Here is a 144,179-nt window from a genome sequence, read left to right on the forward strand (position 1 = left end):
GCTCAAACGGTTTCAATGCCACTCCACAGTGTTATTCAGGGATTGATCCTTGTGCTGGCAAGACCAGAGGAGAGGCCAAACCAGGCCCAGATGCGCAAGCTCCTGGAGCAGGAGGCCAGGCTGTCCAACTCACTTATGCAGCACCCACAGTAGGTTAGGCAGGGAAAAGCCTCTGATGAATGATGGGATTTTCAGTTTCATGGCCTGCTATCAGCCCAGTATTTATTTGATCCAAGGAGCCTATTTTTACAGAATACTTCATGACATCTTTCTGCTAACCCACACTACACACTAAAGAGCAGCAAAAGACTGCAAGCCTCATGAGGAAAGACAGCGCGTCTGTCCCGATCACCACATAGGATGTCCCCAGCATCTTGCATAGGGCCTGCTACACAGCGGATACTCAGTAGGTAAATGTAATTATTGAATGAATGAATGGCAGAAAATATTACAGCATTTCTGTAGTCTAAGAGCAGTTCTCAAATTTCAGTGTTCATAAAAATCACCCGGAATAATTAAAATACAGATTTCTCCACCATCACAACCCGATCCAAGATTCTGTTTCTGCTTCTCAGAGGTTCTGGAATTTGCATTTTTTACAAATCTTTCCAAGTAATTCTGTTGCCAACGGTTAGTAGCTCACATTTTGAGAAAGTCTTATCTCTGAAGTTCCCTTACAACAGGTTCCCTCAGGGTCTTGGGTAACTAAACTCCCCCCGCCCAGGGGACTCACTTTTCACTTCTGCATGGTCCACAGCGAATAGGTTTGCTCTACTCTTTTAAATTCAAGGAGAGGCTGAGGAATTAGCGTTGGCAGAGGTGGCTGGTATCCTTGGATGGAAGGTATTATAAATGCAAAGCGCTATTAAAATCACAAAACCTTTTGAATAAAAAGCCTTTCTTAATAATCCATCCACTTTTCGTAATCATAGTTTTTCTTCTACAAGTCTTAGAAGTACCCTGGAAAAAAAAATCAGCTTATTTTGCAGAGAAACAACGAATTCCAACACTTGCTTTATGCTGGTCAATGTCCAGCCTTGCTGCTTCCAAACATTTCATATATGGGGCCTCTATTCTCTATAGTCTACAAGATGACAGGCGCCTCCCTGTCAGGGGTAAGCCTGCAGCTCTCTTTCTGGATGACACATTGGAGGCAGTGGGAAGCTTGGTTTCAGAATGCTTACTAAGGTCAAAGCAGCACCTTTGGGAGCTGATTCAAATGTCTTCTAATCCCAGAGGGGCCATTATTGTCCGTAACGAACACGGAACTTTCATTCATACAATTCATAGCAGTCTCCCCAACACTCAGATCCAGCAGGGGGGATCATGGCTGAGTTTTGAGCCAACTCTTTGAGCAAGGAAAGGTAACTCAAACGCTGGAAGTATTACATGATAGAATGCCCAGGCCTGGAAACATTCCAAAGTCTTTTTTTAGTTATCCAGAAATGACAAAGGAAATTATTTACTCCAGAAAGGTTTGCAGATTGGTGTGGCTGAGGGATCCAAGAAAGCATTTTTCCTATGTCTTCCTCCCTCTCCCTACTCCTGCCAGTAACCAAGTGACAACAATATTGCTAGTCATCTATTTTTTTAATCATGTGATTTTCTTACAAAAGACAAGGACAATTGCTCAGATTGTTGTTTCCAAAAAAAAGGCACATGATGGTTAGATGAGATTCCATACAGCTGTTAAATGCTTCCAGCCAGTCCTATCCAGGATTTTGAAAATTATAGCCATGTTTTTAATGGAATAACAATTATTGAAGACAGAAAAATGGAGTCAGAGGGGAACTAGAAACTTACAGATAATATTGATTTAAAAAATATAGCTCATAGGGCTCTAAGAACTTTTGAGTCTCAGAAGATGTGTTTACAAGTACACATGAAGTTTTCTATTCAGGTTTTTTGGGAGGTTTTTTGTTTGTTTTTGTTTTTGTTTTGAGATGGAGTCTCGCTCTGATGCTGAGGCTGGAGTGCAGTGGTGCGATCTCAGCTCACTACAACCTCTGCCTCCCGAGTTCAAGCAATTCTCCTGCTTCAGCCTCCCGAGTAGCTAGGATTATAGGCATGCACCACCGCGCCTGGCTAATTTTCATATTTTTGGTAGAGACGGGGTTTTGCCGTGTTGGCCAGGCTGGTCTGGAACTCCTGACCTCAAGTGATCTGCCTGCCTCTGCCTCCCAAAGTGCTGGGACTACAGGCGTGAGCCACTGTGCCCAACCAATTCAGGGTATGTTTTATCACGACTTCCAATTATTTCTAAACAGAATTGCTTGACCTCAGGAGGTCCTCCTTTTCACCAAGACATTGTTTTGGTAGGTGTAGGGAAATAAAACAGGAAAAACTTTTCTGTCTTGCAAAGGAGAATTAATTATTTTCCTTTCAAAATAATATTTAATTCTAAAATATTTCAAAAATATTTGAATATTTCAAGTGTTTCAAATTAAATTTTTTTTAAAAGTCAGAACATGAAATCCACATATTTTATCCAATCCCATTAGGCTGGGGAGAGATGGAGACACACCCCCATCACACAACCGAGGCAAAAACTACAAATAACACTGCGGTGTCCTTCTCAGATGAGGTGGCTTGAAAACAAATCACATATCTATTTAATTAAGGGTGGCCAGTTGTCTTGTTAAAAAATGAACGAACAAACTCAGAGACTATAACTGTCCCAAGATGAGCACATCCTAGCTGTGTCTATAGACATGCAACACTTTCTGGGGGAAAGTAGATAAACTGGCATTTCAGTCTTGTTAATGGCAATTTTGGAAGTAGGAGCTAAGTGAAAGGGCTGACCCTGTCCCTGGAGCCCAGAGAAAAATCTATATGTAAAGAAAGGATTCTGCAGCCCTGGAGATGGCTGGCTGGAGGGCAGGCCAATGATCCCTTTTAGACATTTCATCATTGCCCATACCTTTCTCTCTTGCCATTGTACTTGCCTCGGTTGAAGTAATAGCAGCTCCAGACTTGTCAAAATACTTGGGGGTTCTTGGTCTGCTTTTAATTTGGTGGAATGTTGGCAGATGTGGGCTGGCTCACCAAAGAAGAATGTCTTTGGCTGTGTCCAGTGGTCAACTGCACTGGCCAGTTGCTTCAGGCTCAGTGGAAGGCTGTTGATGACCCAAAGACAGGCAGGCCTGGCTCCAAACTTCTTGTTAGGATGGCTACAGGGCTGCCTCAGGAGAATTGTTAGTATTTAGCCAGGGCTAAACACAGCCACAAGGCTATATTTCGGAAAGGAGTCTTAAATGCTTCCAGTTCACCAGTGTAACTACTCTGACACTAGGGGTTGGGGTGGACTTTAATGATAGGGGAAGGCTTTGAGCTGGACTTTGATAAGGAAGGGAGGAGAAAGACATTCCAGATAAACAGACATTCTGGATAAACAGACCTTCCAGCATGCAAAAAGGCTGGAAGCATAAAAGGGAATGGAGTGTGACTGGTGCATATGGTGGAGATGCAAAGGCAAAGGTTGGTTGGGAAGGACCTTGCATGCTGTCTGAGTACCTTCAGGCTGCTATAATAAAATACCATAATCCAGGTGGCTTAGAAACCACAGAAATTTATTTCCCTGTTTTAGAGGCTGGGAAATCCAAGACCAAGGCCTCTCCCTTTCCTGGTTCACAGATGGCACTTTCTAGGAAGAGGTACCTAGAGCTAGGTACCTCTTTTGGGTTTCTTTTGTGAGGGCACTAATCCTATTCATGAGGGCTCCACTCTCATGACCGAATTACCTCCCAAAGGCCCCACCTCCTAACCCCATCACCACAGGGGTCAGGATTTCAACATTTGCAACATTTAAATGGGGCGGTGGAGGTACACAAACATTCAGATGGTAGTATGTGTCATAGATTCAAGTTTATGCTGAGACACCAGGCTAACATTCCTTCAGAAGAATAACCCTCCAGCCTGTGAAAGATTCTTCCAGGGGGCCTCTGAGTCCTCTCACCCACTGGGTGCTCTTGGTATGTCCATTGTGAGATGAGGGTTCCAGGGAGTAATTAAAAAGCAGTCATTTGTTAATAGGGTGAACATATAATTAATCACCCAAACCTGAACACTTTGAGTAACAAGAGGAACTTAACCATAACTGTGCTGGGACAACATCTTTACCTAAGCAAATCAGAACATTTGATTGCTCTCATTTTGTGAGCCCTTTCTATATGCCAAGCACTACCATAGGGGGTTAACTCAGGTTATTTAATTTCCACAGTAACCCCAGTATGCAGGTATAATTCCTCCCATCAAAAATGAGTCTAAAAAGCAGAACTGGCATCCTTTGCATTCCTTTTCCAGTTCCAGAATCTTCCTCTTGTACCCTCATGTTAAAAGCTGTATCCATGCTTACAGCATCAGCCTAACCTTCTGTGTGCCCTTCCCAGTCACTGACATCTAGCAGCTACTGGCTCTGCATTTCTCCCCCAAATTAAAGGCACTGGCACTTAAATGTGACTCCTCTCCGCCCCAAGTCCCTTGGTTAGCTCTGAAATCTAATTTGCATGCTACATTCAATCTTGAGGCCCTATCATCCCCTAACCTCTTCTACTCTAGGGCCCTGGACTTCACAGCTTCTCAGACACCTGCTGCCATGACCTCACCCCAGACCCTCCCTCAACCTCCTATTCTATCTTTCCCTTACTCCCATTCTGCCTGTTACTGTCACCAAAATCATTAGTCCTTTAATGCCTTCATACACCCAGTTGGTGATGTGTTGGCCAATGTTTAACAACCTGCTCTGTGGGGAAATAACGTCTGCCTGTATTTACGTACATAAATTAAGAATTTACTGATATAAAAGATGAGTAACAATTTACAAATAATAAAACATACAATACTCTCTACTGTAAATTATATTAGGTCAATTGATTCTCACAGAATTCATTGATTTTTATGGTCAACTTTTATCCGTAGCCAACATATGGTGGCGATCCAACCAGGACTTGACAAATGGACTTGCATCCCAATCCATTTTTTTTCTCAGATTAGGGGACTTTCTCAATCAACTGATGTGATTTAACTGTTAAACCATTTCTCACTCTCACCCAAATTATATTAGTGAAGCTGAAACTCTGCTTAGCGTCAGCACAGCAGCAGTGTAACAGTGAAACAGCACAAGAGCTAACATAACTAACTCCATTTTGGTTTAAGTGGCCCTTACCCATTTCTGCACATAGGCAAGGATAATTTTAGAGTACTATTAATATGCAAAAACAGCAATCATGTAGTTTTAAAAACTAACTCTGGGATTAAAGGAGAAGTATGTAAACAACTATGTTTTTGTTAAAGATTTATAGGAGCGTTGTGACCTGACCAAGGACAAAGAAGTTCCTTGAACGCTTGCTGGCACCCAGATGTCGGTGGTTATCTGTTACCTCTTGATCTCAATCCCCTCCCCTTCCTTCTGCCCTTAACATAAAAAGAGCCTAAAATTTGTACTGAAGATGGTACTTTAGAAGGCTAGTTCCCCATCTTCTCGGTTTGCTGGCTTTCCAATTAATCCTGCTTTTCCTCCCACCAACACTTGTCTCTCGAATCTGGCTTTCAAGCAGTGAGCAGACACACCTGGGGTCAGTTATGGTAGCACACCATTACACAGCATCCTCACCATGCAACACAGTCGCTGCCAACAACCTCGATGGTGGACAAGACTAACATGAATACAATAATTACAAAGTGAAGAGTTTTGAGGACTATCTTTGTTTTTAAATATAATAGTTTATCTGACTTGTTGATAATGAAGGTATTTAAAATTGGCTCACAAAACTTCTGCAAGTTTAACCATTCATTTTTGTGGACCAGGTGACTGGGCTGCAACACACACTACTGTGGCCCCATCGACCTCAGGCTTTTCCTCTCCTCTCCTCTCTCCCTATCTTACAGATGGAGTCCCACAGAGTCTATTCTAGACTGAGATGAGGTCAAGGTCAAGAAAGCTTAAATGTCTGTAAATTTCCTTAGTACGGGTCCATGTTGGGGAACTTCTTGGGGAATAAATATCAATACTAGTTTTTATTGGGCAGATATAGGTTTACAGTTTGACTACTGATAATACTTTAGAGTTGCTGAAGAAAAACAGGCCTACTCACTCTTGGAAATGGCCCTGTAAACTGTCTACACTCTCCTGCTTAAGAAACGAAACACAGCAAAGATGAAAGCAGAAAAACACTGGCGGCCGGGCACGGAGGCTCATGCCTGTAATCCCAGCACTTTGGGAGGCCAAGGCAGGCAGATCACTTGGGAGGCCAAGGCAGGCAGGAGTTTGAGACCATCCTGGCCAACATGGTGAAACACCATCACTACTAAAAATACAAAAATTAGCCAGACGTGGTGGTGCATGCCTGTAGTCCCAGCTACTCGGGAGGCTGGAGCATGACAATCAACCAAACCATGGAGGTGGAGGTTGCAGTGAGTGGAGATTGCACCACTGCATTCCAGCCCGGGTGACAGAGTGAGACTTTGTCTCAAACAAAACAAAACAAAACAAACAAAAAACAGAAAAACATTGGGGATGAACCAAATAGTTCTCTCACTTATCCTGCAGGGAGATGCTGTCAGAAGCCCCACTACGGAAACATCCCAAGGCCTACTATTACCTAAGGTGACACCACTCAGCTGTGCAGGCTTTCTCCCTGACACAGGAAACCATTCGCAGACATTACCTCATCGCTCTAATCTCCTATCAAACCTGTGAGGCAGGTAACAGAAGGTATCCTCAATTTACCTGTGGGGAAATTGCTGCCCAAGCATCAGAGCTTCCCACTCTGCAAACACTGCAAGTGTCCCTGACACCAGCACAGACTAAGAAGTGGGCATCTCTGGCTTATTCTGGGACCAAGTGCTAAACTGCAAATGGACCTCCTCTCTATCCCAATTCATCAGGGGAGAAAAATCTGGTTTAAAATGTGAGCCTTATTCTAAGCAGCTGTCTCATCTAAGGTCATCCGACTTGGGCAGCAATTTTAGTACAAGCCAAGTATGTTTGCAGAAACTCTAGCAACTATAAGAACACAGCAGGGCTCCTATGCTGCCATCTGCAATATGTTTTTGTAGGAATTCTTTCCCAAAGTTGCTTGTTTGGGGATTTAAGCTCACAGATGTTAATATGTAAAGGACAAATAACAAGCGACCTTCTTCCTGAAGGATGTAAATCTCTACTTTCCACCAGTGGCTTCCAAGAAAACAAGAGTCACTTTGGGGAGATATGGTGTAAGTAAGGTACTAAAGGCAAGAAATTTCCTTCAGCCTTGGAGTTCGTGGAAATATGGGGGCCAGGGCCTAGGGGTGGAAAAGTGTCCTGCCACCAGTCAAGGAAGAAAAGCTGGCCCCAACTGTTTTACTCTGCTTCTTCTAACAGGTGAATGCCTTCTCAGTACAGAGTTCCCTCCTCTCACAGCCACATCACCAAAGCCAAGCACTTGAACAGAAAGCCCCCTCTCCCCGTTGGCTTCAAAAGCTCTCTAGCTTTCGGATGCCCCCACGACACTCCATAGCTTCCTCCCAAGGCCTACGGCTCCACTTCACGTCTGGTTTCCTGATGTATTACCCACCACCACCCAGGACTACTTGTTCTTCTCCTTTATCCCTGCATATAGTTACCTCCCTTTCCAGTCCACTGGAAATTCCATTTTTTTCTAGTTACTTAAACTAAAAAACACCCCAGAGTCTATGATTTGAAAAGTGGACTTGTACCCCAATCCGCTTTTTCCCAATAATTTTCTCAATAAATGTAACGGGTGTAATTTAAGTGTTAAACTATTTCTCACCAAAGCAACTTTTATACCAAAACAACAAACTGTAATAAGGAAACCTACCAGGAATATACCTTCATACACCTGGGCCCAGAATGAGCACCACTAGATGATACAAGGTTTGATGTGTACGTGATGATGTCTGCTTCAGAGACTGCCACTTTTAAACATGGTATATCCAGCGGAACAGCCCTCCACCTACCTTACCTAACCCACCAACCAGTGTAGTGTCATTGGTATAGGTCACCTGAAACATGGAGAAACAATAGCCAAGGCAAAGGTCTTCCAGTGTGGCCGATTCACAGATCAAGAAACAAGCCTAGGTATACATCCTGATTCTACTATCTGCTCTGGTCACATCAAGGGCCTAGATAACTGTCCAAGGAAGGAAGCCTGTCCGGCTACAAAGTCTAACACTGAGCTCCTCCTATGAGGTCTCCCAGGGAAACCTTCCTGCTATATGTTGCTTATCAATTAATGTAAAACTTGGAAACTGGCCTCAAGTAATGACATTGGATGTGCAGTTTTGTACATATGTGCAGAGTTATGAAAGGCTAGCTGGTTAGAGTTCCAGGGTATAAGCAAGGGGTTTTTCCTCATTTGGACTACATCTACAGTTTTCACACTGAACTGTGCATGAGCCCCAGGGGATGGGGGTAGATACTTTCATCTCTTCTATACACTGGGCTTCTGGCTATCACGTCTTTTAAAGAAAGGGTTTCCACTTCCAAAAGTGGGTAAATTTTAAAATACTCTGAAAGTGGGATGGACCCTCAGTGTCTACACAGATAAACAGAATAATCTTTTTCCTTGCTTCTCCAGCTCATTCACTTGTCTGGTCAGAAAGTCAGAAGTTAGGAGAAAGTGGGCTTCACAATGATTTTAAAATGCATCTTAACCATCTTAATCTAATCCTGGCTCATTCCTCAGACATCTTCTGAAAAGAGCAAACATAAACTTCCCACCTACAGCCACTTAAAGGAGGGCTGATCCTCCCCCTTCAGCAAGGTGTGCAGTAGTGACTGGAGGAGGACTTATGACCTTAGCCATGGGGTTCTGCCACTCCATCCACCGCATCTGCTCTGTGACCTCCTAGCCAGACCCTCCTAACTTGCCCTCAAGGTGTTTTTATCTTTAGCAGAGTCTGTTCTAACATAAGACTTAATATGCCTAGTAATTACTGAACCGGATGTACTTTCAGACATTCCAAAGATGAAGTATTCCAGGATTGTTATCAAGGATTGTACTTGTTCTCCATCTCAGGGGACTATGGTTTGGTCCCAGAGGGGCTGTTCCCCTTTTCCTCCAAAGGAAATACCAGATTTGAACCAATGACAACATTGTGGCTGACAAGACTTAAGTATTTAATAGCTTCACAAAAAAATTCCTAATAAAGAGCTTATTCTGCATAATTAGAAAAGAAAGACACCAAGCCATTTAAACATAATGTATGTACATTTATGGCTTTATACAATTATAGCAAAGATTGTTCTTGTGTCTGTAAGTACATCAACATCATCAGGCACTTCTCAGAGTATCGGAACAAGAACGTGGAATCTGCACTGTTACTAAACTCGGGTAGCGAAATGCAGGAGGCATGACTACGTCCTGATGGGACTTACATGGCCACCCCTGGCCACACTGCCAGGCTGTGCCCACCTCAAGGAGAGGCCAACTGTAATGCCAGGCTGGTCTGTTCGCATAAACCACAATACATTTTTTTAAATGAATGATTATTCCCAAACTAAAACCAGAAAAGAAACTTCTCTTTTAAAATTAGTTATAAATTAAGAACTCTTAGGAGCTTGAATGTAAGAATTTTAAGTTGGGGCTGGGGTTATTGGTAGCATATATCCAGCAGTTGAACAAGTCCAATTTGTATATCGTTGGAGAATGATTTCCATTTTAAGCGTCCTTATCCTCTTCTTGGGATGTTCCATTGATTTACTGCTCACTGGGATACATGTGCTCATTTAGACTTTGTCAGTTTGTCAAAGCAGAACTTTCCAAGTAATACATCTATTACCTAAATATATTCCATACGTCTATATTACGGAAACAATACATCTTTATATTTAAAATATCTGAATAGCTCTATAATACAATATGCTTTTAATAACAGTACAAACCAGAGAAAATAAATCAAACAAGGCTGCATAGGTGATATCATTTGCACATTTCACAAAGCAATCATGTACAATAACTGATATATACTCATTACTCCAGAAAGTCAGTATTCTTACAGGAAAAAAACTACCAGAGGCCACATAATGTTTGCTTTCCAGACAGACCAGATGCCTTTCCCTGGACTTCACTGTTCTCAGAGAGCTACCAAGGATTCATGACAGGATTTCAACACACAATGGGGGCTTGGGGGAGGTATAATTACCCAGACTCAGGAGGAAGATACATTTTCCTAAGAGCTACTCTATGAAGTAGTCAGATTTTAACAGTGATTTTGGCTGTAGCTGCCTCTTTAATGAACAAATGGGGGCTCTGAGGTTCCTTGTATTATGATGCAGTAATGGCATGGGAGGAAAGTGACAGTACGTAGTAATAGAAATGAGTACACAAGTACTTTGGCACCAAGTTCAGTTACATACCCGGGAGGCTGTGCTTAGAGGAACTTGGGTTTCTAAAACCAGCTATGTCTTGGACTGCCCCAAAATGAGGATGATAGAGTGGTGGCTGTTCAATGAATCTTCAAAAAAATGATCATCACAGTGGGAAGCTTACAATAGAGCTGGCTTACTGTAGGAAATCTTATCAGGAACACTTGTGTTCTTGTTAAACATTTAGGAAATACCAAGCCAATGAAGATGCAATTAACATACAAGACAAAGCAAGTGTGATGTGGGCTATATACAGAAAAATTAGATCCTTCTCAAGAACACAAGAGGAACAGTGCTGTGCACCTGTTCTCTTCATTGTGATGACTTTGGGCTTTCCACATGACTTAAAAATACTGATGGACTAAATAGGACACAAAGCCAATTAATTTGGTCTGTCAGTTACAGGTAATTGGAAAGTAATAAAACATAATGATAGGAATTACAGTTTAGGTTGCTACAGGCTAAAGAAATTTTCAAATTCTTAAGCCAAGGCTTTTAACATAATCTCAATGCACAACTTACAGCTGGTTTTCAAATAAATCTCCCCAATTTTTAAGTAAGTTCTATTCCATTTGCTACCCATCTGAACTTATGAACACAAATTCTACAAACCACTCAAGTCCCATTTTTAAATTCCCTCCTTCCACTTAAACTTCCACAGTGTGCTAAGTAATCTAATCTGCAGGGCAGAAGGGAGAATGGGATGAAGTATGAGTGTTGACATAATTCCTCAAGGCAGAACTACAAAACCAACCTCTACCTGGACTGAAACAAGAGCAAAGAATTATGAGGGGAAACTTTTGCTAAAGCTCAACTCAAAATGGTGAAGTGGATCAAAATCCCTCGTTTGACAAAGGACCATTGCTTTAGATGCAGATCTCCCTTTTCTGATCTACAAACATTATGAGGCCTCCCAGGACTACAGAGGTCTCTAGAGAAGACTTGATGCTATGCAGTACGCATAGTTCAGTAGAAGCAGATGAAATTTCTTTAAAATACATACATAAAAACATATTAAGTTATCCTAAATAAGAAACGCAAAGTGTCCATAACTATACATCACTTTCCTGCCCAAACAGGGCCTGAAACGTTGAATATGCAAGTACTAATTACAATGATTTAAGATTAGTCAGAAACATCACTAAGTAGCATCCCAAAGTGTACAAACCAGTTAAGCATGTATAAAATTAGTACTAATCCAGTTAGAATACAAAATGAAAATTATGAATGCTGCCCCAAATACCTGTGGTTCCACAAAATTTACAAGCCGACTATGTAACAAAGTAGACTCTAGTTTTAAGAAAACATTATTACAGTTCAATATCTATTCCAAAAATGTTAAGTCCCAACAATAACATCAAAAATCATTTATCTGGAAATTAGAACCATTTAAATGTTTGTACAAATTTGCAAATAACAAAATAAACAAAAAAAAAATAGAAAAGACCTGTACAAAGCTGGCATTTAATCTTTTTTTTCCAAAAGTTTAACAAGTCCATTAATTTAGCAGATTGATAACAGGCTACTTGGTTCTCATGTGAATTCTGTGGCAACGTGAACAGGTCCAAGGCTGTTCAATGGAGATGCAGAATGGAGATTCGGTTCTTTGTGATCTGTCAGTTCCGCAGAAAACAGGTAGTACAAACAAAAGTTTAACTTATCAAGACATGAGACCCATCACAGTATTACAAAAAGAGTATAAACGTTCCTTGGACCAATTGGATATTTAGAAAAACCAAAAACACACACAAATACAATCTGTATCTACTGCTTATATACAAAACTTGAAAGCACACCAGGATCTGAAAATCTTTTCTGCAATTATATGGTGTAGTGAGTTTGGCACTTCATTGTAATGAAATTTCCAATGGCACAGTCCTTATCTACAGCAGCACATAACCTGCACACATTGGGCAAACATCCTGTACAGGAAAAATGTCTTTGCTGCCAAGTCTGACGAAAGGAAAAAAGGAGGGTTTTTTTTTTTGTTTTTTTTTTTAACCAAGAAAACTAAAAGGGAGTTGGTGAAAGACATCTTTGGACTGCTTCTCTCAGTTCCTGCTGTCAGACAATCTGAAGTACTTTTAAGTGTAACCTAGGAAAAAACACATACATACGCACACACACATACACACACAATGAAAATATAGCCAAATTAAAATCAATTCAACTTAACATGTTAAGAGTGACAGACATACTTAGGGGCAAAAAGCTAGAGCTTTCTCAAACAGCTCTAAAATCATTCAATGGGGAAAATTCTACTTTACAAAAAACCCTTCAGCATTTGATTTATATCAAATGTATTCATTTATTGAAGAGCTACTAAAAAGATGCAGCCATCGAACTGTCAAAAAGAAATCTTTAAAGCAGTTAAAGGAAGCCTCCTTCTGTGTAAGCTCAGAAGGAAAACTGTAAGCTGCAAAAAGGACAGAGAATGAATGATAAAAGATCCCTCTCTGCAAGGGGCAGTCAGTTGACATCAAAGATGTGCTAACCATGGCAAGTTACTGTGTTCCTCGCTTTTAAGTTCTATTTTTCAAAAGGTCTTTTGATATTGGGGTGAACTTACCTGCTCACTAACCCTCAGCCTGACACCCAGCTATGTGTCGTTGTCTTGACACTGTGCGGGAAGCTTTGGTTGGGCAACACATTGTCAAAGTTAAAATCCAATGTATCTCCATCCATGAGGTCATTCCGAATGATGGATTCCATGTCACAGTCTAAGCGCTCAATGAACATGCCATCCAAGTCACTTGGGAGCTTCTCCTGGTGGAGAAGGCCCATTCTGCCATAGCCATTGCAGCTGCTCACGGAGGAGTAGCCCCCCAGGGCACTCATCTGCATGGGGTGGGGCAGAGGCACTTGTACAGGTGTCTTCACTTGGGTCAGGCGGTTCATACCCGAGGTGTGGGGCATGGTGCTTACCGTGTGGGGCAGGGGACGCCCGTTAACTGCAGATGTCTGCTGAGCATGTCCAGGGTGGGTATGGGAGCTGGGATTCATCATTTTGTTATGAGATGCCTGGCTGCCATAGGTTGACATGACCGAATTAGGGCCCATCATGACGTTCTGGCCCAGAACCCGGCTGTTGGGCTGGGCTACCCCAGGATCAACTGGTGTCATAATGTCATTATGGGGAGGAGAGTCAGAAGTCAGCAACTCCTTCAAGAGTCCAGGCGCACAGTTATACTGACTCATACCTCCATAACTCGACTTATTGTCCTGAAGTGTTTGTATAGGCATCTGGGGCAAAGGGCTCATGCTGGATTGGCCATATGTATATTTTTGGTAGTTTGGGCTGGGTGAATTCAAACTGGTGTTTGGTGGCGCAAACGAGTAGCACGGCGTCTGCTGCATCATGGTGCCAGGTGAGGACTGGGTCGAAACAGTTAATGATGTTGGTGATGAGAGAAGGTTGAGATTATCCAAAAGATTTTCCATGTTTTCGGGATTGCTTATCTCAGACAGACTGGGTAAAGTAGAGGCCATCTTTGCGGCAGATGGCGGGTACACCATAGAATGCACATCCCCTTCTCCAAGATCATCCTGTTCGGTCATAATGGGTGAGAGTCTCCCACTAATAGTACTAGCATTTGAGCTAGTTCGAGGGCGAAATGTACTCCAGTTATCAAAGTCATCATTGCTGTGAGAGCCAGGGCTTGCAGGCCATTTGGAAAACTGCGATCCAGGGCTGTCCCCAGCACCCTCCTGGCCAGACTGGAGAGATGCTTTCTTCTTGGCAGCTCGGCTTCGGCTCTTAGCAAATTTACTGTTGTTGTCCATGGATGCAGCTCTTCTCCTAGGAGATTTCCCGCTCTTGCCACCCTCTGGATTGAGCATCCACCAAGAACTTTTTCCAGTTCCTTCATTCTGCACACGAATGAACTTGCTGTGTAGGGACAGATTATGACGAATTGAATTCTGTAAGGCAAAACATCTTATTAGAAGTACAATACTTCTCTGCTTGCAAAACTTCCTATTCTACATGTATTACATGGAAAACAAGTAAAAAATCTTAAGAGTGTGTGCTACAGATTTCCATCTGAACAGTCCTAATGGCTCTGAAGCCACTACAAAAGATCTCAAATAGCACAGGAATAAATAGTATCTTATCTTAAAAACAGTATCTGTGGCTGGGTGCGGTGGCTCACGCCTGTAATCCTAGCACTTTGCGAGGCCCAGGCAAGCGGATCATGAGATCAGGAGATCAAGAGCATCCTGGCTAACACAGTGAAACCCCATCTCTACTAAAAATACAAAAAATTAGCCAGGCGTGGTGGTGCAAACCTGTAGTCCCAGCTACTCAGGAGGCTGGGGCAGGAGAATGGCGTGAACCTGGGAGGCGGAGCTTGCAGTGAGGCGAGATCGTGCCACTGCACTCCAGCCTGGGAGACAGAGTGAGACTCGATCTCAAAAAAAAAAAAAAAAAAATTTCTATATCTTAATTTAATGAAGGGACAAAATTTAATAAAAAGTATTGTAAATACCTTCTTTTATACAGCTACATTTTATGGAAAAATCAAAGGAATTGGTTTTAATAACCGCTTAAATTTTGCTTAGCTACAATAGTACTCTGTATCAAAGTGCTATCAAAAACCCCTTCCATTCTACTATCCTTAAAACTACTGCCAATTCTCTTCAGTTTGAACCTGTGCCATTTACATAAAGAAGTTTTATATTACTGGGCCCACATACTTACAGAAACAAAAAAGACAAAAGAATATAGAATATATAGAATAAAGAATATAGGCCAGGCATGGTGGTTCACACCTATAATCCCAGCACTGTAGGAGGCCAAGGCAGGCAGATCACCTGAGGTCAGGAGTTCAAGACCAGCCTAGCCAACATGGTGAAACCCCATCTCTACTAAAAATACAAAAATTAGTCGGGTGTGGTGGCAGGCGCCAGTAATCCCAGCTACTTGGCAGGCTGAGGCAGGAGAAGGAGACTGCGGTGAGCTGAGATCACTCCAGCCTGGGCGACAAGAGTTAAACACTCTGTCGCCAAAAAAAAAAAAAAAAGAATATAGAAATATAGAGCTGATCAAGAATTAAAGGCCCCCAAATTAATAAGACTTGGATTCATTCACACCTTTAAAGCCCATTAAGCAAATACAAGTGAATGTAAGGAAAACAGAGTCATTGCTTTTGTATTTGAGAAAGCTGACCTGCCAAAAGAAATTTTTTTTTAATTCAAGTAGTGCCCCTACCCTCCAGTTCTACCAATGACCAGTAGTATGAGCAGGATGCACCAACTAACTCCATGACACACCTCCAGGTAGCCAGGGGCTACACTGTCCCAACAGACAACCTGGGATGGGAAGAAATGACAGAGGACGCAAAGAGCTCTAACACTCAAGCTACCGCAGCTTCATAACTAATCATGCCATGTTTATCATCCCTAAGCCAACTAGGGAAGAAAAACCAACAATTTTTCTTTTGAGTACTTCCTGGGTGGCTCTGCTACTTACTTACCTAGGTGACCTTGGGAAGCTGCCTAGCCCCTAATGTGTCTTAAGTTTCCTCACCTGTAAAGCAGGGATAAATTACAGAGCCTTATCAGGGTTGTTACATGTACTAAATGAGATACATAAAAATGCTCAGCGGTGCCTGGCATGTAAGCAGTCACCATGAAGGGAATATTAGACCCCAACTTAGAATAGTGGTATCCTGCGCCCCAAAGTCCTGCTTCTCTATTCCTATTCAGTGTGGTATGTATAGGAGCTTAGAAGTAGTACAGATACAAACCCACAACTGCAAATATATGGTGAAAGGGGCCAGAGGTGGTCTCTCCAAGTTTCAGCAGAAACACCAGAGCCAGGCTGCAGATGAGAAAGCCATGGTTTGATTCACCTCCTCTACAACACATGGTAAGATGGCGTTCAGGGGAGTCCGTGGGACACGTGGAAAAGGAGACGAGGGAAATGCTGTGAGCTCCCCAGGAGGAAGGGCCTTGTCTTATAGCTTCTGGCCCCCAGCACAGTACAGGGCACACAGCCACTACACCTTGTTCATTCAGCAGCCTCTTTCCTCAGAGGTCTGCTCCCAAGGAGTGGGATTCTGGGTGCCCTAAGACCCTGGAATGTGCACAGTCTCCCAGCTTTCTTGGCCTCCTCTGCCAACTGGATGCAAGGCTCAGCTGACCATGCCCCCTGCATCTCTGCGGCCCCTCTTCTCAACCACAAAAAGGCTCTGGCTGGATTTGTGGTCACCCAGGGGTGCAGCCACAGCGCCCACATCCTCATGCCATTGACATGGGACGCCCGGGCCCGAGTGCCAACCACTGCGCCTGAGCAGAGCCTCTGCACAGCAGGATGAGGCCTGGCTCCAACACAAACTGGGAGAGAAGTCTTCTCTCATTAAAAGGTGGTAGAAGAGAGAAAATGGAGGGGTCTCACTTTCTAAAGGGAGATGCAAAAGTCAGGGTAAGGCCCAGCAGTCAGGGCTGAGAAATCCACATTTCAAAACGCCCTCTGACTCTCTGTACTGCATTCCGCCTAAAGATTTCAACACAGCAGCTACGTGACAAGCCCTCCTGCCAGAGTATACAGTGAAGTGTGAGAGCGGGGAAGACACCACCGGAGTCCCAGATTCCCGGCTGCAGCGGAGCAGGTGTGTGGTGATGGCAGTGACTGTCTCCTGTTTCCAAGAATCCCCACCTTCCTCCACACCCAAGATCTACCCTCACCTCGAGACATGCTGTGAGGAGGGCCAGGGGCTTAGAGTCGGTACAAGAATCCCTAAAAGAGGCCAGGGAGTACATTTCCCTCCCATCCTATTGCATTCCCCTAAGATCCCCAAATTCCTATGGGAAGGCGCCACACACACACATGTATGCTCACAGAGCCACAGCCTTGTCTGCTGTACCCACCAACCCCAGCCGAACCGAGTTCTTAATTCCTCCTTAAGATCAGCAGGCCCGCACTTGGGGTAGCACTGGAATGCAGCCCTGCAGTCTGACCCTGACATTTTCTATACACTGGAAGTCCAGGCATTTGCACAATATTCCATCATGACAGTTTTGTTCTTTGAACACAATAGACACACAGATAAGCTCCGATGAAATCTCTGGAGGAGAGGAAGCTTGACTCCTGTCCCTGTCACATTTAGTTAATGATAAAGGGGGAAGAAAGATCTTCCCAGATAGAAGCTTCCTGGTTGTTGCATTGACTTGGGGAGAGGGGGTGAAGCTCTCTAACATTCATGATAAGCCTGTCAGATCACTGGCAAGCCCAGCTGGGGGTCATTTTTAAAAAGACTGCAGGAGACATAATAAGGAAATCTTTAAAACATTCAAGAAGCGTTCACTAACTCAGGTGGGACATATACTAATTTAGACTTTAAAAAAAAAAAAGCCACAGCAGTCTCCTACTTATCAAAACATCATATTACATATTTTTCTAAGAGGACATTTCAGGTCGCTCTTTGAGTAACAGAGCTGTCTCCTAACTTTGCCAACAATTAAAATTTTTTCCGAACAGGAAAAGGTTTGCTGTGCAGGACTTGTTACATAAATTCCTGTTTTTCACACAGCCAGCGGGACATTAAAGAAGCTACGGTTTCTAGGGGGTGGGGTTTGAAAAGGTAAATTTTGTAAAAATGTGTTGCTATTAACGACGTTGTGTCTGCACTCCCCTACTGGCCACAGGAGAGGCTGGATGGAAGAGCAGTTCACCAGAAGGACTTCGCAGCAGAGCCGCGTGGGACTGCTGGGCTCTGAAATATTATGCCCTTGAACTCTCAACAAATATTACCTGAGGACAGAGGCAGGATGTCAGGACAGAGGTTCATGCCCTGTCAATCACTTGCCCAAATCCAGCGTTTCTACATGACGGCACTAGAGAAACACAAGCCAGCCAATCTCCTCTCCACTAGCTTGTTTCTCTGCAGCCCCACTCACAAGCCTCTGCACACACCCCATCTGCCATCTGCATGCCTGGCCACCCCAAGCAGTGCAGCATGTGCTTCCTGGGAAGCCTGACCCAATGAGCTCCACAGATGGGGGAGTCGGGGAACCCCGACATGGTATACTTGCTTGTTCAACCTGCTCTGCTGGCTGTTCTATGTTCAGATTCTGAGTTCCTTAAAGAGCAAATGGGCTAAAGCTTGTCTTTAATTTCTAATATCATAGCCTCAATAACTGTTTGTTGCTTGACCCCCAAAAAAATTACAAGGAAGATATGGTGTCTTACACACTACACATCTTTTAACCATCCATTTGAGTACCAATTCATGTCAACTAACATTTACTGGAAACTATTTTGTGGAAGGAGTAGTGAAAGACATGAAGGAATGAGACACAGAACATGCCCTCCAGAAGCTTTTGATCTACCTGGGGAGAAAATAAGTACACGTAAAGAGCCACTTAATAGGACGACACAACCCACAGACTGTCCAGGAACACGGACCTTTTCTCTCCAAAGGCTGCCACCCTGCCCTCCATGCCCCCAGCTTCTGTCTCAGCCCAACTGTCCCCTCCAGAAGCATTTCTTGATGACCTCATCCCATCCTGCAGCTCTAACATGGGACCTTACTTACTCACCCCTCTTTATGATTCCACTATGTCTGATCCCTGGGGCGGTGGGGGGGCATGCCTGACTTCCCACTACACTGTGAGCTGCTCAAGTGAGCACAGGGACCTTTGTCTGTCTTCTTGTACACTGTATCCTCACAGCACCAACACCATATGGGCACTCAAGTATCTGTTGAACAGATTAGTATTTCCTACATTTACAAAGTTGGTGCAAAGATTAAATGAGATAGTATGCGTGGAAAGGCTTACCTTAATCTCTATTAGCTAATGTTACTGTTATCACTACTGGCATAATAGCATCCATAAAATAACATATGTCTGTGTTTTACAGACCTATGTATGACAGCCTCACCTTAGTATCTGAATCAGTTCTGAGGCAATATCTAGTGTCAAGAGAAAAATGAACTGTTTTTCCCAAACCAGTCAATCTTTCCAGTAATTAACATATAAAAAAGCCTCATGTTAAGTGAGAGCAGTGCAGCATGTGGTTATAAAGAAATAAGACTAATGTTTATGACATACATAAACAGAGACCCCTGAGGACACATGCCCTCCCCAGGATGCTCCCAGACCCACTGTCTAAGGCAATCATCAGCCACTGAAATGCAGGATGAAATCTTTACAACTTTCATTGACTTTAATTTTTTTTTTTTTTTTAAAGACAGAGTCTCACTCTGTTGCCCAGGCTGGAGTGCAGTGGCTTGATCTTGGCTCACTGCAACCTCTGCCTCCCAGGTTCAAGTGATTCTCCTGCCTCAGCCTCCTGAGTAGCTGGGATTACAGGCACCTGTCACCACGCCTGGCTAATTATTTGTATTTTTAGTACAGGCGGGGTTTCACCATGTTGGCCAGGCTGGTCTCGAACTCCTGACCTTGTGATCTGCCTGCCTCAGTCTCCACAAAGCACTGGGATTACAGGCGTGAGCCACCGCGCCTGGCCTACTTTAAATTTTTTATCTCATTCTTTTAAAATTCTTATTTGTGAATGTATTATATAATTACACAATATATTTAAAGTGTATAAACAAATACATGTTTTATCAAAAAGGGTATGTGATTTTTTTAATAAAAACCATTTACAGACCACTAGTCAGTCTATCACGGTAGCCTTCTAGGAGCCTGAAGGCCCAATAAAGATGATCAAGTGAACAGAACTAGCTCTAAATCAAGTCTAGGTTGACTTTGCCCCCATCCCTCAAGACTGGGTTGAAAAAAGAGACCTGGTCCCACCCTCTGCTTGCAGCTCTCTGCCTCCTAAGAGCTGAGCCTGGCTGCCTTCCCAGCCACTTCTCTTCACCCTGGCCTGGACTCTCACATCCCCAACTCCTATCTTCCAACCTGAGCTGCCACTTGACATGCATCTAGCCTGTCCCTCAGCCTATATGAAGACCACCACCTGTCAGCCAGGGGTCTCCACACCACTGCTACATTCTACATTTCTTTCTGCTTGGCAGTTCTATGATTACCCTGGTCTTTATATTTAACCAAAAATAATGCAAAACCTCAACTTAAGGCTGAATACACCTTGCTCATGAAACCCTTAGATGGCCTTCATACCCCGTGTTTTATATTTTTATATTTATTTCATAGTTTATTATATAAACTATGTATTTTATAGTTTACTGCTGTCAATACATCTCATTCCATCCTTGCAACAGCCCTATAAGGCAGGTATTACTGGCTTCACTTTAGAAATGGAAAAGGAAAAATTAAGACTCAGGAAATGATCTGTCCAGTTAGGGTTCAAAGCAAAGCTCTGTGATTCTACCTGCAACCCCACTGCTGGCTGAAAAAACTATCCCCTTGCCTTCACCACTGTTAAGAAGAATCAAAGGAACATACTTAAGGCTGAGGTTACTTGTGTGCACCTTGAGGGAGCAGAAATAATTCTGCTTACTAGTTTACAAAGCTCATTTTCTGCCTTAACAGGTGATAAATTTACACAATGTGGGCGGGCGTGGTGGCTCACACCTGTAATCCTGGCACTTTGGGAGGCTGAGGAGGGCAGATCACAAGATCAGCAGTTCGAGACCAGCCTGGGCAATATGGTGAAACCCCATCTCTACTAAAGATACAAAAATTAGCTGGGCATGGTGGTGGGCACCTGTAGTCCCAGGTACTCGGGAGACTGAGGCAGGAGAATCACTTGAACCTGGGAGGCAGAGGTTGCAGTGAGCCGAGATCGCGCCACTGCACTCTAGCCTGGGCAACAGAGCGAGACTCCGTCTTAAAAAAAAAAAAAAATTTACACAATGTGATTTGCTCTTATTCTAGTGGGTTCTTCTTTATGGCAGGAATCCATAGCAGCTGAAGCGTGCATTTCAGATGTGAGCATCATCCTAGGGAAAACCTGTGGGGACTCACAGGGAAAGCGGAAAGGTCCCCAGAGACCCCCAGCTACCTGGAACTGCCCACCACCCTGCGTGAAGGTGTGAGCAACAGCCACCAAATCCAACAAAAAGAACTTCACGCTCAGAAACTGGAACATATGATTAAATGAACTCATTGTCCCAGAAATTCTAGAAATTCTTTCAAAATGCTAGGCAAACTAGATTTTTCCAAAGCATTTAATCTAATTTCTGTGAACTTTCTCAATGTGTGCGATTGTTATGCAGGCTCCCGGCATGGCCTTTATTCCCTCCTCCTCCTTCCTCTCTTTTACACCAGCTCTTCCTGCACTTCCACAAGTGAAAACAAACTGAAGTAGGAAAATCTATTCAACAGAGTTCCCATTAAGAGTTACTAATAAAACAACAACTTTTAAAAATAATCCATTTTGTTTGCAAACAGAAGGAAAACATGACTTTTTGCCAACCCTTTTTTTTTTCAAGAGTTGTCAGTAGACACACGTTAGCAATAGACAGTATGTAGATCAATGTTAGAAAGTGTTTAACACAAGATCTGCTGAGAATAGCTAATCTACACGCTTACACCCTAGATCCTTCCATAAGGCTGGTTCATTTCCCAGAATCGTTTCCTTCTTGCCTGAATATCCTCAAAGACCACTATACCCCCCACTGCTACCTCCACTGTGCAGAGGTCTTAAAGCATCTCCACTGATCCCAGGGCTGTGGACAGAGACTGGTGGCCTGGTAAAACCGGAAGGTACTTCGAAGGTCATCTGGTCTAACACTCTTGTTTTATGTTAGGGAAACAAAGTTCAGAGAGATTACAACGCAGATGGGAAACTTATGGGTGTTCATTTACAAAAAATTGAACCACATGGAGCTTTAGTACTGGAAGAAATGTAAAACAAGTACCAAGAACATGCAATATTCCTCCCCTAGCCAAGCCAATCCTTACCTATGGTCTCAAACCGCTATAGACACAAATTTAGTTACACAGCTTTATCTCTAACTAGCTAGTCAGTCATTCCAAAGGAAGGAAAAATATGACTATCCACTGCAAAAGGAATGTAGGAGATTATGCTTGCATGTCAAATAGTACTAAAAAGACAAATGGAAGAACTCATAGGTGTCAGGAGAAGCTTCATGGACTTGCGAAGTACACTGTGAGGCAGAACCAGAGGTGCCGGCTCTGGAGGCAGAGTTACTGCTGGGCCCTTCTGAGTAGGTCCTGGATCTCATCACTAAGCCTGTTTTCACATCTGTAAAACAGTTACATGTACGGATGGCATGATATACATGATATACATGAAGTTGCCTGGTGCATCACCTGACACAATGACAATAAACACTGGCTATTTTGTTTTAGGAAGTGAAAGAATACATAAACAACAATTTTTTAAGCCATTATGAATGGTTGTAACTTGATTAAAAGTCACTCATCACAAACTTCCTGTTTAAAGGCAGCCAGCCTTCCTCAGGCTTATTTCCAATGTCCTCACAACTGAGCTGCAATCCTTCATTTACAGAAAAATTGTGTTTTCTCCCTGTTAAGAAAATTTTAAATGAAAGAATTTGAGCATTTAACTAGCATATTCTGTCGGTTTTTGAGGTGACCTATGTCAGAACACGTGTGTCCAGGATGTTGTTCAAGTTAAGGGAGATACAGCAGTTGTCTGATAATAGATTAATTTTTAATTTTAAACAATTTTTTAAATAGATTGGGTTTTGCTATGCTGCCCATGCTGGTCTCCAACTCCTGGCCTCAACTGATCCTCCCACCTCAGCCTCCCAAAGTGCTGGGATTACAGGCCTGCACCACTGCACCTGGACTGATGACAAATTATATCCAGGATGGTGATTATTAGAATGATGTTCTTTCTCATCTCTTCACAAACACTAGTCACCCATGACTATTTACTTTATGGAAAACAAACTCTAAAAGAGCCCCTAGGCCAGGCGCAGTGGCTCATGCCTGTAATCACAGCACTTTGGGAGGCCGAGGCAGGCAGATCACGAGGGTGAAGAGATGGAGACCATCCTGGCCAACATGGTGAAACCCCGCCTCTACTAAAAATACAAAAATTGGCCGGGTGTGGTGGCACGTGCCTGTAATCCCAGGTACTTGGGAGGCTGAGGCAAGAAAATTGCTTGAACTCGGGAGGCGGAGGTTGCAGTAAGCCAAGATCGCGCCACTGCACTCCAGCCCGGCAACAGAGCAAGACTCTGTCTCCAAAAAAAAAATTAAATTAAATTTAAAAAAGACCCCTAAGAGGTGAGGAGGTCAAGGAGTATAAGAACGTACTACAGGACAAAAGAGGTGCGTTACAAGTAAATGGGACTATGGTATTGAGGAACAAAGAAGGAAGAAGGGGGCCGCCACTAGCCCACAAGACCGGGGGCAGAAAGCTTTACAACGGAGGATGTTCTCTGGTTTGTCTGATCTTTATTAGCCAAAGGTCTAAATATTTCAGAGTAACATTTCAGCCAATAACCTCATACATTTAGGATTGAAGAAAACCCCTTCAGGGACAGAACAGAAAATGTACTTAATGATATTACACCATACCAAAGCTTTTGCATTTCAGAAGGTAGTAATTAAAAAGCAGCACTACAAAATTTCACTGTGTCCCACATGAGAACCCTGTATTAAAGGAATCTACAGTTTTGTGAAAGGAAGGGCAAAGCCCTTTAATTTTCAGGAAGTGAAATGGAAGTCTCCTGTACCATTCAATACTATGGGCTCTATGCACTATCAGAAACAAACTACCCCAGAAAGACAAATCCCAAAACAATCCAGGTGAGGCAGAAACGAGCAATCCCCTTAGACACCAGCTCCAGATCACAAGGCATTCATCTTAATCACTTTCCTTCTATAACCCCTCTGTATCAGGTGCTAATGTGGACCCCTGTTTAAGCAAAGCCTGGAAAACAGAAACTATCTCATACTGTCATACGCTTGGGTTTAATGATACCACACAACCCAAACAAGGCCAGCTCTCAAATGAATGTCATCACCCTAGCTAATAAGGTCCCTGTGGTGGATATCCAGAGACTAAATTTCATCTAGCTAAAATTCTTCTAAATGCCTTGTTTGAAGAGATCTGTAGGCGGATGGGGAACATCACACACCGGGGCCTGTCATGGGGTGGGGGGAAGGGGGAGGGATAGCATTAGGAGATATACCTAATGTAAATGACGAGTAAATGGGTGCAGCACACTAACATGGCACATGTATACCTATGTAACAAACCTGCACATTGTGCACATGTACCCTAGAACTTGAAGTACAATAAAAAAATAAATAAAAAAAGAGATCTGTAGGCTACCAAGGATTTCAAAGTGGAGCTTGTTTCCCCTAGGATTGATTTAGTTTTGATGCAGCCTGCAGTTACCCCTGGGGACCCTTTAACCCACTCACCAGCTCCTCCCCAGGGAGGCACAGAGGCCAGGTACCGCCAAATCCACAGCAGACAGCCACAACTCCCCCATCTTGCCCATCAGTGACCTAAAGGGGCCTTCCTGAAACTTCGACTGAATTAACTACTGGAATACCCATGCTTTTTGCTGCTTCCGCCTAATGGCTGTCTCAGATGCAAAAGGCCCCACCATAGGAGAATATTAAGAGGAAACTCATTTGACGCTGAAGTAATTCTGCTGTTCCTAATGAAAATCTTTGTCTGTTTTATAGGCCATACAATTTTTCTAATCTGCAGTGGTCCTATAAACGCACAGCATTATAACGCAATTAACTACCTTATCTATTTGGCTACCAGAAGACTAAGGCACAACAAAGTTAAAACCAAAAACAGAGAACGCATTAGGATCTACTCTCTTCTGATGAAGAATTTAAATTAGGCATAAAATAAAGCATAGCCATACCAATACTTTGATCCATTTTAAAGCTTTCTAAAATTTTAAAGGACTAAAGTGAATTTTAAAGTATTTTGTCAGCGTTACATTGATGAGCCTGTTAATCCTGTTCATGCTAGGTAAATGTATATTCAAGGTATGTTCCCGAATTGTTTACAGAAGCCGGTGAAAAACTTTATGGATATAAATTCAGAAGCAAGAACACTGAAACTTTGACAGATTAAAATCCCTAGGACAATATCCCACCCATAGCATGTACTATGTAGAACTGTTTTTATCCTAAATATGTTTGCTATCTGGAAAATCTAGGGAAGAATTTATCTATTGGATACATAGTCTGTTTACTAAGAATTCTTAGTAAACAGAGTACAAAGTCTAGATTTATGTGTTTTTTCGCATAGTCTGTTTACTAAGAATCCTTAGTAAACAGAGTACCAAGTCTAGATTTATGTGTTTTTTCTCCTATTTTGGGACCTAGATATGATAATCCAGATTACAAAAACAACAGCAAACTGCAATAAAGTGTAACACTCTGAATTATACTACCTGCAATGTTGGGTTTTCCTGTAGGGTTTACGTAGAATCTTGACACCAGCTTGCCCATTACTCTTTCTAGGAAGCCTAATGCAACAACGACTCGAGACTGCCGAATATATATGTTTGTTTATATACCACCCAAATATTATTCAAAGGTTGTCTCAAATCAAATAGCTTCCCAAATGGGTTGACCCAATAATAGCAAAACTATTTGGGCCCAGGTTTATGCTAAAGAGAAACTCCCACCACCACAGAGATTGAGCCCAAGTCAGGGCTGTGGCCCAGCTTCCCACAGACATCAGGGATCCACCTGAGGAGGCAGAGCACAATTACACTCTAAGACACAGTAGGTCTGCTGCGCAACAGCCCTGCTGTCCACACCTTCCTTCTAAATAATACAAAAGACATGGTCCCCCTCACAAACTGCTGCTCCCTCAGCATCACCAGAAGCCCAGGCGTGTTTGGGGACTCCAAAAGCAGCTCACATATATGTTTCAGTAATGCTGCTTTCATTAACATACCTAAAAAGCCTCCACGACTCCTCCTGGCCCTCCTCAATGTGCCCACACTAAAGCCACACATCCCCATCAGCACACACCTAACATGAATGAAGCCTATATTTTGCTTATTTGTAAGGCCAAATTTCCACCCCAGTGGGCATGTTCATGTCTGTTTGAAAACTTAGCACCCGCTGAGCAGAAAAGAAGCCTGCAGAGCAGCTTTCACCACTGCGCAGTCACTGGCACTCCACCAGATGTGGGCACATCTGTGTCAGAGGTGCCCACCAGGACTTTCAGCTTAAATGCAGTCTCAGGTCAAAGCAAGCCAGCCCAGGAAGAATGTGCTTCCCCAAGATTACTCCTGGGCTAAAGGAATTCTGGAAGGCTCCAAGTTGAGTCTGCCCTGGAACCACATTTAGATGACTTGAGGACATCCCACTAGGAATTCTTTGGGCTCCAGAGAGAAGGGAGAATGTCAGGTAGGAAAAAAGGGATCCCTGAACCACCTGAGGGTCCCCACTTGAATGACTAAGCAAACCTTACCATATGGACAGTGTTCCTTGTATTAAATATTAAATGTTTTATTCTAATGCTGCAGTTCGAATCATGTCTTTTTTGGAAACATGGATAATATTGTTGTCATACATTAAGACAAGACTATAAACCTCCAAAGACCAAAACAAAAGAAAACGACAAACAAACAAACAAAACAAAAAAACCTCACAGTTGCCTTTGGAAGTTATCGACATCATTTTAAGAAAAGTCTTGATCTTTTAAAACACACTGGCTATGCGCAATACACATTTGTGTTTGAGGATGAAAACACAAAGATAATTATATACAGTTTATCTTAATAACTTCGGGCAAACGAGCAAAGGCAGAAGGAATGAATGATTAAATGAACCATTTTTTAGGATGATTCAAACCAACAGAAAATTAGAATCTCCCACACAAGCCAATAATTTGCGATGGTACACCTTGAACTCCTCTTTGGAATTTTAGTCCTCATTGTTCCAGCGTTTTCACTTTCAATTTCCTCCAAAAGGGAACTGAATATCAACTATTGTGGCTAGAATCTTGCACACAAGTACAAATGGTTTTTTATCTCTTCCAAGCTACTATTCAAGGATACTCTGCACATGTATCCCAGGACTTAAAGTAAAATAAAAAATTTTTAAAAAGGATACTCTGACCTGCTGCTAGTTTTCCACCACAATGTATGTATTAGCACATTTGGAGATGCCTTTTCTCTACTTCTCTTAAAACTACGAAGTTGCCAATATGGTCCAGTAGGAAGAGTACTAGAAGTCAGGGCGTGTATGTTTGTGTCCAAGTTAGATCATTACTGCGCGTGTGAATCTGAGCTGTATGATGCCCTGGTGTCTCCGTACCAAATAACTCAATGGTGCATTGTGAAGATTAAATGAGAACATGTTTGGAAAACATAAAACAGATTATACATGTGAAGAATGCTACCAATTTCAAGCATATTCGAGAATTATTCTATAAACTCATGATATTCTAGAACAAAATGCAAGGTTTTTATTAGAAATTATTGGCTCTACTGTCACAGATACTTATATAACAAAGAGATGAGCAGTAAGGTCAGTCTAACAGATTACTTCAGCATTTCAACTCTCAAAGATCACTTTTCTCTGAACCAACATGTAGTCTCTGGTATTTCAATTTATTTTCATTTTGATTACTGAGAAAACTAATTTAGCTAAATTCTGACAGCCTAGTTAAGATTGCAATGGATGACTTAGAACTGCTGTTGACTGAACAAAGTGTAAAACAATCATTCTTCAGTGGTACCCTACCACCCCCAAAAAGAAAAGTTTCACATTTTAATCATTTAAAAAATCTATCACACATAATAAATAGCCAAACCTAGAAAACTCTTTTAAAGAAATATTTTGTTCGAAAATTGCTTGCTATTCCTAGCTTAATTTATAGCTACTTTGAAGACTAAAATGGTTATCCAATATATTGAGGTCTATCTTCATGAAGTCTCTGACAGAAATATATGACAGACTTTAAAAGGACCATTTGGGCCAGGCATGTTGGCTCACACCGGTAATCCCAGCACTTTCGGAGGCAAAGGAGGGAGGATTGCTTGAGCACAGGAGTTTAAGACCAGCCTGGGCAACACAATGAGACCATCCTGTCTCTACATTAAAAAAAAAACAAATCAAAAAGTTAGGTGTGGTGATGCACATTTGTAGTCCCAGCAACACAGAAGGCAGAGGCAGGAGGATAGCTTGAGCCCAGGAAGTTGAGCCTGGAATGAGCCAAGTTCACAACAATGCACTCTAGCCTGGGTGACAAAAATAAATAAATAAGGGACCATTCAGAGAATCAGGACTGGAACAGAACATGTCCAGTTCATCCTGCCCAAGTCAGTGTTAGAGCACTTGCCAGGGGTGGGGGTAGGTGGAGTGAAGGGCACCAAGGAGGAAGGGTCTCAAAGGACCTTGTGTCAGTTATTTTTATTGGGAATACAAACCAAAGATCAATTTTTATCTTCATTTTTGTCACTGGAAAATCTGTGGGCCTACCTAATGTAAAGTATTTCAATCAACTGACAATTTCAGAAGTTAATTTATTTCCATTCACATTTCAATAACATAAATTAGGATCTTTTGATTTGGTCAAATCAATACCGATCAATGTAATTTTCAATGAACAATTATTTACTAAGCCCCTACTGTATACTGTGGAAATAACAAGTAGGCATTAAGGCTCAAGGCTCTCCCTGCCTCCCATGGTCTTACACATATGTACGGAAGGCTGACAACACAGAAACGTTAAGGTGCAGCACACGCAAAACAAGAAAGGAAAGGCCCTACGCTGGAATTGGGACGTGAAGCAAAGGACGACTTGGATTGCTAGATAAAACGGGATGGGAATTCTTGAGGTAGGGCAGAGCATGAACCAATGTTGACAGACAAACTATGTGGTGGTGCAGAACATGTGTGCTAGAACCAGACTGGCCCAGTTCAAACCCAGTTACGGCCTGAGTGCTCTTGGATAAATGGCTTGCGATATTTGGGCTTGGTTCCCTTGTGTGCAAGAAGGAAATACTAACAGTACTTACTGACCACTGTGCAGAATGTCCGATAAATATGAGCTATTAGTGTTTGTGAGGAAACTTTTTTAAAAACACTAGTAAGGTATGTCTGGAGAAAAGAGAAGAGGTCAGTATGGCCATGTATGAGTTTAGACACAGAAAGGGAGGAGAGAGAGAGAGGAGGTACGGTGGGTGGGGCCTTAACACAGCAGCATGTTTTTTACCCTACATGCAACTCACAGGACAGCCAGTGGAAGATCAGAGGACAACAGAGTAAAGTTATAATGCAGAACCTAGAGCAAAGCGCCAAACCTGTCTTCCCACCTGGATGATAGGAGGAGAGTTTGGGCTCTGCTGGGAAAGCAGAAAGATATTTCTGATTATCCACAAATGTAACTGTGTGTGGGTGTCTGTATTTTTGCATACATCTACATTGTTCTTGATAAGTAAAAGCATCTCCAGGAGCTGCTGTCCTTGGCTGTGGTACTTCTCCCACCTAACAGGAAGCTGCTGCAGCTAGTGCTGAGAGAAGGGCCTCTAGAAACAAGTCTCCCTCGCTGTCTCCCTCGCTGAAAATGACAGGGTTTTCGATTCAAGCTTTGGCTTCTGTCTCATGACTTGAAGGATACTTGATTGTTTTCAAACTTACGGCATAATCTGATATTTTCATAGCCAAAGGAGGGCAGGATGCTGGGGCCAGGACCATTTGTTTTGAAAACAGATTTTAAAAGTCTCCCTCCATGAAGCTGACTGCTTTCATACATTTTATCCATCATTCACAAGATTTGGCATAAAAATTTGGTTCTTACGTTTTGAAGGTTTATTTTTGTTCCTTGATGTCATTGTCTAGGCTCAACTATAACATCTTTCAGGTTGTTTTGAACAGCTAAAAGGAAATTAAAGGAAATAATGGCCTACAATGTAACCATGGATTGTTCCACACAAACATGGATAAAGCTGCAACAAAATACTCATGCATTAGTCAGTACCCTGGTGGATGCACAGGAGATTCAGGGCCAAGGCCGTGGGGTACTGCAGGGGCATGAGGATAAGCTGCAGTGGCATCAGACTCCCCCCACCCACCCACCCCTCCTCCTCAATGTGAAAGGCATGATTACCCCCCACCCACACGCATACTAGAAGACAAGTGGTCCAATTCTTGAAAACTTTTAAAAGGTTGAGCACTCCCCACAACAGAATTCGATTATAAACATTTTATGTGATGTTAACCTTACCCTCAACAGATCCCATCCTCCTTTCTTCTTCCACCAGCCAGATGCCCTGACCTCTAACTGCTTCCTTTCCTTCCTGTTACAAACCAAGTGTGTGCCATGCAACTTAAGACAGGGTCTAAAACTCACAGTTACTAGCAAACAAAGAAACCTTAGCAGACAGTTCAAATATTTTGTAGAATGGGTCACAGAGTCTAATACTCTGTCCACTTTAGAAGAACATAAAACCACTTTATGGAGGATATAGCTAACAGATACTGCAGACAGGAACACCACACCTTAGGTTATTAACTTTTCCTATTTCATAGCACTTCTTCCAGCCACTCCTCCTACTAGGATCATTTTATTCTCCTCACCAGCCCAAACTAAGTAAACTAATCACCTCCATTAATCTAAAGTTTTTGTCGTCGGGGTTTAAAAATATTATACATGAACTTTTTGATCTATACTCAATGCCTAGAACAGAACAGAGCCAAGCAGAACATAACAGAATGAAACAGAATGAACAGAAGAGGAGAAAAGATAGATCAAGGGTGATATCCATGACCAGTTCTTAGGAGGTTAGACTTGCTTCCTTAGTTTCAGGTATCAATGCAAAATAATTTATCCTTTCTGCTTGGCTGGAACAAACTTACTTCAAAATAAAAGAGTTTTATCAAGTTTTATTTCTGCTAAAAGACAGAAGAGCTGATTAAGAACATGGATGCAGAATGTGCCCACTGACTGGCACCTTTACCACCAACTTCTCTTCCACCCTTTCCTCAACTGCCATCTAGTAAAAGCAAAACTGCACGCAAAGTTGAACATTAAGTACTAAAGAAAGGGCAGTGGAGCGGGGGTTGATGCAGATGGCCTCACTCAGGGAATGTGCCTTGTCAAACTTCAGGCCAAGATGCAGCAGCATGCTGGCTGTACTGGGTCCAAATTTCTTAAGACCATCCCTAAGCCAATAAACTCTGCAGCTGTCACTCAGGCTACAGTTCATGGAGCTTTACCTAACAAAGCTGACAACTGGTCCTAGAATGCTGATCCTGTAGATTGAGAACTTTTGTGCATTCTGGTTAAATTCCTACTCGGTATGAAATCGAGGCATGGTGCTTATAGTGACATTATGACAAAGATTCCCTGCAGCCAGCCTCCCATCCCACTCCACCTTCGGGACAGTCTTTATTCCCAAAGCATCCCCAGCCACTGACTGTGCATCAGCATCCTCTGGACTCTTCCCTGCAAGTTCCCTGAAGATCAGATTTTCCTCTAACCATTGAGGTCTCCTGTAGCACCTCCAAAGTAGCTTCAGGACAAAGCAGCACACTATGGCCTACTAAAGCATTCTTCGGCAGGTGCTCTACAAAATAATGGTTCCTTTTAGGGTGATTTGAATTCACTGAAAAAATACCTTTGGGACACTCTGGCCACACAGAATTAAACAGGATTCCTAACTGCACAGTTTTTTAGAGCCTTGAGTACACAAAACAAACAAACAAGAGCAAAACTGTTCCCTTAGACTTTGTTTTGTTTTGTTGGTGGGATCACATGCATGCACATGCACACCCCTCCACACACATACACATTTCTTTGCCCGCGCTTCTTGACAGACTATACCATGAAACTGATGTTCAGCAGCACACATTTTGGAAAATGCTGATCTAATGGCAAGACGGTGGTAATGAGGAAGAAAATCTAAGTCTGGCTCTATCTTTCTGACTGGACACATTTTACATCCTTTATGTCTAAGCTTTCTTGTCTATAAAGTAGGAAAACAATGTTTGTCCTAAATGCCCCACAGAATTGTAATGGGTATAAGTGCTTCAAAAAGCATAAAGGGCTACGTATTGGTGAGATTTTATGATTATGCCAAGGTAGAAGGAGGGGCTCTCACTGAAAGCTCCAGTGCTGCCCAAACTTCCTACCAAATAACACACCTGCCCTAGGTAGCTCAGAAAGCCCAGGTGTTCTGTGGGACTTGCTGCTAGAAGTAATTGAACCATGCCTTACTCTTTGATGGATGAAGGAGGAGCCCAGACAATCCACGCCAGGTCGGATTACCCCGTGCGAAGCAAGAGCCACAGTAGACCTCTTTCTCCTACATCCCATTCCCCAACAGTCAACATCATCTTCAGAAATACACAGGCAGAGTTATGACAGGAGAAGAATGGGCCAAATCTTTTCCATCTCCTTAAATGCTTCTGTAAAAAGACAAGCAAGGTATAGGAAGGAACAAGCAAAGAAGGGGGAAAGAAGACAGGAGAAGAGTGATTCTGAAGTTGACTGCTGAGAAGGCAGCAGAATGAAAAAAAAAGGGGGCGGGGGCGGTACAATCCTAAGACTTCTCCCAGGCCAGGAAAACACTCTAGCCTTGGCTGTGACACTCCTCCTCATGCTGTTAGGAGCCATGATGTGAGCACATAGGCAGTTTCTAGGGTCACCACAATAGAGCTTGGAAGATGAGGAGCCTGTACACAAGGTTTCCCCATTAGTGTAATATGTGGTGGGATCAGTGTAGAACCTAACTAGGCAAAAACACCATCTGGGATTGGAAAGTTTATTTACAACACCTGACAATGAACATCAATCATGACACCCCTGAAACCTATTGCACACTATTTGCAACTAAAATACAGGGTGCTCTTTATTACCAATTATACGAGCTCTGTATGGTCAATTACTTCTTTTACAAGACAATTTTGATGAATATAATAATGTTGCTTCCAGGTGGTGAATATAATGGGGCTTTTTACTTTGTAGATTACCTTTGCATGTTGTCTTTTTTGCTGCTGCTGTTAAAGAAAGAGCATTTTACCTTTCATAATGTTGCTACATTGGGGTAACAAACAAAAACCCAGGCATTTTCCTTTCTCATATATTCATTCAAAAACAAAGCAGTTCCTATCAAGTGGAATATATCCAAGTGAAATATATATAATGTTTATACAACACACACACACCTGCATAACCAAATAATAAGTTGTAGTTTGCAAACTATATGCTAACATTTTTGTTTTTCCAGGAAACAATATATCTTTCCTTAAGCAGGAGACGGGGAAAGAGAACAACAATTTTACACAAAACTAGTGGCTGAGGAGCGTGGGCTTGTTGTCACACAAACCTGGAATCTACATCCAGTACTGGCACTTAGCAAATGTGAGACCTTGGCTGAGTCACTTTACCTCTCCAGGCTTCAATCTCCTCATCTACAAAATGGGGATAAACAACTTCCATTCCAAAGCATTTTTGTAAGGACTAAAATGAGATAATCCTACAAAGCACTTATAAATATTAGATATTATGGGCACAAAATCTCAAGCAAATATCTAGCCCCTGGCTCCAAGCAAGGCACACCTCATCTGACCTCATGTCACCTCCCTGCACACATTCAAAGAAAACCCAGTGCTGGCATGTTCCTTAAGCAAAACACATAGAGGACACTTGTCCTTAATGTTTACGCAATCACTATTAGCAGTAGCAACAAAAGATGCTGTCATTTGAAGGTGAAAGTCATCCAGGACACAATCAAGCAAAATAAGTTCAAGTCCCTAACATCTCATGGCCAGAAGCTCAAAGACCCTGAAGAACAAGGTGAGGCTCCAGGAAAGTATCTACAGCACTGCTTAGCCTTCGCCTACACACTTAAATACCCGGCGCTTCCGCTAGCTAGATGGGGGCCTTCTTGGGTTATGGTCAGGGCAACAACATTGGAAAGCCTGCCAAGAGACGGAGTTGAGATAAGTAAGAAAAACTACAAAAGGAAATGAAATGCTTGGGCATTTTTCTTGGAGACAGAAAGAGCTTTAGACTTTTCTGGGACACAACAGGTGTCCAGAGAGCATCACTGAAAATCTGGCCAGGTTTTGTGATCCCTTAACCCCCTTTTTCGGAAAAACCTGAAGTGACACTGCTTGAAGGCAAAAAAGGGGAGCGAGCACAAACAGGGCCACAACAGCCTTCACACTTGTTGCTGGAACACATGCCTTCACCTTTGAAAGATACTCATGAGAACTTGCAGAGGGCTGTCTTCATACAATAGTACAAATTGTGTTTAAATTGAGAAACCAGCTGCTCGCTCCTTGATCAGTCATCCTTTTATCATCAACAGAACTTTAATTAGCCCCCATCTGCTTCCTGTTTTATGCTACAAATCTTAACTTTCACCTGTTTGAACCAAACTGCAGTAACTACACCCATAGTAAATTAAAACAATTAACTTTCCATACAACATGCAATTAATCCTCATTAAGCTGTTATTAGGCTATTCAAAATAACACAGAATTCAAATCAACTAGTTTCCCACAAATGACAATGTTCTATACAAAAATTCAACAGAAACTCTATCCCACCCACTTCTTGCATTTTTTTCCTTTAAGAAGGTTTTCAAGCTGTCTGGCTTCAATTTCCTGATTTAACTATTAAGTATGGGGCCATATCTGGTCATGTAAGAACAATACATCTCAAAAATATCATGCTGACTTTTATTAAAGAAAATCAAGTTACAGAATGGTGTTTACCTTAAATGATAACATTTATGTAAAGCTTTTTTTAAAAAGGGGATCCTACAAAGAATTTGTGGACCCCATCTATCAGCACAGCCAGGGTACGGGCTTCTGGCAGGAAAGGTGCCCTTCAACACACAAACTCTGGAATTAGTGGCTACCTCTGGGACAAGGAGGGGAGGAATTATATTTATAGCTAAAACAGAGAGGTAGAATATGGGTACTAATTATATTGGTCTCTATGCCTTTCTTCATGTATGAAATACAGGCCCACCTTAGAGATACCTCAAGTTCACTTCCAGAATACCGCAATAAAGCAAATATCACAATAAAGTAAAAACAAATTTTTGTTTCCCTGTGCATAAAAGGTATGCATTATATTGTAGCCTATTAAGTGTGCAATAGCCATATTTTAAAAAAATAATGTACACATCTTAATTAAAAACTTTTATTGTTAAAATATGCTAATAATCATCTGAGCCTTCAACGAGTTGTGATCGGTTGCTGGAGGGCCTTGCCTCGATGTTAATTACTGCAGTCTGATCAGGGTGGTGGTAGCTAAAAGCTGGGATCGCTTTGGTAATTTCTTAAAACAACACAATTCAATTTGCCTCATTGACTCTTTCTTTCACGAAAAATTTCTCTGTAGCATGTGATGCTGTTTGATAGCATTTTACCCACAGCAGAACTTCTTTCAAAATTAGAGTCAATCCTCTCAAACCCTGCCACCGCTTCATGTAATATTCTAAAGCCTTTATTGTCATTTCAACCATGTTCATTCACAGCATCTTCACCAGAAGTAGATTCCATCTCAAGAAACCACTCTCTTTGCTCATCCATAAGAAGCAAGTCCTCATGAGTTCAAGTTTTATCATGAGATTGCTGCAATTCAATCACATCTTCAGGCTCCACTTCTAATTCTAGTTCTTTTGATGTTTTCACCACATCTGCATCTACTTCCTCTTCTGAAATCTTGAACCCCTCCCAAGTCATCCATGAAGACTGGAATCAGCTTCTTCCAAATTTCTATTAATATTGCTATTATGACCTCCTCCCATGAACCACAAATTTCTTAATGGCATCTACAATGCTAAATCCTTTCTTGAAGATTTTTAATTTTACTTTGCCCAGATCCATCAGAGGAATCACTATGGCAACTTGGGCCTTAATAAAATATATTTCTTAAATAATAAGACTTGAAAGTCAAAATTATTTCTTGACCCATGGGCTGCAGAACAGATGTTGTGTTAGCAGACAAGAAAACACCACTAATCTGCTTGTACATCTCCATCAAAGCTCTTGTGTGAGGAGGTACATTATCACTGAGCAGTTTAATATTTTGAATCTTTCATCCTGAGCAGTAGGTCTCAACTGTGGGCTTAAAATATTCAGTAAGCCATGCTGTAAACAGATGTGCTGTCGCTCAGGCTTTGTTGTTCCATTTACAGAGCACGGATAGAGTTGATTTAGCATACTTCTTAAGGGCACTAGAATTTTCTGAATGGTCCATGAGCATTGGCTTCAACTTCAAGCCACCAGCTGCATTACCCCCCTAATAAGAGAATCACAACCTGTTCTTTGAAGCTTGGCATTAACTTCTCCTCTCTAGCTATGAAAGTCCTAGATGGCATCTTCTTCCAATAGAATGCCACTTCATCTACATTGAAAATCTGTTGTTTAGTGTGGCCACCTTCATCAATGGTCTTATCTACATCTTCTGGATAACTTGCTGCTCCTTCACTTTGTACTTTCATGTTATGGAGATGGCTTCTTTCCTTACACCTCATGAACCAACAACCTCTGCTAGTTTCAAACTTTTCTTCTGCAGCTTCCTCACCTCTCTCAACCTTCACAGAATTATGGCCTTGCTCTGGACATGGCTTTGGCTTAAAGGAATGTTGTGACTGTTTTGATCTTCTATACAAACCACTAAAACTTTCTCCAGATCAGCAATAAGGCTGTTTTGCTTTCTTATAATTTGTGTTCACTGGAATGGCATTTTTAATTTCCTTCAAGAACTTTCCCTTTGCATTCACAACTTGGCTGACTGGCATAAGAGGCCTAGCTTTTGGACAATCTGGGCTTTATACATGCCTTCCTCACTAAGCTGAATCATTTCTAGCCTTTGATTTACAGTGAGTGAGATCAGATGGTGTGACTCCTCCTTTTATTTGAACATGTAGAAGCCATTGTGGGGGTTTTAATGGCCTAATCTCAATATTGTTTTGTCTCAGGGATAGGGAACCCTGAAGAGGGGGAGACAGATGGGGAATGGCAGGTTGGTGGAGCAGTGAGAACAAACATTTATCAGTTAAGTTTGCAGTCTTATATGGGTATTAGAATTTTTTTTAATAAAAAGCTCCCCAAGTGAGTCTAATTCCACTCTCTAAAACTCATCCCTTGAGAAAGGCTGAATAACAATCCACATATACCTCCAAGGCAGAGAGACCTTGCTCACCCATCTCAAAACTGCCCCTGCTCACCTACCTAGTCAGTACCTGAAATGTAAATATTATTTGGGGCTGGGCATGGTGGCTCACACCTGTAATCCTAGCACTTTGGGAGGTCAAGGTAGGCGGATGGCTTGAGCCCAGGAGTTCAAGACCAGCCTGGGCAACATGGAGAAATTCTATCTCTACAAAAAATGCAAAAAAAAAAAAAAAAAAAAAAAAGCCAGATGCAGTGGCACGTGTCTATAGTCCTAGCTATTCAGGAGGCTGAGGTAGGAGGATCACCTGAGCCCGGGTAGGTTGAGGCTGCAGTGAGCTGTGATTGTGCCACTGCACTCCAGCCAGGGGGGCAAAGTGAGACCCCATCTCAAACAAACATTATATATATATTTGGATATTATTTGGATGAATCTACAGAGACAATAAGATTTCTTGTCCTGCTATTAATCAGCGCAATAACCAAGCACATAAATTCCCCTTTCCTGAAGGCAACCGAATAAGTGAGTAGTTATCACTCCAGTCTAATGGTCCGACTCTTCTAGGAAGCTTCGTATGTTATGATTCACTAGGTATGAAGCGCAGCTTGGCAATCTATTAAAACAGTCATGGTACTGGAGCCAGGTTTGGGAACACCTGAACTACTTTCATGTGTAAGATTCTTTTCAGTTCTACTATTCTAAGAAAATAAGGTAACTATGTTATTCCAGGTAGATTCTGATTTAACAAGAGGAAGATGAAGTCCCAGAATATTCTTAACAAGTATCTTATATGACAGGCAAGTATGAGAAACACTATGTTAGTGGTACTTTTGGTCATTAACACCAAATAATAAAAGGCAATTCATTAGATATTTATGAAAGGATGTCTAAAAAACACAATTGTAATCTTATGGATAAAAAGCCAGTTGGTTCTGGGATCAAATTTTAAGTCATCATTGTTTTTCAGAAAGAAAAACAGAAGCAAGAGTTAAGAGAATAAGGAATGTCAACCTCACCTTGCAATTTCCTGGAATTTTCCTCCCCCGCTTTCCCCTTTAGTATGTAAGTATTTCCTCTGCACACACGCACACACACACACACACACACACACACACACACACACACACAGCCAACTTCACAATGGAGTTTTGAAAAGATTGCTGCTCCATATGCCAACAGGCAAGTCAGGGACTCAGTGGAAAGGACACTATTCCAGAGCACAGCCTTCTCCCAGCCAGATCACACCAGCTTCAGCTGTTCCAGCTCTGCAGAGAAAGGGTAATCACTTCTTATCGAACATTGATAACACCTAAAATTCCTTTACAGTTCTGACTTCAGGGTGGAAGTGCAATTCGTATTTGCCCTGAAGACATGAAAAGTGGAATGCGCTTTCATGAGATGAAAGCTTCTGCGGAAATAATTGATTCAGGTGAGCCCTACTCAGGTTAATCTCAAAAGAAAGAAGCAAGAAACCTCATCCAGGAAAGTGGACCCAGCAGCTGCCCATTTTCAAGGGTTGTATACAAAAGCTAAATGACAAGATGTCCAGATGGATGAAAAACCCTATCCTAGCTAGTCTGTGCCAGCAAGACTTAAAAAACAAACGGTGTCTTTTGGGTCTGTTTGATTTAGTACGTAAGTTTAACTAGTTCCATGTTTGAGACCAATCCAGAGAGGGGCTACTTAAAAACTGGCTCAGCCCAAATCATTGTGTGTTCAAGTGACTGACTTGTGAACTCCCTCCTCATTTCCCATATATGGCCAATTCTCCATATATGGATTCATCTACCTGTTTCCCCTAACTTCAAGGCTGCTGCCATGACACAAAGGTCTTGAAAGAATGTGGGAAAGCCCTCAGGCTAAAACTCTGGATCACAATCCATAAAATAGTGAAACCAATTGAGAGGATTGTGGCTAGCATTTCTGTAAAGAATAACAAAACAGTCTTACATAAATGGCTAAGCACAGTACTATTTTGTAAAACTCTTCTATCATTGTGTGCATATGTGCACTGAGTCATACTGTAAAATGGACTTCTCACTATGCATCAAGATGGGAAGAAACTGAGAAAGCCACAGAAACAGAAGGAAACATACTACTTCCTACAGGATATGCTTTCTCTCTCTAAGGGCTTAATAACAAAAGCCCAATAAAATGGTGGCACAGTCCCATCCCCGGGTTTCCAGGGAGACCCCAATCCCATCAAGAACACCTACTCCTCACAGGCAACAGAGGCACCCCCTTGTGAAGCTGTTCAGCAGCCTGCACAGAAGATATGACTCTTGCAGTCTGGGATAAAAGGCACCAAATGGGAAATAGTGTGTAGGGATAAAAGGTACCAAATGGGAAATAGTGTGTAGTATCAGTTTTGACAATTTTTGTAACCAAGTAACTTTTGAGCAAGTTACTCATTTCTCATTTGCTTATCAACAGAATGATCATGGAATGCTAAACCTCTACAGGGTGCAATCTTAAGGAAATGTTACTACTTAAACCTTTTACCTGCACAAGACTGCCCCTCTGTCTTTCCTCTCTGATGGGTACGGAAGTTACTGACATGCAAAGTCAGCACAAGGGAACCGTGGCTCAGGCAAACGAGGAAAAATGAATTTAGATTATGTTTACAGCCAAGGAAAGGAGACACGTTGAACAATCCTCTACTGGAAACATTGCTAAAGTGTTTTTAAACTGAAGATTATACCACCACTTAAGATATTTTTTGTCTGCTATTTTACCCAGCATATTACAAAACTGCATCTAGGACTGAAATAGCAGATTGCCTCAAGAGCAAATGACAATATTTGTACCAGAAATGTTGGCAACCAGCAGCACAGATGGGTTTCTGCACAGCAATCTTCAAACTGGGACTCCAAGAATAACTCCACCTACTGCACCAATGTTAAATTGCTGAATCCAAAGTCAGAAGGGCTCATTATTCCATATTTTTCCACCACCTCTTCCCAAAGGCACGTGTACCTGCCTGACCTCCTCTGCCTAAGAAGGGCTCAGAACAAAGTTAAAAAAAAAAAAAAAAAAAAAAGTGGGAGTGGGCAGGGCGGAGCAGGAGACCACAATAAGAAGCAAATACGAACAGAGAGTGAAAGATCGATTATCCGTGAAAGGAAGGAAAACAAAAATGACTGGAAAGTCCAGATAAGCCAAACAGCTATTTACATGACTAGTTTTAAACTTCCCCTTCAAATACAAATAAGAAAAAATAAAGATTTATCTTAATTTCATCTCCTCTCCAAGGCTGGGTACCCTTGCTTGAGGAGTCAAATAAAAACTTATTTTTGCTAAAAGACTCAAGGACAGAGAGAGAAGCTGCCATTAACCATGATGATTACTAGGATGGCCCCAAAGACAGTCCATCTATACCTAAAGCACGGCTCAAGTGCTTGGAGAAAATCTTTGTTGCTTCTTCCACATCTGCTCTTCCTGCCTGCCAACTGAGATGCACTGTTCTCCCTCGAATTCCTCTGCATTTCTACCGAATGGTCTGGAAAGCCAAATGAAACGGGAGTCTTCACTTAATGAGACATTAATTATGAAGTCCATCCAACTAAAGTGCTGTCTTCAGTGTTCACAGTAGCCTCTCCCCACCTTTTAAAAGGGCCAGAGGGTTGATGGTGGTAATGGGTCTCTGCCTCTGTGCCACCCTAGGTTGACTTCCAGGGGTAAACTTTAAGGCCTTTCATGTGAAAGAGAGTCAATGCACTAACATTTTCGGGCTAGAACGGCACTTTTCAAATTGCATAACACAGAGTACAGAGCACTACTGCATTATGCTCCATATCGTCACATCTGCTATGGTGCGGGAGGAAGTCCAGGATAGAAAGGATTCAATTCAATTAACAGAACCTTGGGAGTTCAGGCAAGCAGAATCCTACATTTAAATAAATGCCCATTTAACCCTAAAGAAACTGAGTAGAGGAGGATTAGGGAGTGCTCATCTTCCACCTTTCCTCTCCAACAATCAAGGTGTTCCTTGCTCAGGCTCTACTTACAATTCCCTGAACTGCACAGTCAGGAAGTTTGAGTGTATCTGCACAAGACTTCTCTAGCTTCATTACCAAACCTTGAGTCACCTGAATCCGAACAGGCCAACTGATGTTTTAAGTGGAACAAAATTCCCTGCCTACCTTTTCTTTTTCCATTTATTGGGCTAAAAAGGTAGTGAAAATGTGGGCGGTTAAACCCTCCATAACCATCACTAACAACAGAAGCAAACAAATGTTCACAGAATCCCAAAGTCCAGGAACAAATTATATTTAAGTTTTCACCCTTAAACTGAGTTTAAGATTTTGGGGGGGACATTTACTCCAAGCCAAAAAGTTATCCTAAGAAGACCCCTCGCTTACAGGGGCTGGGAAGCACTATGATTATTTTCCTGTTATCCATCTAATCTCAACCCACCCCGGCAGAGGCCCCAGCCTAATGAACAACCCTCAACCAAATCTTCCTGAAAGAATTCAGAATGAGCAACTATGGAGGTCTCCTTGGTAGAATAAAGGGCCTGTCCCTCATAAAGACAACATAAAAAGAGTCAAGGACACAAGTGATTTAAAAGTGCCACTGATTGACCGGGAGTGATGACTCACTCCTGTAATCCCAGCACTTTGGGAGGCCGAGGTGGGCAGATTGCTGGAAGTCAGGAGTTCAAGACCAGCCTGGCCAACATGGTAAAACCCCATCTCTATTAAAAATGCAAAAATTAGCCAGGCATAGTGGTGCATGCCTGTAATCCCGGCTACTTTGGAGGCTGAGGCACAAGAATCACTTGAATCCAGCAGGCAGAGGTTGCAGTGAGCCTGAGATCGAACGACTGCATTCCAGCCTGGGCGACAGAGCGAGACTCCGTCTAAAAAAAAAATAAATAAGTAAATAAATGAAAGTGTCACTGATGCCAACTGTCCATAAGACAGTCAAGGTAGACCATCAAGAAATGGCTGCAAGAATATTCTACATTCAAAGACATCTCAAAAGTAACTATCTATTCACATAAACAGTTTAATACAACTCAATCCAATTCTTGCCAATTCTAAACAAGAAAAGACTGGCATAAAATATAAATCTTCTCCCCAATCAAGGCCAACAATGAAATTAAAGAAAAAAAACTCTCACATGAGTACAGTCTGTATTATTTATAGAAACAACTTCATATCCATTTCAAGTTACTTAAATTCAAAACTTGCTAATAATAGAAACAGTATGTAAGTGTCACTAAAACCGGAAACTGCTGCAAAATAACAGAATATTTCAGAGTCAAATTCAAGGATCTGTGTTGTAAAATATTTCGTCTTTGTTACTCTATCAGCATTTAATTTATAAAAAGTGAACATGTTCTACTTTGGTTAATTAACCACTAACATAAGTCAAATAATGAATGCTGCTGCCTCCTAAATTAATCAGAATAGATTAACAGAATCCTTTGAGCTTATTGTTTCAGAACAAATTTCAAAGCCACCACAGTAACTTTCTGGAAGTTAAGAAAGAGGAAATGTGCTTCTCATGTCAACAGCAGAGCAGTTTTCAGGAGTCCCATTGTTTCAGTGCAGGGAGCTCAGCTGTCCTGGACTGGCCTGAGTCAAGACAGGAAGAGCTGTCAGACTTCTGGGGCTGATCACTCAAGCATGACCGGACAAGACCAGAAGCAGCAGATGTTTAAAGGGTGATGAGAAACAACTATGCAAAGAAGGAAACACTAGTAACTTGAAGAGTTACCAAAGCCTCACTCTGCTGACATAATTTGCAATCAATAAATACATTTTAATAAAAGTCTGCAAGTTTGTACGATGGGAGCCTCTCTCTCCCTGCTGCTGTGGCCCCTACCCAACTCCTCCCAATAACAGCAGTACTATTTTACAACCCCTAGAGCAGGTCTTAAAATGTAAGAGAGATTTTAAAACCATCATTTCTGTCCAAGAATGACTATTCTGGCATAGTGACGCAAAGAAAAGCCATTCAGATAAACAAGAAACCTATTCTCCAAGAACAAGGAATTGGATTAGACTAGTAATATCTAATAACATCCAAGCCCAATGATGCAAACAAAACAACACAACAGGAATGTGTACTATACTATGGGCCAAATGCCGCAAACAGAAACCTTCTCCTTGCTAAGACTCTTCGGTCTCTTCTTACATAAAGACTCCAGGCAATTACTGTCCCCAAAATAGCTTTCTTTCCAAAATGACCATTAACCAAATGCCCCTCTTGCAGAGTTGCAGAAGAGGATAGATGTCAAGTGTTCCATCAAGTGGAACAAGAACTAAAATATGGAACCTTGAAACCACAGCTGCTGATATACCAAGGATGAATCCCAATAAACCAGAAAACTCACTCAAGATAAAAGTTTAGTTTTCCATCTCCACAGCATGGGTTATCCCAGCAGTCTCAAAGGCTCACACCTGTTTCACTGGCTCAGCTTTGCCGTCAATGGGAGATGTGGAGATATGCTGCAATATCGTTCCAGTTTCAATAACATACCACACTGGACTAATGCCTTCTGTGTGGCTTTTTTTTTCTTTTTTAAGAATATCAAAATGCTAGGGGCTTGAGAGAGATTTAAACATTTCACCTGGTACAAGTAGCATTAGGACTTTCAAAAATACCAAATTGTTCACATCACAATGTTTCACTTAATGCTCCACTTTATGAGCTGGCCATCAAAATCCTCTTCTACTTCATACCTACTCTCCTCATTTATCACTTTCTGGTTTCTAAGGTACTAAAGTATTGAAAAAGAAAAACACAATGCTCAGGTTCTGAAAGGCCTCTCGGAGGATGGGGCCTGGGGACAGATGGAGGACCCCTTTATACCAAAGGCAAGAGGACTAGCAGTCCCAAGTGGAGAGGGAGGACTGCTTCAGAGTTCAACAGAAGTCCATCATTTCTGATCTGCAAATCAGCACAGAAATAAAAGAGACTCTTCCTGCCAAAAAAATACAAAGCAAGAAGGGGAGCAATGAGAAATCCAACAGGGTCAAACACCTTGAAAAGGGGCAAGCTGTAGCTTGCTGCTACTGCTAGGAGGGCAGCAGTGTTGAGTTTCCTAACCGGGTGGCTCCCACCTTCTGGACACGGCACCATGAGGAGGTCTAGGCAGAAAGTAGCTCATAGGGAAGAGGCAAGGCTCACAAAGAGAAGGATCATCAGCAGTGCACTTCAGTCAAAGTTGGTGCAATTGAATTTTGAGCAGCTGAAGGTCCAGAGACCTCCAGGAATGGAGAAGTACAAAGCAGCCAGAGGCCCAGAACAGGAATCCTGGTGCCGTACTTACTGGGCAGGCCAGCCAGGTAGGGCGCCCAAGAGGGATGATGGAAAGGACAGACAGCAGAGTGGAGACTAGCAGATGATACATTCTGGGTGGCTATAAATAACAATGCTTTAGACCATAAAGGCCAATTGCTTTATAATTTTACTAGTCTTGTTACTTTCATAAAACTATAGCAAAAACTACTAAAAATATATATATTTTTTGAGACAGAGTCTCACTCTATCGCCCAGGCTAGAGTGAGGTGGCTCGATCTTGGCTCACTGCAACCACCACCTCCCAGGTCCAAGCAATTCTCATACCTCAGCCTCCTGAGTAGCTGAGATATTTTTACAGCTGTGTGCCACCACGCCAGGCTAATTTTTGCATTCTTAGTAGAGACAGGGTCTCATGATGTTGGTCAGGCTGGCCTCGAGTTCCGGGCCTCAAGTGATCCACCCGCCTTGACCTCCCAAAGTGCTGAGATTACAGACGTGAGCCACCGCACTCAGCCCTACTAGAAATTTTTTGTTTCTACAGCTCCGTAAGTAAATTAGAGCTCTGCCAGTAGATTAAATGAAATAAATCACTACACTTGAATTCTCACAAACTGTGACATCTGTATCCTCACCCATCAACACAACCTGTATATTACCTATGCATTACTCTTCCAAACTGGGTAAACCAGAATGTGCAATCCCCATCTTATTCAATCTTCATGCTACTCTGATCTCCAATCTCCAGCACTCCGCTTACTAAATTCCAGACAAACTAATTGAGGACCTGTATCCTGATCATGATTTAAAAAAAACAACTTCATCAAAACTCAGGACAGAGAAAGTTGCTCTCAGCTCACTGTACAATTTGTTTTGTGAACTAGACCTGCAATATCTTTGAAGGAGTTACCTTAAATTATTAAAAGCAAAAGACCCATCTATATCTCAAAGTTCCAGAACAAAGCTTTTCACTTTCTGAATAGCAGCGAAGCAGAAAAGACAACTTAAACCAGAAGGGTGCCCTGATTACTACATTCCTCCCAAACATTTTCTGAATATCTCCAATTCTCCTCTCCTGCCTCTTGGAGGAACACAACCAGAACTACAGCATCAGGTTAACCTTGTCTTGAATGTAAGCTCCTGAAGATCTAAATATTTTGTCTCACACTTTGTCTTTCTGCAATACTTAGCACAGTCAGGAAACCAGACTTTTAATAACTAAAACAGAATTTAAATTACTCCCTCACTTTTTCCAGTTTCAATAATCCCAATCCCTATTTTCCAATCCTTTACACTTTATTGCTTCACAGTGATGGCAGGCCCCTATTGTCTTCCCAAGAAATGGTAAAGGCGTGTACAGGAGGCATTTCTGGGTCTCACATGATCAAACATAATTAAAGGTATATGGTTTCTAGTACCAAACCAATAAGCAATCACTTCACAGCCTATATAAGATAATAATTATGTTTATAACACCATTAAAACATCAACTATGCCTCAAGAATAAAGGGAAGCATTTTGTTTTGGGGGCTTTTTTGTTTTGTTTTGTTTCTGAGACAGGGTCTCACTCTGTCACCCACATTGGAGTGCAGTGGCGTGATCATTGCTTACTGCAGCCTCAAACTCCCAGGCTCAGGTGATGGCCCCACCTCAGCCTCCCGAATAGCTGGGACCACAGGCACATGTCACCACGCCTGGCTAATTTTTGTTGGTTTTTTTTATAGAGACAGGGTCTCCCTATGTTGCCCAGGCTGGTCTCGAACTCCTGGGATCAAGTGATCCGCCCACAATGGCCTCCCAAAGTGCTAGAATTACAGGCATGAGCCACCGTGTCCAGCCTAAGGAAATATTTTGGAATTAGACTATTTAAAATCTAAGACTCGAAGGGGAGAAGTATTGAACCTCACATCATCCTGCCACTGGAAAACAGTTCACTTCCAGGGTTTCAAGCACCAATTTACAATCATTCCAGGATGTCACTGTTTTCTTCCTAGGTAATCTAAAACTGCAGCAAAGAAAAGTTCTTACCACTGTAGACTGTGCTTTAAAAATATTTCAAGTTCACACTTCAACTATGGTAAAATGTAAGTAATACATATTACTTACTTAATACCTATTACTTACTAAACATACCAACCTATGGCTTAGTTCTATTTAAACCAAAGGTAAAAAAATAGTTTTATTGTTTGCTATTTTTTCAAATGGGAGTTAATTACGTAAAGAATCCTCTGGCTTGCAGTAAATCTACCCCAATATAATGTAACAAAAAAATCAGGACTTTGGATCCTTCTCTGACATCCTTCTGTGCTCCTTAAATAGATATTTCATTGGCTTTCAAGTGCTCAACTTTTGGCTCTGAGATAATTTGCATTTAGTTAAGACATTTTAAGCCACCCTGTCACCATTATAGAGAACTGCCTAATGAGGTCCCCTTAGACAAGGTCTGATTTGACAACCACCCACAATTTTAAGACTAAATTTAATACTAAAATGATCCAAGGTTTCCTAATTTCTCTGAATTTGAAAGGATTTGGTGAATGCCATTCCCTAAAGATGGGGCAGTGGGGAGGTCATACTTCATTAAGGAATATCTTCAGTTTGAAACACTTCCAAGTCAACTATATAATTATCAAGTGAACAGAAAATCAGATAAACTCACAATTCCACCTCTGACTCCTTGAACACAGCATCTCCCTCCTTGAAAAGTTAATGGATAGTGAACAAAAAGACCCACCTGATCACCTCTATGCTCTTCTGGAGTTTAAGGGGGCCAATGGGGGCAGCGGGAGCCAAGCAAAAGTCAGCCAGGATGGAGGAAGAACTGAAGAGCAGGAAGGAGTCGCAGGTGCTCAAGAGCTGGCCAGAGAATGTAAAGCGCTGGAATCTAACCCCTTCATTTCAGGGTTAAGGAAACTGAGGCCCAGGGAGACAAAGTTATTTGCCCAGTCACAAGGCCAGGAAGTGATGGGAAACAGGCCCAGGTTACCTAAATCTAGTTACTGAAAGAGCAGACTGCATGGACATTAATTAACAAAAACAAACGTTCAACCTGCCACAGTGGGGAGCACCTTTCTGTGGGTTCACCTCACACTTTTCTCCAATAAAGAGCACAAGATGAAGGCAGGGGAGAAGGCGTCAGGGAGCGAGGGTTCTGAATAATACACACGGGCTTCTCTCCTCCATGCCATCTACAGGAGATTCTGTTTTAGAGACAGGGTCTTGCTCTGACACCCAGGCTGGAATGCAGTGGTACAATCATGGCTCACTTGCAGCTTCCAACTCCTAGGCTCAAGCTATCCTCTTGCCTCAGCCTCCCAAGTAGCTAGGACTGCAGGTGCAAGCCACCAAGCCAGCTAATTTCTTTTATTTTTTCTAGAGACAAGGTCTCACTATGTTGCCCAGACTAGTCTCAAACTTCTGGGCTCAAGCGACCCTCCTACTTTGACCTCCCAAAGTGCTGAGATTATAGGTATGAGCCACCGCACCAGCATACAGTAGACTTTATATATGCTTATTTGGTTTTGATTTTTATACTTTTATGAGAACTAAGATGGAATCTACCCCCCCCTTTTCCCTCAGAAAAGGAACATCCTAATAGCTTCACATTGCAAATGAAATACAACGTAAACAGAAAAAACTGAGATGGAGCGATTAGGAGGTTTAATAAGTCAGACTTTGCTAGAAATGGCAAAACAGCCCTGATGCTAAACAGGTACACTTGGACTTTTGTTCTCTAAAGCCTAGCTTTAAAAGAGCTTGACATACTTTGTAAAGAATAAAGCCTCCATTCTATAAGCCTAACCAGTAAGTTGGAGGGGGACTGAGTACCATAAAAATCAGTGCTTCTCATACTTGAACATACAAGGGATCATCAGGGATCTATCTATCCTGTCAAAATGCAGATCCTCGTTCAGTATTGTCTGGGGGTAGGCCTGAGATTTCCTGGTGATACTGATGTCAATGGTCCATGCTACAATTTTATCTAAACTGACACATGATAATTAAACATAATTATGGAGTACTGAATAACACTATGATACATGTATACAGTGTATAATGATCAAATCAGGGTAAAACGGGGCAGGGGTGGTAATATTTCATAAAGGGGCATATTCTGTTAGAAGGGCCACTAAGACAACTATAAAATTATCAAGTGAACAGTAACAGAAATTCAAATAAATTCACAATTTCCTCTGATTCCTTGAACACAGAATCTCCATCCTTGAACAGTTAACAAAATGACCCACCCTGATCACTTCTATGCTCTTCTGAGCATATCACCTCAAACATTTGTCATTTCTCTGTGGGCCATAAAATACAGGAGGTATTTTATGACCACATTTCAAAGTATGTTTATTTCACAATTTGGACTGCTGGCTACAAACAGTGACATGTGAGTCTCTTTCCCTCTGGTTAGTGGTAGGCCCTGTAGAAATGTCAGCTAATTTTTTTTTTTTTTTTTTTTTTTTTTTGCGGGAAGGAGGTAGGAGTCAAGTCCAATAAATAAGTGTAAAAACATTCAGTACATGGCATGGTTATTTAATACAACAGAATTTGCTCTGAGTTGGAAGGACAGGGGTTTCAGCCTATGTGTTTATGATACAACAAAGGGACTTTTAGGCTGATAAAGTTATGGAACATGAGACTTCAGTCTTCTTATTAAATGGCCAAATGGACCAAGTGTTTGCATGAAAGCTAATCTTTCCTTTCATGAAAAGGAAATTAAACCCACTTGCTCCCGAATGGGATGATTTTCAGGAGTCCTGAGCCATGTTCTGGCAGAAAGCTGGGGTCTGTGACCATAGAGCAGGACTGCTGTCATCCAGGCAGATAATTATTATCAGGAACGCCTAACATTGCGGCTTTCTGCAGTTTCATGTGCCTTGGTGAAGATGTAAGCTTTCTGAAGACTACCTTACATACAGCCTTTGTGGGCTACTCCATATATGAGAAATGAAATTTTAAAACTAGCTTTAGGAAGAGATGTAGCTTTGGAGATCCTGACTCAAATCCCTGCCAGTTATTAGTTACATGATCTTGGGCAAATTACTTAAGCTTTCTGTTTCTCAACTATAAAAGGAGGACAACAGATACCTAGTGAGGTTCCAGTGAGATCCTGTACTTGTGCCCAGCCAGTGAGCATCTAGGGTTAGGATTATCACTGTCACCATCAGGGCCATCCTTCTGCAACTGTCTTACTGTACTAAATATACATGTCACTAAGCACGCTCTGTTCTCAATGAAAACGGAAGTTCCATGCCAGCAACATCTAATTTTCAAGCATCACTGATAACTCTTGATTTCTGCATACACATCTAAGCACTGTAGTATACTGAAAAGAAAGACCGTAAATCATATGCACAACCATTCTCTCCACTGTCCCCAGTGCCATCTCATCACTGATCCTCCCCCGCCTTCCTACCACCTCCTCTCATCCTCATTCTGTCAAAAGACAGCAAGGTACCCTACCCCAAAGGGGAGGAAGACAGCGCCTAAATCCTCATTCCACCTCCCTACATCAAGAAGAATGTGTCCTTCATGAGCCAGCAGCAACTCATCTCCCCAAGCATGGTCTAGTAAGAATGGACTGCTCTTTTGCTGTCAGTTTAGTATTGATCACACGGGGGAGCCTATTTACTAAAAGCAAAAAACTACAAAACCGCTGTTTACAGACAGTTACACGTGATTAATGCTTTAATATCTAGTCTTTCCTTATACATTCTCAATCAATCACCACCATAACCCCAGAATGTATTAGGACTATTATAATTATTATTACCACAGATAAAGACAAAGGCTATTGGAGTTTGTTGCCAGAGATGAGTTCCTGGTCACCCAGCCTTGGAGCCTGTTCTCTTATTTTCTAAGGCAGACATCTTCCCAATAAGAGGGTAGTGGGAACACAAAAACATCTTTATTATCAGAATCACCTATGTAATTCAACTACACACATTTCTGACAGAGCCCAAGGCCCTTTTTTATCAGTCCGAGCTGCATCCCTAACTGTGATCAGGACCTGTAAAGGACAGCCCACCACCTGGAGGCCCTTAGTCATGGCTTCAACAAGGTCCTGTGCCAAAATGGTAAATGGCAATGCTGAGTCAAGGTTGGAGCCTAAACCCTACATCTTCCCTCGGTGAAGGGTCCTGCCCTAGAAAGAACTTTCCCCTAAGTCTCTTCTGCCAATTCAGGGCAGAAAGTAATGGTCAGCCTTGGAACGCTGCTGACTCACACCCTGGGAGCTTCTAAGGGGCCCTGTTCACCAGGGTGAAGGCGCCTCTCTCTCACTGCCCACACACCCTTCTCCAGCTCAAAGGGCCTTTTCAAAGGGATTAGAGGTGTGCTTCAAAATCTTCATTAAGTAATTTAATAATGCGTGTGTCCAGTACTTCAGTCCCCAAACAGAAAGGAATGTGCCCAGGAGCCGGCAGGCAGAGCCACATTCTTCCTGTTAACCTGTTATGGTGGCGGGCGGTGCTCGGGCCAAGTCCTCAGAGGCTTTCCCAGCCTCAGAGAATCGGGCTCTCATTTTCAATTTCCAACTTGGACTTTTCTCAGTTTCAAATCATAGGCTAACAGAGGTTGAAGACTGACAGGGAATAAAATCCTCTACCAAGTCAAGGCTGGGATAGGCAAAAGGGAACAAGCGAATGAAAGAGGCCCCAGTTCAGAGGAGGGAAATGGAAATCTACTCATGGTTAAGTGAGCAGACAGAACACCGGCGAAACTGGCTCTTCAGGTGGAATATGGCACAGGGTAGCAACTTTGTCAAGTATGATGCATTAAATACAGTAACAAATGGGCAGGATGGTACTTTTTAGTTCAGTTTTTGGGGCTTTTTTGTTGATGTTGTTACTATTTCTTTAAAGAAGGGGCATTCACACAAATAAATTTCTTTCCCTAAAATTCTGATTGAATTCATGACCATTTCTGATATATTATTTGCAAGAGGGAACAAAAACAAACGAATGAACAAAAACAAACTAATGAAATCAACCAGTCTTTTCCACTAGCATAAAAAAAAAATCACACAACATCAAAACTTTAAAAGACAAGTTGATACTTTCTTGAATAGATTCTTTCAGGAATATTTACATATATGTGGTTCACAAGGTCACTACCCACCCAAATTTGTGGGGTGGTTTTTATGAGCTAAGTTCTTGTTTTGCCCTTCCTAATGTCCCATCTCTGAACCTGAATACACCCCCAGCTCTGCTCTACTCCCAGTGTGGTTCTGAGGCCAGCAGCACTGGCATCACTAGGAGCTGGTTACAAATGCAGGACCTTGGGCTTCAGCCCAGACCTACTAAATCAGAACTGACAAGATCCCCAGGTGATTAATATATACACTAAAGTTTGCCATCTCGCAAAATGGTTTATTATTTCATTTTCACAGCTCAATTAAGAAAGTCTTCCTTAGTCATATGTCTTCCTACTAAGTACCATTTATGGATGCTTCTCTGGTAACTAGATGACTTGGGAAAATAAATCTTGTTTGTTGTATGAAACACTTTTAAGATAAAGTTCTTTTTGATATGTACAATGTTTTGGGGGAAGGGAGAATTGCTTATTCCATTAAGAGCTTTCTACAACACACCCTACTGCCATTATTTCTATTGATCAAAAATTTACACTATAAACAAGAAAAAAAAACAAGTATATCCACATTAAACCAAAGATACCAACTGAACAAAACATGGCAATAAAAGTCAAGTGAAAAACACGCTGAAAAAAAAAAAAAGCTTCCAAGGTCTGTTTGCAGTTAGTCTTGTCAGGGAAGAATTTATCTACTATACAATTCAGAGTGAGAGCGACTGCTTCTGTCTAAAAGAGATGGGATTTCCCCCACATGCCAGGCCTTGCCCTCAGCATTTTATATACTACACTATATAATTTAAGCCTCACCACAGCCTTACACGATTGGCACTGTTTTACTGAGGTCTAATTTACACACAGCCAAATGCTCAAATGGGCTGTGTACAGCTGGACGAAGTTTTGTACGTGTACCCTGTGAAACCACCACTCACAGGTACTGTCACTTACTAGCACTTATGTTCGTTTTGTTTATTGAAATTTATACAAATGGAATTGTGTGGCATGTCTTTGTGAGCCTGGCTTTTTTCATTGAGTGGTTCTAGATAGGGTGGGTACGGAAAAGGGATGCCCTGCTAGGAGCACAGAAAAGTGTAAAATACCTCAAAGGGAGGGAGTGCCCCTCCTCCGGCCTCGGAGGGGTGGTAGAGGAATCTGTAGGAAAGGAAGCTGGAAAGATGGGCCTTTCAGATGGTGAGTGGTCTTGATGCCCAGCAAAAGGATTTAGATTTTATCCTCAAAGTAGCAGAGTGTCTGAAGATGCTTCAGGAGGTGAAATGTTATAATTAAAGTGATGTGTCATCTTGCCCACAGCAGAGTGAAGGAGGAAACTGGAGGCAGCAAGCCGATGAAAAGACCAGTGTAGTGACCCAAGTATGAAATGATGAAATGGTTCCAGCCAACTAGGGGAAGAGAAAGAGGAAAACTCCAAGAAGCTTCAACTCCATGCTCTACTGTGGAGGCAACAGAGTTGAACTGGAGTTTTTCCCACTGACCCAGCACTGAAAGCTATCCTCACCTAAAAAATGATGGTAAATGCTATTCAAAACCTGATGACTTCAGGAGGAGAAACCCATTTCAAAGAGGAAGACAAGTTCAAGGCAACAGCCAGCCAACTGGTCCCCACTGAGTTGACAAATTAGACCAAAGCTCAGGAGAAAAGATGGAGAGAAATGGACACGAGAGGTGAAGAACAAGATAGCTGGAATTAAATCGGCCTCCAGAAACCATCTGTGTGTGTGTCAAGGTGACAGGCTGAGCCAGTCAGAAGGCATCACCACGGAAGTGCACAGGGGCTTTACCTTGGGGGGCACTCACATAGATTAGTAAAAGGAGTCTGCAACATGACAGGAAGAGGGTAGGAGTATGATAAAAATCAAAGACTGTAGCATTAGCAACAATTCCTGCCAATTAGGCATCCAAAATTTAAAGACGCCCTTTCTCAACTCCAACTACTGCAAATGCTGAGTCAGATTCTCCCAAAAAACACAATATTTCAGAAGCTTCATTAACTCCTTCCAGCATCTTCAAAGTATTACTTTGCAAATTACTGTCTGGGTATGCTAAACTTAGTAAATTACTGTTTGGGTAGACTAAATAGTAGTTCAGTACTCTGAAAGAGTTAATGGAGCTTCCAAACTGTCTAATTTAGTCCTAAGGTGATTTTGATAGTCAAGACTCTAACTCGATTTGCATATTACCAATTACAATTTCAAGGCAATCCAATAAACTGGGCATTCAAATTTATGTCCAAATTGGATCTAACAGACTTTTATTTAGACTTCCTAATCATCATAAATCTTAGATGATTACAACCAATCAACAGGGGTCTTTCCTCAAGCAATCTACTACAAATTAAAGCTAAAAAGTGATGGAAAAACATAAAACCTGAGATCAGGGTTTGCAGTTAATGTATGTTTGGAAACATGAGTCTGGGCTATGACTGGTCTGTCGAAAACCATCCCACAGCCACAGATTATTATACCTCAATGCCCCCCACCACCCGTTTTCTCTTCTTTGCAGCCATCTTCCCTTTCATCAGACTACAGTAACTTCTGCCACATGACAAATTTGTTCATTAAAGCCCAGTCTTTGAAGGATATTAAATGAGAATTCCTAAGATGAGGCACATATCTCTTCTCTAAATAAAAACAATAAATAACATAAAAACAAGAATTTAACTTTGGACTTAAAGGTGATTTTTATGTGCTCAAGTCACTTTCCAGTTATGCTGTTAATAGTATTTTACATTATTCACTGACTGAACTTTGTTAATCAAAAACAAGCTGGCAAGCTTTATACATACATTAACCAGTGGCTTCAAAAAGGTAACGCATAGAAAACAAAGTGGAAGCACTGCTAAAACAGTAGCGGTCATTTTGTTTAATTAAAACAATATGGCTGACTCTTCCCTATTTTTCAAATTTTCTCTAATATTTTTAAATTATACATACAGATTTAAACACGTATTTGTTCTCAATCCCCAAGCAAACCTGAATAAATCTTCTGAATTGTCCAATATACTAAATATTGATCCTGCAATATAATACTTTAAAAAATTTCTGTTAAAATTCTCAGTGATTAAATGGGTTTTTTGGTCACATTGGCACCTTTTTAGACACATGTTTCTAAAAGATGTTGTTCTTGCTTTGTTATTCTTTTGAAAAATATAGAGCAATACCTAAGCATCTTTGTACTAGTACTGTTTTACCACTAATGTCTTGATTTGATAATACTTTGAAATGGAAATATCACCAAAGATCCCAGTTCAGACCTATTAATTTTAAAAAATAGAATTGTATCTACATTTTCAAATGTTTGCATTTTAAAAATACAGTAACTAGAACTCTCTAGAGAGGTACCTATGTTATCAATAATAATGAAATTACATATGCATAGCTTTCAGAGCCAAGAGGCACTAGCTGAAACTACATGACATAGAAAGATTCATGTAAACCTTAGTCCCATCACTAAAGCAAAAGACAAGCATTCTGGTTTTCTTAATTTATTAATATTTTGAGTTCCACCACAGTAGTTTTTTACTAACTACAAATTAAGTAGCCAATCTATGCCTTAATTGCAGGAATAATATGCTTAATATGCTTTCCCCCTCCCTCACTTTCTGAAGATGAATCTGAGCAAAAGAAATGTAGCAAGAACAACCATGTGACAGTGAATCTAAACATGTTCTATGGCATTTAAATTAGTCATTTGCAAGAAACTAAGCTGGCTATCCACAGAGAAATTTTCAAAAGGAATAGGTATATGAGATAACTAAAAGCTTTCAAAGAAAATGTTTAAAGTCTTTTCTCTTTTTCCCCAGTCTCACTTTTGAGGACAAGAAAATTTTAAAATTCAAAGCATAAAACTCATTAATACCAATCCCTTAGGGGATTAAATGTGGAGGGTGGGGGAAGATGCATAATCAATGTACCCGAAAAAAAGAAAGAAATTCACATAAACAATGTAAAAGATTATTTCAAACATGAAGGGGGAGAGATTTATCTTCACCTGCTAATACAGCTTAATGCTCGTGTTTTTCTACCCAAGGTCATTTACATTTTTTTAAATGGTTGTTTTAATTTCATTCCAACACAATGCATTCTATCTAGATGGCATGATTTACAAAACCCTGATACAGCACCTTTCAACACTACCTGCCAATCATTTAAGGCTTTTCCAGGATTTGTGTCAGAGATTTAGGTATAGGTTAGCAGCAAATCCTTCTTAGTTGACACATGTGAAGATGGTCCCAAATGCAAAACAAAACAAAACATACTACCAAGCTCACCTACCTGGTAAGTCTTCTGCAAGTTACACTACCATAAAATTAGTAGAGTTCAAGGTCCCAATCCAGAGGCAACTTCATGTAGGATGAGTGATGGATGGATGGGAATGAACACCACACATGCTCTGCTCATACACTCACTGCCTACGTCACTCCACAACTAGGCCACTAATGCAGATCTCAATCTGACAGAGCCATTTCCTCAGTTACAATTCAGGGAGCTGGCAATGGTCCTTCAGGTCTCTCCCAGCTTACGATGCCTGTACCGTGTATTTCCATTTTAGGCTTCTCTCAGGACATGCTTAAGATAAATCTTATTTTATTACAGGGTAATGAGGAGAAACAATATGTATCCTAAAGAAAGTAGGTTAGCTATGGCTTTTGGCAGTCAATGCTCTTAATGCTGCTATTAGGTGGAAAGGTGTTATCCAATCTCAATCCAATCCAAATCAGATGGAGACCCTAGTTGGCAGATGAATCCAAAAAAAAAAAAAGTTTGAGTTAAAGCACAGGATTTTAAATATATACATATATTATAAATAAAAAGTATGTATACCTTATATATGTGTGTGTGTCTGTACATGTGTGTGTGTACATATATATGTATTCCTTAAACATCTGCCTTAAAAATATACAGGAAACTGTGCTTGAGGTACAGCAAACCTTTGAACCAAGATACTCTGGCTAGGCTTCCATTCTTTCTTATAAACCCTAAACCCACTGTATATTGTCACCACAGATTTATAATTTGGGTTTCTTTCAAGTGTAAGAGGAATCCAACTGAACCCCTTTCATATCAATCCAACTACAGAGTTCTTCATGGTTTCCCCTAATCTTACAGGGTCTGACTGCAACTAATTTATCAGCAGCTTAAGTCTTTCAAGGGGTTCAACCTAGTTTTTCCTAAAGATAATTATTTTCACATTCATATTTAATAACTAACTTTTTCTTAGGAAAACAAGTACTACTGCACAAACACATCTGAAAAAGCACAACTGAGTTTCAAGAAAACTATAACTCAACTACTGTACTAGAGCTTAGCTTTAGCAGTCAGAGTGCCATATACAATCATGAAGTGTGTTTTGTCAAGGGAATTAAGAACTGGGGTTGATGTGGTGTGCTGGGGAAGCAAAGATCACGTTGAGAAAGCTAGAGCAGATGATGGTGGTCGCCACAGAAATTTATCCCGAACAATTATGTGCCAAAATGGGGCAAAGACTGGGAAAACTACAGAGTGGCTTTTTAACTGTGTGATTTATATTGAATGTGACAGAATTAGCCTAAATTTTGCAATTTCCACTAAGGAAAAAAAAAAAGAAGACAAGACATGCCACCTAGAAGCACTATTAACACTTTAAATGTGTGTCACTTGTTCTTACAAGTCAATCTTTTGAAAAATCTAGATAGTGATACTGTATATGTATGTGCATGTACCTACATGTTATTTAAAGCATACATATGACTGAGTGCACTCAACTATCTCATAATTAGTCTGGTGTCAGATCTTTTTTTTTTATTATTCTTGCCTCTGGAATAAACCATATGATCTGTATGTGGTTCTCTTGGTAGGTTTATCTTCCCGTGTGCTATTTACACTTATATTAGAATGGATTCATATGAATTCAGCCCAGAATCATATTGGCATCAGGCAAGGACACCTAGCTACCAGCATCTATGACCAGGCAGACACATACACATAATCTATACTACAGAGAACTAACTGAAAGGTGATGCTACTTCATCACAAGCCTTTCTCTGCTGGAAGCTTTCTTCTTTAAACATGCCATGACAACAGGAGTCTAAACCAGACAACTCTATATTTTTTTACCTATTTGTAAATATTACTGTCATCCCTAAAAAGTCTTATGTATAAGAATCACACACTAGATTAAGATGTTATTTTTTTCTAGACAGAGGCCAAAAGTGTATTCATTTAACATTATAGACAGTAAAACAGCTATAGGTTAACATCCTTTCTAAAATTCAATTGGTTCCTATTAGACACAAACCCTTTCCTCTAGTTCCCAGCCTCAGGAATGCAGATTTTGCTATGAATAATAATTTGTTAAACGCTATAGAAACCTGGAATCTTTGTTTCCAGAATTTAAAAACTGGTACATATTTGATTTACTGATTTACTAAAAATAAAATAAAATTAGTGATGTTCTTTATCATTTATTTTTAAAAACCTGAATATATCATATATATGTATATGTTGATATATATAAAATACATATAAATATACATTTTTAGTCAATGGTCATCCAATCCTCATTTTTAGTCACCAAAACCACACACTGTGTGGGCAACTCTATAATAAAACACAGTTACTAACAAATGTTTATAGGAGTAAATAAATAGAAAAATAAAATTCTTAAAATTCACTGCTCGACCATATCATTTTTTTTCCTGATCAAGGAAAATTCCAGGATATTTTGAGAGAATTCCAGAGTACCTGGAGATGCTCTGTTACAATACTAAGCACTCCAGCGCTCACAGTTGGTGCTTAAAACTTTAACCTAACAGTATTACTGTCAGCATTACACACACACATTTCCTACTCGATAGCTCCCTACTCTCAAAAAGAAATGATGGGGACATGGCTCCCACTTCTCCAGCCTTAACTCCAATCACACGACTCCAACCACACTGTACTTCTCCATTCCTCCCCTTTGTCCAGGCTGCTCCTCCCCCTGAATCTCCTCTCAATCTGGCCCAAAAATACAGCCTCAGCCTGTTGAAATTCTACCTAAACTACAGAGCTCATCATAGGTGTGCGCTCTGTTTTTTCCTGGTTCCAACCCAATGGTGACCTTTTCTAGCCCCTAAACCCCCAAGGTACTCCCTTTTCCACCTCTCTAGTCAGTTGCCAGCAGTACGTATGAATCAGTAGCTACGTAAGCCCTGAACCTGCTTGGAGGTGTGGAAAACTAGTGTGTGAAAGAAGGCCACAAAGTATACCAGTAATGCTGCTGACACTAACCACTAAGAGATACCTCTTATCAGCTGACAAGTATTGAAAAGTAGTAGGTATGAGCCTAATAATCTAGAAAACGTACATCGATACAAATATCAACAAATCTGGGACGACAAAAAAAAATTATAACAATAATGTAGTGGAATTTACTGAAAGGCTTGTTCTACTTAACCAAAATACTGTAGAATAACAATTTTTCCAAATGTTATCTAGCAAGATAAAGCAAATGTAAAAATTGAAGCTCAAAATAACCTCCACCACTTTAGTGACCAAGGTGGTTTTAAACCTATCAAGTTGACAGTTTTCCAAACTGAGTTTCTATCACTCTTCAAAACAGACTACACCATATCTCTCTCATCACCCAGAGCTATATAGCCTAAAACGGACTATTTCAGGGACCAGCAACATGGTTGGTTGGTTTCTTTCTTTCTTTTTCTTTCTTTCTTCCTTTCTTCCTTTCTTTAGAGATGGAGTCTCACTCTGTCACCCAGGCTGGAGTGCAGTGGCGCAATCTTAGCTCACTGCAACCTCTGCCTCCTGGATTCAAGTGATTCTCCTGTCTCAGCCTCCTGAGTAGCTGGGATTACAGGCACGTGCCACCACCACACCTGGCTAATTTTTGTATTTTTAGTAGAGATGGGGTTTCACCATGTTGGCCAGGCTGGCCTCAAACTCCTGACCTCAAGTGATCCGCCCGCCTCAGCCTCCCAAAATGCCAGGATTCCAGGTGTAAGCCACCGTGCCCGGCCATGAAAAGGGGGTTTTAAGTGACAGCACAGCATGTTATTTTCTATGGTGGGGCTGAGGGAGAGGCAGGGTGCCAAAAGCGACTGAGGAGGGCTATAAGAGTGATTGTCCATACTAGACACTACTTGCCAGATGTCAGCCCATCTCATGCCCCTCTGCTGTCCCTCCATCCTCCCCAAGTCATAGTGCAGCCTGCAGGTCCCTGCAACTCCCACATCCAACTTCCTCACTGCCATTCCTATCTCATCACATCCCTGACCCTGCTTTAAATTCCTCAGTAACTTCCTTTTTCTATCAGGTAAAGACCAAAGTCATATCATGCAATGCTCTCAGATCTAACCCTGTCTGCCTCTGAAGCTTTGTCTCACCCTGCCTTTCCCTTCAGACTTTGTAGTTAGGCCCCCAAAAAATATTTTGCCACTTCACCCTTCCCAGAAAGCTCTCTATAAACCCGCACATCTGCCCAACTTCTCCCCACTCCTCAATCAAGACCAGACCCAGGTTTCTTCCAAGTGAGATCTCCCTACGTCTCCCACGTGGCTCTTCTATGCCTTGGTTGGGCCTCTGGTACAGAAGGCACAGTGCAACTCTGTTTACACATCTGTCTTCCAGACAAAAACCGGAGGGCGTTGCAACCATGCTTCCTCGTGCTACACCCGGAGCGCCTAGCAAAATGCTGGGGACACAGCAAGGGGTCAAATGTCTATGTCAATCTTGCTTGGATGAACACTCCCAATCCTCTGAAGCAGAAAGCTGTCCATCCTAGGCAATAAATATAAGCACCAGAAAAACATCATTCTTCTTGGATACACTTTCAGGCTAGGGAATTGTTCCCCTACTAATTTCCCACTTGGGGTTTCTTCCTTCAACCATTTGTTCCTAGAGTGCTTTACTATAAGTCAGGCACTGTACTAGGTGGGTGGGAGGGAGGGAGGGAAATAAAGTTATCAGGGAGCTTAAAGCCTATAGGGGAGATTCTATAACCCCAAACACAGCATTCGACAGTCATTACTCCACACTATTTAGTATTGTACACATAGGTAATACATCTCTATACACTCAATGTTTTTACTTAACCCCATTTGCCTACTAAAGTCATTCTTTTGCCTTGAGCCTACACCAACACAAAGGTGAGGATGGAGGTGCCAATAAATCAAACCTGTTACCTACAGATAAGAAATCAAACCTCAATTCTAGTGGTAGAAAGAACTAAGGAGACGGGCTAGCCCAGTATCTTCATTTTACAGAACAAGGGGCCCATGACAGAAACAGGTTACATGAATTGCCTGGGGTTCCCCCAGTTGGTACACTGCTGAAACAGATTTTGAACCCAGATCTCTTAAGTCTTACCTCAATTCACGTACCCTCTTTCTTGTCCCTTACCCAGCTGTTAGTAACATGTCTCTCATGGTGTGTTACATTCAGTCCACATCCATATGAAAAACTGAACTAGTGTTTCTTGGGGCAGAGGAAATGACAAAAGCCAAAGGCAATAAGACACCACCATATAATCTCATAACCAAAAGCTACCCTCAGCTGCTAACATTTTTAGCATTTGTGGTAGGACAGAATTATTGGTCCCAATTCTTCACTCCCTGGTAATTGTATTTCTATGGCCTCTTGTCGGTAAAGTACACTTTCCTCCTTCTTGATTCAAGAGATGCTATGGCTAATGGGATGCTAGGTAATCTGATGCTGGCAGAGACTTGAAACATACTCATACAGTCAGGCTTGCCCTCTTGCACATGACACTACCATGAGAAGAACTTACCCTAGTCGCTCACCTTCCAGCCAAGGCCTCAAAGTGAGACACACGGAGTAGGCTGCTGCAGGGAATCTCATACATGTGAGCAAGAAATAAATACATACAGTTGCATGCCACTGAGACTTTTGGGGTTATTTGTTATGGAGCAAAAGCTAACTGATACAATGTGTTATCCTTCAAGTCAAAAATGCATATTTCTCCTTGTCTGTCACTAATGTAACCCCCTCAGAGTATTAGCTTGTTGTTAAAGTAGCAATCACCTTATTCTTTTTCTATTTTACATTTTATTGATTTCTCCAGGCTATCTTTTTTTCAGATTCTCTTCAGAAAAGAACATTGTCTACAAATTGGAGTGTCATCTCCAAGGCTTTTCCTGATTCTTAAGGTAGGTATTATATAAGAGGGTGGCAACAAATGTTATCCTTTCAGTGTCACGTCACAAAATGCCTCCTTTTTCCTTCAAAGCAGTAAAGTAAGATTTGTCATGATCATGGTTAATTTATTAAAGATAATTTTCAGCTCACATGATGGATCCTAGAGATGGGTGGGAAGGGGGTACGTGTATCTTCACTGCAGGTACTAAAGATTTTTAAAAGCTGTTTTAAAACCTTCAGCTGAAATAAATGTTAAAATACAATGACTTTTGGTATTTTTAATGGGCCTCCAAATCAGGGTAACTTTAAACAATGACATTCAATGTAAATGTCCTTCAATTGTGCCATTTTCCCATTCCAGCACACAGCTCAATGTCATTAAGACTACTCAAATTTAATTAATTATCGTTATCATTTGTAATTTTTGAAGCTCAGTAGACCTGAAATAAAATTACGTTTGGATGACAAAACATATTATGCAATAAAGTCATCTGGAGGGTAGAATACCAAACTGGGAGCCTACTGCTTCTTTTTTCTTCTGCTTGCCATGACAAGGTTAATTTGTTTGCTTTCTTTATTCTTCCTTCTGTTTTACAAAGGAGAGGCATACACTTACTTTGGAAAGGATGTAATTTTTTTATATCAGTCTACACTGTATTAATATGCCTAGAATGTGTATAGAATTATGCATGAGTATTTGTAAATGTAAGTCTGTTTACTCAAAACCATAGAAAATACAGGTTTCAGTGCATCCTTCTTTTGATGTCAAAGGAGTATGTGATTTTCTCAGGAAAATGAAGGCTAATTTCTTCAATTCTGGACTGTAGATAATTAGAATTTACTATAAAAACAAGAGTTAAACATGTCTTCCTATTTTTGAACCAAGGCCAGTAGAATAGCACTGTCTTCAAGGAAAACTTTATTTGCATATATTCAAACTCACGCCTAAAGAAATTCTTCGGGGGGGGGGGGGGGGGGAAATTCCTCAAGGCCCAGGATTTTAACCTGGAGCCCATGGACAGAACTCAAGGGATTCATGACCTTGGATAGGAAAAAACACATTTTTATGAGCCGCTCATTAAAATTCAGCATTTCTTCCAATTACGAATGTAGGCAACACATCACAGTATTGGCAGTACCTGTGACTTTGACACCAATAGAAATCGGATGCCTTCACATTACAGTTGCTGTCAAAAACTCAAAATATTGTTTATTCATCTCCACCTCAAAATTATGGTGACCCGCCACTAATTATTTAATGTATTGATAAAGAAGCACATCTATTACCCTATGACAATTTTCACAACTGTATTTGACGTAACTGCTTTCCTTTGCAATCACATGTAATTTAATATTATGTACCCTGCGACACTGAGGACACGCTGCATCCACCTGCCACACCCTCACTCCTCAGCTGCCCGTTTTTATTAACTAAGGACATCCGGGGTGCTTTTTGTGGAAGCATGAGCATACTGTACTGAGGGAAGGGAGAGGAGATAACAACCTATTTATATATGTCTATAACAGTGAAATTTTAAAAAATGGTAATTATGATGAGGCATCTGTCTATTTGGCACCATCTAAAACCAGCAAGCAATAATTGTACAACAAGGGGGTGTTTAGTGTGTGAGGTTTAGGACATTGTGCCAGAAAACCTAAAGCATCCAAGTTGTAAAACATTGTAATAAGCAGGTAATCCTAGGCCCAGCGTCCAAGTTTCTGCCCTAACCTGTTCTTTATGATTATGATTTTAAAACATCCCAGTGTCAGCAGGTTCACTGTGAGTCAGACCTGAAATAATAAATGGCTTATTTTCCATCCTGATGGAGGAAATACATCATGGCTCATTGTGGCTCACTTAACTGAGGCTGTTTTTACAGGAAAATATAAAAATAACTAAGTCATTCTGCCTTACCATTTTTATTTTAAATTTTTTTTATTAACAAAGCTCTATACTACAATCCATTTTAAAAAGAAAAAGCATGTTTTCAATATAGGCTATAAAAACAATAGCTCACAAATATCTAGAAGGAAAAATAATATAAACTCAGAAAATTATGCTTGTAACCAACGAATACCCTGCTTTGCCAAGATAACCAATTAAATGCATTCACTACATCAAAATAAACTGCTGCTTATTTAAATGGTCAACCACATGGTAATGCTGTTAAAAGACAGCCAAAATCTTCTAACAGTATTCATTAAGGTTGCCAGGCCTTAAAAACCACATGTATCTACACACATACATCTACATAAATTCCAGAATGCAAAGTCTTACTTGTTGCAAACTCTCAACTGAACGTGAGGAGAAAAGTTGTATCTTCATCAAAAATAAATGCTTATTCAGTGGCATCAATACTGCACATAGGCTGTAAAACTCATCGTGACTGAGGATAAAATGAGTGAGCAATATATTCTCAGAACAATGAGTTTTGTTCTACCCTGTTACATAAACAAGTTCTATGTGACCTCACGGCTTTTAGATATGATTTATGACACCATGTCAGAATGCAATCTTATTTGTTACCCAAAACTGTGCTAGAGTGCTACCCCTATGGTGGGTTCAGACATTATTTAAAACAAACAAACAAATAAACAAACTTAAGACAGCACCACTGTAACCAATACAAGGTTACTAGGTACACACAGTGTATATTTCAGGATATGACCAATAAATTTAGAATCATATATAAGGTCCTCAGCGTGTAATACAAATTTGAAGATAAAAATATTCATCGCTTCTGCTGATTTCGTACATTAAAACAGTTACGCCATAATTCTATCCCATCTCCTTGAAACAGTGATGCAGAGGGGAACCCTGCTAGAGGGGTTCACGTGGACTTAAATGCCCATTCCCTCCTCACCTGACTCTTCTTGTGCCCCTAAACATGGATGGCATGATAGGGAAAGAACACATCTAAAACACACAGAAGCTGTGTTTGGGAGAGAGGACGGTGCTCAGCACTCTCTCACGAGCCCTGTTATTTCCCTCCTCCCATCACAGCTACAGCACTGTCAACAGTAAAATGTAAAAACCCTAAAACCTAGGCTGGGCACAGTGGCTCACGCCTGTAAATCCCAGCACAGTGGGAGGCCAAGTTGAGTGGATCACTTGAGCCCAGGAGTTCAAAACTACCCTGGGCAACATGGCAAAACCCCGTCTCTACTGAAAATACAAAAAATGAGCCATGTGTGGTGGTGCATGCCTTTAGTCTCAGCCACTGAGGAGGCTGAGGTGGGAGGTTTGTTTGAGCCCAGGAGGCGGGGGTTGAGCCAAGATCACGCCACTGCACTCCAGCGTGGGAGACACAGTGAGACCCTGTCTCAATAAATAAATAAACAAACAAACAAAAATAAAAATAAAAACTCTACTAGAGGGCTAGGTTTTGCCCTGCCTTTTTACAGGCCTACTGAAAACAAGGTCAGTAGACTGAAAGGGCCAGCAGAAAACACAATGACTCAAGGGTTACAGTTATCCATCTTCCATTTATCAGCTGTCATGCCATAGAGACCTTGGATCTCCCCAACAAAATCCAGGCTTCCCCACCTCTCCTACAGGGTTCTAGAAAGCTCAAATGGACAGAGCACAGCAGGCAGACAGTATATCACAGACACAGCTACAAAGATAAAGTGCCATGTATGATGGAAAAAATGTTACAGGGTCTCCATGAAATTATCAGGATGACACCTCAGGTTTTTAACCTAAGAAAACAGAACAGACTTGTGTGTGTGTTACACATATGTACGTATACACACACGTGCGTGCGCAAGCATGCCTAAGGAGATTTCTTTCAAAAAGAAGGCTGGCCCAACAATTTCAGTGGCCAAGAAATTTTATCATCCCAGGCACAACATTTCTTGTTTGCTTGATGTCAATTCCATGTACAGTAGTCCTTCCCTGAGCTTTCACTTTCCACCTTTTTGAGTTACCTGCAGTACAACACAGTAAGATATTTTGAGAGAGAGAGAAACCACATTCATCTATCTTTTATTACAGTATACTGTTATTATTGGTCTGTTTTATTATTAGTTATTGTTGTTAATCTCTTACTCTGCCTAATGTAGGTATGTAGGTATAGGGAAAAACGTAGTATACACAGGGTCTGATACTATCCAGTTTCAGGCACTCACTGTGGGTCCTGGAACTATCTCCCTCCTATAAAGGAGGACTACTGTGTATCGGTTTATCTACAATTTTAATGGCAACGTTTTAAGAGGAATGACCCACAAACTCCACTTTCCCTGCCCTCGTATTCCTTTCACCAGCAAGACAGAGGTGAAGAATTAAACTTTAATCAGCCACAATTTGAAGAAGGCTGTAAGATGATCTCCAGTATTTGAACCTTGAAATCTGGGTAAAAAAGAACACCTCATGCCTGTAAACCCCATCTCTCCATCAGGATTATCACTTGGTCAATAAGAGATAGCAAAGTCAAAAGTGTCCTCTTTTTGGAGGTGGTGTGTGTGTTGGAGGGCAGGGTCTCTGTAAGAACGGCTATAAGTAAAAGAGATATGGTGAAAGGTCACTAGTCTGTCATCTCTCTCTTCCTGAGGCACATAAGGATGTGACATAGTTACATGTGGTTTGCAAGAGGGCTCCTCCCTTTACAATCTGCTTCTCCGACACCCCTAATCAATTTTTATTTTCAGTTTGGTGTTTAAAAAAAAAAAAAAAGTTACCACACAGAAAGGACTTTAAGTCTGAAATGTTAATCACATCAAAGTCTGGAACTTCAAAGTTGCAGTTCCCACACCAAGAGCAGCTCCGGTCCCCATCTGCAGTTTGAGTGTTAATCTAGATGGTAGTCTCTCTGATTTAAGACCTTGTTTTATGTGTACAGGGAGTGTGGCCAAGTCACAGGCACTACGAATTTCAATTTCCTGACTCTCACTTGGTTTAGTGGATGATGACGGCGTCAGCATGTGCATTTGAAACAGGTCCCCAAAGAGGAAGCACATTCAGGTCACTTGAACAAACACAAGCGTGAGCCACACCAGAGCCCTCCAGCTGACTGCCTAGCAGCAGTTACACGGTCTCCCATCAGGACCCTGTGACCAGAACTACCAGGCAGCTTTCATGGAACTGAAGTTGGATCCTCACGGCTGGTACCATTAAATGGCTTGTTTTTCTAAGAGCCTGTGAAGAGCTTTAACAGACAGAAGAAAGTAAATCAGACCTCTCTTTAAAGAGAAAAAATAAAGGGTGAAAAAACTAGCACTCAACCCGGTATTTTAACTACTGGCAGTTGCCTTTCTTCTACCATGCAACACAGTGGTTTCCAAAGGTATTTTCCAGAAGTTCTGGTTCCTGATTTCAGTGGCTACTCTATTTCAGGAATAAGGACAAAACTCAATACAGAGACAAATGTTGGAAAAGTCCCAGGGAACTAACCTGGCACCAGCAGTTCTGTGCAAGTCCACCCGGCCAGGCCAGGATGCATCTAAAAGCCAGTTTGCTGTGTGCTTGCTTCTCATCGTCTTCGTCTCCTCCAGCAGCTGGAAATTTTAAAGCTAGATATGTTTAACCACCAGGAAACATGCTGACCATGAGCTCAGTCCTCTTCAGAAAGTCAAGAACACTGCAGGGAATAGGACCTCTTTTCAAAGTGTGATTCTGCAACACAATGGCACCATATTTAATTCATCTGAACATTCTACTTAGCGAGAGGGACCTACAGGACTCAAGGTCACTGGAGCTGCAAGCAGCCTGAACACATGGTCAATGATGTCTCATTTTGTAAAGAGGAAAACTAAGGAACTGAGGGGACAGCAAATCTTCACGTAGAAGATTTTGTTACTGAGAACAACGCCAGCAACTTTCTCACAGTGCACAGTGGAAGATCTCTTGGCCCTGCAGAGAAGAAAGCACAAGGATAGTGATGCTCCCCTTATCTGGTGGCCAGCCTTCCAACCCCTCAGCCTCTGAAACACTTAGACTATTTAAACAAATGTGAACCAGAAAGTCAGGGCTAAAAGAAAACAATGAAAGCCAAGTGCTAATCCACAGAACTACAGAGCACAGAGATCCTCTCAAATCCTCATCCAGGGCCCGCTGGATTTAAACTGTGTATAAAATAAGGCCAGTTACTTAACACACTTTGTTATGAAGTTTCTCCTGAAAGGCTCATCCCTTCCTAGCTTGAAAACCATGCTGAAGTAGCTAGGAGGCAAATCAATGTACACAGTAAGAGGAGGTCTTTGCCAAGCTCCAGAAGACATGGCATAGGTGGGTATGCAAAAAACCAGAAGTTCCCAATGATCACTCCCATCACTCCAGTAAGGCAGAAAAGCACACAGTGAATGCAGAGGTAGATAAAATGCACATTCATGCAGCAAACAACCGCTGAGCACCTACCACCGTGTGGGTTCAAGATAATGAACAAAACAGAGGATGCTTGTCCTTGTGGAGCCTCTGCTCTATGGTGGGGGAGATGGACAAGAATACACACTGGGGGTAGGTGGCAACAAGTGCTACGAGAAATAAAGCAGAGGGGGCCAGACGCAGTGGCTCACGCCTGTAACCCTAGCACTTTGGGAGGCCGAGGCAGGCGGATCACCTGAAGTCAGGAGTTGGAGACCAGACTGGCCAACATGGTGAAACCCCATCTCTACTAAAAATACAATTTAACCGGGCATGGTGGTGCGCGCCTATAATCCCAGCTACTTGGGAAGCTGAGGCAGAACTGCTTGAACCCAGGAGGTGGAGGTTGCAGTGAGCCAAGATCGCACCACTGCACTCTGGGCGACAGAGTGAGACTCCATCTCAAATACATACATACATACATACATACATACATACATACATACATACATACAGCAGAAGGGATGGTGCATGGCATATACTGGGCATGTGGGGAGGCTGTGATTATCAACAATGAGGTCAAGGAAGATTGCTTTGAAAAGGTGACATCTGAGTGAGCGAGGTGAGGTGAAGGAAGTAGCCAGACAGACATCTGGGGAAGAGTGTTCCAAAGAGAGGCAAGGGATGGTGCCAAAGCCCCGAGGCAGAAGGATGCATGGCGTGAAAGGAGGCCAAGTGACCAGAGAGACATGAAAGAGAGGAAAATGATGTCAGGAGGGCTGGGCTGTAATAAAGAGCCTTGCAGGCTGCTGCGAGAACCTCAGCTTTCATGCTGAGGGAGGTAGGCAGCCAGGGCAAGTTTGGAGCAGAGGATCCGTCTGGCCTTGCTGAGTACAGGCTGCAAGAGAAGAAAGGACAGAAGCAAGAAAAGCAGTTAGGAGACAGAGCAACCAACCTGCAGAGAAACTACAGGGGCTTGAACCAGACACAGAAGTGGAAGGGGTAAGAAGTAAAGGAACCTGGATATATTTTGAAGATAAAGATGACAGCACTGCTGATAAACCGGATGTGGGATAGGAAGGGAAAGGAAAAACGCCTTCTTCCTAAATCTGAAAGAGCTTTAGTTACTTGGAATATTTATTCAAAATGAAAAACAAGTATCTTTAGCTGAGACAAGAATATCTGGGAATGATAGTAAGGAGGATTTTTTTTAAATGAAAAAAAAAATTAAAACGCAAAAAAAGAACATTGCACACCCTGGCACACAACAAAAAATTAAGTCAGAGAGCGCTGCAAAGGGACTAATGTTTAAAGATGTATGAAGGACAGAGAAAAAATTTGAAAGACAAGAACTAAAACAGGTACTCTGAAAAGTTCTGTAAAGGAAATGAGTCTGAAGGATGAGACGATGCTCATCTAATGAACAAGACAGGAAAAAGGATTTCAGAAGAAGAGGGACCATGGAGGGCCAAACGCATGTGGAGAAGAATGAGAAGCCCATCGGTAAACTCACAGGTAGCAGCAGCGGGAGTGGCCTGAAAAGGCCATGATGAGAGATTTTATTTATTGCTGGAGGTATCAGAAGCTACTATAGGGCAGAATAAGACTGAAATACAAGAGGGAGACGAAGTTGTGTTTCTCTGCTTAGGACAGAGTTGATCTGTGAGGCTGCATGCAAGGGGTGTGGAGGGAAGAAGGCAGAATAAAATTAAGACCTGAAGCAGACCAAGGAATGAAAAGAAAAACTGACACTACATGGCAGTCTAGATCCGGAGCCAGAGCAAAAGGGACAGATGGAGAAAGGAGCAAGGAACCAGGAAACAACGCTCTATTGCAACTCACTTCCAGTGAGCTTCTCGGGGCTCCTTTTTCAATGGAAAGCCCTCATGCTTTAGAATCTTTATGCTAACATGTGAATACATACAAAACCTGCCCACACCCGCCCTACTGGATCCAAGTCACTCGAAATAGAAATAACTGAACAGATATGTTTAAATACGATACCAAAGTATTAATTTCTGCATGAATTTCTAATGGGATAACAGAAGAGAAATGACAGTTTAGGGAACAATCTATCCTTGACCAATAACAAAGGTGAAAGGCCAGGCACGGTGGCTCACGCCTGTAATCCCAGCACTTTGGGAGGCCAAGGCAGACAGATCACCCGAGGTCTGGAGTTCGAGACCAGCCTGACCAACATGGAGAAGACTCGCCTCTACTAAAAATACAAAATTAGCCGGACGTGGTGGCACATGCCTGTAATCCCAGCTACTTGGGAGGCTGAGGCAGGAGAATCGCTTGAACCCAGGAGGCGGAGGTTGTGGTCACGCCACTGCACTCCAGCCTGGGCAACAAGAGCAAAACTCCGTCTCAAAAAAAAAAAAAGAAAGGTGAAAGGTTACTAAGAATGTTTACTACTAAAAGAGAGAAGGGTGGGAAATCATATCAGAATCCACATTCTTGTGACCAGGTAATACATCCCCAGCATCTAGGAGCCAGAAAAGGAACTCAGTCTCATCTAATAGAGACACAGAGCCACAGTACACACGTCTTAATAGGTCAGCACTCCTCTCCTAACTATATTTGGGTGAAGGAACAGGTGGATAGAAGGAATACCAAACATGTTGGGGGGGGGGGGAATGACCTGAAAATAGGAAAAAAGATGTAAGTAACAATATTGAACAATAAATAAGAAGGCAAAAACTAACATGATATTTCCTTTTTAATTTCAGAGATTCCTAACCAATGAAAGCATTAAGTGTTCTGTACATTGTTTGTAATACAACAAATGAGATGTATCACACTGGAAATTCTCTGAAGACAAGGAAGGAAAAGCTCCAGAGTGCAAGCCTCAGGTGATCAGAAACAAGAAATGGAGAAGTCCAGATCCCACACATACCTCAGGCCTGATGCATTCACCGGCAAAACAGAAATCAACATGTGACACGCTTGCCAAAATCACATCATCTGCCGTTCTAGATATTTCTTCCAGCGTACTGCAAGACCTGAAAACTTTTTATTTTTTTTTGGTGAGACACGGTCCCAGCTCTGTCACCCAGGCTGGAGTGCAGTGGCGCAATCTCAGCTCACTGCAACCCCGCCTCCCAGGCTCAAGTGATCCTCCCACCTCAGCATCCAGAGTAGCTGGGACAACAGGCATACGCCACACACCCTGCTAATTTTTGTAGAGAAGGGGTTTCACCATGTTGCCCAGGCTGGTTTCAAACTCCTGGACTCAAGAGATCCACCCATCTCACCCTACACTCCCCTCCAAGAGCTGGGATTATAGGCATGAGCCATGACACCTGGCCCTGAAAACTTTAAATATACATGTAGAATACCACCAATTCATACTAAAATACCCACTCATCTTTCTTCTTCCAAGTTCCCAAGAGCTGTTCCACAGAACGGGATTGTATTCTGGTGGATGATTTGGCTAAGCCGAGTGATGAGGGCAGAGAGGACAATAATTGTTATTTTACTGAACAGCAGAGTTATGAAACCAAGAACAGTACAGTAGTTAAAACTAAGAACCCTGAAGACCAACAGGCCTGGATTTGAGTTGGGAAGAGATGGACAGCTCTCCAAAAAGGCACAAACAATTGAAGGATGGAAACCATGGCATATGTTAAAAGCATGTTGAAAGGAAAATAAGAAAGCCAGGAATCTCAGGATGAATCAGTCTAGATCTAGATCAGATGGTGGTGGTGAAGAAACCTTATCTCAAGGCCGTAATCATTGTGAAAATGGGAGAAGATGGCAGCAAGAGCATCTCCACAGAGAAGAGGCCTGAGAACTCGATGAAGATTATCGGCTTATGAGAGGACCATAATCTTTTAGGCTCCCCTAGAGAAATAACATCAGAAGAACTGCAACAGTGGTTAGATGGGGTCAACAAACAACTAGCATCTCAGCCTGACTCGAGAAATGGAACAAACTGGCCGGACACCGTGACTCATGCCTGTAATCCCAGCACTTTGGGAGGCTGAGTGGGTGGATCACGAGGTCTGGAGTTCAAGACCAGCCTGGCCAACATGGTGAAACCCCATCTCTACTAAACAGATATAAAAAATTAGCTGGGTGTGGTGGCGCATGCCTGTAATCCCTAATCCCAGCTACTCGGGAGGCTGAGGCAGGAGAATCGCTTGAATCTGGGAGGCGGAGTTTGCAGTGAGCCGAGATCGTGCCATTGCACTCCAGCCTAGGCAACAAGAGTGAAACTCCATCTCAAAAAAATAAAATAAAATAAAGAAATGGAACAAATTACAGAGACTCAGAAGTCCCCAGAGAAAGTTCAAATGAATATTCTCTTCTAGCATAGTTGAACACCTTTCGGGGCACAGGAAATGCAACTCAAAGTGGACAAAATGGGAATCAAAATTGGAGAGCTGTGACTCGAACAAACTCGAACAGTGGAGAGTTTCGGTTTAGTTTGGAAATCCACATAAATCATGAAAATAGAGGATCTGAAATTCATGGAGATTATACAAACATTCCACTTTCAGATAGTAACAGAGATCATATTACAAATAGGCAACAAAGGTCATCTAGTCCTGTGGCTAGGCGAACAAGAAGCCAAACCTCAGTGAATTTCAGTGGTGGTAGTTCCAACATTCTAAGGACCAGGCTTGCTTCAAGGGGGAAAAATTCAGCTGAAGGATCTTTCTCAACAGTAGGAAGATTAAAAAATGGAACTAGGGGATCAGCTGGCATTCCCAGAGCTAGTGCTTCACGCACTAATTTCAGTAGTCACACAAACCAGTCGGGTGGCAGCTAACTCAGGTAAACGGAGGCACAACAGTTTAAAGCAGCACATGTTTGGGAAAATGGGGCTAGATATAATGTTACAGTGAGAAATACAAACCAAAGATTAGGGCCAATAAGATCTACTATAAGTAGCCGAAGCTGTTCACCAATTCAGAGACACAGTGGCACTGTTTGTCATAATTCACAAAGGGAAAGTAGACCAGTACAGCAAACCACTAGAAGATCTGTCAGGAGGAGAGGTATAACTCAAGTCTTTTTAGAGCAAGATAGAGAACACAGAGGTACTGCATATACCCCATTCTCTAATTCAAGACTTATGTCAAGAATAACAGTAGAAGAAGAATCCAGCAGATCCTCAACTGCTGTACTACGACATCCAACAATCACACTGGACCTTCAAGTGAGAAGGATCCATCCCGGAGAAAATAGAGATCAGGACAGTATTGCAAACAGAACTCATCCAGAGTAGGGCTAACAGAACATACAGTCACTATTCAAAGCAATAGTGGGGGCTTCTAACGAATCATTTCTCGTTTAGAGCAGTCACGTATTCAAACCTATGTTAGTACCATAATTCTTCCTAGGATTTCTGAGAATGAGCTTGTTGAGCCATCATCAGTGGTTCTTCGGTCAATCTTAAGGCAGATTATGACTGGGTCTGGAGAATCTAGTACTCTAAGGGAGGGTTCAACCACTAGAGAGAAGCTCTGGTTCTCCAAGTCAGAGCTTCAGAGAAATGGTCAGCATTTACCAGAGATGCATTGAGAACTGAGTAACTTAGGTACAGTTACTGACAGCAGCCAGCACAGGGAAGGTTCCTCTCGGGACAGGCAGGCCCAAGGAGACAGCACTGAAATGCATGGTGTAAATGAGACCACCCAGCCTCATACCTGAAACAGTGACAATAGGGGTAGCATGTAGTTGCAAAATTCAAATGATTTAGTCAAACTGGAACACTACCTATTCTTCCCCTTGCTTTTTTTTTTTGAGATGGAGTCTCACTCAGCCACCCAGGCTGGAGTGCAGTGGTGCGATCTTGGCTCACTACAATCACCGTCTCCCGGGTTCAAGCTATTCTCCCATCTCAGCCTCCCGAGTAGCTGGGATTACAGGAACCCGCCATCATGCCTGGCTGATTTTTGTATTTTAGTAGACATGGGGTTTCACCATGTTGACCAGGCTGGTCTTCAACTCCTGACCTCAGGTGATCCGCCTGCCTCGGCCTCCCAAAGTGCTAGGATTACAGGCAAGAGCCACCACGCCCGCCTGAATACATGATTTAACCAAAGAGCAGACTGACAATCTTTCCACCCGGCGCTAGAGCATAACAGTATTGATAGTGAACCAGGTAAAATCTGTAGTGTTTGTATCAGTGACCACATAACTGGAAACAAGCTCAGGCAATTACCTTGCAGGCATGAATTTCATATTCATTGTACTGACCGATGGCTCTCAGAGAATTTCACTTGTCCGATCTGTCAGCAGCCTGTTTTAGGGTCCAACATAGCAAACAATGGGTAAAAGTGATGGGATCTACTCACATATTGTATTTTAGTAGAACTGAATGTTCAAGCATTGTTTTGCTGAGTTACTTGTGATGAGCTAACTAGGATGAAAAATAACAGATTATATATAGTTTGAACTATTTTTGCGTGCTTTTTAAAACTTGTTATAAAGAGGAAATTTATATAACATTTAAAATACAAACATTAAATTATCCAGAAACACAAAATAATTAACATTGCTAGAACCAAATAACCTCTAAAATGTTTTTATTTTGGTAATTTTGTCATGCTAAGCACTTTTGTATCTGCACAATTCAATAGGTTAAAAACCAATCTTCTTTTCCTTAATAGCACAGCAGACTTTACTTTCAAGTTTCATAGGCTTAGTATTTATGTCTAGACATTTCTATCTAAATAAGCTTTTCATTAACTTTTTACGAATAATACCTTTTCATGAAAGAGTATTTGGCTGAATGTGTGCTATACATGTTATTTGAAATGTTAAATTTAATATACAGCATACCATATATGTATAGGTATATAATTTTAAGGTTAAAATATTCAGTGTACAAGTTTGGTTCTTATTTAAGCTTTTGGGCTAATACTGCGTATGGCACAATGTTTAATACTGGCAAGATCATCTCAGAGAGAAAAGGGATTCGGATATAATTTTAATATAGAGATAATTTACTGAAACATCTCTGACAATCTGACTTATTAGAAAGCAAGCAATATATAATACTGAACAAGTATTTATTCAGTAATGGAAAATTTAGGATACACAGGTTATTTAACTTGTGTTCAGCCTTTCTGTAACTTTTTTGAAAGTGCAAACAATTCTTTGGATTATTAAATAAGGTATACAATATGCATGGTTTCTCAAATTTAGTGTTAAAATCTAAAAAAAGTCTATAAAGAATCGATTGCATAGATAATATTTTAAGTTCACTTGGAGGCTAAATATTTCCAATGAAAACAAAAACCTTTAAGAGAATGCAGTTTATATAAATACAAAGTATGCATTGATGATCTATTTCTACCAATAAACATTAAAACAAACAAACAAAAAAATCTCAGATTTCACAACTGTAGGAAGAGCTAGACTTACAGAGATGTTTATTTAACCACCACCACTACCTTCAGGTGAACTGGCTGCATCTCCACAACATTCTGAGACATCAACTTTGAAATGATAGCTCACTGAAGGAGTTTCTTTTCTAGCAAAAGGCAAATCTGTCTTTCCCAAGCCAAAGAAAATCCAAACAAAAATCACCAAGCCTCCTGCCTGCTTGACATAATTCCACCATTGCCTGAGCCTGTGCAAAATGGGGCCAATAATGACTTGCTTCAGGCTTGTCATGATGAGATAGTACACAGAAAACACACAGCTCTATGCCTGGCATAACATGGTTTTTCAAAGTTAAACTATTTTTTATCATTATTCCTCAGATTCCAATCCCCTAAAAATTATTTTCCAAGTTTACTCCTATTTTGCTCATTCCCTAAGGATCACTATAAGTAAGCGTGGAAGAAGAAGAGTGTCCTGCTCTGTAAGTAAGAAACAACTCCAGACAAGAGATTCCTTAAGGTATTATCTGCTTCCAGGGTGTGATTCAAAGGTTTAAGCCCATGCCAATCATTTTATGACTGCAAGTCTGCTATGGCAACACACTTATACAGCCAAATTCTCAGCAGAATCAATTCCTTTTATCAAAGGTACTATTAAATCAAAACAAAACCACCTGATTTGCATTTATTCACCTTTCTCTAAGTTATCCAATGGGAATGTTTAAAAAAAAAAAAAGGAATACAGTTAAAGGGGAAAGAAAAACAAAACTGGCTTCTAAAAAATAACACAGCCATTATATTGAGATGCATTTCGCTCCAGGCCATAAAACATTTATCCCTTGGTAAGGCTGCTCTATGAACAAAGGCTTTTTTTTTTCAAAAGTGACACGGGGGTCCGTGTGGGGCATTATTTATTACTGTTGCTGACTATTATGAAAATCAACTTTTTTCCTCTGCATTTACGTCTGTGTGTATCACACGACAACCCAGAAGACAGATCGGTAAACTTGCCAACAACAAGAAATAAAATAAGCAATAAAATCAACAACAGAATTAAATTACACTGACAAGTTAGAATGCTGGGTTTGAAAATCAACATAAAATTGGAAGTTCAACAGTTTTTTTTCTTTTTAATGGGGAAATGTGTTTGGAGGCAGGCACAGAAATGTTTGCTAACTGTGTCATATGAACCACTGTAAGTGACAAAAAGGTGTGGTAGTCTTAGGCTGCATTAACAAATGTACAATTTCCAGATCACAGGAAATTAAAGTCTCACTACACTCAAAACTGGCCACACTATATCTGGAGAACTAGATGAGTTCTTTATTAACACACTTTAAGAAGGACATTGATAAATCAGAGCGCATCCCATAATGAGAAAGGGGTCCAGTTCTGGGGACCATGGTCAAGAAGTTCCCCAGGCCAGGCATGGTGGCTCACGCCTGTAATCCCAACACTTTGGGAAGCTGAGGCAGGAGGAGTTTGAGACCAGCCTGGGCAACAAAGTGAGACACCATCTCTTAAAAAAAAAATATATATATATATATATATATATATTTTTTTTTTTTTTTTTTTTTTTTTTTTTTTTTTAATTAGCCAGGCACGGTGGCGCACGCCTGTAGTCCCAGCTACTTGGGAAGCTGAGGTGGGAGGATGGCTTGAGCCCAGGAGTTTGAGGCTGTAATGAGCTGTGATCAAACCACTGCTCTTCAGCCTGGGTGACAGCATGAGATTGTCTCAATAAATAAAAATAAGAAATAAAAGACTCCTAATCTCTGGAGATAAACAAAGCCTAGATGACCCTCTGCAGAAGAAGCCAAAAGGAGATATGTGGCCTAATCCCAATTCTAAGATTTCATGCACCTGGGGACTATTATCATCTCATAGCCTGATCGTACCACCAACAGAAAACAGGCCAGGAATGTGATCAAAGCTGTTAAAAACTAATACCGCTTAAAAAAAAAAAAAAATCACTCAGGACATTCCTAAGAGCAAAGAGAAATATGTTACTACAGGAGTTTCATGAAAACTTACCCAGAAATTGCAGCAATGCTTTGCTTTATAACATCTAAAAATTGTGCTTGCCTATCTCATCCAATCACTTATAACATGCGTTGTAAGTGATCAGTTCTGATTCATACCACATGATAAGAACAGCACTCTGACTAAAGGGGGTGGGTGGGAACCCCAGGGCCAGAGCACTCATCTCATCATAAATTAAATGGTGGCTAGCCAGGCAACTTGGCGGGGGGAGGTGACAGATGACACTGCATAGGAATTTAATACTTTTTAAAGTTTATCAAGTCCACTCAAATTATTTTTTTGGAAATTTTGAGAGTATATGGAATCAACCACTCCCCCAACCTGGAATCATTTTTGGTAAGCATGTAATGGAACATGGAATTACAATTTTCAAGGAGAGTACTTCGAGTAATGAAAATAACTGTCTCACTGGGAATTATGCATATAGTTTTTTATGTATATAACACAGAATATTTCTGGAAATCCATCAGATAGAAAATTTAACAATATACACTGCAATATTAAAATCTGTTTTCTACAGCTCTTTGCCAACCAATCATAAAACATGGTTTTGGATGCTAGGTAAAAGTAACAAAAAGTCTAGTAATATATAAAGTTTTGATTGGATAAATGTAAGTCAGTAGAAATGAAAGTACTTCTTATTGTGAGAGATTAAGTGGATTATTAGTGAAGACAAAAGTGCCTAACACTTTTTAATGCAATGGAATTACCACACTCAGTTGAGAAAAACACAAATTAACATATTATGTTAATCTGGATTCAACGTGGGGAAAAAAGAGGAAATAAAAGCATTATCTAACTACCACAAATGTGGCATGTTGATAATTTATTGTGACCTAGAATATGACATGCACAAATATACTAATGATTAAGTACTAAATTCATCATCCAAAAACTCTAACTCAAGGGTCTCTTTCTCCACCTAAAGAAAATAAACATAAATATGGGTATCAACAATTTTATACGGCTTGTGGTCTCCAATGCTGATGGATTACTTTTCAGCATATCCAGCAAATTCTAAGTACTGCTCAGTTTAAGTGTCCACAATTTCCCACTGTTAACACTCAAGACAGCAAGAGCAGAAAATTCATATGTGGCCCGGTAGAAAATTCTGCTATAAAACAGAGGTTTTTTTTACAATAATCCGTTATTAGCTTAGACTCAATTACAAAGACAGTCTAGGCTACTCTGCCTTTGGAGTAGTCATTCTTTATTCCTTTATTTTAATAAACTTGCTTTCACTTAAAAAAAAAAAAGTTTAATTTTCCACAGGGTGGGAATGTGATTATATGATCTTGTAATTTTACATAAGGCAATAAGCACTCTAAAATATTTTAGGTATAAGTCAGAGGAAAACATGGCATATGATAGGTAATGACTTTCCTCTTACCATGTGAAAGCAGGCCTTGGCACACACATTTTCAAAAGCCAAGGCAGTACAGTTTATCAATCCTACTTCATAGATTCTTAAATTCAAACAATAGAGTTTTAAATTATGAACCAGGTCCCTGACCAGGGACCAGGATAAAGTCGTCTTTGTCTTCACTACATTTTATTTTATCTTATTTTATTTATTTTTTGAGTCAAGGTCTTGCTATGTTGCCCAGGCTGGTCATGAACTCCTGGATCAAGCCAACCTCCCACCTCAGCCTCCCAAAGTGCTGGGATTACAGGTGTGAACCACCATGCCCAGCCTTACTTTTTATTTAAAACCTAAGGCTATTTAAGAAAACATCTAATATATGACATATTCTATTTAAATAGAACAACAGAATAACAAATCCTAGCCAGCAGACATTCTGATAACAGGATATATTTTTAACTAATTCCACTTCTCAAAACATTGTAAAAGCTTAAAAGGATTCAATATTCACAAGTCTCCTGACAAAGCAACCAAGTAAGGCACTGGTCTCAGGCAGTTGTGATGTTTTAAAATAAGTGATAAACAGTTTACAACACTGAAAGCCTAATGACTTCTAAAGCTGTCCTGCTGGTGAGACAGCTCATGCCCCACACTGAAATGTTCTCTACTCAGACTTCATAAAAGAAAGTATAGATGCATTTTTGCATTCCAGAGGTTACTGCATGTTACTAAACATGCCTAAATTTTCTTTCCTATATAGAAGATTCAGAGGTAACTCCTTGCACTTGATAAACTGTTACACACCTACAGAAATGATAACTAGGCTACATAACAAAGTTGGTAAGTTCCACCAATACCTCCCCTTTCAAAACCCGTCCTTAAAGTGAACGTCTCCATATGCTCTCTCATTGGGGAAAGATGCCTAGTTTCACTTGCAAAGACACTGGCCCATGAACTTCCCTAAACTAGGTCCATCAGACACTGCCCCGATGATACCAGTCTCAATTCCTTAAAGCTAGAGAACAAACATTCCTCCATCTAAAGCTATGAACAAGTACCCAAGGGTGACTTTATTGGCAACTGCCCTACATGCACTGAATTTCAATCTGGCCACTGGGTCCCAAACTCCTAAAATTTCACAACCTTTTTCTAAGTAGTTACCATCAGGGCTATCACAGTGTGCAGAAAGAAGAAATGTATGCATAACAATTCCTGGACATACAACAGCCCTTTCCCAGTTTTATCTTTAAACCTCCCTGCTCTTTATTTAATTTTCCAGAACACAAGCATTAGAACACTGCAATCACCTTTGCTTCTTTTCCAGGTCCATCCCTATCCAAGCAATTTTACCAACAATTCCCCCAACCACGGCTTCCACCAACCTAAGCCTGTGGGAATCAGAGCACAAAGGCCACTGCCTCCAACTTCCTCCCCACCACCTGTATCCACCTCACTCACAACTGTTCATTTTTCCCAAACCCAGATAGATCACATTCACACACCTGCTAAAACCTCAAAACCCTTAGACACTTTAAAAATAGTTGGTCTGGCTTCTTCCAAGGTGTCAATGGCATGAAAGACTGAGAAATGCTGAGGAAATGTTCAAAGCAAAGGTAACTCAAGAAAGGTAATGCTCAAATGCACTGTATAACCCTGTACTGGATTCTGTATGAGGAGAAAAATGTCCTTGCTATTAAGGAGATTATTAGGAAACTGACAAAACTGGAACATGAAATAAAAAATACTGTATTAACAATAACTTTCCTGGCCAAGCGTGGTGGCTCATGCCTGTAATCCCAGCACTTTGGGAGGCCAAGGTGGGCAGGTCATCTGAGGTCGGGAGTTCGAGACCAACCTGGCCAGCATGGTGAAACCCCATCTCTACTAAAAATACCAAAATTAGCCAGGCGTGGTGGCAGGCGCCTGTAATCCCAGCTACTCGGGAAGCTGAGACAGGAGAATCGCTTGAACCCAGGAGGCAGAGGTTGCAGTGAGCCAAGATCGTGCCATTGCACTCCAGCCTGGGCAACAGAGTGATACTCCGGCTAAAAAAAAAACAAACCAACAAACAACAGTAACTTTCCTGAATGTGAATGCTGTACTACAGATCCATAATAGACTATTCTTGTTCTCTGGAAATACACATTGAAGCATTAAGGAATACAGCAGCACCACTCATAAAAGCTACCCTTGACTGGGTTGGCAGGGGAACCGTGTGTGTGTGCACAAATCTATGTACCTACAAATACAGACATATACACATGTATACATATATACATACATAAAGGATGCAAGCAAATTATCAAAATGTCAAAAACTGGTGAATCTGGGTAACAGGTACATAAACGTTTTTTTTTATTCTTCAAACTTACCACTTGAAAAAATTTCAAAATAAAAAATTTTTTTTAAAAAGCCCTTCTTGGGGGCAGGAGTAAACTTTTCAGGGTGATGAATAATGTTCATTCTCGAGCGTGGTGATGTTTCACAAGCATACCCATGTCAAAACTTACCAAACTGTACATTCTAAATATGTGCAGATTATACATCAGCTATTCCTCAAAAGAGCTGTTCACACACACACACACACACACACACACACACAAACACACACACACCCCGTGAGGGTTTCAGTCTTCCCGGGCACTCTCGCAACTTGTCTGGACAAACCTTGTCACTGTACAACCCCCTCATCCCTTTCTGCACTTTTCACCCTTCCCCTCCCCAGTCCCAAAGAACTCACCATGCTATCTGAGTCCGTCCTCTTCAGCTTTTTTGTTCACGCTACTACCACTTCCTAGAAAATGTATAGTGGAATCGACTCATACGATCTAGACCCAAATCTCAGTTGCACCAAGCCACACTCTCAAAGCCAAGTTTCCTCATCTGTGAAATGGGGACATGGCCAACCTACTGACAGAAGCAGATGAGACCTGGCGAGAGGTAACAATGGTATAGAAGTACTTTGAAATAATACAAAACACTACTGGGAATCATTACCTTCACACATCCAAAGCCCTGCAGGCTCAACCTTCCTCCCCAGGTTGTCCCCCAGGCACCTGCTCTGAAACAGACTCACCTCTCACTCCCCTGAATCAAACAGTAACTGTACTACTACAGACAAACTGTGAGACCACCTATGGCCTACCATGTATATTTTTACAAGTGCATCTCGGGAATAAAATACACTTACCCAAACTCCCCAAGAGCAGGACCTGTGGGTGTCCCACCTTTATGTGCCAGCCCAAAGCCTTGTTCATTCATCCTAAGACCTCAATACTTGAATTCAACAATGGATTGAACTAGGATTAGATCACAATGGTTGAAGAGGCCCAACCAACAAATGGCAATGAATAGTTAAAACAACATGACTTTTTTTTTTTTTAAGACAGAGTTTCACTCTTGTTGCCCAGGCTGGAGTGCAGTGGTGCCATCTCGGCCCACTGCAACCTCCGCCTCCCGGGTTCAAGCTATTCTCCTGCCTCAGCCTCCCGAGTAGCTGGGATTACAGGCATGCGCCACCACGCCCAGCTAATTTTGTATTTTTAGTAGAGATGGGGTTTCTCCATGTTGGTCAGGCTGGTCTCGAACTCCCAACCTCAGGTGATCTGCCCGCCTCGGCCTCCCAAGGTGCTGGGATTACAGGCGTGAGCCACTGCACCCAGCCAAACAACATGACTTTTGAACTGCCTAAGATTTCACAACCTCTAGAGATATATCAAGTGCAGACTGACTATCCCTTATCCAAAATGATTGGAACCAGAAGCATTTTGGACTTTGGATTTTTTCAGATTTTGGAACATTTGCATTAAACTTACCAGTTAAGCATCCCTAATCCAAAAATCCAAAACCCTCCACTGAGCATTTCCTTTGAGCATCATGTTGCCACTCAAGAAGTTTCAGATTTTGGAGCATTTAGGATTTTAGATTTTCAGATTAGGAATATTCAACCTGCATATGGACATAAGACCCATCCACCAATGGCCCTTGCTTCACATGCTCGGTGGGTTGTGGGCTTCGGCTAAAACCTGGGAGGAGATCACAGATTCAAAGTCTCCTTGTGGGGCACTGTGTTCTGTAAGAGGAAGCTACAGTTGAGAAGGTTCAAGGCAACTAAATATGTGCTAGTAAAGTGAGCATAAATCATTCTGAAACCAGAGGACCTACAACAAGTAGCCTGGTTTGTGCTTTTCTTGTGCTCAGCAGTCAAGTGATAAGAACCTTTAACTACATTACATCTAACATTTTTAATTTACAAAATAATGCCCACCACTTCAAAAAAATTGATAGTATTATATCTTCTACCTTTCTATGTCCAAAAAATAAGGGAAAGAGGTTTAAAATATAAGTAGCTAAACCAGGAACTCCAGTCCTGCCACAATGCTAGGCATTTTGTTCTAGGAATTCAAGTCCTGCTAATTTAAACAGCAAGGGGAACTGAAACTCTTGAGAATCTCTGATTATACAGAAAATCTCGGTGTCGTTTACACACAGGGCAAGCCAAGGGGATCCTTCTAAACAGTCTGGGGCTGTTTGCTTTTGTTCTTCTTTTTGTTCCCACTGAAAAGCAAAAATCATTTGTCAACATGGAAAAACCAGCCTGGTGCAGTAGCTCACGCCTGTAATCCTAGCATGCTGGGAGGCCAAGGTGGCAGATTACCTGAGGTCAGGAGTTGAAGACCAGCCTGGCCAACATGGTGAAACCCCGTGTCCACTAAAAATACAAAAATGTAGCCAGGTGCAGTGGCGCGCGCCTGTAATCCCAGCTACTCGGAAGGCTGAGGCAGGATAATTGCTTGAACCCAGGAGGTGGAGGTTGGGGTGGGCCGAGATCGCGCCACTGCACTCCAGACTGGGCGAGGGAGCAAAACTTCTCAAAAAAAAAAAAAGGAAAAACCAGGAAAAGCTTGTCACTTAATGACTGGCCTGGCAAATAGGGAAAGAGCCTAAAACTATTTTTCCCTTCCCATACTGTGAAGACTACAAGCTTTGCCAACACCACTCCTCAACACCACTCTGTCATTTTTCTTTGTTTAAATCTTTTTAATTTCTTAAATGGGAAGGAAGTTGCCTTAAAGTATAATACCAAGATTCCCGCAGGGCACCACTCTGCAGGAATGTGGTTCAGAAACCAAGAATCAAGGGGCAATGCCTCCATACAGGTGAGGATTTTCCCACCCCAAAGAGGCTTACTAAAGTTAGGGGCAATTTTCCACCTAACATAAATTATGTTGTGGGGTAGATAAGTGAGAAAGAATAAAGCCGTTACGACCAATGAGGAAAAATGAAATGGATATAAAAACATTATTGCTAAGGTCTTTGTTCCAGAGTTCTCAATCATTCAGGGCCAAGAGAGGCTGGACTTAGAGTCCTGCAGGGTGGAGTGGCAGCATTGTGGAGGAGGGATCCCTGCGAAAAGTATTTATGCTGCAACTTTTCAGCATAACCAAAGCAGACCAACAACTAGAGCTTAAGTTTAGGGCCGCATTCCATAAACTATGACTGTGACCTCATGGCATATACCAAAATCAACTCAAAAGAATCAAAGACCTAAATGTAAGAACTAATACATTTAACTCTTAGAAGAAAACATAGGGATAAATCTTTCCGATCTTGGATTAGGCAATGGTTTCTTAGACATGACACCAAAAGCACAAGCTACAAAAGAAAAAAAAATAGATACTTTGGACTTCATCAAAATTAAGAACATTTTTGCTTCAAAGGACACCACCGTTTGTACATCCATATTCACAGCAGTACTATTCACAACACCCAAAAGGTGTCCATTGAGGGATGAATGGATAAACAAAATGTGATATATACACAGAATAGAGTAGGACACAAGTTACAACATGGATGGACCTTGAAGACATTGTGCTAAGTGAAATAAACCAGTCACAAAATATGATTCCACTCCTATAAAGGACCTAAAGTAGTCAAATTCATAGAGACAGAAAGTAGAATGGTGGCTGTCAAAAGCCTGAAGAAGGAGGAAATGTGAAGTTATTGTTTAACAGACACAAAGTTACAGTTTTGCAAGATGAAAAGAGTTCTGAAGATGGATGGTGATTACAATGGGTTGGCATAACAAAATGAAAGTACTTAATGTCACGGAACAGTACGTTTTAAAATGGTTAAGATAGTGTATTTTATGTATATTTTACCACAAATTTTTAAAAAATAGGACACTACCTCCAAAAAAAATGAAAAAACCCAGCAGGGCATGGTGGCTCATGACTGTAATCCCAGCACTTTGGGAGGCCATGGCAGGTGGATCACGAGGTCAGGAGATGGAGACCATCCTGGCTAACACAGTGAAACCCCATCTCTACTAAAAATACAAAAAATTAGCCAGGTGTGGTGGCACATGCCTGTAGTCCCAGCTACTCAGGAGGCTGAGACAGGAGAATAGCTTGAACCTGGGAGGCAGAGGTGGCAGTGAGCCACTATCACGCCACTGCACTCCAGCCTGGGTGACACAGCGAGACTCCGTCTCAAAAACAAAACACAAAAACCCCACAGAATGGGAGCAATTATTTGTAAATCATATATATAAGGGATTAGTACCTAGAATATATGAAGAATTCTTAAAACTCAGTACTAAAAGGACAAATAACACAATTTAACAATGGGCAAAGGGACCACTTGAGCCCTGGAGTTCGAGACCAGCCTGGACAACATGGCAAAACCCCATCTCCACTAAAAACACAAAAATTAGCCAGGGGTGGTGGTGGGCACCCGTAATCCTAGCTACTTGGGAGGCTGAGGCACGAATATCTCTTGAGCCCGGGAGGCAGAGGTTGCAGTGAGCTGAGATAGTGCCATTGTACTACAGCCTGAGCGACAGAGCAAGACTCCATTTCAAAAAAAGAAAAGAAAAAAAAAGAGCCGGGCACAGTGGCTCATGCCTGTAATCCCAGCACTGTGGGAGGCTGAGGCAGGCAGACTACCTGATGTCAGGAGTTCAAGACCAGCCTGGCCAACATGGTGAAACCCTGTCTCTACTAAAAATAAAAAAAAATTAGCTGGGCATAGTGGTGCATGCCTGTAATCCCAGCTACTTGGGAGGCTGAGGCAGGAGAATCACTTGAATCCGAGCTGAAGTTGTGCCATTGCAAAAGAGTGAAACTCCATCTCAAAAAAAAAAAAAAAAGGAAAAGAAAAAAAAAAGGGCGAAGGATCTGACTAGATATCTCTCCAAAGAAGATATACAAATAGCCAATAAGCATATAAAAAGATGCTTAACATTATTTAGCATCAGAAAAATGGAAAACAAAATTACAGTGATACCACTTCACACCCACTAGAACGGCTAAAATAAACAAGACAATAACAAGTGTCATCAAGGTTGTAGAGAGATGAGAATACTCATACCTTTCATGGTAGGAATGTAAAATGGTGCAGCCACTTTTCAGCAGTTTGACAGTTCCTCAAAAGGTCGAACATACAGTTCTTATGGCCCAAGCCATTTCATTCCTAGGTATATACCCAAACCAAGAGAAATGAAACATACATATATGCACATAAAAAAACTATACATGAATAATCAAAACATTATTAATAACAGCAATAATTGTGAAATGTGGGGAGGTTTTGAAATTATTTAAAATCAACTGATAAATGGATAAAATATACTATTTCCATACAATGGCATATTAATTGGTAATAAAAAGGAATGATACTGATACATGCTACCACGGGAATAAACCTCGAAAATGTTATGCTAAGTCAAAGAAGCCAGTCAAAGGAGATCACATATTGTAACATGATACCATTTATACAAAATGTTCAGAACAGGCAAATCCATAAACACAGAGAGTAAATGCAGGTTAGGGAGATATGGGAAGAATGGGGAGTGACTGGTAGTAGATTTCTTTAGGGATGATAAAAATGAAAATTGTGGTGATAGTTGCCCAAACTCTTGCAAATACACTAAAAACTATTGAATTGTACTCTTTAAGTGGGTAAACTGTTATGTGAATTAGATCTCAATAAAGCTATTATTAAAAATAGAATGTAGATTTCTTTATCCATTTCATACTAAAAGATACATAGTCACAGTAACTTTATAAATGGCCAAGGAAAGAATTCCCAAGACTCCTTATGCTCAAGTATAGAAACTCAACTTTCCTCACCAAAGGCACACATCAGTAGAAATGCATGCTATTCCTATTTTGCCAAGCACCCAGGTTCATCAAAATAAACTTATGAATTACTGTACCTAGTAAAGCACTCACTATCAGGGTTGGAAACTGAATTATGGGAAGTTTCATACCTATTCTCTGGATGAGGCACTTTACAATCTAGTAACTGACAATAGTTCTTCAACATCAAACTGTTAGCCCACATGACAGGTATATGACAGGGTACCAAGACTGTGTGATTTTACAGTAAAATGTAAAGAAGTTTCCCTTTGCTAATAAAACTGCCCACGACAAATTCCCTTTAGTTTTTCCCAATGATACCAAAAAGCCTTGCTTTGTGTTGGACTAATCTGCAACAGAGAACTCAACAGATTAACTGGTTCATATCCACACAACTACATACAAGAAAATGTAATTATTACACCTTGCTGTATAGACAGTATCAAATCTCACTTAGGCATTAACAAATGAACACGCCCACATTCAATAAACTAAACACAAACCTAAGAAGCTGCAGAATACACATAATTTAAGTCACTCCAAGTGTATTAGTAAGAAAAGTGAGCCAGGGCAACACAGACCCCATTTCTACAAAAAAAATTTAAAAATAAGCACCTGGGAGGCTTAAGGCAGGGCAATCACTTCAGCCTGGGAGGCCAAGGCTGTAGTGAGCCATCATCATGCCACTGCATTCCAGCCTGGGCAGCAGGGCAAGACCCTGTCTCGACAACAACAAAAAAAGAAAGCAACAAAGGTGGCTTTAGTACTATTTTTTTTTTTTTTTTAGACGGAGTCTTGCTCTGTCACCCAGGCTGGAGCGCCGTGGCGCAATCTCAGCTTACTGCAACCTCCACCTCCTGGGCTCAAGCAATTCTCCTTCCTCAGCCCCGAGTAGCTGGGATTACAGGTGCCCACCACCCCGCCCAGCTAATTTTTGTATTTTTAGTAGAGACAGGGTTTCACCATGTTGGCCGGGCTGGTCTCGAACTCCTGACCTCATGGATCCACCCACCTCAGCCTCCCAAAGTGCTGGGATTACAGACATGAACCACCGTGTCCAGCCCCAATTTTTAAAAACAAAACAAACAACCCTCTACAATTTCAACATCAATTTAGCATCATTCATTAAAATCTAAACCTCTAAACCCAACTCATATCATTTACAATTCATAAGCAATCATTTATATAAAAATCTACCTGGTAAGGCATATGGCATTGTTCTTTATTGCCTGAAACAAAGTATTAGATATCAAAGAAATCGTAATACCTAGTTCTTCATTAACCAAAAAAAATTTTTGAAAAATACTGGTTCCCATTCACTGTTTATTCCTCCTACGAAGAAACACAGGAGTAAATTTAAGATAAATTTTTTGCTATATGCTACTAAGTCTACAAGTAATGCTGTAATTCTGCAGCATCACAGAATCATTACAAGCTTAACATTTAGGAAAAAAAAAAAAACTGTTCCTGATAAAGAACACTTTAACCCACGAAGGTTAAGGACTTTTAAGGACTTAATTTCCAGTTTAATACTGCATCCATGGGGACCAGGTAGAAGCACTGTTTACATCACTGAGTCAGTTTTCAAAATATCATCATCCTGGTCAGTTTTGCTTTTACTCAGCTTTATAATCTGCTTGTCAAACAAATAACCTGCTAAGACTACAATGAAAATATTTTCATTACCACGAGTCTGGAAGAGTATTTTTACAGAGGAAAATTGAGATGTCATGTCTGGGCAATCCCTTAAGCTAAATTTCTCACCTCTAATCACTGCCCTCTACAGTCAATAAGGCTGATGCCTTGTGCAGGAAAGGCCTCTGGACGGTCAGGCACACCACTGAGGAGAGTGAGTCCTCTCCCCTCCACTGAGGGCCTGCCCTGCCCACTTCTGGGGACGTGACAGAGGTCCCAGCCATCAGGATGAGCTGTACTCGACCTGCTGCCCCTCCCTGGGGACCAGATGCATGCATGTGACAGACCCACAGTAGCGCACATCTGTAAAAACCAGTGGGAGCCAGCACTGTGGCTCACCCTGTAATCCCAGCCCTTTGGGAGGCTGAGGCAGGCGGATCACCTGAGGTCGGGAGTTCGAAACTAGCCTGGCCAACATGATGAAACCCTGTCTGTACTAAAAATACAAATATTAGCCAGGCGTGGCGTGGTGCGGTACACCTGTAGTCCCAACTACTTGGGAGGCGGAGGCAGGAGAATCGCTTGAACCTGGGAGGCGGAGGTTGCAGTGAACTCAGATCTCACCACCCTATTCCAACCTGGGCCACAGAGCGAGATTCCATCAAAAAAAAAAAAACAAAAAACAAAAAACAAAATGGTGGGGTCTGTTAAACATTTGCCACACAAGCTGTACAACCTCAAACAAGGTAGGGTCCTCTACCTCTCTGGGTCTCCATTTCCTGACCTGTAAAATGTTGATGATACTTACACCATGAAAGGCTACTGTAAGAATAAAATAATGGGCTGGGCCCAGTGGCTCATGCCTGTAATCTCAGCACTCTGGGAGGCCAAGATGAGAGGATTGCTTGAGGCCAGGAGTTCAATACCAGCCTGGTCGATATAGCAAGATCCCATTTCTATTTTTCAAAAACTTCTTTTTTTTTTTTTTTTTTTTTTTGAGACAGAGTTTCACTCTTTGTTGCCCAGGCTGGAGTGCAGTGGCACAATCCTGGCTCACTGCAACCTCCACCTCCTGGGTTCAAATGATTCTCCCGTCTCAGCCTCCCAAGTAGCTGAGATTACAGGCATGCACCACCACACCCAGCTGACTTTTGTATTTTTAGTAGAGATGGGGTTTCACCATGTTGGCCAGGCTGGTCTCAAACTCCTGACCTCAGGTGATTCACCCGCCTTGGACTCCCAAAGTGCTGGGATTACAGGCATGAGCCACCACACCTGGCCAAAAAATAATAATAATATTTTTTTAAAAGAAGGAAATAACAAGAAGCCTAGCACAATACCTGGTGGAGTACAAGTGCTAGGCTGAATAAACTACTGTAATTATAAACAGCGACTTTTCCTGAATACTATGTGCTAGGTACTGTTCTTTAGGCACCTTACCATGTATTATTAATTTATGTAGCTCTCACAACAACCCTTGATCATTATTGCACCAAATTACAAATGAGGAAACTGAGGCATGAAGATTAAGAACTTCATTCACAAGTGGAGGAAAGTTGGATTCAAACTTGACAGAAAGATACCCCAACTCAACACTGTGACAGCCTTTCTGGTGGCAGTGGCAACTGATCCCGTGTAAAAAGCTTATGGCCGAGCGCGGTGGCTCACGTCTGTAATCTCAGCACTTTGGGAGTGCCAAGGCAGGCGGATCAGGAGATCGAGGCCATCCTGGCTAACACGGTGAAACCCCGTCTCTACTAAAAATACAAAAAATTAGCCGGGCATGGTGACACGTGCCTGTAGTCCCAGCTACTCAGGAGGCTGAGGCAGGAGAATAGCTTGAACCCGGGAGGCGGAGGTTGCAGTGAGCCAAGATCGTGCCACTGCACTCCAGCCTGGGCAACAGAGTGAGACTCCGTCACAAAAAAAAAAAAAAAAAAAAAAAAAAAGGTCACAATAGGTCCTGCTGGGATTTCACCCTCAACCTTACGTCTTCCTAGCTATCAAATTTTAACCAACTCAAAAAATGTCAGCCTTCTATTTTCTGCTTTCTATATATAATCTGTACTTCACCAAAGTAATGATAATAATAGCTACCATTTATAAAACACTTCCTACACAGCAAACGCTACTCTAGAACACATTTTATGTTTTGTTCAATTCTCACAACAACCTATAAGAGTTACTATTTACATTCTTCACAGGAGTAAAGAGCAGCACAGTGAGGTCAACTGCCCAAGTGATAAAGTTGGTAAGCACTGAAGGCAGAACTCCACCCAGGCAGTGTGACTGGCAAACCGAAGCACTTACTCACTCTACTATACTGACTTCCTCAGCAACTACTCACTTTATGGGAATAACTGGTTATTTAGATAAGCAATACTATACAGAACTGCAGAAAAAGTTCATGTTTATCTGTATTACAGATGAGACTAAGATACTGGAGGCACCACACTTAGCGTCATTTGCAAGCTGTAGTACACATTTTACTGCCAACAGTCCACTACTGAGTTAACAGTGATATGTCTACCCACTTAAAAGTTTTTGTATTTTAAAAAATTCTTGAAATTTGGTTTTTCTGTGAGTAGACTTCAGTGGCAGAAAGGCTGGAATGTTGTGAAGGTTCTTTCCGTTTCTAAATTTAGGAACAGCAAGGATTGGTTTAGGGTCAGTTTAGTACAATGACAGCAGTGAACCAGATCATTTAATTTAAGGACCTAGTAATTTAAAAGGATGCACTAGAAAAACATGTCAAGCCAGATGAGAACCTCTGGCATCACCATCATCACCATAAGGAGATAACTTATAGAGGAACGTTGAAGTGATGTAAGGAAGACATTATATGAAAGAATACATTTTTGCTTCTCCAACAAAAAAAAAAGCTAAAATTTGTCATTTTTAAATGTCTGTTTCATTCCCATTGTGTGTGAGAAACTAAATATTAAGATGTTTCCTGGGACCAGAAAGGAAAAGTAAATAGAATTCTGCCCTTAAAAGCTTACAGTCCAATGAGATTTGGGGGCGAGAGACTAACTCACAAAAAGTTCCAAGAGAGAGCACACCTGTTAAGGGGGGAATCAAAGGAAACAGAGAAATCCCATTCAATTGGGGAGGAAATCAAGACAACAAGCTTCACAAAAAAGGCAGCAAAATAGGCAGTCTGGGAGGAGGAGGAGGGGGCCTAAGGTTTCAGAAGGTGGCAATGGTCCTAGGAAAATACATGCCCACTTACGACACTGGTGAGAAGTGGTCATCAGAAGGATTGGCACTGTATTCATACTGTGATGAGGCACTGAAGGCAGTAGAAACTTCAGACCATCACTGGAAGTTCTGAAATGGAAGGAAGGGGGGCAGGGCAGTGCACCACCTCTGTAACTCCAGAACAGTCACTAAGGCCAGGCACGGTGGCTCACGCCTATAATCCAAGCACTTTGGGAGGCCAAGGCGGGTGGATCACCTGACGTCAGGAGTTCGAGACCAGCCTGACCAACATGGTAAAACCCCGTCTCTACTAAAAATACAAAAATTAGCCAGGTGTGGTGGTGCGTGCCTGTAATCCCAGCTACTTGGGAGGCTGAGGCAGGAGAATCGCTTGAACCCGGGAGCAGGGGGTTGCAGTGAGCTGAGATCAGATAGTGCCACTGCACTCCAGCCTGGGCAACAAGAGGGAAACTCTGTCTTTAAAAAAAAAAAAACAACAACAACAACAGTTACTAAGACAATGAAAAGGGAAGCAGGGATATGGAGAAGGTTCAAGAGCCAGCAGAGTGACTCATCTCTTCAGAAGTCACAAGCCTCAGGGCTGATGGAATAGGAGGTCAGACCCTCTGACAGTCTAACCCTGCTTGGCCCTACCACAGGGTCACCTGTCAGTAGTCCAGAGCCCTACACGTCATTCTTCTAGTTTTAGGTGCAGTAAATAAAAACACTAGTAACTAAGTTAGGAATTCTCTCAGTTTTTTATTCCAATAGTTCAAAATCACTCACTAAGCAACAAAGGCATTTTCATGCAGGAAAAAAATAAACAATAATTTTGTCTAGAGCAGGGAGGGTTTCACAACTTCAGCACTACTGACACACATAGTGGCCAGCACTACTGGTCAGATAATTCTCTGTTATGGGAGGTCGGTCCTGTGCTTTGCACGGTGTTTAGCAGCATCTCTGATCTCTAATCACTAGATGCCAGTAGCAACACATCCCCACCCAAGTTGTGACAACAAAAGATGTTTCTTGAATTGCCAAATGTCAGAGGGACCAGCTGAGAACCACTAGCCCAGTCTTTAGCAGAGGAAGAATTTAGACCTAATTAGAAGTTTTTTCCTTTCTCCCTTCTATCTGAAAAATCTTCGAAAATAAAACGACTGAGGACGGGAGAGAGCAACCTTTGCCTTATGTGGCAAACCCAATCCCTCAATCCTCACAACAATCTTAGCAAGTACTATCCTCATTATACATGTGAGAAAACCTATCCTTAAATGTTAACTTGTCCAAGGTTAAGTTAAACAAGCTTGAACGGATTTGTGACAATACTCAAGGTTCTAAACACTACAGAACCTCTGCCGCCACAGGGCCATAGATTCCACTCCTTGAATAAAACAAACATTAATAACTCTAGATAATCCTACACTAAAATAGCACAAATCCTGTCCATCTATTAGGAACCAATTACTCAAGAAAAAGCTAAAGGGCCACACTTCATGCAAGCATCATATGTAAAGGGAATTAAAAGAATTGCTTTAGGTCACTGTGATTTCTTTTAAAGGATAAGGAAAGGGAAAGGGAGGGACGATGAACATTATTTGGAAGCAGAGTCCTAAGCCAAGCAATGTCTGGCTCTGAAGGTAGCCCTGGTTACCACTGCCTCTGAACTACACTACACTCTCTCTCTCTCTAAGTATCATCCAAAGCAAAACCAAAAGACTTTCTCAATGAGGGCGCTCCTGGGCGCTATTCTGCTCATCTGATGATCCAGTTAGAAGGGCGGCTTTAGCATCCCTCAAGCCCTGAGTCTCAGGACCTCAGTCTGGAGCAGGTCACTTCGCTTCTCTTCGCCTCAGTTTCCTGTGCATGCAATAGAGACAGTACCTAATGGGAAGGACTGACCTGTTCTTAGTAAAATGTGGATGAAAGCTTAAGGATTTCTTTTTGTCCTCGTCCCTTAACTAAAGTATCAGTAGCCTTCCTGAAGCTTAAGCTCACCCCAAGAACAAAGTATTTTCTGTCCAAACAGGTCAGTGTTTGTTATTTCTTTTGTTGTTGTTGTTGTTGTTGTTGTTGTTTGAGACAGTTTTTGCTGTTTCCCAGGCTGGAGTGCAATGGCACAATCTCAGCTTACTGCAACCTCTGCCTCCTGGGTTCAAGCCATTCTCCTGCCTCAGCCTCCCAAGTAGCTGCGATTACAGGCACCTGCCACCATACCCGGCTGATTTTTGTATTTTTAGTAGAGACAAGATTTCACCATGTTGGCCAGGCTGGTCTCAAACTCTTGACCTCAAGTGATCCACCCGCCTCGGCCTCCCAAAGTGCTAGGATTACAGGCGTGAGCCATCGTGCCCGGCCAGTGTTTGTTATTTCTATGTGCCAACCCCACAGCATCAACAAGGACAAGTTTCCATTCCCCGTAAAAGGAGGTTCTTTTCCTCCGTCTTCTAGGCAGTATGTGTAGGGGGTGACAGAGCCAACAGTGAAGCCAACTAAATAGAGCCTTCCTATCCATCTGGTGAGGAAACCACAGGCAACTCCTCTTCACCACACCCTGAGCCACGACAGGGTTACTTGGTCAACTCCTCCCAACCGCTCATTAATCATCACCACAAACACACCTGAATTATTCTCCTTAGAGAACAATTCACTAATACTTTGACATAAATCTCATTATATCTCATTATATATATCATATATATATATCATTATATATTTTTCATCTTTAAGAGTCTAGTTAACTAGCTGGATGAGCCAGTAAGACTTCTACCATAGGATTGTCAGTATGTGCATTAATTGTTTAGATTCTGTTAATTAACTGATTATTTAGCTGTTAATTTTATTTTACTTTAGTATTTCCAGTTTCAAATTTAAGTCCTAGTTTTTTTCTCCAAAATTCCAAAGATAATTATTCTCTTTGCTGTAGCAAACTGAAGTGATTAAGAGTCACAGACCTAGGTTAAAAACCCACTGACAGCTGGGTGCGGTGGCTCACACCTGTAATCCCAGCAACTTTGGGAGGCCGAAGCAGGCAGATCACTTGAGGTCAGGAGTTCAAGACCAGCCTGGCCAACATGGTAAAACCCTATCTCCACTAAAAATGTAAAAATTAGCCGGGCATGGTGGCGCATACTTGTAATCCCAGCTACTTGGGAGGCTGAGGTGAGAGGACCACTTGAACCTAGGAGGCGGAGGTTGCAGTGAACCAAGATCACACCATTGCACTCCAGCCTGGGAGACAGAGCAATACTCCATCTCAAAAAATAAATAAATAAATAAATACACATTGGCATCTTGAGTCCATTTACTGTGTAACATTCAAGAAATTACTCAACTTCGTGTCTCAGTTTCCTCATATACAAATTGGGGATAGTGGGAATATCTACATTATATGTTTATGAGACTAAAATAAAAGGCATTTATAGCAGTGCCTGCCACAGTAAGCACACAACAAATATCAGCTTCTTTTTTGTAGCTAGTGTAACTTCACTGCTTTGAAAAACAGGTCTAATTCTATAGATTTTTTTCACATTCTTAAGAAGTGCTAGGATATGTAGCAGGTGCAACCAAACCCCAATCTAGACATACAGTCAGCGAATGTCCTCTCAAAATGGACATTCCCTCAACCAGTGTACTTCCCTCAATCAGTCTGTCTTCACTTTTGCACTGGCAACTATACTCCAAAAAGGTATCTCTCATGCCTGTCACCACATACAAATGTAAATTTCAGTTTCAGTGGAAATTTACATCTATACATCCAGACTATCAGATGACAGATATAAGCTTGGCAAACTTACCCTTTGGAATCCTAACATGATCAGCTCAGTCCTGTCTCACTGCCTATCCCATAAAAGACCCTCTAAAGTTTAATTCCAGCCCTCTGTTCTTCCCTTTAACAGCATAAATAGGCTGGGCAGGGTGGCTCATGCCTGTAATCCCAGGACTCTGGAAGGCCAAGGCAGGTGGATTGCCTGAGCTCAGGAGTTCGAAACCAGCCTGGGCAACATGGCAAAACACCGTCTCTACCAAAAATACAAAAAAGTAGTCTACCATGGTGGCGTGCACCTGTGTCCGAGCTACTTCGGAGGCTGAAGTGGGAGGACTGCTTGAGCCTAGAAGGTGAAGCCGAGACTGTGCCACTACACTTCAACCTGGGTGAGACAGAGTGAGATCCTCTCCCAAAAATAAAAAATATAAATAATCTCAAGTTTGACTTGCTTGAATCCAAAATTCTCTCAAGGAGGAGAGCCTGAAAACCACAAACAGCATTTTCATTTCAAAATTGTTAATGTTTCTATTAAAAGTGTTTGTTACTTAAAATGTAATATAGGACCGGGCGTGGTGGCTCATGCCTATAATCCTAGCACTTTGGGAGGCCAAGGCAGGTGGATCATTTGAGGTCAGGAGTTTGAGACCAGCCTGGCCAACATGGTGAAACCCCGTCTCTACTAAAAATACAAAAATTAGCCAGGTGTGGTGGCAGGTGCCTGTAATCCCAGCTACTCAGGACACTGAGGTGGGAGAATTGTTTGAACCCGGGAGGCAGATGATGCAGTGAGCCAAGATCGCTCCACTGTACTCCAGCCTGGGTGACAAAGTGAGACTCCGTCTCAAAAAGAAAAAAAAAAAAAAGAAAAGAAAAGAAGATACATATGTATAACTTACCCGTATTTATACACTCCAAATACAACCCACTGCAAACTTTGGGTGTATTTCCTCCCGAGTACAGCTATACAGTAGAGCCTAAGATACTTCACACAATTGAAATCAGTTGATATACAATTTTATATTCCACTTTCTCATGCTGCCAGGTTATTTCCCCATCCCATCAGAAGTTCTTCCAAAGCACAAAAACAATATAAGTCTGCCAGAGCACCCTTATCAAACTTGCTACACAATTACTAGGAATGCTAGGAAAGATAGGTCTAAAGGTTTTGATTCTTTCTTTGGTTCTGATCTTATGTTTTTATGTAAAAATATTCCATATAATCCTAATGTCCGTAATTTAAAAAAAAAAAAGAAAAAGAAAACCCCAGAATCTCAGGTGTGCTAAGCTTTAAGTCCAAGTATTTTGGCTAATGCTATTGCTGTATAATACAGCATAATTACACAGCTCCTTCCTTTGAGCACCTCAACTTGTCCTACAAGTACTTCCCAGCAGTATCATTATCCCCATTTTACAGATGACGATGCTAGTACCGCAGTGATGTGACTTGTCTAAATAGGAATTATCTGGTTACCAATGCAGAAACAGAACCAAAAACTCCTAATATTTACTGCAAAATTATAGATCTAAGTTAGGCTCATGAGTGCATTATAAAGAGCAAATGCTAGAGGGAATTCTGATCGTTCTGACGTGACCCCAACGTGAGTTTTGGAATACTGTAGTGATCTAAAGACATCCTCCCAGGGCATGCCAGTAAATGTATCTAACCAGCACCTTTTGTCCAGTGATCTCGAAGCAAGTTTTGCAGACACTAGCACTGGATGGCCCATTATCATGCTCCAAAATTACAGGTGGGAAAACTGAGACAAAGGAAATTGAAACACACGTCCCCAACAATCTGCGATTAGCACAGGACTAGACTCTTCCTCTCACCTCACCGCACCCCAAGGGGAGCCAAGTAGGCAAAGCTTCCATGTGGACTGACAAGGAGAGTGAGGACTTTACTGCCTCTAACAGAAAGGAAAAATTTACTAGGAGAGAAAAGTAGGGTGGGAAAATGAAAGGAGGACCGATTAGAAGCCAGAGATAGAGTAAAAGCCAAATCTAACCAGAGCCAGAGAAAAAAAATCACAATGTAAGATCTGCACGTGAGTCCGGTGGGATATACCAGGTCACACATACAATGATGGCTCAGGAACTTCTAAAGTGTTTTTCAGGAGCTTAGAGGCCTTGGTATTGGACATCCCAGTTATACAATTCCCGGTTTGATTGGGTCAAACCTCTAAACTCTCAACATATAAAATGTCTTTGGGATTATTCACCCAAAACACAGAGAATGGCAGTATTCTCTCCCATCCTCATTCAAGCACAAAAGCGAAACCACCCTGAGAATTTAACTCCTTTTACTAATGTTAAGAGACTTCTCCATCCAGTCCATGGTCTCATATTCTCTAAGCCAGAAGTTAAAATTAAGAACTTCAGAATGTGAAGGCAGCCAACACTACTCATCTCAAAGTTACTAATCTTAGCATTCAACACAGATGAGGCAGGAAGGCTGTAGAATTTGCTAAACCAGACTAAACCAGACTACTGCTGGCGACAGAGTCGAGACAACACTGAAAACACAAAGGCATTTAGCTCAATGACAACAGCTGGTGACATGCACATCTAGAATACTGAAATGGCTATGACTTCTTACCTCACACCTTGGTATTTCTGCATGAGTTTGTAGTTCTCTCCTCCCAAAAGTCAAATATGAGTTAATGACATGTCACAGTAGGAAAAGGATTGGGTAGGTGCAGTTTCAGTGGAAATTTACATCTATATATCCAGACTATCAGATGCCAGAAAAACTGTTTCCCTCCCCTTCCCTGCTCATTTTAAAGGTCCTATTTACCAGAACACAATGAAGGTAGTAAAACTATGGTAAGACAAACACATACTTACATATTTTCAGTTTAAAAGGTGAAAGTACACAGAGGTAACTTCCATTTAGCTCACTCCCCTAAGTCATTCTCCTTGTGGATTTCCTCTTTACAGGCCTTAAGGTGACTTGCATCATGTTCACGCCCAGGGTGAAGTGTATCATCACCACCTGCAAATATTTCTAAATGGGATCAGTTCTATTAATAACAATGACTATTTCTAAAGGCAGTAATAAGTAAAATAGGGTTGTTGTAGCAAACTTAAAACTCACACCAGCAACCAGCAATGACCTTTAAAGAAACTTTTCATCTAATTAGAGAAATTTATTCAAGTCAAATATTTTAAATGAGGGGGCCGAAAATGAGAAGGAAAGCAAAGAAGAGATGAAAAACTAGGGAAGGGGAGTAGGAGGTGATCAAAAAGTACTCATTTTTAATATCAGCCATTTAGATGTGCACCCTCAAAAGTCATGGCACTGGCCGGGTGCAGTGGCTGACACCTGTAATCCCAGCACTTTGGGAGGCCAAGGCAGCTAGAGTTTGAGACCAGCCTGACAAACATGGAGAAATCCTGTCTCTACTAAAAATACAAAACTAGCCAGGCATGGTGGCGCTTGCTGTAATCCCAGCTACTCCAGTGAGGCTGAGGCAGGAGAATTGCTTGAACCCAAGAGGCAGAGGTTGTGATGAGCCTAGATCACGCCACTGCACTCTAGCCTGGGCAACAAGAGGGAAACTCCGTCTCAAAAAAAAAAAAAAAAAGTCATGGCACTCTTCATTTAGTGAATAATTGAGAACAGAACAGATAGACTCCCCACAATCTACAATTTTAATTAGTCTATGATGGATATCAGCCTTAGATGGGAAATGAAAAAATTAATGAACAAAAAGCAAGCCTATTAATTGATTATTTGAGGGGTGTGAAGGAATTGTGGTTTTCTTTTTTAAAGCAAAAGTTGACTTCTGTGACCTTTTTTTTTTTTTTTGAGACGGAGTCTCGCTCTGTCATCCAGGCTGGAGTGCTAATTTTTGTATTTTTACTAGAGATGGGGTTTCACCATATTGGCCAGGCTGGTCTCAAACTCCTGACTTTGTGATCTGCCCACCTCAGCCTCCCAAAGTGCTGGGATTACAAGTGTTGGTGCCGTGAGCTGCGCCCAGCCAACTACTGTGACTTCTAAAAGGTGAATATTATAAAATTCTAGCTTAACCAATTTCCCTCTGCTTCATCGAATTTTGGACATTTGAACTTCATAACAATTCATTTTTGTTTTGTTTCGTTTTGTTTTGAGACGGAATCTGGCTCTGTCTCCAGGCTGGAGTGCAGTGGCGCAATCTCAGCTCACTACAACCACCGCCTCCTGGGTTAATGAGATTCCCCTGCTTCAGCCTCCCGAGTAGCCGGGATTACAGACATGTGCCACCACGCCCAGCTAATTTTTTGTATTTTAGTAAAGACAGGGTTTCACCATGTCGGCCAGGGTGGTCTCGATCTCCTGACCTCAAGTGATCCACCTGCCTCAGCCTCCCAAAATGCTGGGATTACAGGCGTGAGCCACCGCGCCCGGCCTGAACTTCGTAACAATTCAAAAGGGATGTTGGGGCCCAGGACACACTACCCCAAAATATGACTGTAGGAGATCAGAATATGCCACCCCAAAATATACTTCCTTGGCATATTTTGAGCTGGTTATTCTGTGAAACTGCAGACACCAGAGTAGACAAGAAAAGCTGTCCTTTTGTAAAAGAAATTTGCATCCATAAAGGAAGTCTACATTAGTAAAGTATCTGTACTAGGATTAGGACTGCTCCAGACAACTTTTATTACCTGAGAGACTTTATCCCCAAGAGCAAGACAATCTTTATTCACCATATAATTCTTCCCCTCATCCTCCTTTAACTTGTGTGGCCACCACCCCACCAAAAACCTCAAACCCTAATTCTTTTCTTAGCTCAGTATACAATATAAGCTTCAATCATGCAACCTGCATTACATTTTGTGGGACTCTTGTGCAAACATAAGTATAAATAAAATGACATTTTCTCCTGTTAGAGTCTAGCATGTGTCAATTTATTTATTTCTTCCCCTCCCCTGCCCAGAGATGGAATCTTGCTCTGTCACCTAGGCTGGAGTGCAGTGGCGTGATCTCAGCTCACTGCAGCCTCCACTTCCTGGGTTCAAGCAATTCTCATGCCTTAGCCTCCCAAATAGCTGGGATTACAGCCGTGCACCACCACATCTGGCTAGTTTTTGTATTTTTAGTGGAGATGGAGTTTCACCATGTTGGTCAGGCTGCACTCCAACTCCTGAGCTCAAGTGATCCACCAGCCTCAGCGTCCCAAAGTGCTAGGATCACAGGCATGAGCCACCGCGCCCAGCTATCTAGTGTCAATTTAAATCATGGCCCAGCCCAAAGAACCCAGAAGAATGGGGGGAAGCCATTTTTCCCTGCTATATAGCTTCTGGTGCCCAGTGTGGAGCATCCTTCACTGGCTGGGACACTACTAGCTCCAGGACTGTTCCAGCTGCAGGATCCTGAGACCCTGACAAAACGCCAGCTGCAGCTAAGACTTTTTACCACATTGGGCTCCCACATCTATGCCTGCAGAGTCTGGTCAAAGCAAGAGTGGTAAGAGTCTCTTTGTCTTTTTCCCTTTATCTGTATAATCCCCATTAACTTATAGCTGAGGATGCTCTATAAGCTTCAATCATCTGACTCTTCTTCGAGTCACCAGTGCATAAGAAAATACAATTTTTTTTTTATCTTGTTAGTCTGCCTTATGTCAATTTAATTATTGGCTCAGTCAAAGAACCTACAGTAGAGGAAAGCCATGTTGTGTTCCCCTACAGGGATAATTATTGATGGAGGTGCTGATTACATTCAGGAAACAGAAGCACACTCATAAACTTTTAGTTGGTAGCAACAGAACACTCCCTTCCTCAGGTCAAAATACACACCGGCTAAGAGTTCCCTTTTGTAGCTCTTCCCAACTGTTGATACTTTGTACTGACAATACTAGTAAAGGCATCACAAAAAGTTCTTTCCACCATGTATACTTAGATGCAAAACAGTTCAAAAACCCAAAAATGTCAAACTAGTCAAAAAAAAATCCAAATTAAAAAATGCAAAAACTAAATATGATTGTTAGCATTTTCTTATTATTGTGCACTATTTTCATAGGCTCAGGCTTCCATAAAAAGCATGTGCATTCAACTATACACATCAGAAATAAAATCATTAATACTTTCTTAGTGCATTCCAATTTTACTTTTTTCCTGTCTTCCTCTGCCAAAGGAGCCAAAATGTGTATTTCCCCACACTATCACAGGAAACAAAACAAGGGAATTCCACCTAAATTGAAGGATGTCAAATTCCCAGGCATAGCCAAGCAGGATGTCAAAGGTCATGCCCCATATCTGACCAGCCCAAAATATTATTAATATATTTATAGCTAGAATGAATAACCATAAATCCAAAAGCTTTAGCCTGATGAAAGATAGAAGGGGCATTAAAAATTAAGTTTTCTAAGCCTACATGGATATGCTGTCCTAGTAACATTCAGGTTCATTTGCACAATAAACATGATCTAACAAGTCATTATGCTCTAATCAACAGCCGTTGATGTGATGTGCCTTGTGCAGGTCTGCGGGAAAGTGGCTGCTAACTTGTTTCAGGCCAGAGTAACAAGATAGCAACCTGAGAGAGCAGGGACGTCCCCTGGAGAAGTAGGCTTTTGTGCAAAAAGCCCATCACAAACCTTAAGGTTTAATAAAAGTCAATGTCATTTTAAGTGAGTCTCAGCAAGCCACACAGAAACAAGCCTCATAGGGCACATGACTAAGTGGAAAGGGGTTGTCTTCATTTCATATCCGAGGAGTGTATTCACACAGTTAAGGATCACAGACAATTCTGTCTTGAAAAGAATCCTTCTGATGCATTACTCTAGAATCTGAAGTGTTTTAAGTTCTCATTTTATCTCTCTGACTTAATTACTTCTTCCTCCCAATACCCTTTAAAATGAATTCTCTAAGAAAATGGGGGGTGGGGAGTATAAATGAGGCTTAATTGGAGGCCCCCAAGTTGTCAATCATGACAGAATTGATGACTTCTGTGGATGAAAGTGTTTTCCTTTTCCCTTCTTGCCATAAACACAGGCGGAAGTCATGGTTAGTCTAAGAAACATAACCATCAACAGTTTGTCTTTGATTAAAATGTGTCCCTATTTTCATCACAAAGGAAATTATTAAGTAGGGTCCTCCTATATGTTCAGCATTTTACATGACCCAAGATCATTTACATCGTTCAATGAGATCACAGAGCACAATAATTATTTTAATTTTTTTCTTAAAAATATAATGTATAAGGCATACAATCAAATTAGGTAATAAATTCAGAAATTGACTCACTTCAAAATATACCCTCCAATTGTGAGGAAGGAGAAATTCACCATAAATTATGAGCTCCATCTGTACTGATATATTCCCTTCATTTTATTCCACATTCCCCATATTCTCCACCTCTAGTTCAGAATAAAGCAATCACACCAAAGAATGCAATGGCACAAACTTTAACATTCAAACTATTACAGGAAAGGGGTCCCAATCCAGACCTCAAATGACAGTTCTTGGATCTCCCACAAGGAAGAATTCTGGACGAGTCCCTAGAGTAAAGTGAAAGCAAGTTTATTAGGAAAGTAAAGTAATAAAAGAATGGCTACTCCGTAGACAAAGCAGCCCCGAGGGCTGCTGATTGCCCATTTTTATGGCTATTTCTTGATGATATGCTAAACGAGGGGTGGATTATTCATGCCTCCCCTTTTTAGACTATATAGAGTAACTTCCTGACTTAGCCACAGCACTTGTAAACTGTCATGGGGCTTGTGGGAGTGTGGCAGTGAGAACAACCAGAGGTCACTCTCGTGGCCATCTTTGTTTTGGTGGGTTTTAGCCGGCTTCTTTACTGCAACCTGTTTTATCAGCAAGGTCTTTATGACCTGTATCTTGTGCTGACCAACTATCTCATCCAGTGAGTTAGAATGCCTTAACCGTCTGGGAATGCAGCCCAGTAGGTCTCAGCCTCATTTTACCCAGCTCCTATTCAAAATGGAGTTGCTCTGGTTCACACGCCTCTTGACAAAACTACTTTTTAAGAGGTTTGAATCTCAATTAAGCTGAACAGATTAAGAATGTTTATTTCTGAGTTAGGCACCAAAGGAAGGACAGTAGGCTAAAAAGAGATCACAAAGAAGGGCAGTGACACCCTGAGGGTCCACTCCTCAAGCACAGAGACAGGCCGATTCCAAGACCAACCTAAACACTCAAGAGCAGGCAGGTAATTATTGAAGCCTGTGACAATCATGCTTTTTAAATTGTTATTTTAATAATCTGGATTCTGCTCTTGTTTAGCTTTGGTTTTTGTTGTTGTTAATTGTTGTTGTTTTTTGAGATGGAGTCTCACTCTGTTACCCAGGCTGGAGCGCAGTGGCGCAATCTTGGCTCACTGCAACCTCTGCCTCCTGGATTCAAGCAATTGTCCTGCCTCAGCCTCCCGAGTACCTGGGACTACAGGCATGCACCACCATGCCCAGCTAATTTGTGTATTTTTAGTAGAGACTGGGTTTCACCACGTTGGCCAGGCTGATCTCAAACTCCTAACCTCAAGTGATCTGCTGACTTCAAGTGATCCGCCAACCTCAGCCTCCCAAAGTGTTGGGGTTACAGGTGTGAGCCACCACGCACTGCCTAGTTTTTTTGGTTTTTTTTTTTTTTTTTTAAGAAACATGGTCCCAGTGTGTTGCCCAGCCTGGACTTGAACTCCTGGGCTCAAGGGATCCTCTGGCCTCAGCCTTGCGAATAGACAAGACTACAGGCACACACTACTCTCTCTGCCTGGATGGACTCTGCTTCCTTTTTATAAAAAGTACGTTCTAGGTACAGTTCAGAACACTGAAAGTATCAAAATGGCACTTAAAGAAATACAAAGCACCTTAAAGAAATACCCAGAATTACTGGAATATAATTCCCTAGGAGAACCACTACAGAGCACAGAGGTCACAGCAGGGAAAGTATCCACTCCAAAACCAGAAAAGAGGATATCAATAACATCAAAACATGCCTAATTACAGTAATCTTTAACCCTGATAAATTTCCTTAGCATGAATTTTTTTAATTATACCAAATAACTTCAAAAGAGGAAAAAATAAAAAAAACATTTTGATGACCTCTAAAATGTAGTCATCAACTGCTAAATGTTTAAAAATAGTGTTTTATCATCATCAGAAAGACTTCATGTTAATACAAATACATGACATACAAATATACATCTAAATATACATTATATTTATAACATAAATATACATCATATTTATAATATAAATATAACATTATAAATAAATTCAGGTCCTGCAAAATTCATTCTATCTCAAAATTTCACAAATTCAACAAACTGCTCCAGGCACACCGGTAACAGAAGAGACTGGGAGTATGGGAATCTTTCAAATTCAACCTATGTAAATGTCATAATGGGCCACTGAAGAGAAAATTAAATCCTAAAAGGTTTAAGGGGAGAGATCAATTCAGTCATACAGATTGAAGAACTCTCAGGGTAGGATGATCCACAGGAAGCTTTCCCATTCACCACATGTAAATTTCATGATGGCCTACATACCTACCCATCCAGAGAGAAAAGTTTCCAATGCAACCAGCTTGGTGCCAAGTACACAAACAACCCCAATTGATATTTACAAGTTTTGCAAGTTCCCCTCTCCTCCCTCCCCACTCCCCGTTTAGGAGGTAGCCCTGCAGAGAGAGAGTTCTGCTGCAAACAGATGAGGTAACTGTAATTCAAGAGAGCCCACTTTCTCCTGTATTCAAATCACAGTATAGTATGAATGATGGCAGGCTGAAACCTACTGGTGTAACAAACTGGTGATTCTTTTTTTTTTTTTTTTTTGAGTAGGAGTCTCTGTCGCCCAGGCTGGAGTGTAGCGGCACGATCTCGGCTCACTGCAACCTCTGGCTCCCCAGGGTCCGCCAACACGCCTGGCTAATTTTTGTATTTTTAGTAAAGACGAGGTTTCGCCATGTGGCCCAGGCTGGTATCGAACTCCTAACCTCAGGTTATCCACCCGCCTAGGCCTCCCAAAGTACTGGGATTACAGGCGTGAGCCACCGTGCCGGCCCAAACTGATGATTCTGCAAATTAAACCTCACAGCTCATGAAGGCACATCATCTCTGATACAAAATTATGGTGACTGAACATACCTATCTTGATGTTACTTATGCAACTCTATCCTGAAGGTTAGAGAAGAGAAAAAACCTTTTTCATGTCAAAATAGAACAATAAAATCCACATTGCGACCGTTACTACCTCAAGAATCTGCCAAAATAAGAGCTTCTAGCTAAACCATATGCAAACCATTTCCTTTGACCTTGCTTCCAAGCAACCAAAATGTCTCAAGTATTTGACGTTTACTTGTATGAACCACTCCCAAATATTTATGTGGTTATTTTGCTTTCAAGCTTTGAAGGACACAACATTTACAAGCCTGGGAATTCGGTGATTCAATTACAATTTCTCTCTCCAAACTAAATTTGAAATCTAAGTGCATCTCTCTTTTTTTTTTCCTTCAAGACAAGAGTATTGCTCTGTCGCCCAGGCTGGAGTGCAGTGGCACAATCTCGGCTCACTGTAACCTCCACCTCCTGGGTTCAAGCCATTCTCCTGCCTCAGCCTCCCGAGTAGCTGGGATTACAGGCACGCACCACCACGCCTGGCTAATTTTTGTGTTTTTAGTAGAGGCAGGGTTTCACCATGTTGCCAGGCTTGTCTCGAACTCCTAACCTCATGATCCATCTGCTTCAGCCTCCCAAATTGCTGACATTACAGGCACGAGCCACCACGCCCAGCCTCTAAATGCATTTCTTTTCAGGTACAGAATGCAGGGTGCCTTTTCACTCTCACCCTTGCCACTGCTGCAAGATGAAGACCCTCTCATTCTGTGCTGGGGATTCCTCACTCAAAGAGGGGTTTTCGCTCAGCCACTTGCATGGCAGGCTTCTGAGCCTGGTACCCGCAGAGGAAATGCACTAATTTTTTAATTAAAAAAGGAAAACCAATATGAAAGGAGAGGGCTGAAACACTGAGGAGACAAAGCCCAGTGCCTCCCGGCCTCAGCTAACTCTTCAGAATACCAAACCATTGAAGAAATCTTTATCTTCCCACATAATGCAAACTGGTTTCCCTCTTCCTCCTTTCCTCATTAGGCCCAAATAAGACTTAGGAGGATTAATCATGCACATTGGCTTTTTTATTGCAGTTACAAAATACAACCACAGAGGTTCCCTCCCTTTCCTGATGCCAGGTTCACGTAGCTACTTTCAGATTTTTAACTGAGCAAAAACCCAGCCCCTCACCAGTAAGTACTTTGTAAGTACTCACCAGTACTTACAAAGGCAGTACTATAACACCTTCAAGATGGGGAAACCACGGTTTTAAACAGAAACACATATTTTCCCTCAACATGGATGCTTTATCATATCTCTAACATAGTAAGTGTAGAGAGTCAGAAAACCATGACCTATATTTTCCAGACTGTTAGAACAGCAATTGAGAAAAACTGTTTATCCAAGAAATATCTTTAATGAAACAAAAAAGAACAAAAGCATACAAGGGAAGCCCTCTCTTCCACCCTCTTTCTCATCACAGTTTTGCCTTAATCAGATAAGACAGGTAGGGGTTCCAGGGCTGTTAAGCTCATGGGGTATATCATTAGGACCAGCTCTGTAACTGGAACTGCTCAAAGAATGAATGACATCTTTATTAAGACAAACATCATCTGACCAGGCTCGGTGGCTCATGCCTGTAATCTCAGCACTTTGGGAGGCTGAGGTGGGCGGATCACAAGGTCAGGAGTTCAAGACCAGCCTAGCCAAGACAGTGAAACCTCATCTCTACTAAAAATACTAAAAAAAAAAAAAATTAGCCAGGCGTGGTGGTGGGCGCCTGTAATCCCAGCTACTCAGGAGGCTGAGACGGAGAACTACTTGAACTCTGGAGGCGGAGGTTGCAGCGAACCGAGATGGTGTCACTGCACTCCAGCCTGGGCGACAGAGCGAGACTCTGTCACAAAAAAAAAAAAAAGAAAAAGAAAAAGACAAACATCATCTAGGGAGAAAAATACATCAACGCAGAAAAAAGATTTTCTTTTTAGGTCTCAAAGATCTGTATACAAGATGCTGGAACCAAGTCACACTGAAAAAGTTGACAGCCTGGAAATTTCTATATGTGGCTGGCCAGAGATGTATAAAGGATACAGTGGGGCTTACTGGAGATAATAGCACTTCCCAGATGAGGGGTGCTGCAGTGTAGACCAAGGGGCCACGACACTTTAGAGGTGGTACTGGCCTCTGAGAAGGCAGAGGTCTCTAAGAATTAAAGAACTCCTATGACTTAAGGTCAGTAGAGATAGGCTATCTTGAAAGAAATGATCTACCTCCCTTCCCTGAGGGAGATAAGAACCCTCAGGGAACCCTCCCTTCAAAATTAGAACCAAGATGAGAATGGAGTTGAAGGATGAAGATGTTTTATATAATATCTTTACTTACAAAAATTAAAAGACCAAAGATGTGCTGTAATTCTGAACTTCACTGGATCTACAAACATCAATAGTGGTCGGCAGGGTGTGGGGGCTCATGCCAGTGATCCCAGCACTTTGGGAGGCCAAGGTGGGTGGATCACTTGAGGTCAGGAGTTCGAGACCAGTCTGGCCAACATGGTGAAACCCCGTCCCTACTAAAAATACAAAAATTAGCTAGGTGTGGTGGTCTCTACTATTACAGGTGTGCCTGTAATCCCAGCTATTTGGGAGGGTGAGGCAGGAGAATCGCTTGAACCTGGGAGGCAGAGGTTGCAGTGAGCCAAGATTGGGCCACCGCACTCCAGCTTGGTGACAGAGTTAGACCCCATCTCAAAAAAAAAAAAAAATTAGACTGGCCAGTTCCATATTGTTTCCTAGTTGGTTTTGACTAGTTTTGCCTGACATCATTAACAATCATGCAAGTGTGAGATCCTGGTGCGTCTGAAAGCTATTTTCTCCACGTGGAAGGTAACTTAGACATTTAATAAAACCTCATGGTAGTGGGCTTTTTCATTTACTTTTATTTAACTGTCCCCCACCCCTCATCAGCAGTGTACCTTTTAAATAAAATGTCTGCTTCTATAGGGATAAATATATTAGTAAAATAGTTTTCTACATTTCTTTTTTTTTTTTTTTTTTTTTTTTTTTTTTCCGCAGAGTCTTGCTGTCGCCCAGGCTCAGGCCGGAGTGTCGTGGCATAATCTCAGCTCACTACAGCCTCCACCTCACAGGTCTGAGGCATTTTCGTGCCTCAGTCTCCCGAGTAGCAGGGACCACAGGCATGCACCACCACCACTGGCTAATTTTTTGTATTTTTAGTAGAGATGGGATTTCACTATATTGGCCAGGCCAACTCCTGGCTTCCAGTGATCTACCCACCTCAACCTCCCAAAGTGCTGGGATTACAGGTATGAGCCACCGCGCCCGGACAGCTCTCCTCAACACTTGCCATTTCTAAATGGCTGATGAGTGTTATCTAATCTACAACTGTGCCTTCTGATGTGCCACAATGCCATTTTTACTGCATAAACCTTTTGGTTCAACATGAGCTAGTCAGACTCACTCCAAGTACACTTAACAGTTAATACATTCAGTCCTATTGGACTGTAATGGTGTCAATTTTGCATTTGGCCTATCCAAATTTAACCTCCTCTGGATCTATTGAAATATCCCATTATAATCTTCATTCTTGCATTTGGGTTAGTGGGAAGATAATTATTGCAATAAGAAAGCCATCAAGGATATCTAATATTTAGCTAAGGCAATATTAGAACTGACATTTACATTTTGAAGTATCTTTTCAAGCCAATATAACCTTCCCTCATAATTGCCTTAAGTATATTTTGAAATTGCTGACTTCAATTCAGAATTTCTCATTTTTCAAAAAAGCAAGACTTAATTTAATAGTAATCTTTCTTTCTTTGAATCACTCTGCTACCAGGACACTGGGCCTCACTGAAGTTAATTTTAAAGAACAGATCAAGCAAAAAGCTAAATACATTGTAAATGCCAACTATTCACATTAAGTCAATTACATAATCTGTTCTATGTATTGCCAAATTCCGTATGTCAGTTTCAAAATCAACTGCAGTACACTGGCTATAAATTGCATTCCATAGGTCTCCATATTTACACAAGTGTGTTCCTAAGTAGTTGCATTTTAAAATTGTTTAATGTAATCATATTTTCATAATTTCTTATTTGGCAAAAACAAAGATATCATTTGATAAATTTGGTCTATAACACAGCATTATTTTCATAATATGTCCTTCCTACCTATACTTTTCAAACTGTGTGTGTATTTCACATGCCTATCACTCTGAGAAATTTTTTTTTTTTTTTGAGACCGAGTCTCTCTCTGTCGCCCAGGCTGGAGTGCAGTGGCACGATCCAGGCTCACTGTAAGCTCTGCCTCCTGGATTCACGCCATTCTCCCGCCTCGGCCTCCCGAGTAGCTGTGACTACAGGCACCCGCCACCACACTTGGCTAATTTTTTTCTGTCTTTTTAGTAGAGACGGGATTTCACCGTGTTAGCCAGGATGGTCTCAATCTCCTGACTTCGCACTCAGAGAAACTGATGCTTCCCATATTTTCAGGCCTTTATGAATGCCAGTCCACCATCCCAAAAATATATCTTGAAAATAAGATGAACTAATGAACAGAAAGATGTGCATTTACACAGATATATGATCAAGCAAGCATAATGAAATGTTATTAGTAGAAAAGGTAGTAGAAATTCTTCCAATTTTGCTGAATGCTTGAAAATTTTCATAGCGAAATCGTAAGGGAACAATCTCCCATCCTTTTTTTTTTTTTTTTTGAGATGGGAGTCTTGCTGTGTCGCCCAGGCTGGACTACAGTGGCGTGATCTCGGCTAACCGCAACCTCCGCCCCTCCAACCCCCTGCCCCAAGTTCAAGCAATTCTCCTGCCTCAGCCTCACAAGTAGCTGGGACTACAGATGCACGCCACCACACTCACTTAATCTCTTCTATTTTTAGCAGTGACAGGGTGTTGCCATGTTGGCCAAGCTGGTTTCTAACTCCTGACCTCAAATGATCTGCCCACCTTGGCCTCCCAAAGTGCTAGGATTACAGGCATGACCCACTGTGCCAGGCCCAATCTCCCATTTTCAATGCCTGGTTCAACGGCCAATACAGAACTTCATTTTTCTCTAAGACACTTAACTCTTCCCACTGTATATCATAGTTACTTACACATTGCATCTAGTCTTCCTACTGGATCTATGTTTTGAGTCATTGCTACCACTCAAAAACACCTAGCACATCTTGTACACAGTAATTATTCAACAAATAAATGGGAAAAAAAGGACTCTGACAATCTGTTGAAAATAATCACTGTTCTTTAGTTATACTACTTCTTAAATTATTCTCACATGATACAGACTGTGATATTCTCAACACACAGGAAGCTGAAATATAAAAGACCCATGTTTCAAGAAAGAATTTTTTTCCTAACAACATATTTACAATGTAACTGAGAAGCCAAGACATACAGACATTAAAGTTAAATTATATATAATACACAGCAGCATGAATTAAAAGATTACCAGATATTCACTCAGAGGACAAAAATTCCTCTGGGTAGGAGCCAAGATTGGAAGTTGGTGAACTGACTTGAACCTTGCACACTGAGCAAGATCTGCTGAATTTCGGGGCTCAAGATGATCTAAGCTCTGGGGACAGGAGCGTCTAGGCCTGAAATACTAAAAGCTAAACGAGGGGAATGGTTAGCGGGTAGGAACGGAAAGTCTCAACAGACCCTGAGAAAGAAGAGTTAACAGACTTGGGAACACTAAACACCAGGAGAGTGCTCAAGAAGACACCAAGGTTTGAAAACTAGGGAAAGAACTAACTAGACCATTAACCCAACTGGGGACCTTGAAATGAGCCATCTGAGGGCAGGCGGAAATACAGTATGTTCAGTTTTAGACATGCTGGATTTGAGATAAAAGTGGGACCTCCAGAGCCTTTAGGTAACTGGATACACAAGGCAACAGAGAGTAAGTTACCTAAGAAAATACCAGAGAAAAAGTCCACAACTAGTCCTGAGGTATACTTATGAATGAGGATAGGAGAAGGAAAAATAAGCGAACCAACTGGAGAAGCCAGATGGCAGGAGGACCATTGTAATGGAATCCAAGAAAAGAAACGATTTCTCAAAGCAAAGCTAAGAAAAGGAAGACGTGGCCGGGCGCAGTGGCTTACGCCTGTAATCCTAGCACTTTGGGAGGCCGAGGCGGGTGGATCACAAGGTCAGGAGATGGAGACCATCCTGGCTAACACGGTGAAATCCCGTCTCTACTAAAAATACAAAAAAAAATTAGCTGGGCGCGGTCGTGGGCGCCTGTAGTCTCAGCTACTCAGGAGGCTGAGGCAGGAGAATAGCGTGAACCCGGGAGGCGGAGCTTGCAGTGAGCCAAGATTGCACCACTGCACTCCAGCCTGGGTGACTGAGCAAGACTCTATCTCAAAAAAGAAAAAGAAAAGAAAAGGAAGACTTAGGCTGGGCCCAGTGGCTCACGCCTGTAATCCCAGCACTTTAGGTGGGCGGATCACGAGGTTAGGAGTTCGAGACCAGCCTGACCAACATGGTGAAACCCTGTCTCTACTAAAAATACAAAAATTATCCAGGTGTGGTGGCACGTGCCTGTAATCCCAGCTACTCGGGAGGCTGAGGCAGGAGAATCACCTGAACCTGGGAGGCAGAGGTTGCAGGGGGCCGAGATCACGCCACTGCACTCCAGCCTGGGTGACAGAGCAAGAGCAAGACTCCGTCTCAAAAAAAAAAAAAAAAAAAGAAAAGAAAAGAAAAGGAAGACTTAGACACACACCCCCAACTCTCATAAAGAGTGCAGCTTCAGGGATCATCAGAACAAAAACCAGAATTGGGGGCTACATAGGCTAATTCCCTAAACAGCTCTCCCTTGATTTTTTTTTTCCTGTAATGAATATGGCTTGAAATAAAGGACACATTTTGAACTTATGTCCTTATTAAAGTAATAAGTGAAGGTAAAAATTCACTAAATTGTATGATGAGGAGCTGCAGATTTACCTTTTTAGTAGTATTCGACTTAATATCAAAACTAACTTGCTTTTTTGTTTTCCTTTTTCGTTTTTATCAAAACTATACAAAAATGGATGAAAGAAAAAAAAAGTAGCCCAAATGCCTGCCAAGTAGCAAGAATAAGTCAACCCTAGATTCAACTATTGGCGGTGCTTAACCTACAAGTTGATAAACCACAGGGAGAAGACGGAGTAGAGTAAACCGGGATGCTAATGAATAAAGCAAGTTTTTAAAAAGGCTGAACCATATAAAATAGCCAACATGCAAAAATGTGTTTTTCATGTTTCCTATGTTCCTTAGAAGACTACAAATAACAAGTAGTAATACCTACAAAAGAATTTCTGTGCCACTGACTTGATTTTTGTTCATCCTCATCAGCAACTGGCAAAGAGGAAGATGTCTTCCACACTTTAAGTATTTGTACACAGCATATCCCTTAGGCATCAAAATACATACTTTTTCAAGTACATGTGGTCTTCTGGTTCACAGCTGAGGAACACCACCAGAAGCACCAGAATTCTTTATGTACCAAGAAAAGGTGGTTGGTTATATGACCCCAGGGAGATCCTGGGGGGGCTGGGCAAGTCTCTGCAAGTTGTTGCTACAAAGGCAAAGGCAAATCTTGAACTGCAGGGAAGCAGACCAACTCCCACACAATTGAAAATTCTGCCTTCCCCAATCACTGTGTGGTATTTACACTGCCTTTCCAAGAGGATCCCCAAAAAGCCCCAAAGCTACAGCACATATAGGCCAAAAAAATGGCTGGGTAAATTCCCATGATGCCAGGGAACTGGGTAGTTTCCAAGGGCAGAGTGTTCCAGAAAAATGCAAATCATTCAGGCTTCCCCAGAGAAATTCCAGCCAAATACAGCTGCTATCTTAGAAAGCCTAATACAAAATTGCAGTTTAGATGCTTGGATGAAGGGGCTAGAAGCACAAGGACAGGCAACATGTTTACAGTCTGCAAGGCATTCTAACTTGCCACTGAATATTCTTCCCCCTCATCCCATTTCGTATCGCCTCGGAGAAGATTCCTTGTGTGTGCGGAGCATGAAATCTATGTGTCTGCTGCTAATGTGATACCTTTTCAGCAATTTTGGGATCTTGAAGACCTTTAACTTTTTTCAAGTTTACATGAGAATTAAAATGCCTTATTTTCAATAGTCAAGTGTTTGTCACTTTAAAAAAACTAGTCCATGAGCAGTGGCTCGTGCCGATAATCCCAACTATTCGGGAGGCTGAGGTGGGAGGATCACTTGAGCCAGGGGCAGGCAGAGGTTGCAGTGAGCTGAGATCAAGCCACTACACTCCAGCCTGGGCAACAGAGTGAGACCCTGGCTCAGAAAAACAACAACAACAACAACAACAAAAATGAGAATCATTCAAAAAGAGGCCACTCTTCTCGCCATCCCCTCAACCAAGGACATGCCACAAAACCATGCGTAAAAAGTAAAGTTCTTGGGAGTCTGAAATGAAGTATTCCAATTTGGCATCTATTTTGGAATTTCTGAACAAAATGTTTTAGCTCTCAAATAGATTCAGGTAACTTTCAGCCTTTAATAAGATGCTACATTTAGCTGCATAACCCCCTCATCCATTTTAAATTATTTCTTCATTATCGCTTCCCCAAGTACATATACAGGATTATCAAGGCTTTCTTCTTTTTTTTTTTTTTGGAGACAGGGTCTCCCTCTGTTGCCCAGGTTGGAGGTCAGTAACGTGATCTCGGCTCACTGCAACCTCCGCCTTCTAGGTTCAAGTGATTCTCCTGCCTCAGCCTCCCGAGTAGTTGGGATTATTGGCACGATAGCTGGGACTACAGGCACCTGCCACCACACCCGGCTAATTTTTTGTATTTTAGGAGAGATGAGGTTTCACCATGTTGCCCAGGGTGGTCTTGAACTCCTGAGCTCAGGCAATCCGCCCACCTTAGCCTCCCAAAGTGCTGGGATTACAGGTGTGCGCCACCACGCCCAGCCTATCAAGGCTTTCTTTAAGGTAATTTCAGTGACAATCCAGAAGTAGGGAAGATGTCTCAGATCCTCTAACCACTCGGTCTCACCAGGATTCTCTAAGTCAAATGTGACCATGCAACAAAAAAGCAGCCATCTTTCTAACGGGATCTCTGTGGCTGGTTCAATTACTCACCTATAGATTATACCCAAATTACAGAATATTTATTTCAAAACATAAGGAAATCCACTGTCAGTTCATAGGCCAAATAAGAAACATCACTCCCAATTAAAGATTTATCTTAAAAATAAAAAGTTTTGGGGCCAGGCACGGTGGCTTACGCATGTAATCTCTGCACTTTAGGAGATCAAGGCAGGCAGATCACGAGGTCAGGAGTTCGAGGCCAGCCAAGCCAATATGTGAAACCCCCTCTCTACTAAAAATACAAAAATTAGCCAGGCGTGGTGGCACGTGCCAGTAGTCCCAGCTACTCGGGAGGCTGAGGCAGAAGAACTGCTTGAACCTGGGAGGCGGAGGTTGCAGTAAGCCGAGATTGCGCCACTGCACTCCAGCCTGGGCAACAGAGTGAGACTCTGACTCAAAAAAAAAAAAAAAAAAAAAAAAAGATATTTATCTTTAAATCAAAGAGGATACCTCTAATAAAACAATCTAAAAATTTATTTAACAAGAGTTAAGTGGTATAGTCAAAGTCATTCTTTTAACCTAAAGTGTTCCTAATAATATCAAAAGAGTCAACTCAAAACTGCCATTTATTAAAAAAAATCGGAGTTCAAACTACCACTTCCCAAGCTTTAGAAGGCTTTCTATGTGAGAAAACAGGTCATGGAAATGAAGTTTCATTATTTATAAATACTGCACTAGATTTAGAAGATCCCGGGTTTTCCAAAAGTCTTAGGTTCCACTTTGTGTGTGACCTTATAGCAATTCTAGCCAATATTAAAACAAGTGTAAGACATTTAACATACCATCCCCACAAACACAAAATGCATATCCTTCAAATATAACCAGCACTTAACTATCTAAAGAATGACATTAAAAGTTTTTGAATTCATTAACAGTTTTCCAACTAGTTTGTCCTATGCAAATGACTCAAACTTTCAGGCAGGCCCCAGGAAGCGGCACACAAGAAACTATTTAATTAAAGATTCAGCCTACTTCCCAGTAGTAAATCACAGGAAATATTTTGTGCCAAAGCAACTTCTCCTCAGTCCTAAAACAGTTAAGTTTTGGTTGCTTTGCATTTAAAAACTGGATTTAAGTTAAAATTCATAGTAAAATTTCTCTTTTATGACTCTTAGAACAGGAGTCTTTCAGATCTGAGAGTGAAACTTGGTTTTAACAAGTAACTCATTTTTATGAAACTAACCAAAAGACTAGTTATGAGTTAGAACAGCTCAGGTTGTTTCTTTTCTTCTTAAAATACCCTTTTACTCAAACTGAAAATGTACTTGCTGCAATCAGACTTAAACCAACTGACATTACACCTGAAACATTTACTCATTTGAGAAAGGCAGCCTACTCCAAAGCAAAGCCCCATTAGGCTCCCACTGGGAGCTGCCCAAGGGCCTCCAATTCCAGACAGATAACAGGTCTCCTAGCTCTGGCAAATAAATTTTTAAAAAAAACTAAATTATTCTTGCATTTTTTAAAAAATCAGAACAAGAACCTGATAAAAATGGTTGTAAAGATGATTTAACATCAGAATCTATTTTTTAAAAACCTAAATCTTAAAAAGTGTAAGCATATTCCTAGTTTAAGACTAACACTCTGACAATGCCATTTGAGACGCAAAACTAAAAATATCCCAAAACACTGCCTTTATCTTTAAAGAAAGGCACTCCAGCAAGTTGAAGTAGGTTGTATCCATTTCCAAGGACTAAAGAATGGTGTAAGTACACACTGTACTTTGAATGCAAAAAAAAGGGGGGAGGATTTTTTTTTTAAATGGCTAATACTCTGTAACAGCTGAAGTGGAATTGATAGATGAGCAAGTAAGTCAAGTACTTAAATTCAAATGTTAAGTAAAACAAGATTTGGCAGACAATTTCGATTTTGTGACTTAATAGAATATATGCTGAACTTAACGGTAAGAAGGCACTTTACTTTTTTGAAACACTTGGTAAAATTGCATGTAATGCCTGGTAATGAAGCGATAAGTGATACCTTTACTCTAAAACACACTTTGGAAAAAATAAAATGAATCTTGAATTCCTTCTAAAGGAACTTCAATATGGTGTGAGTAACTTAACCCTTTTGACACGCATTAACCACAGGGATGACATTGTGTGTAAAATAACCTTGGTATTAACAACTGCGCAGCAAAGACCAATCTTTATTATGCCGTGGAGTCCAATATGAGAGGCGAAGAAAGGTATGTTTTAAAAAGGTGTTTAGCTCGGCCGGGCACGGTGGCTCACGCCTGTAATCCCAGCACTTTGGGAGGCCGAGGCGGGCCGATCACGAGGTCAGGAGATCCAGAACATCCTGGCCAACATGGTGAAACCCGGTCTCTACTAAAAACACAAAAATTAGCTGGACGTGGTGGCTCGTGCCTGTAATCCCAGCTACTCGGGAGGCTGAGACAGGAGAATCGCTTGAACCAGAGAGTCGGAGGTTGCAGTGAGCCAAGATCGCGCCACGGTACTCCAGCCTGGCGACAGAGCGAGACTCCGTCTCGGAGGAGGGGAGGGAGGTGTTTAGCTCAACTAGACAGCCTTTACAGCAATTCCGCCACCGGTGACAGTGAGAAACTGTCAGCTTGGGGAGGCCGCGCCACGACTGGACCCCGCCCCCGGGAAGCCTCCCCGGAGCCGAGGGCCCCCGGGCCTTCTCCTCGGAGTCGGGAAGTGCCTGCCCCCACGCTAAGTCTCTCCTGGCCACGCTCTGAAAGGCAAAAATGGCAAAAATCCTCCTTCAAGGCACCGCTCCCTCGACGCGCACCGCCACTCCGACTCCCTCAAAACATTGGTCGCAAAGCCCCCCCGCCTGGTCCTCCATGCTCAAGAATAGGGTGGCAAGGCAGGAAAAGACTCACACATCCCAGCCCCCGGCCCCTCAGGGCAGCCTCTGTGTTTCTAACTAAAAGCCTCCTACCAGGGGCAAGACCAATTCGGGCGCTTCCCCGCATGGAGAAACGCTGGCCCCACGGCGCCCGGCCCCGACGCGCTGGCCCTTTAAAGGCGCGGGCTTCCTGCGCCCGGGGCCCCTCCCACGCCACCGCCACCGCCACCGCCCGCGCCCGCCCCCGCCGAGGGTCACACTTGAACTTTAGCTCGCCCCGCGCGGCCAGGCGCCGGCGCTCCGCAGGCGGTGGCCGCCCCTTCGCACGTGTCGGAGGCACCACCTCGGGCTCGGGACGCCGGGCCCCCGGCACTCCAGGCCACTCCGGAGAAAACCAAAACAAAGCAAAATGCGCACCGCCTCCAGAAACTGCCCGACCGGCCCTGCACCGTCCCCGGCCGGTCGCGCCCTGCCTGTCCCCTCCACCTGCAGCCCGGTCCCGGGGCAGCGAGGCTCCGGGGCCCCTCGCCGCGCCCTCCCCCGCCGCGCCCGGCGGAAACAGCTCCGCGGCGCGGCCGGAGAGAACCCGCCCTCCCCCCGCGGAGGTCCGGGAGGGAAGGGGCAGCCGAAGCAGTCGGCGCGGGCCGGGGGTTGCCGCTCCCAGCGAACCCCTTTCTCCTTTCACTGGCAAACTTTTCGGCCTCGCTCTGACGTCCACTTCTTGGCGCACTTTCTTTACTTAGTTCCCCAACGAGCCCCTTTCCGCGTCCCACGCGAACTCCTGACTGGCGCGCACGCACACCTACTGCCGTCCCCGACCGGACCCGGGCGAGGCCACCGCGACCACCGCTTCTCGCCCGCCCTCCTGGGAACGCGCTGCCCTCCTGCTCCGCACCTTCAGGCCGAGCAAACCTGCACAGCTGCGCCCTCGCCTGACCCACCGCGCCCCTAAGGTCCGGCCGCGCGCCGAGTCCACTCACCTTCCAGCCCGCCGAGCTGTTGCTGTCACCCTTATCCTTGAAGTAGGGCACGCTCTTGACCATCCACTCGTAGATCTGCGACAGCGTGAGCCGCTTCTCCGCCGAGCTCTCGATGGCCTTGGTGATGAGGTCGGCGTAGGACAGGTTGCCCCACGCGTTGCGGCGGGACGAGCTGCTCTTGCGCGGCTGCCCCGCGAGCGGCCCAGCGGCGGCGGGGGGCACTGGCGGGTGCTGCGACAGCGGCCCGGGCGGCGGGGGCTGCGGTGGCGCTGGGTGCAGGCAGCCCGCCTCCGGGCCCTGGAAGTCCCCGCACAGCCCCCCGGTGGCGGCCGCGGCGGCCGCCGCCGCCACCGCCGCCGCCACGGAGCCGGGCGCCTGCGGGAAGTCTTCGCTCTCCTCCAGCAAGCTCAGGTTGCTCATGAAGTCGGCGCTGACAGCGGCAGCCGAGGCCGAGGGCAGGCCCGCCGCGGCGTCGGGGTTGGCAGCCGCGCTGCCCGACGGCGCCGGGCTGGAGGTGGCCGAGTTGGACTGGCTAAACTCCGGCCTGGGCAGCGGCCAGGTGCACGAGCGCGGCCGGGGCAGCGGCTCGAAGTCCGGGTCGATCTCCACCACCTGAGGCGCCTCGGCCATGGTGACCCCCGCCCCTCCCCCAGCCGCAGGAGAGCCAAGAGGGGGAGAACGCAGCACTGGGGGCGGACGGGGAGGGGGCGCGAAGGGACGGTCCGAGATTTGGGGGAACGAAGCCGGTGCGGCGAGCGGACGGAAACTGGGAGGAAGGCGCGGCGGAGTGGAAGCGCGAGCCCAGAACTTAACTTCGCGGGGCCATCCACATCGAGGCTCCTCGGGGTCCGCCGCACGGACTGGACGGCTGGCCAGAGCCGCCGGGCCGGGGCAGAGCCTGCGCCGCGCTCCAGCTGACAGGGCCGCGGACGGAAGGACGGACGGACGCCGCGGGCCGCTTGCTCTCCCCAGCGGCGCGCCCGCTGCGCTGCTGCCTGTTGAATGTGGCGGCTGCGGCAGCAGCTGCTGCGACTACCAGGCCGCCCGACTTACGGGATCTGCCGCCGCCCCCCGCCCGCGGCGGCGCGCGCGCCGGCCCGCCCCTGACCGACAGCCCGCGCGGCCAATGGGCATGCGGCACCGCCGCCCGGGCAGCCAGTGGGCGCCGGGCTGGGTGGGGCCTGGTTTTCCACGGGGAGGCGGCGGTGGGCTGGTGGGGGGTAGTGGGGTGTTTTTCTCTTTCACACACTCACCTCCTTTTTTTTTTTTGGATCTCTATTATTTTCTGGTAATTCTCGAGTGTTTCTGTGATTCTCTCGCCGTCTCAGTGTTTTGATTGCTAGGAAGCAAACCAGCGTGGAGGCGGCGGCGACACTTTGTTTACTACGGAGCAGCAGAGCCGAGTACTCGGGAAGCCCGGGTGGGAGGAGGCGCTCGCTGCTCCCTGACCTCCGCTGCGGGCCGAGCCCGGCGGGCTGGCAGGGCAGGGGGCCGAGGGCCGGGGGCGCGGGGTGGGCGGGCGGAGGCGGCCGCGCGGAATTCTACTCAATCGCTCCCTCCTGGCTCCACCCACGATGTCTTTGCTGAACGACGTGGGGAATCGGTGGGTTTTGTTTTGATTTAATGTTTTCTTTCGCTGCGATCTGTCAAGTCCTCCGGCCCCCTCGCGAGCGGCACACGCCCCCCACCCCCGGCGCCGCGGCTCCTGCAGTCGAGTCCGCGCCGAGGGACCCTTCTCCGTGCCCACCGGTCCGCACCCCCGGGCTCAGCCTGTGCCATTCGGTCTAGCCAGAGGCGCGTCACCCAGCCGGCAGCCCCCAGCCGGATTCACTGTATTCTTGACCTTTTTTAAAATGCTAGAAATGAGGAACAGGGGCTCCGGCGCGGGGAGGAGATTCTCTGGCCTCCCTGAACACACGAATCCAAAGGCACCCGCGACCGCATGCCCTCCGTGGGAACCTCTTCCCCCGGGCGGGAATCTCCCGCTCCGTCCACTAAGTCCAGGGCCGGCAGCGAAGGGCTCAGGAGCGCAGTTAGCGAGAACCAGGTCATTTTATTACTTATCCCTAATTAAATTTAGCTGTTTGTTATTTCTTTTTTATTTGCAACGGAAGTGATCGGGTGTTAAGTAAAAACGCAAGGGGGGCGGGAGATAGGACCAAAGCCTTGGGGCGCAGCCTGCCCCACCCCCAAGTTCCTTGAGGCTACTTGCTGTGTGTGTCAGTCAACCCCCCACCCACACCCCACCTTTCCTCATCTGGGCTGCAGGTCCAGGACATCCTGTCAAGGATCAGTGGGGCCAAAGGTGGGAAGATAATGGCCCTTGTGTCTCAAGCAGAAGAAACAGTTTTCCAGTTTTGTTTTGTTATGCTTTTGCTTTTTTAGGAAGAACATGGAAGGCATTTCCTTTTAGAAAGATGGGACCACTTGGGATGGAAGATGGACAGTAGGGTTTTAAATATCTTGTCCAAAAGGACAGCTTCCAACTCTTTTGTTTTTTAATCCCTTTCTTTCTTACAAGTAATTCTGCAATGGAAAAAGTGGCATCTAGAGAAAATTAGTCAGTTGGACAAGAGGTTGTTGAAAAAATAAAAGAGAAAAGAGGGGAAAAAAGGAAAAATTAGGCCTCTTACAAAAGTTAAAAAGATTGAGAGAGATTATCTTTCTTCTTTTATATTCTCACTATCGTCTCTCTAGTCCGGGCTGTTTCTTCATAATCTATTTATCACAACAGCTTCTTGCTGATACTAGGCATGGGTGGGGTGGGGAGCGTGAGCCGGATGGATTGGGGACGGGCGGGGACTGGTTCCCACCCTGGTCTTGTGGTCTCTTCACGTTTACTATCAAATTTGGACAGTCTGGGCCTCCTCTGACAGCCGCTAGGGGACCTCAGTAACTCAGATGATGAGCTCAAAGGCAGGCCCCCAAAGTACAGCTGTTGCTTCCCCCCATCTTTCCAATTACACTCTGCAGAAGCAGCCCCCGATCCAGACAGCCGCACCCTAAAAATAGGCGGTGCCCTACTGGATCATTCTTGGCAAAGGAAGCCAGCTTCAAATTTGGCCTTGCCTTCATTTCTATTCCGGTTTTTCAGGGCGTCAGAGAATATTTATTTGGTTAAAGGAGTCTTCCTACAGACTTTCCCCAAATCCTTGAAATCTTTGAGGCTCTCCTGCCCAATTGTTTCTTCAAATGTCATAGTTTACTTTTATTTGGTCTTTCTTTAAAAAAATTGATGAGGCAGGCACAGAGAACCTATAACACCAATGTCCCTGACACATAGGTCCAAAAAATTAAAAATATATATTGAAGGGTTTTTACAGCTAACCACCACACTGTTGTATCTAAATATCAATTTACTGAACCCCAGGATGTTGGTGAATATTTCACTTGTTTCCAGTCTTTAGCTATCATAGACTATTCTGTAAGAAATAACCTTGCAGGGAAGCCGAGGCGGGCGGATCATGAGGTCAGGAGATCGAGACCATCCTGGCTAACACGGTGAAACCCGTCCCTACTAAAAATACAAAAAATTAGCCGGGCGTGGTGGCGGTCGCCTGTAGTCCCAGCTACTCGGGAGGCTGAGGCAGGAGAATGGCGTGAACCCGGGAAGCGGAGCCAAGATCGCCCCACTGCACTCCAGCCTGAGCAACAGAGCGAGACTCCGTCTCAAAAGAGAAAAAAAAAAAAGAAATAACCTTGCATAACTTAATTTCATATCTGTACAAGTATATATACAGGAGCAATTTCCAGAAATGGGAGTCACTGGGTCAGCAGGTATACCCATTCGTAGTTTTGAAAGGCACAGCCAAATTGCGCTCCACAAGGGTTACATCAAGCTAAACTGTCTTTTCCATTAGACCCACAGAACGTTAAACTTGAAAGTAAACTCGGAGATCACCTTGGTGACCCCCTTTAACTTAGAAAAAGAGAGGTGCAGAGATGCTGATTTGCCCCAGCTCACATAATAAAAGTGGTGATGCCAGGGCTATAGCTCTAATTTTTTGCTTTCCCATTAGTAACCTTCTCAAAACACAGATGGAAAATTATAAATATCCTGTAATCCCACTATGGCAATAACCATTGTAACTTCGTAGTGTATTTCCTTCCAGTCAACCCGCAGATCTTAGTAATCATAGTTAGGTGAACTCCACTGAACCAAATAAAGGTTTGAATTAAAAGAACAAATAGGCCGGGCACAGTGGCTCATGCCTGTAACTCCAACAGCTTGGGAGGCCGAGGCAGGTGGATCACCTGGGGTCAGGAGTTCCAGACCAGCCTGGCCAACATGGTGAAACCCCATCTCTACTAAAAATACAAAAATTAGCTGGGCGTGGTAGCAGGTGCCTGTAATCCCAGCTACTCAGGAGGCTGAGGCAGAAGAATCCCTTGTACCCCGGAGGTGGAGGTTTCAGTGAGTCGAGATCACACCACTGCTCCAGCCTAGGCGACAGAGTGAGACTGTATCTCAAAAAAATTAAAAAATTTTAAAAAAATAAATAAAAAATAAAAGATCAAGAAAACAGACATAAAACAATGATAGTGGTAATAAGATAATGAAAGAAGAGATTACAAAAGAAGTTTTTCTGTTTTTTTTGTTTTTGTTTTTGTTTTAGTCAAAAATGTAAATGTTGCCATCTCTGAAGGGTGACATGGTATTTAGGTCATCTCTGGTTCTGCTTAAGGGAAAAAGTTCTTTTCTCCTTCCTTGTGTTTTGTGGTTGCAGCTTGCTTTGAAGGCATTTTCTACTGATTATCACTTAGTTGCTGCATGTGTCTGAACTGGGAAGAAATAGGGAAGAAAAATGTCTCATGTCAGGTAAGGACAATTAAAATGAAAAAGGAAATTTATCCTTACAAAGCCCATCTCACAAAACTATGTGATGTTCTTTTCTGTGCCTGGTTTTCAGGGTAACTATTGCCTCATCCTTAACAGGAAGACTGAGGGATGGTTCCCTTTGATCAATGCCCAGGCAGAAATTTCTACATTTACCCCTCACCAACACATGATAGATCTCTGGTTTAAATTTAAATTTTTACTTGTTGAAATAGATAATTTAAGTTCCATTTAATGAGTAAGTGAAAAACTTGGATGCTGATTTTTCAGTCAGGGCACTTCACTTCGTATTTCACATTCCCTTTCCCCAATAACTGTCCGTTTCCAAAACTTTGTCTGAATTATTAGGAGGTACTGCTGTCAACCTGAAACAGCCTTTCTTCACTTAGCCCATAGAAAGTAATAATCTGAAAAATATATATATAGCCTCAGGTCTTTAAACCAATGTCCTGAAGGCTGGCATATTAACTGGTAGCTGTAGTAAGATTAGAAGTAACCATTCGTTTCTCTTAAGGGATAATTTCCTTGGGGTTTTGTCACTAATTCCACAAATATCTACAGAGCACCTCCTACATATATGCCAGGTGCTGTGCATCTTAGAGTCCATTGTTTTGATGCTAAATTCCTTGAGCTCCAAAATGGTTTATTTTCCCTGATACGATATTTGCTATCAGAGTTAAGAACGCTGTTCTTTTCTAATCAGCAATGCATAGTGACAATATTTATTTGGAGGAATTACACAAAAATGTTTTTGATAGGTAAAAGAAATGCTAAGGCTGGAAAAATTGAAATATAGTCACCGTTTTGGAGGAAAATAATGATATGAAGTGGAAAAGATTTAAAAATGCACCATCCACAGGCACTGGGAGTATGAGTTCCGACCACTAAGCCTCATGGTTGGGATGATCTTATTACAAATGGACAAAAGACGGAGACTACCTCTGGTTATCTGTCTACTAACCTGTAACAGAAGGGAAGCAGTGAACCACTTCTTTTGTCAATTCTGTTGTGAAGGGCCAGTGTTTGTCAACTTCAATAAACTATTCCTTCACTTTAGGTATTAGTGAGAGACTACTTGTGGGTCTCTGCAGGAATACTAACACATATTTGTAGATAACCTAAATGACCAACTATAGAGAATGGTTAAATAAATAATGGCATATCTATAAGGTGGCATTTCACACAGCCATTTAAAATAAAATCTTTGGGCCGGGCATAGTGGCCCACACCTGTAATCCCAGCACTTTGGGAGGCTGAGGCAGGCAGATCACTTGAAGTCAGGAGTTCCAGACCAGCCTGGCCAACATGGTGAAACCCTGAAACCCTGTTCTACTCAAAATACAAAAATTAGCCAGGCACGGTGGCGCAAGCCTGTAGTCCCAGTTACTAGGGAGGCTGAGGTGGGAGGATCACTTGAACCCAGGAGACAGAGGTTGCAGTGAGCTGAGATCATGCCACTGCACTCCAGCTTGGACGACAATAAAATAAAATAGCTTTCCCAAGCCAAAAGGGGATTCACATTAGAATTAAAATTCTTTCTAACATTGAGAACTCATATAATTGCCATAAAATTAATGATGGTACATGAAATTCCAAATTCTCTGAATGTCACAAATCTGAATCTTACATTCATGTTTGAAACACAATGTGTTTTCACTATTTTATTTCTGTTTCTTGTCATATTAAAGCTCTTAACACACTTCCAAAAAAGGGGGGACATATGCATTAAATAAGAAAATGCTGCCATGTTGAACACAGATGGTACAACATTTCTGGCAGAAAGGAAGTTTAACAAGGCATTTAACTTATTTACTTGGAAAACTAATATGCATGAATGTTCAAGTAAAGCAGTAAGAAATTAATTGCTGTTTTACAATAATCAGTTTTTCCAATCTAATCGCCCTATTTCCATACCATGATAGCAGAGAAAGGGAGTCAAGTGTGATTGTAAACAAACTACTGACTAAGAGAATCCAGGATAGGAATGAAGGAAGAAACTGTTAGCATTTTATAGTAACTAACCAAGTTGCTTGTCATTTGTTGATAAAAATCAATAACAAGAGGTAATAACTGTGTAGTTAGAGTACATGTGTTTTCCATATGATAATACAGTCACTGACTGTCAGCCAGGGTGTAAAAACAGGAGGCAAGAGTTTATCAAATTTCAGGTTTGGCTGACTCACAGGGCCCACCCATATGCAAAGTCTATTCTGGCAGAGAGTCAACACAGATGAATAGTGATTTCCCTGGGATATCAGGTTTCTACTTTGTGGTGAATACAGCCTTTAAAACACACTGAAATATTCTATATTCTAAGGTTTAACATTTAAAAATGGAATTCCTAATTAGCTGATTACTGATATAGTGCTGGAGGAAAGATTAATTTGTCTCGTGTGATGCCATGTGTACTTTAAATAAATTTGTGTTTCAACAACAAACTGAAAACAGAACATTTGATGGCTATGTTGCATGCCTGAGCTCTAGAGCATTCCAACCTGGAAAAATTCTTTCTATAATCCAAGACTAGGCTCCGGAAGCTCTCTTCCTCATTTTTCAGATTTACAGATCATCTGACACAAGATGAGCTGTAAGTCAATAAATATACATATAAGTCTACTTTCAAGATGTTTTCAGTTATAAACTGTAAATCATTTTTTACCCAGAATGAGAATATACACATGAAAGTTTTCTTTATGCTCCAGTGTTAATAAAAACTGCTTTTTTTTTTCAACGATAACTATGGACCAAGCACTTTACAGCTATTATCTGAATCAGTCCTCCAAGCCACCCAATAATATAAGAGTTATTATGACTCACATTTTACAGAAATTGAAACTAAGGTACAAAGAGCTAAGAATCTTACCTGAGGTCTTATCTTAGAAGTTTATCTAATTACAATCAGACTTGAACCTACTGTTATCCAAATTCAGAGCTCATCTCCTGTTTAACATGACACTTTCTGCCTCTATAAAATGTTGGGTTTTTCTAGAGGACAAGAAATTAATGAGAGGTTAATTTAAGGTTTCAATTTTTTTCCCAGAAAATTGACATTTGGACTTTTTGGGGGGTAATCTATGTCAGCAATCATCTCTGCCTAAAGCCAATTCAGTTTATGTTAATGGTAGAAGCCCAGGGACAGAACATAAATAACAATAATAATGCTGATGTTTGCATGTGTATAAGACAAACCATGTAGGGGATTTCAAGCCATTAGCACTTGCTTATTTAAACAGCCAGCCTAAAACCATATACAATAAGAGCAGCCAGCTCTTCCAGAATGGTTGGTTTATCTGGAACTCTCTCCAAATCTCTCCTTATCCTGAATAAAGGCACATCAAACCAATTTCAACAGCCATATTGAGCTCTATCCCCATCAAGAAAAGGGACTAGCATTGGATATTTATCAAAAAGCCTGTCCTCAGCTGAGTTTCAGAAGCTTGGTGTTAGATTAGAACAAATGAACATGTGTTTTACAGTTCAGACGGTGGGCCTTATTCCGGTAATATGTAACCCACCCCTACTGCCTGGACCTACTGGGGAATTCAGCAGAGCCATAAGGTTTACTTTCATGAGGCGATAAACTAAAGCAAAACAAACAAAGCCCTTGTGTTCCTCTCTATTTTGAAGTTGGCTTCAAAGTTGAATTGCAGCATGTCCCTCTCTCCCACCAAGTGGGCATAAAATATCAGAAATATTTTTAAAGCACCTTTAGAAAAAGTTACTGCATCAGACATGGTAGTGTGCGCCTGTAGTCCCAGCTACTCAGGAGGCTGAGGCAGGAGGATGGCTTGAGTCCATAAGTTCGACATACCAAGACCTTGTCTCAAAAAAGAAAAACTTGGCTGGAGGCTGGGTGAGGTGGCTCACGCCTCTAATCCCAGCCCTTTGGGAGGCCGGGGCAGGAGGATCACTAGAGGTTAGGGGTTCAAGACCAGCCTGGCCAACATGGTGAAACCCAGTCTCTACTAAAAGTACAAAAATTAGCCACGTGCCTAATCCCAACTACTCGGGAGGCTGAGACAGGAGAATTGCTTGAACCTGAGAGGCAGTGAGCCGGGATCGCACCACTGCACTCCAGCCTGGGCAAGAGAGTGAGAATTTGTCTCAAAAGAAATGGGGTGGAATCAGGTGTCAGTGTCCCCAGTTTTCATGAAAAGCATAAATAAAACTTCCTTCAGCTAAGAGTTGAGGTTGTATTCTCTTTCCTTCAGCGTCACATCACAGAGAAGCATGGAAAGCCCCCATCAATCACAGACAAGAGGCTAGCCCTAGTTAGAAGAGCTTATCTACGGCTACTTTCCTTTCAGGTGGGAACAGTTTAAATTGCCACTAAATCACAAAATGAAAATCACTCCTTGGTGTTTTTCCATCTCCAGGAGATGTGCCAGTTTTAATGGTCCATTGGCCATTGGCCTGTGCATCCACTGATGTTGGCATCAGTAGATGCTGAAGATTAATGCCAACCATTGTATGATAACCCAGTAAAACAAAATCAGTTAAGCATCTCAATACATTCTCTCTCTTCTTTAGTATCTATATATTTGACTCATGATTTGATTTTCCCTTTTCATTGTACACACAGTCAAATTAGGAGCCTGGCAGAGGTCTGGGGAAGTAGGGTGGAGAAGGAAAAGAATGCTTCCCCCTCCCCCTCCCTGCTGTCCTCTGGACATGACAGCACACCCAGAGTCCCTTGGTCATCTCCAGCCATGACTGGGGTGAGGAGAAGGCAATGGGAACACAGAGGCTCTTTACAGATCATAACAACCCCTCATCAAGTTTGCCATGATGTTGGTCCTCTATGCAAAATATGATAAAGTGAAATCACAAACAGATCTTCCAAGAAAAGCAGAAAATCAACAACGCATGATCAACTAGAACCTCTTTTATTCCCTAAGTAGTGTTCCATTTATTTTGTATTTTGAATTTTTATTTTGGTATGACTTGCCACCTACATACCTCAAAGAGGTATTGTAAGGATTAAAATAATGTCTTAAAGCACTTTGAAACAGGGATAAAATGTTTGTTCTCTGACATTGGTACAACCTCGTGGGTAGGTTTTTGTTAGTATACAAATTACTTTAACTCTGGTAAATACGTGATTTCTAAATCACTGATATTTGTTCTAAATTGTACCATAGCTCCTCCACATTCACGTGTTAGGCACATTGGTTGCCAAATCCAACTGGTCCTTTGTGAATTTAGAGATAATATGTATAATCATGGCACATCATAGCAAGAGTTTAGGAAGGCCTCTAATTTCAGGGATTGTTACTACCTATTCATGCCCTACAGCTTTGAGGGTTTTTGTTATTGTTGTTATGGTTGGTTTTTTGGTTTGTTTTTTTTAGAGACAAGGTCTTGCTCTGTAATCCAGGCTGGAGTTGCAGTGGTGCGATCATAGCTCACTACAGCCTCGAACTCCTGGGCTCAAGTGATCCTCCCACCTCAGCCTCCCTAGGTGTTAAGACTACAGATGCTTGCCACCACGCCCAACTAATTTTTAAATTTTCTGTAGAGATGGGATCTCCCTATGTTGCCCAGGCTGGTCTGGAATTCCTGGCCTTAAGCAATCCTCCCATCTCAGCCTCCCAAAATACTGGGATTACAGGTGTGAGCCATTGCACCTAGCTGCTATGAGTTTTACATGTAAGTAAGTTGAGAATTTTGAATCTTTGATCTATCTTTTTATACGATCTGATATACCAAAATGTTGCTAGAAAAGCTTTAAAAATCCTCATATTATTCTTGATAGTCTCAGCAGGCAATTAAAAAGCAGTTAAAAATAAAATTAGCTGACTCATTTCAGGAGTTTAGCTGACAATGGTACTGGTAGCTTCGGCTTGACAGATAATATTATCATAGAAAGCAGCACAACAACTTTAACAATCATGCAAATTTCTCTAAAATAATTGCAAAAGAGAATTTATACAATGTATCCTTTGGTTTTCTGTGTCTCTTCTTTTGGACAAAATTCTCAAAAACTGAACCCACTCAGACACCCCAACGTATTTTGTAAGAGTTAGATGTTGCTTTAAGAAATACAAAACCTGGGGCCGGGCGTAGTGGCTCATGCCTGTAATCCCAGCACTTTGGGAGGCTGGGGTGGGAGGATTGTTGAAGCTTGGGAGTTCGAGTCCAGCCTGGGCAACATAGTGAGACCCTGTCTCTTTAAAAAAAAAAAAAAGAAGAAGAAGAAGGAGAAAAAGAAACAAAATTTGGAGACAAGTGACTGTCTCATAAAAATTTTAAAATCTTACAAAATTAACTCAAATAAGAAAAGCAAAACATATAGAATGGCAATAACAACAAAAAGTAGATGACTTGAAGGGAATTGGAATATAATGGCTTCTAAGTCTGGGATCTGTTTTTCTGGGTTTGATATCTTTTTTTTGGGGGGGGCGGAGTTTTGCTCTTGTTGCCCAGGCTGGAGTGCAATGGCGCTATCTCGGGTCACTGCAACCTCCGCCTCCCGGGTTCGAGCAGTTCTCCTGCCTTAGCCTCCTGAGTAGCTGGGATTACAGGCACCTGCCACCACGCCCTGTGAATTTTTTGTATGTTTAGTAGAGACAGGGTTTTGCCATGATGGCCAGGCTGGTCTTGAACTCCTAGCCTCAGGTGATCCACCCGCCTCAGCCTCCCAAAGTGCTGGGGATACAGGTGTGAGCCACTGCGCCTAGCTGTGATTTCTTTTTTTAAGACTAGTTAAATTCTTACTTAGGAAGAAGGCAATAGCCTAATTTTAATGTTCACTTTTAAAATTAAAAAGTACTCATGTCTTTTCATGTAGACGAATTATTTCTAACAAGGCAGATTCTGCAGTTATTCCTAGATTAGTTATTCTTGGCAGTTGTACTGTAAAACCACGTGTCAACTGTGTGTACACACGATGATTCTATTAAAAGATATCATAAATGCCACCTTATTTTCACAGCCCAATTAAAATATACAACAAATTTAGTCACAAATAAACAAAAATTGATGAGAACCATGGAAACATCTTAAATTAGAAACCAGGAAAACCTGAAATTTAAAAAAAAAAGAAGCTGCTAAAATTACACAGTCAGGATAAAAATTTATATTGTAAATGTTACCAAAAAACATTTAAAGGTGTGAAAGGGTTTTGGTTTTTTTTCTTAATTAGCAAGGACATTCTTAGTTCTACCTTTGATGATCAATTCTTAAACAGGTCATAATGAAAGCATTATTTTTTATTTTTATTTATTTATTTTTTTGAGACTGAGTTTCACTCTCGTTGCCAAGGCCAGAGTGCAATGGCGTGATCTCCACTCACTGCAACTGCTGCCTCCTGAGTTCAAGCGATTCTCCTGCCTCAGCCTCCGGAGTAGCTGGGATTACAGGCGCCTGCCTCCACGCCCAGCTAATTATTATTATTATTTTTTTTTGAGACGGAGTCTTGCTCTGTCGCCCAGGCTGAAGTGCAGTGGCACGATCTCGGCTCAATGCAAGCTCCGCCTCCCGGGTTCACGCCATTCTCCTGCCTCAGCCTCCTGAGTAGCTGGGACTACAGGTGCCCGCCACCATGCCTGGCTAATTTTTTGTATTTTTTTCGTAGAGACGGGGTTTCACCGTGTTAGCCAGGATGGTCTTGATCTCCTGACCTCATGATCCACCCGCCTCGGCCTCCCAAAGTGCTGGGATTACAGGCGTGAGCCACCACGCCCGGCTATTTTTTTGTATTTTTAGTAGAGACGAGGTTTCACTATGTTGGCCATGCTGGTCTCAAACTCCTGACCTCAAGTGACCCACACACCTCGGCCTCCCAAAGTGCTAGGATTATAGGCACGAGCCACCAAGCCTGGCCTATTTTTTATTTTTTTATTAAAAAAAATTTTTTTGAGATGCATTTCGCTCTGTTGCCCAGGCTGGAGTGCAGTGGTGTGATCTTGCTCACTGCAACCTCTGCCTCCAGGGTTCAAGTGATTGTCCTGCCTCAGTCTCCAGAGTAGCTGGGATTGCAGGCATATACCACTACGCCCGGCTAATTTTTTTTTTTTTTTTTGAGTTGGAGTCTCACTCTGTCGCCCAGGCTGGAGTGTGTGGTGGCGCGATCTCTGCTCACTGCAACCTCCGCCTCTGGGTTCAAGCGATTCTCCTGCCTCAGCCTCCCAAGTAGCTGGGACTATAGGCGCGTGCCACCACAACCAGCTAATTTTTTGTTTTTAGTAGAGATGGGGTTTCACCATGTTGGTCAGGCTGGTCTAGAACTCCTGACCTCAGGTGATCCGCCCGCCTTGGCCTCCCAAAGTGCTGGGATGACAGGCATGAGCCACCACGCCCGGCCATTTTTGTATTGTTAATAGAGACTGGGTTTCGCCATCTAGGCCAGGCTGGTCTCGAGCTCCTTACCTCAAATGATTCTCATGCCTCTGCCTCCCAAAGTCCTGGAATTACAGGCATGAGCCACTGTGCCCAGCCTATTTTTTATTTTATTTATTTTTATTTGTTTGTTTGTTTATTTATTTATTTATTTTGAGACAGAGTCTTGCTCTGTCTCCCAGGCTAGAGTGCAGTGGTGTGATCTCGGCTCACTGCAACCTCCGCCTCCTGGGTTCAAGTGATTCTCCCGCCTCAGCCTCCCGAGTAGCTGGGACTACAGGTGCACGCCACCACACGCAGCTAATTTTTGTGTTTTTAGTAGAGACAGGGTTTCACCATGTTGACCAGGCTGGTCTCGAGCTCCTGATCTCGTGATCTGCCCGCTTTGGACTCCCAAAGTGTTGGGATTACAGGTGTGAGCCACCGCGCCTGGCCACTGGGCTAATTTTTTTATGTTTTTATAGATATGAGGTCTCACTGTACTGCCCAGGCTGGTCTAAAACTCCTAGCCTCAAGTGATCCTCCTACCTCGGCCTTCCAAAATACTGAGATCACAGGCGTGAGCCACTGTGCCTGGATGAAAAATTATTTTTAAATGGGTCGCGATGGAGATTTTATTAAAATGGTCATAATGGATAAAGTACTTTCTTTTGTTTCCTGGAGCTATTCAAGGGCCTTTCTTGGGCTGGATCAGAGTAGACACTTAACTTACCTCCCTCCACGAGCCCTGTGCCACATTCCCTCTTCTCTTAGCTGGCTGAGAAAAAGAACAAGAGAAAAAAGCTAGGGAAATTTTTTAAATAATTATTTCTTACTCAACTGAAAACCCGAAGCGTGCTGCGGTTCTCATACATACACATGATCATGAGCTCTGATACCCACCAGTGACCAGGCTGCTCCCAGGCACTCAAATTCTTCCTTTCAATGATACTCGTCATTCTTTGACTGATGTTAGCACATCTAAATTCTTTTTTTTTTCCTCAAGGAACCTGATTATTCTGGTCTGAATTGTGTTCTTCCTCCCCAACTTCATATGCTAAATGTCTAACCCCCACTATGGCAGAATATGACTATATTTGGAGACAGGCCCTTTAGAAAGGTGACTAAGTTAAAATGAGACCGTTAGGCTAGGCCTTAACCCAGTCAAACCTCTGTCCTCATAAGAAAGGGTGATTTGGATGCACAGACACCAAGGATGCCTGCACAGGGGAAAGACCATGTGAGAACAGGGAGAAGGCAGTCGTCTGCAAACCAAGGAGCAAGGCTTCAGGAGAAAGCAAACCTGCTGGCACTTTGATCTTGGACTCCAGACTGTGAGAAAATAAATTTCTGTTGTTTAAGCCACACAGTCTGTAGTATTTTGTTAGGGCAGCCCTCGCAAATTACAATGACTGTATGATCAATTATGTTTTTCCAAACATAGGTTAGGTTTTTAACATTCAAATGAGGAATGAAAGGACCCTAATTCAGGGAGGTAGTTAAGCAAATAAAGCACTAATTTTAGAGGCAGTCTCAACCAAACCCACTCTTCTAATGCGTAGTTGTTTAACAAAGCGGCACAGTCAGCACCATACAGGAAAACTGACTTACTATGTGCCAGGTATTGTTCTAAGCTTATTTATTTATGTATTTATTAATGAGACGGAGTCTTGCTCTGTCGCCCAGTCTGGAGTGCAGTGGCGCGATCTCGACTCACTGCAACCTCCACCTCCCGGGTTCAAGCAATTCTCCTGCCTCAGCCTCCCGAGTAGCTGGGATTACAGGCACATGCCACCACGCCCAGCTAATTTTTGTATTTTTAGTAGAGACAGGGTTTCACCATGTTGGCCGGGCTGGTCTCAAACTCCTGACCTCAAGTGATCTGCCAGCCTTGGCCTCCCAAAGTGCTGAGATTATAGGCGTGAGCTACCGCACCCAGCCTCTAAGCACTTTTCTATATAAACTCATTTAATCTTCACAAGACCCTACTGGGCAGGTGTGATTGGAAATTGAGGCACAGGGAGGTTGGTTACTTGCACAGCTGGGATACAAACCCAGGCAGGCTAGAGCCACGGCTTTGCTTCTAACCAGTAATCCATGCTGCTTCCTTAGTTAATAGCTCTAATGCTTATTACCCCTCCCTCACCAACCACTCAGCAGGACAAAGTGGTAAATTCAAATTTAGGCTCTACTCCTTATTCCTCCAGGCAGTTTCATTATCTGAGTACTTGGCATAATAATATCTTCCTGCTGTGGGGGTCGCCTGAGATAATGATACAGGTGCTTGCCTGTGGAATCAGCCCCAGGCACTGCAGGCCTGTTTGCAGTCCCCTCTGTATCTCGGGTCTCAAGTTCCCTCTGATGATATTCAAAGAAACTCCACCAGGGCCTTAGGTTCCATCAGGGGCTTCTTCCAGATCATCTTGTATCGGTAACGCACAATGATTCAGCCATACCCATCCACAAAGGCTCATTTCCTCTTGCTTTCAGTAAACCAGGCTGAACAGAGGTAAGAATAGGAGAAAAAAGAGGTCCCAACTCATGCTTCCCTGACCCCTGTATCTCTTCCCTAGGCTTCTGGAGAGCCTGCCCGAGGCAGCTGGCAGCCCTTAGAACATTAGAAGGAGAAAGTTTTTGGATGCAAAGTATTCGTGAGGAGGGTTCATTGAAAAGAAAAGGCAGCCTATTGAAATACAAGTTAAGCTTAGACCAGATCCTATGGCTAACTCCCATAGGGTATCCTCCTGCTATCTCATGTGGGGATAGCCATAGGATCTGGTCTATGCTTGCAGAGCCATACAACCCTCCTCCCCACACCCAGTTGCCCGTAAGTACAATTTGAGCTCCCCACCCACCATGGTCTGCTGTACATCTTGATACCAGACCTGCCTTTCCTGGAGCTGGCCTCAGATGGATTCAGCTGGATCCAGTCCAACCAGATTGTAAGCTCTGGCTCTCCAGATAACCTCTGTGGCTTCCTCCAGGCCTCCCACAGTTGGGGCCTCTTGGAATCACAGTTGATAATGTTAGTTGCCAGCAATCACCCCGATCTCTAAAACTTCATCTCCGTGCTTTCCGTTCCTTTGCCAACCACCTGTTCAGGCTGATGATGACATTTAATGAATCTCCTTCCTTCCTAGTCTTGATAACAGCACAGGTCCCTCACCATACGAAGAGAAACAGCCTTTCAAGAACCTGCTTTGGAAATTGGCACTCTCGACATACAACTGCATTCCTTTCAGCTCACATTACTGCAGCTGCTCCAAAGCCAGCATCTAAACCATCTCATCTTGTGTCCAGTGCAGTGAAATCATCTTGTGGGGAGAGCAGTCAATGTGTTGGTAGGGACCAAGGGCCGAGCCTACCCCACTGGGAACTGGCTGGGCTAGGCCCTGTGTTTGATAGAAATCCTAACATATTCAGAGCCATAGGAATTTTCTTTTTTCTTATGCTGATAGTTTACTTCCATACTACTAAAATTTGCAAAACAAAATGCCACAGGCTAGGCTAAATACAGTGCACATTCTATCTCTCTCTCTTTTTTTTTTTTACATTTTTTTGAGACAGAGTTTCACTTTTGTCGCCCAGGCTGGAGTGTAGTGGCATGATCTTGGCTCACTGCAACCTCCATCTCCCGAGTTCAAGCAATTCTCCTGCCTCAGTCTCCCAAGTAGCTGGGATTACAGGCACCCGCCCCCAACCATGCCTGGCTAATTTTTTTTTTTTTTTTGTATTTTTAGTAGAGATGGGGTTTCACCATGTTGGCCAGGCTGGTCTCGAACCCCTGACCTCAGGTGATCCACCTGCCTCGGCCTCCCAAAGTGCTGGGATTACAGGCGTGAGCCACCACGCCGGCCATAGTGCACATTCTCACATGCGCTGCATGGCCACAGGGAAAGTTTTCTTGTTCCCCTCCATCTGATATAAATAAATAATCCTAGAAACAGAGCATTTACTTTTTCAGGACCAGATTTATTCATGGTATTGGCTGCTCTTCTGGTAAATGAGCTCGGCTTCCAGGAATCAAGCATGCCCACGTAAACATGGCACCCCGACCCCTGAGAATGTTAGCTGGCCACTTCTCACCATATACTCCTGCCATACCACAAGTGGATGGCTAAATGGTTCACGCCCAAACTGTCATCTATCTAGAAGCTATTACAATCTAGATTTTTAAAGTTACGTATTCTAGATCCACAAAAGGTACAACAGACTAAGTGCACTTAAGTTTTGCAATTTGTTTCAGCTTGAAGGATTTCCATACATAATTGCCCACAGTTGTTATGCAGTGTCAGAGAGCTAGCACAAAAGGCGGTCTCCCTGAGACATAAACCAATCTAAACAGAGCTGTCACTATAGTTTTTACACAGATGATGATTCTCCCTTCTGCAAATTTAGGTCATGGTAATCTGCCTGTTACTTTTGATCTTCCCATTGAACTATGTTTCTCCATCTTGCTAGTGTCTTCGATCGTTCTCTTTTGTGAAGGGGCAAAAGAAAAGTTATCCAAAAATTCTTTTTCCACTCTGGTAAAAGTAGTTTTAAGATAATACTTAAAAGTAATGTTTTATCGCCCTCTACTGGTATATGACATTAATAGCCATTTGCAAAAAAGTTAACTTTTAGAGAAAAGGTAATAAAACTCAGAAAAGTCAAAAAAAAAAAAAAAGAGAGAGAAGGGCCTTTTATGTGCCTTTAAAAATTGTCTTATTTTTATTTTTGTTTTTTTGAGATGGAGTCTCACTCTGTAGCCCAGGCTGGAGTGCAGTGGCGTGACCTTGGCTCACTGCAAACTCCACCTCCTAGGTTCAAGCAATTCTGCCTCAGCCTCCCAAGTACCTGGGATCACAGGCACGTGCCACCACACCCAGCTAATTTTTGTATTTTTAGTAGAGACGGGGTTTCACCATGTTGGCCGGGCTGGTCTTGAACTTCTGACCTCGTAATCCACCTGCCTCGGCCTCCCAAAGTGGTGGGATTACAGACGTGAGCCACTTCTCCCAGCCAAAAATTTTTTCTTTTTCTTTCTTTTTTTTTTTTTTTGAGATGGAGTCTCGCTCTGTCGCCCAGGCTGGAGTGCAGTGGCGTGATCTCGTCTCACTGCAACCTCCACCTCCCAGGTTCAAGCAATTGTCTTGCCTCAGCCTCCTGAGTAGCTGGGATTACAGGCGCACACTGCTACGCCTGACTAATTTTTTGTACTTTAGTAGAGATGGGGTTTCACCATGTTGCCCAGGCTGGTCTTGAACTCCTGAGCTCAGGCAGTCCTCCCGCCTAGGCCTCCCAAAGTGCTGGGATTACAGGCGTGAGCCACCGTGCCCTGCAGTTTCATTTTTATAATATCTTAAGAGTAACATAAATACTTTACCTTTTTTTCTTTTTTTTTTTTTTGAGACGGGGTCTCTCTGTTGCCCAGGCTGGAGAACAGTGGCGTGATCTTGGCTCACTGCAACCTTTACCTCCCGTGATCAAGCAATTCTCCTGTCTCAGCCTCCCAAGTAGCTGGGACTATAGGCGCCTGCCATCACACCCAGCTAATTTTAATTTTTGTATTTTTAGTAGAGACGGGGTTTCACCATATTGGTCAGGCTGGTCTCGAACTCTTGGCCTTAGGTGATCCACCCACTTTGGCCTTCCAAAATCCTGGGATTACAGGCATGAGCCACTGCACCCAGCCATTTGCTTTGTTTTTTAAAATTTTTATTTATTTTAATATTTTTAGTAGAGATGGGGTTTCACCATGTTGGCCAGGCTGGTCTCGAACTCCTGGTCTCAAGTGATCTGCCTGCCTCTGCCTCCCAAGGTGCCAGGATTACAGGAGTGAGCCACTGTGCCTGGCCACTATTTTCATTATTGTTCATTATACAGGCATCTTTTAACATTAGGTATCTGACTTGTCTGCATCTTTTGTTCTAATATTGAGCTTTGCTGGGGGAAAAAAAGTTTATCAGTTGCATAATTTGGGGAAACTTTCCAAAGATACTTATTAAGAGAGAATTTCTCTTAGATATTCTCACTCTCTCTGAAGCATCTTTCTTTTAATTAATTAATTAATTTTTTTTTTTTTTTTTTTTTTTTTGAGAGAAGGTCTCCCTGTGTTGTCCAGGCTGGAGTGCAGTGGCAAAATCAGGCTAACTGCTACCTTGACCTCCCGGTCTCCAGTGACCCTCCCACCTCCGCCTCCCAAGTAGCTGGGACTACAGGTGTGTTGCACCATGCCGGGCTAATTTTTTTAAAACTTCCTGGGCTGGTTGAAGCTTGCTTGCTTGCTTGCTTGCTTCTTTCCCTCCCTTCCTTCCTTTCTTTCTGTCTTTTCTTTTCTTTTCTTTTCTTTTCTTTTTTCTTTTCTTTGACAGAATCCCGCCCTGTTGCCCAGAATGGAGTGCAATGGTGTGATCTCGGCTCACTGCAACCTCTGCCTCCCAAGTTCAAATGATTCTCCTGCCTCAGCCTCCCGAGTAGCTGGGATTACAGGCTCCTGCCACCATGCCCAGCTAATTTTTGTATTTTTAGTAGAGACCGGGTTTCACCATGTTGGCCAGGCTGGTCTCAAACTCCTGACCTCATGATCCACCTGCCTCGGCCTACCAAAGTGCTGGGATTATAAGCTTGAGCCACCATGCCTGGCCTAAAGCTATCTTTTTTTTTTTCCTCCTGGGTTCAAGCAATTCTTCTGCCTCAGGCACGCGAGTATCTGGGACTACAGGCACGCGCCACCACGCCTGGCTAATTTTTTTTTTTTTTTTTTGAGACGGAGTCTCACTCTGTTGCCCAGGCTGGAGTGCAGTGTCGCGATCTCGGCTCACTGCAAACCCTGCCATTTGCAATGGTTCAAGCCATTCTCCTGCCTTAGCCTCCGGAGTAGCTGGGACTACAAGCGCCTGCCACCACACCCAGCTAATTTTTTGTGTGTGTGTGTTTTTTTTTTTTTAGTGGAGACGGGGTTTCACCATGTAGCCAGGATGGTCTCGATCTCCTGATCTCGTGATCCACCCGCCTTGGCCTCCCAAAATGCTGGGATTACAGATGTGAGCCACCGCGCCCAGACCTAATTTTTGTATTTTTAGTAGAGACAGGGTTTCACCATGTTGGGCAGGATGGTCTCAATCTCTTGACCTCATGATCCACCTGCCTCAGCCTCCCAAAGTGCTGGGCTTACAGATGTGAGCCACCGCACCTGGAGCATTTTTCTTATTAGTCTAAAACTAGAATCTTTGTTTCACTTGAGAAAAAGGAAAGAAGTAGGCACTGGGAATGGATCAATCTTTAAAGAAATATTATGCTTTGAATTTCCATGAACAATTAGAATAACAATAGAAGGTGACTGATGAATAGCTATTATGATAAAACCCAAGTTTTCTATAAGGATAACAGACAAACATATCATGCCACATGAGATCAGTGGATGGAAGGGAACTAAGGCAAGCAGGGCCAGTGGTAAGGAGGAGTGTAAGAATTGGGACTAGAATGATTATGGATTAAATGGAAACAAAAATTGTCCCAAATAAAGCAACCACTGCTTTAAGCAGCAGTATAATTTTCAACATCAATTTGCACATAGTAACACTTTTTAAATTGTATTTAATTTTTAAATATTTATTTATTTATTTGAGACCAGGTTCTGAGACTGGCTAATTTTTGTATTTTTGGTAGAGATGGGGTTTCACCATGTTAGCCAGGCTGGTCTCAAACTCCTGACCTCAGGTGATCCACCTGCCTCGACTTCCCAAAGTGCTGGGATTACAGGCATGAGCCACCATGCCAGCCTCATCCTTTTTTTTAATCCTAATTTTGCTTTTAAAATTAATTGGAAGAGAAGCATTTGAAGTACACTTGTCATATAACTTTGATTTCTACCATTTATTTCCACCTCTTGCTTTTAAAATCTGTTAAGTGAGAAGTGAACATTTTATCAAGGCATATAGTTAAAATGTCCAAAACCATGGAATGTCTCAGTGTGTTCTGCCAAAATCTTAATTCTAGGTGTTTTAGCTTCAATTTTAAAAACTGCCATTATTAGCCATACTGTAGAAAAAAAAAAAAAGGATGCCTCAACTGACAGTTCTAGAGCCAAACCTACCCATTATAATTTCACAGGAACTAGACAACTTGAAAACTGAGCTCATCTCCATGGTTTATTTCTCCTGAGGTCAGAAGGACAGTGAAAATTTGACTAACTTCAAATCTCAGCTTGTGTTCTAGGGAAAGGGAAGGCACAGGAAGAAGAATACTTCTTTTCTTTTTCTTTGAGATGGGGTTTCACTCTTGTTGCCCAGGCTGGAGTGCAATGACATGATCTCGGCTCACTGCAACCTCCGCCTCCCAGGTTCAAGCGATTCTACTGCCTCAGACTCCCCAGTAGGCTAGGATTCCTGGCGCATACCATCATGCCCAGCTAATTTTTGTATTTTTAGTAGAGATGGGGTTTCACCATGTTGGCCAGGCTAGTCTCGAGCTCCTGACCTCAGGTGATCTGCTCACCTTGGCCTCCCAAAGTTCTGGGATTACAGGCGTGAGCCACCACACCCAGCCAGAAGAATACTTTTTATGACCAAGCCTATTAAAATGCAAATCATTCCTACTGCATCCCATAGTTTTACTAAAATACCTGTCTCAAAAAAAGAATAATGAGAGCCTGACACCTATAAGCAACCGCATTAGGGCCTTTGCCGTCTTGTTGAACGGAAGGTAGGGTCTCCTTGTGCTAAAAGCACAACTCCTACAGGTGGGAAAAGTTGGAAACCCTGATTTAAAAAGCAGTTGCCCTGGGTTTGTTTCTGTTTTTGTTTTCTGAGTTCCACCACTAACTTACTTAGAGAAAACCTATGATTACACAGTTATTCCCGAATAAATTCACTGACACTTTCTTATCCCATGTTAAAAACTATGGTAGAGATACTCGAATGAGAGCTACCATTTAGTCCATGCTTACCGTGTGCCAGGCACCATTCTAAGTATTTCATTCATACTATCCAACATATCAGAAGTTCTACATCGCTATCAAATAAGGCAACCAAAGCACAGAGGTGTTAAATAATTTATGCACAGTAACACAGCAAGTCAGCCATGGGACCAGACCTGCCATCTTGCTGATCTAACAGTAGGGCCCTGTGGCTGATGCTGTGCCCGCGGGTACAAAAGGAACACCATGGGCTGGGTGCAATGGCTCATACCTGTAATCTCAGCACTTTGGGAGGCTGAAGTGGGTGGATCGTTTGAGCCCAGGAGTTTGAGACCAGCCTGGGCAACATGGTGAGACCCCATCTCAATTAAAAACAGCAACAACAAAAGGAACACCAGGGCCAGTCCTTCCTGGAGAGCCTAGGAGGGAAGCCCAGAACAGCCAGCTTAGTCTTGGAGGACAGGAGGACAGGATGGTAACAAGTTTCCCAGTTAGAGAAGGAAGGTGGTACTCTAGCACGTGGAAAGATACAGAGCTGTGAAGCTTGCCATTTAATCAATGCAGGGCCACCAAAGCCTTTTTTTTTCTTTTTTCTTTTTTTGAAATATGGTTTCCCTCTGTTGCCCAGGCTGGAGTGCAGTGGCATAATCATAGCTCATTGTAACCTTGATGTCCTGCGCTCAAACCATCCTCCTGCATCAGCCTCTCTAAGCGCTGGGATTAGAGGCATGAGCCACTATGCCTGGCCCTGAAAGACTTTGTAAATAAAAGGTTATCATTATCGACACTGTATTTTTGCAGATCACTCTGGAGAAACTGATTTCTGTTGGGTTCTTTCATCCCCACCATTCTTGGGGAAGATATGAAGGTGATGCTTCGGAAGGAGATGCAAAGTGCTCCACATTATCTTCCTGTAGAACCATGCTCCAGTAAGTTATGTTTCCATTAGGGAGCCCACTTACCCCAATTCTGGATTTTGCTGGCTGTAGGCTAATAGATGTAGGATGATTTTACAGACTTGAGTGTGTTGAGCAGGTATGTGCAGGTGTGAGGACAGAGAAGGATCTGGGCTTTGATCCCTTCTGTATCTCTACCTGTGCTGAGGGCAAGATGAGGAAAACGGCCTGGGCAGCCCCGGGCTGAGCTATCAGTTGCCCTCAAGTGTAGAATTAAAGAAAACAGAATGGAAATGAGGAAGATTTTTTCAGAACAAGGAAGCAGACGGAGGTTTTCACCTACTTAGTCTATCATGTTATGATAGATTAATAAAGCCTTATTGTTTTGTTCTGTTTTCATCAAACATTTATTGGCTGTCAGCTCTGCCAGCCAGCATGCTAGCCACTGAAAATGAATAAGATGCATTTTAAGACTTTGGGACCTCTGCTTTAAAAATAAAAGGAAGCAAGCTCTTGGTTCTATTCTTCAGGCCACTGATTTGGGGGAGTCAAAAAGCATCACCCCAAGTATCGTTGATTGGAAACTATAACCATAGGTGATGGGTGAAAAACCCAGAAAAAGAAAAAACAAAGGATGATGAGAAAGAGGTACCGTGACATAATTTATTTATTTATTCATTTCTCTCTCTCTTTTTTTTTTTTTTTTTTGAGACAGAGTCTCGCTCTGTCGCCCAGGCTGGAGTGCAATGGCACAATCTCGGCTCACCACAACCTCTGCCTCCCAGGCTTAAGTGAGTCTCCTGCCTCAGCCTCCCGAGTTGCTGGGACTATAGGCATGAGCCACCATGCCCGGCTAATTTTTGCATTTTTAGTAGAGGCAAGGATTTGCTATATTGGCCAGGCTGGTCTTGAACTCCTGACCTCAAGTGATCCACCTGCCTCGGCCTCCCAAAGTGCTGGGATTACAGGCGTGAGCCACCACGCCTGGCCCCATGACATAATTTCTGTCTTAAAAAATATATCTTGAACCTGTCTGTCAGGCAGATACAGGACTTTAGACACCAACTTCCCCTTCTATATGAAGCCAACCTGCCCACAGCCCCTGCTCTGGGAAGCTGCCCTGGACTGAGTTGGACATGGTTGACCATAATCAGAGAAGAGGGACCAGAGGATCTGATCCAGGGCAGGACCTTGAGGTGGCCTGAAAGGATGGTTCTGGTCAATAGGGACTATGGTCATTACAAAGCCAGCCAGCCTGGCTCCTTCCATGTTGAAGTTTACAAGGATGAGACAACATTGGGCCAGGCATGGTGGCACATGCCTTTGGTCCCAGATACTTGGGAGGCTGAGATGGGAGGATCACTTGAACCCAGGAGGTCCAGGCTGCAGTGAGCTGTGATTGCACCACGCTCTCCAGCCTCTCCAGTCTCCAAGCAACAGGAGTGAGACTGTTTCAAAAAAAGAAAGAAAGAAAGACAACACTGTCCATTGGGTAAAGGGAGGAGGCCAGGCTACTATAGTGGGAGCATGAAGACCACGAGATCCAGACAGAAGAGCTGGCCCTAGACCAGCCTTACATCCAGGTCCAGTCCACGTGAACTTGCCACAAACCCTTTTTCTCTTAAAAAGGTTTGAGTGAGTGAGTCTTTGCTTTTGATATAACTAGCACCTAGCAACCATTCCAGAAACAGTGTGGAGGATGGGTTTGCAGAAGGCAGATTTTTGGCAACTCTGCATTTGATAAAAATACTTTATTGAACTCTTTCCAAATTATTACTGATTGCATTAGACACTGTCACATCTCCTGTAAGCTCTAAAATTTCAGGCACTTTCTCTTCACTTTGCACTCTGAGTGGCTAAGGTGATTTTTTTTTTTTTTTTTTGGTCTCGCTCTGTCACCCAGGCTGGAGTGCAGTGGCACAATCTCAGCTCACTGCAACGTCCGTCTCCAAGGTTCAAGCAATTCTCCTGCCTCAGCCTCCCAAGTAGCTGGGATTACAGGCATGCACCACCACATCTGGCTAGTTTTTGTATTTTTGTAGAGATGGGATTTCGCCATGTTGACTAGGCTGGTCTCGAACTCCTGACCTCAGGTGATCCACCGCCTCGGTCTTTCAAAGTGCTGGGATTACAGGCGTGAGCCACCATGCCTGGCCTCATGTTCTTTAAGCTTTGCATGTAGTGGGTCTTCTATAAATGTTTATTGAATTAGAAAGACTGCCAAAAGGCTCCTGGGACTGATAAATGACTTCAGCAATGTTTCAGGACACAAAATCAATGTACAAAAATCAGTAACATTTTTCTACACCAATAATGTTCAAGCTGAAAGCCAAATCAAGCATGCAATTTCATTTACAATAGCCACAAAAAATAAATAAGTAAAATACTTAGGAATACATCTAACCAAGAAGGTGAAAGACTTCTACAAGGAAAACTACAAAACACTGCTGAAAGAAATCATAGATGTCACAAACAAATGGAAAAACATCCCATGTTCATGGATTGGAAGAATCAATGTCGTTAAGATGGCCATATTGCCCAAAGCAATTTACAGATTCAATGCTA

General features: G+C 42.4%; 1 protein-coding gene and 1 pseudogene across 1 annotated transcript; one reads left to right on the forward strand and one right to left on the reverse strand.

Moving 5' to 3' along the window:
- Nucleotides 1-1,571: 1,571 nt before the first annotated feature.
- On the reverse strand, nucleotides 1,572-119,720 carry FOXO1 (forkhead box O1). Its single transcript, XM_024925280.5, has 3 exons — nucleotides 118,661-119,720; nucleotides 12,936-14,287; nucleotides 1,572-12,461 (listed from the first exon to the last, which is right to left on the reverse strand). The coding sequence occupies exons 1-2, from the start codon at nucleotides 119,288-119,290 to the stop codon at nucleotides 12,950-12,952; spliced, it is 1,968 nt and encodes a 655-aa protein (XP_024781048.3). The 5' UTR covers nucleotides 119,291-119,720; the 3' UTR covers nucleotides 1,572-12,461; nucleotides 12,936-12,949.
- Nucleotides 71,791-74,453, forward strand: LOC100985144 (E3 ubiquitin-protein ligase RNF6-like; annotated as a pseudogene).
- Nucleotides 119,721-144,179: the final 24,459 nt, after the last annotated feature.

Source organism: Pan paniscus, chromosome 14, assembly GCF_029289425.2.
Source record: "Pan paniscus chromosome 14, NHGRI_mPanPan1-v2.0_pri, whole genome shotgun sequence".
NCBI lineage: Eukaryota > Metazoa > Chordata > Mammalia > Primates > Hominidae > Pan > Pan paniscus.

What these genes read in the sequence shown, in the direction of transcription:
- FOXO1 (XM_024925280.5), bottom strand. Translation starts at nt 119,290, where the DNA reads ATGGCCGAGGCGCCTCAGGTGGTGGAGATCGACCCGGACTTCGAGCCG. An exon ending in ACAGCTCGGCGGGCTGGAAG is followed by an intron (nt 14,288 to 118,660) that starts GTGAGTGGACTC and finishes TTTGCCTTACAG; the next exon opens with AATTCAATTCGTCATAATCT.